This window comes from Lithobates pipiens, unplaced genomic scaffold (assembly GCF_037356315.1).
Source record: "Lithobates pipiens isolate NorthernLeopardFrog02 unplaced genomic scaffold, aLitPip1_a1.2 Scaffold_13, whole genome shotgun sequence".
In the NCBI taxonomy this organism is placed as follows: domain Eukaryota; kingdom Metazoa; phylum Chordata; class Amphibia; order Anura; family Ranidae; genus Lithobates; species Lithobates pipiens.
This window is the reverse complement of record NW_027507718.1, coordinates 112,895,431-113,039,609: the sequence shown is the minus strand read 5'-3', so window position 1 is coordinate 113,039,609 and position 144,179 is coordinate 112,895,431. Positions and strand designations below refer to the sequence as shown.

Below are 144,179 nucleotides of genomic sequence, written 5' to 3'. Positions count from 1 at the left end.
ATCAACAAGGCACTGCAATGACCATTTCACATGGCTACTTTCTACTGCAGGAATACAGAATAACAAAAAACATACATGTTATTAATAAAAAGTAAGGCATATGTTTTGCTGTTAAAGAGGCCCATGAGGTAAAATGCATTAGGGTCTAGTAACATCCTGGGAACACAAAGTATCCCAAATCTCCCAAGAAACCGCTATAGGGTTCATGCACATGGGTGTGTTGGTGAATATAACATAAAAATACAGCTGAATGTTGGTATCCAGGAACCACAAGTGTTGAGTACAGCGGCCTGTACAAATGAATTCCAGTATATGGCTGTATGTGGGCATACATAGCTATGCGTGTACACCCCTGAATGCAGATAGCATACCTCCAGGGGTATACAAGGATATGCATGTACCTGTGTACAATCATATCCTGTAATTCATCTGTATAGGTGGCTGTAATCAATACCTATGTCTTTCCGACTGCCAGAATACGCCATTTTTATTATTATGTTATATACCCCAATACGCCCATGTGTATGAGCCCTTACTCAGAGTACAGGCTTGCCTTAGCTTGAAGCAGGGATCTAAAACTGGTGGCACTCCAGCTGTTGTGGAACTATAAGTCCCATCATGCCTGTGCCTGATCCTTGTAACTGCCAAGTCTTGCAATGCCTCATGGGACTTGTCGTTTCACAACAGCTGGAGGGCCGCCATTTTGAGACCCCTGGCTTAAAGTGTTACTAAACCCAGGACCCAGAATTCACTATATCTGGTCTCCCACAGAACACGGAAATGCAATTATTTTAGTAAATATCAGCTGCTAAATATCTTTTTCTCATCAGCAGTATATAGCAGTCTTGTGACTTTTATCAGTGCCTGGTAAAGCTTGTAGGAGGAGTTTTCATACTGCACTGGCTGTCCTATCAGGTGCAGGACCCCCAACCCTCTGTCTGGACAGTGCTGATTGGCCCTATGCTGATCACATGCACTCTCCCAAGGGAAAAAAAAAACACTCTAGCAATACACACCAAACTGAGCAATTTGCAGCTTGACTCCAGTAACTTTGTCTTATCTGGACATGTATGGGGACAATGCAAAAAGGGGAGGATTTGTGCATACGGGACCAAACAGCCTTTGTACACAATGCAGAGGATTAATCCCTTAGGTTCCACAGTGAGTATTCATCTAAAGTTGTGAGAAATGACAACAAATAAAGTCCATCTAATGAAGTGACATCAGAGTGGCAATAACAAATATTACACCCAAGGAAATGTGATGTAAAAAAAAAAGGTATGATTTCCACTAGATTCACTGCTGCTTACCGACTCCCTATGATCTCCTATTACAGCTCTTTCGGCTCAAATCCCAGCCAGGGCCTTTAATGGACACAGCAACAGGCACATGATGTTTAACCTCTTCCCAGCCAGTATCATTAGTACAGTGACAGTGCATATTTTTTTTTAGCACTGATCACTGTATTAATGTCATTGGTTCCCAAAAAGTGTCAGTGTTCGATTTATAAATAGCTGATCACCGCCATACTAGTAAAAAAAATAAACAAAAATTCTAGTGTGTGTGTGTGTGTGTGTGTGTGTGTGTGTGTGTGTGTGTGTAATATTGGTTATAGTGTCTACAAACAATCAATGTATGCTTATTGGGATTTCTTTTTTTATCAAAAATATGCAGCAGAATTCATATTGGCCTAAATTGATGAATTTATTTTTTATATTGGATATGTTTTAAAGTAGAAATTATAAATATATATATATATATATATATATATATATATATATAATTATAAATTATTATTTTTTCTTCTAAATTGTCAGGTGTTTTTTTTTTTTTTTTTTGTCGTTTACAGCGCAAAAAATTTAAAACCGCAGAGGTATGAAATACCACCAAAAGAATGCTCTATTTGTGGGCAAAAATGACATAACTTTTATTTGTGTACAGTGTTGCATGACGGCAATTGTCAGCTAATGTAACACAGTGCCATGCCACATAAAAATGGCCTGGCCATGTAGGGGGTTGATCTTCCAGAGGCCAAGTGGTTAAAGACTATTTAGTGACTGAATTTCCTATGCTCCATTAATGTTACTTTACTTTTCTGTCCTAGTCCCAGCACAGAGCTTACACAGGGTTAATGACAAGTGACAGTATTTGGGCCCATTGATTGGCTACCAGATATGAGAACTTCATCATTGAAGGAGGTCTCATGCTCACCCCTTACCCAAAAACGTTGGTTATTTCATCTTCGGTATCGTCTTCATCATACACCAAGGTTCAGAATGTATTTCATATAAAGAGAGCAGATCTATAAACATTCATCCAGGGAAAACAGATGTGTTGTGTTTTTTGTTCTGCACGCTGTAACTTATTAAATCGTATTGAATTTTTGCCATGTTAGAATTTTTATTTATCATGGATTTATTCTCTACCTCCTCCACAGGTTTCCACTAACAAGACCTCTCCTGTGTAAGAAATGGGAAGCTGCCGTTAGAAGGGCAGACTTTAAGCCTACTAAATATAGTAGTATCTGCTCTGACCACTTTACACCAGACTGCTTTAAAAGAGCCTGTAATAATAAACTTCTAAAGGACAACGCAGTTCCAACTGTGTTCTCTTACACAGAAAAGCCAACAGTAAGTTACCTTTTTGCACATAACTGAGTTTGTCTTATTTGTCTCAGTTGGTTATTAGAGAGAATATTATTAATTACAAATTTGTGGACCCATTCAGATCTGTGTTGTGGTAACTGTGGTGTAAAATGCTTGTTACTTCTGTGCACGTACAGTGGTTGCAGTGCCATACATTTAAAAACAAAACAAAAACCCCAACACGTTACTACAGTGCAGCCCCAATGTCGGTGTGTTTGACTTTTTCAGATATATTTCGCCTGATTATGTGACCTGCTGGGTATTTTTCTTCTTCAGTCTTCTCCCAGGAGTGGTTGGTCTGTGATGTAGAGAGCAGGGCTAATGTGATGACATTAGCTGCACTCTGGATCAAAACACTAAGTACAAGGCACCTTGCTGGGGAGAGAAGGCCATTGATACACTGCATTCAGTCTTTCTTCCATCTACTGTGCTGAGTGATGGTGGGAGTCCTCAACCCAGACTGCTTGGGGGCCAAAAAAAAAATAGCCAAGAGTTTGGCTTTAACAGGTTAATGTGCATTCCTTAATGCACCACAACAGTGTATAAATGTGAATGGTGTGAGAGCGAGGTATATCCATGCCTCAGTCTCACATCCAAACAGAGAAACAGGGAAGTGATGATGATTTTGTCGCTTCTTGTTTGAGATCCATAATTCCCTGGTTGGTACAGGAAGAAAAAGGAGTTCCGCTTTTAAGAAGGGTGTCTAAATATTTAGCTTACAAACTTTTGAATTGTATATATGTTTGTATATATGTTTTAACCTAATTTACCAGATGCTGGGCAGTTAAAGCTGATGATGGATAGTTTGTTTATTTTTTTTGTCCAAAAAAATAAATGTAATATTGGAAGGTTCACTAAAAGAATTCTGAATACCAGTTGGGACAGTGGATTCATTTTTACCTGAAGCTAGCACATGAGCAGTGTAAAACCCACTCCCGCTAGTAAAGCTGTTAATTTTATGCTGCTTTTAACAGGCCAGAACTGTCCAGCTAAAGTGGCAAGGAGAGGGGTTGAGGCAATGCATATAACACTGCCAGCGGTGCTTACAGTGCTCACCTTCTAGTCATGTTAATCATGTGGTTGAAAGTGATGATCTATTTATTTATTTTTTTTACACATTTCAGCAGCAGAGGTCCACCCTGGCTTCACTTGCCCTTGTTGCCTTTTTTGGCAGATTCCAGTGTCCCTGTCCCCTCTTTCCTGCATTCAGGTGGCTCCTTGCATCAGGATGCTCCTCTGAAGCCACCTATCTGTGTGCACTCTCATGGTCTCATGGTTGGACTAAGGCTATGTGTGCCTGCTTGCTAGCCTTGATTCCATGTCTATTACAAAGTCCCAAACTCTCCTCTTTTGATGTGTGCAGGTACATGGGCAGCCCCAGAATTAAGCACACAGCACACACTCCTATGCTGCTCCCAAGTGTTTTCCTTTCTGGCTGATAGGTAGTGAAGGAGCCTGTGTGCTGGTGCAGTGACTGATGGAGCATTAAGTCTGAGTGTGGTCAGCTTGACTGTTAGTGACATTTTTGTGCCCTCAAACAGAACTTCGGGGAAGTGTTCTTCGTGAAGCCAAAAAAAAAAAAAAAAGCTAAAGGGAGGTCTTTACTTTCCTGAGAGAAATGTAGTTCTGTGAATGTTATCCTGTGCCAAAATAAAGGGGATGTAAACCCTGATGGGTTTTTCTTTGTTTCTTTTACCCTGCAAAGTAAAAGCATAACATGCTAGTATGCATCGCATACTAACACATCGCGTGACACCTGCAAACGAAGCCTGCGCCGTCCCCGCTGCAGACCGTATACATCTTCTTCTTTCAGGGGGGCGCGGACTCCGACTCTGTGACTGGCCAGAGCCACATGATGTCACTCCCCTGCATGCGTGTAGAAACCACTGGTCATGGCACTCACTCATGAAGAAACGGCATGGGGGCGTTTCTTCACAGTGCATGCACCAATGGCATTGACATAGTATACAGTAAATATCTCCTAAACGGTGCACGTTTAGAAGATATTTACAGTACCTATAGATAAGCCCGGCTGAAAACTTTCAAAGGGAGGTTTACATCCTCTTTACTGTGCTGCTGATTAAGTCGAGGGTGTGAAAACTTTTAACCCTGCTGCTTTAATTACTTAACCCCTTAACAGACTGCCTCATGTACAGTGTCTTTTTTTTTTTTTTTGCCCGCATTTACACTTCAAATGTAAATGCAGTTGTGCTATCAAAAATTAGAAGGTGCTGAGTTGACACTATGCTAAAACTGTGCTGTTTCAGCAGGGCTCACTACAGATAAGGACTAAAAGTCCTAAAATAGTATTTTTGAAAGCAACTCTTGGAAGTTCCTGAATTTACCTTGATAGCAACTTCTTGTAATTCCAATAGAAGTGGGACTGGTAGAACTGGCACTAAGCTAGTCATGCTTTACAGTGCACATGTGTTAACAGTGAACATGCTGTAAGGAGAAAATGGCAGGCATGTTTACTGTGAGGCTGATTCTCTGATATTAGTCCAGGGATGGCTACTTGGCTGCAAATAACAATACATTGGTGTCCCTATTGCGAATTTATTTTATACCTCGTTATGGTTTCTAACTTACCAAATCAAAGTCTTTAAGCGGTATATCTAATGCCAACTTTATTTCCCATTGTGGCTTTTTAAATTTTTCTCCTGGCTCCTAGACTGTGTGTGTGTGTGTGTGTGTGTGTGTGTGTGTGGGGGGGGGGGGGGGGGGGGTTGTTGTTCAATGCTTGGACATTTTGTAATAATTTGTATGATTTTGGGAAAAAAATATCTAATTTTTTTTTTTTTTTAATGTAGAGTGGGAACTCTGTGAAAAAGGAGGAGCGAAGTACACCTCCACCTCCCTCTGTTCCTGAGATGGACCCTGCCATTGGATTATTGCTACCTCCTCCATACACACCCAGTCATATAGCTGTGATTTGTGACCACAATTACACAGTGGAAGATACAGTTCATCAGAGAAGGAGGATACAGCAGTTGGAAGAGCAAGTTGACAAACTCAGGAAAAAGCTCAGAATTGCAAATCAGAGGTGCAGAAGACAAGAACGCAGCCTGGAAAAACTTGAAAAGGAAGTTACCGATTACAGAAATGGAGCTGGTATTGTGCTTCTCCCCAGCAATTATTTTGAACTTTATAATGAACGTGAAACTGAAACAACTGAAGCCCAAACAATTATCATCTGATTCTTTAACTTGTTTGTTCGTAATATTAGATACATGACATGCAAATCCAAAAAATGTAGTTCATCTTTTGCTTCTTAGAGGTTCTGATATGTTTTAGTAAACAGGCTTATGTCAACTCCAGTTTTTTAAGAAATGCTTAATGGTATGTCAACATTTTGTTCGTTTATTGATACATGGCAAACAATAATTTTTTTTTTTTTTTTTTCCTTTCTTTTTGAACTTAATAAACATAATATGACATAAATAGGTGTTTATGTTCCTCACTCTTACACACTTTAATTAAACCTATTCTATAAAACTATTTTCCTTATTGGTTGTTAAGTAATTTAAATGTCCTCAAAATGTTCATTACGGAGTATGCTTCCAAGGTTGGGTAGTAAGTAGTTATCCAGCATGCTTCTGTTTACCAGCAGTCATATATGAAGCAAATCTTAGAGAAAATTATTTATTTATTTTTTTATATCTGCTCATTAACGAAGAACGATTACCTAGCTTAATTTTATACCCCCATTTACATAGGGGTTAACATACAGTATATAAAAACTGGAAACCATAATGCAAAAGTCACATGCCCCACCATCCTTTACCCCCACCCCTTCTCTAACTACTTGTAGAGTTTAAAAAAGTATTTGCCAGAGATGGGATTTTAGCTTTGTTTTCTATGCCTTCATTTGGAGGCTGGGTCATAAGTGGAGGCCTTGATACTCTTGAGGCGGTCATAGAAGTCAAAAACTGAACGGAAATGTGTCGATTGATAGGTTGTTGTTCCTTTTTTGCATCTTTAGTGTGTCAGCTGGGACACATGATTTTCACGCCACAATCGAAAGTGCCTGATCCAACATGGCGGATTATATTTATTTATTTATATATCTTTTTTTTTTTTTTTTTTTTTTTTTTTTTTTTAGAAAAGCAAAACAAATGATGGCATAATTGTATGTGCCTTTTTTGTTTTTTGATCAACAGACCATTCAATTTTCGTCTTGTCTAAGGCCATCTTTTACTTCGCTTTTCAAATGTCCTTTTAAATCAAAAGAAAAGTGTATGATAAGGGTTTATTAATTGAGTAACAACTGTGGCCTCACATTTCTAATTATTATGGCCAATAAACTCACAAGGATGTGCCCCAAACTAATGCAATATTTTTTACTAAAACAAAAAGGTTCCACTTGGAAGTTGTGCATGTAATGTTTCACAACTGTTGTCTAGTTCTAAAGTCCAAAATGTATGTATATATTGTTTCATGTGATTTCTATTTTCTAAAGTTGGTTTAGGTGCAAATTCCCATATCGAGCATAAAAATTAATCCTTGCTTTCTCATAGGAATGAAATTGGACATGTTCTGTTTTTGTAAGTTCGACATTAAAATGTATTTGTTTATGGTATATAAGTGAATTGTATAGTGGCTCTCCAGCATATTTCTAAAAGCCTTTTCAGTTATGTAGATGGACCTTTAGTTAACTTTTTATTTTTTATTTTTTTTCCCCCTTTCTTCATTGGACAAATAGTAGCTAATGTTTTTTAGGTATTCAGACAATAAATCTAGTGTAAAATATATATTTTGTCTGTATCTTTCTTTATTCCACTTCCTGAAGTAGTGCCTGCCTCTTTTCCTGCTATTCTAAAAAAATAAAAAAATAAAAAAAAGCACAATACTTCTGTGAAAGTAGAACTGTAAAAAGTAGTGTACTGTGAAAGTAGGATGTATTTTATTACATCTTGTGGAGAATTTGTGCAATTAACTTCAAAAGCCGATACTATACATAGCAGTTGTGGGTCTTTTTTATTATACAAGACACATACAATGGCACTCATTTAAAAAAAAAAAAATGTAGCTTGTATAGAAATGTAAGTAATTAAAGGGATTGTAAAGTTAATAAAAATAACAAACATGTTATACTTACCTCCACTGTGCAGCTCGTTTTGCACAGAGTGGCCCCGAACCTGCTCTTCTGGGGTCCCTCGGCGGCTGTCTCTGCTTCTTCCTACAGGTAGTTCTCACGTTCATGCGAGCTGCCTCGCATGGTGAGAAGCATCTGCGGGCGCGCTTCCGTGATACAGCCGGCATCTATAGCCGCTCGCTGTATCACACGGCCCGGCGAATGTCATTGGATGTGATTGACAGCAGCGTGAGCCAATGGCTGTGCTGCTTTTAATCCATCCACTCCAGCCAATCAGGGGTCAGGCTGAGCGGCAAAGAGGACGGCGGGGGCGAGCGCAGGACTTTCGAGGGGTCAGGTAAGTAAAACGGGGGGACTGGGGGTGCCGGCAGTGAGATGTTTTTTCACCTTACTGCATAGAATGCAGTAAGGTGAAAAAACATTTACCTTTACAACCCCTTTAATGTATTTTGCAATATACCATTGTAGATGGAATATATGGTGTATAGTGGAATTTAGGGGGATTTTGTAATAGAAATCGTTTCCATTTATTCTCTTCTGAAAGTGTAAATATACTTTGCTAATTTTGTCCTGGACAGACTCAATGACAGCATACATGTGGGTTAGCCCCGCCTCCATAACTACCCTATAGGACACCTCTCCCATAAATCTTTGCTTGTTCTTTTTTTGTCGTCCTCCATAGGACCAAGTCGATGGTTCTCCTACCTGAAGACATCTCCCCTGCGATCAGGATCGGCCAAATGACCAGGAGTCGCATCCCACCGATAAGCCTTTGCTGTTAACGGGGTATAGAGTGTTTAAGCAGAGTAGTGCTGAAGAGCTGGAGGTCTGGCCATAGGCAGGCAAGCGTGCTGGCCAGAGAGCCTAGCTGTTAGCAGGTGGCCCTTATCTGCCATAAGATTAGTGTGTGTACGTCCGTTTTTTGGTCTGTGACGATTGTGGGTGGAGTGGTGATAAATGCACTTATATCCATGGCAGCAGTGTTTGTAATGCTTATAGGTTTTGGCTCTGTCCCTGTTTTTTTTTCTCCCAGTTGGTGTGATTACCCTGTGAGCATGGCGGCTGGTTCATCCTGTGTTCCAGCCATCTCTCTCTCTGCGCCTGTGGTGGGCATGCGTGGACACAAAAAAGAGGCCTGGTTTGAAAACGCCTGAGACTGGTGCTAGCAGTGACATCACATGGCGCTTTTAAATCCTGGGGAAGCCTGCAAAGCCTCAGAAATGATTGTGGGCTTGTGTGGCATCTTCCCCGGGTAAGTGGCGTTTTTTTTCTGGGGAACGGATGGGCCCTGCCTGGCTGCTGACCCATTGTTCTCCCCACAGTGACCTGCTCTGCAAAGACCATGGATCCTTTACTGCCCCTAGTGGCAAGCCTTCTCACAGCAGGTAGGCATTGGGGGCTTTCTCTGTGTTTTGCCTGCTGGGAGGGGAGAGTGGGGTATGGTGTCACTAATCTGAAGTTTTTCTTCCTTTTTTTTCTGTCCTTCCTTCTCTCTTCCACAGCCCTTTTAGGTCTGATTGCAGCAGAGTTCCCACAAAAAGAGTGGTTCTTCAAAATCACACCGCCAGCGCTCCTCCAGATCCAGACACCAGTAAAGATCCACCCCAACCCCCCTCATCTCGTCCCAGCAAGGGCACGGAGAAATTCTGTTGGGGGGTGTAGGGCTCTGGTCACTATATGATCGCTGTTTCTCCAGAGCAGCAGATGAGAAAAAGGGTGCAAACCAGTACCTAGAATCCTTGGTAAAGTGGCTTGTGAGAGAATCTCTGAAGGACAGATAAGCCCATCGGCCCCATGACCCCCCGCCAGAGCCACTATGCTCGTCAATGGGACAGGGGCAAATCCACGATGCATGGGAATCTTCCCAGCTAAGCCACCCATACTCTGCCCCTTCAGACAGTGAGTTGGAAGTTGAAGACCCTGGGATGGGTTTTCGAATATGCCCTAGTTCCCTCTCTAGAGAAGCATTGAATTGGGAGGATCCAGTTACTTCCCCTCCAAAACAAGACATTTTTTTAAGGAGCGTCAATATTTTCCTTTTCTCTCTGAATTGGGCGATATCATCTCAGACGAGTGGAGAAAAGTAGAGAAAAAAAGCTCCATGCAACCGAAAATACTAACATGCTATCCCTTCAAGGAGGAAGAAGTCAAGCATTTGGAGTCAGCTCCCTTGGTGGACATAGCGCTGATGAGGCTGGTCAGATATGTAACCCTTTCTCTGAAAGACACGTCTCCTTCAAAGATCCCCTAGAAAGATGGATTGATTCTGATCTGAAGCGTATCTACCTAATAACCGGCATGACCTGCAAGCCCGTCCTAGCCTTAGCTGCAGTATCCAAAGCCATGGAAACTTGGTCAGACAGCGTCAACGAGACTCTCAGAGGGAGGCATCTCCACTGAGGTGGCCACAATTTCACCTATCTAGGAGCTCAGACTGGCTTCCGCCTTTCTGAGGAAAGCTTCCATTGATGTCATCCACCTGGTGACTCGGGTTATGTTGTTGGCAGTCACTGCCCCTGGTTCTTTATGCTCTGACCATGGTTGGCTGATCCAGCCTCCAAACAGGTCGGGTGCCGAATTGCCTTCGAGGGTACTTCCCTCTTTGGCAACAAACTAGTTAGTGCTATAACCCAAGCTATTGGTGGCATGTCAGGGTTCCTCACTCAGGTTCGACGCTCGCAGAGTCAGAGACAGGCCTGTCCGAGTGTCATGGTTAGGCAGTGATCTTCCTCTGCTTACCTCTCCTCATGTGTTCAGACTAAGAGGCCAGCCACTTCCACCTGGTGGTTTTTATAACCTCTCCTCTAAGCATGGCTCCACCCCAGGCCCTATCAGGGAACCCTATATTAACCTGTGCACTGTAAGCCAGGGTTGCTGATTAACCATTGTGTATTCATTGTGTGTTTGGCTTTGTGTTTCCTGCTTGCCGTGTGCTCTTCGTCTGTTACCGACCTTGGCATGTTCTCAACGATTCCTGTCTGCTTGTGACCCTGACCTTTTGGCATGTCCCTGACCATCCCTGTCTGCCTGTGACCCTGAACATTTGGCGTGTACTCTGTTCCTGTCTGCTTGTTGCCCTGACCTCTGCCTTATCCCCTTACTATTCTTGTTGTTCCAGCCCGCTGCTTCCTTCTCCTGTAGTCTACTGTGAGTGTGAGCTGTGAGACCCTGAGGGCCGCGACCTGGAGCCAGACTGCAGCGAAGTCCATCCTCACCACTGGAGGCTCTGGTGAACACCTGCTGGCTCTTAGACTCCGCGCCCTGGGGAATCTATGCTCTAACTCCTACCGGGATCTGTGTTAGTGATCCAGTTGACCCGTGTCCTGAATCTCCCTGGGTACAATCTGCCGCAGTCAGTCCTAAGGTCCACTACCTAGCGGTGCACTTCCGACTCCTACAGGGTGCATCTGTCACCTGGTCTCAGGTGACCTGACAGTTTGATCAGCCATGGACCCAGCTGATGTGCCGCTACCCGCAGATGATCCTTTGCCGGGCTTAGTTCACAGACTTGAGATCCAAGAATCGCATCAGACCCAGATGATGCGATTCCTTCAGGATTTGGCATCCCGTTTTGAACAGGTTCAGGCCTCATTAGGACCCCCGGTTCAACAACCTCAACCGCTATCTGCTGCTGCACCTATCGCATCAGTCGCAGCCACACATTCATTACAACTACCAGCTCCGGCCCGTTTCTCTGGGGACTCCAAGGCTTGCAGGGGGTTCCTTAGCCAGTGCACAATTCATTTTGAACTTCAGCCCCAAAACTTCCTGTCCGATCGGGTGAAAGTAGCATATATCATATCACTTCTGTCCGGCGAGGCGCTAGCTTGGGCTGCCCCTCTGTGGGAACTGAATGATCCAGTGATTTTTAGCCTGTCTGATTTCTTGAAACTTTTTTGGAATATCTTTGAGGAACCAAGTCGTGTCTCCTCAGCGGCTAGTGCTCTTATACGTCTCCGTCAAGAGTCTGCATCTGTGGGACAGTATGCTCTTCAGTTCCGTATCCTCACAGCTGAATTGAGCTGGAATAATGAGGCCCTAGTTGCAACCTTTTTACATGGCCTCTCTGATAGAGTGAAGAATGAATTAGCAGGAAGGTCCCTTCCTGCTGATCTGGACAGTATCATCACCTTGTGTAACCAGATCGATATTCACTTTCAGGAGAGGGCCCTGGAAAAAAGACGCCAGCACGCTCAGTTCTTTAGGCAGCCTGAGCTCCCAGTCTCTTCTCTTCGATCCGAGGAGCACCCCCTGCCTACTGAGGAACCTATGCAGTTGGGCTGGACTAAGTTATCTCCCAAAGAACGTGCTAGGCGCAGACCTCTGAACCCACCTTTAGGTCAACAGATAACCTAGATGTTCATTCCCTTGATGTTGGGCACACTCTGAAACAATATCTAGAAGTCACGGTTCCTTTTCGTCAATCTGATTTTCTTTTCATCCTCCTCCATGGGAAAAACAGAGGAATGCGGGCTTCGGTTAAATACATTGCCTGCATGGATCGTCCAGGCTATCCAATGGGCTTAGAAAGAGAAGGGCCTAGCTCCTCCGGAGGCAGTGACGGCACATTCAACCCAGAGCATTTCAACATCCTGGGCAGCTGCACGCTATGTTGCTCCCTAAGTAATCTGCAGGGTGGCTTCCTAGTCTTCTATCATTACGTTTGTGTCTGATTACTGTATCGAACCACCCATCCTATCATCTGTCAATTTTGATTTGCAAGTACTGTCGGCTGACAGCGTTAAATTTTCTTTGCTCTGCATTTTACGGAACACGGCTGGTAGCCCGAAGCAAAGATTTATGGTAGAGGTGTCCTATAGGGTAGTTATGCAGGTGGGACTAAGCCACACGTATGCTGCCATGGGGTCTATCAGGAGAGGAAAATTACGGTAAGTAATTTAGGATGCATGATCATTTTGAGAGTGGAAATACACCCTAAATGAGGAAAATATACAGATGTTTGGTATTTCTGTAATCAGGACAAAGAAGAACATGGAGCATGTTTGTGCTGCCCCAACGGGGCATAGAATTTAAAACAAAAAATGGTATAGTGAAAGAAATGTATACAAACGTGCCCCTTTTCCTTCTCACACCACCACTTTGCACAAGGAATACTAAAGAAAATATGTATAAAATAAATCTCCAGCAGCTACTTAAAAAAAAATAATATATATATATATATATATATATATATATATATATATATATATATATAAATGTGTGATTTCAAATGAATAAAATAGTATTGTGAATATTCACAATAAAATGAATAAATCTAAACAATCACCCTGTGAAAAAAGTGATCAATAATAGTGTCCAAAGCATTCAAAACAAATTCAAACTGAAGTCCCTGAATGATTAATTAAAACATCCAAGTGATTATACTCCAAAAGTGAACAGGTAATCTTAAAGTGACTTGAAGCAATCTTCCACCACACCATATGTGTTCAGTGTCACCGCTCCCTTAAGAAATGCACTCACCAATAGACCATGCCTTGCACTCTCATGGTCGGCAATATCACTTAATAACCCCCCCCCCCCAGGGGTATCAAACGACTCCAAAGGTGTTCTTTAAACAATTTGCACACCACATGTAAAGATAAAAAGTGCTTCCAATAGTGAAGTATAGTTAAACTATTTATTAAAACAGCACACAAAATCTTCAATTATTGCACTTACATCCTTTACATCAAACAAAGGCACTAAAACATAAACTTTCCAAAGTGGGGAGCTTGCAGCGGTAACGCGATGTAGTGCACTCTCGGACCCGGAAACAGCTTATAAGTCTCACCCTCCACTTTGCTCGTCTCCACTCCACTCTTCTCCACTCCAAAAGCACTGCACACTCAATGGCCAGTAAGTCCGAACGTTAAATACTCCTAATGGTTGCCGTGTAACCACGCCCAGACATGTTTCGTCAATGTGACTTAATCATTGGGGTGCATAGAATTTATATAGAATGTTCCTTAATTTTCTATGGACGTTTTATATTTAGTTCACATGCTGCCATCTAGTGACCTTTTGTGGTAATGAACTTGTTTTCTTATGTTCTTTTTCCCTTATGTTATGACACATTTCCTTTGTATGTAATGCTCCACCCTTCTTCCTGAGATTGTACTTCCTGTGTCGTGGATGCAGCTACAAGCCACATGTAGCAGGGCACATTTATTCTGCATTGTATGCTATAGGCAATATCATCTTTTGACCACATAAATACTACAACCTATTCAACTGTTTGTATCCTGTCATCTGCTGTAACCTGATATTCAGAATAAAAGCACTTCTGTGGATGGAATCAGTATTTGGTGAGTTCAAACTATCTGATGAGGATTGTCCTCAGTGATTATATCTTATACAGGCCAGGCATAGAGGTCTCACAAGGGATAAATTGCTTCATAGCAATTGGAGTCAGAATAATGTTTATATAGGATTGACTGGGAAATTTGCCCAATCGATTCTTTGGTGATATACACTCTTGGGATGTTTGACAGTGTGGCCTGCCACATTCAGTCTTCGTAAAGTAGGATGAATGTGGCAGAAGGTAAACGGCCATTGTATGTCACAGATACAGCTTTTAAAGGTGAATCCTAGGTATGAATTCTATTGCATAGCTACAGTACATTGGTCCATCTTCAACCAATGTAAATATGCATATTCTATACGCATGGGACTGTTGCAGAAGCAGATAATCACTGTAGTAGTCACTGCTACTGCAGTGATCGCCATGGTCTTGCCATCCCTTAATCACAAGGGTTGCTTGCTCGGCACAGGCGCCATTCACAGAAGGCCGAATACAAAATCTTTTCCAATTGGACAAAGGTGGGCAGCAACATCCTGATCTCCACCTCATCCAATCAAAGAAGGCTTTGCATGCATTGAAATAAAATGCAAGTTCTATGAATGGTGCCCCTGCCACATGCTTTTGCTTGTGTCCAGTGGGGAAAGCACTAAATGACACCCCACTGTGAGGCACAGATGTTGCATTAAATCCAGAAGCAAACATTTATTATATTGCATTTTAGCAATGATGGCAATGCCTGCATTTTTTAGCCTTTCTTTCTTCTATTTTCATCTGGTGATCCAACCAGTAAGTTTGTTGTTTTTCAAAAGAACAAACTCTCCAGCAAATGTATCAGTGGCAGGGATGAGACAAACTAACAACGGCAGGGGGGACTACAATGATTAGCTTTTATTTATTTATGTAAAATCCTTATCTCAAACTGTTGGAACTGCAGTGTGAGCTGGAGTTTGGCTTCAATTTGTTAGTTCATCTAAATCTGTGAGTACATCTAACACTCCCCTCCCTCCAGACTGCCAATGCTGCTGTCAAAACCCTGTGTGCCCTGTGCTCCTTCATCCAGAGTCAGGTCACCCTAATATCGGAGGTGTGTTACTGGCCAGATCACCAGGTGAATACAGAGGGGAACAAATCAACAAAAAAACAAAACCACAGTGCCTTAAAAATGTATTCATACCCCTTGAAATTTTCCACATTTTGTTATGTTACAACCAAAAGTGTAAATGTATTTCATTGTGATTTTATGTGGAAGACCAACACAAAATGCCACATAATTGTGACGTGGAAGGAAAATGATAAACTTTTTTTACAAATCAATATCTGAAAAGCGTGGCGTGCATTTTTAATTCATCTCCTTTACCCCTAACTTAAATCTTGTGGAGCCAATTGCCAACAGCTGTTCTGTGAAGCCCTTAGAGGTTTGTTAGTGAACCTTAGTGAACAAACAGCATCCTGAAGGCTAAGGAACACACCAGACAGGTCAAAGTCAAGTTATGGAGAAGTTTAAAGCAGGATTAGGTAAACTTCTAAACTAAACTTAGGTAAAAAAAATGAACATCTCACAGAGCACTGTTCAATCCATCAGCCGTAAATGGAAAGTATGGCACAACTGCAAACCTACCAAGACATAGCTGTCCACCTAAACTGACAGACCGGGCAAGGACAGTATTCATCAAAGAAGCAGCCAAGAGGCCCATGGTAACTCTGGAGGAGCTGCAGAGATCCTCAGCTCAGGTGGAAGAATCTGTCCACAGGACAACTATTAGTCTTGCACTCCACAAATCTGGCCTTTATGAAAGAGTGACGAGAAGAAAGGCATTGTTGCAAGAAAGCCATAAGAAGCCATGTGGGGGACCCAGCAGACATGTGGAAGAAGGTGCTTTGGTCAGATGAGACCAAAATTGAACTTTTTGGCATAAAAGAAAAATGCTATATGTGGCCAAAAACTATCACTGCACATCACCCAGAACACACCAACCCCACTGTGAAACATGGCAGTGGCAGGATCATGGTGTGGGGATGCGTTTCTTCAGCAGGGACAGGGAAGCTGATCAGAGTTGATGGGAAGATGGATGGAGCCAAATACAGGGCAATCTTATGCCGCGTACACACGACCGGACTTTTCAACATCAAAAGTCAGACGGAATGATTCCGGCAGACCATTCGATCGTGTGTGGGCTGCAGCGGACTTTTGATTTGCAAAAGTCTGACAGACTTTAGAAATGGAACATGTTTTAAATTTTTCCGCCAGAACTCCGCCGGACCCAGTTCCTACCGAGAAATCCGCTCGTACGTATGCTAGTCCGTCGGACAAAAACTGACGCGAGGGCAGCTATTGGCTACTGGCTATGAACTTCCTTATTCTAGTCCAGTCGTACGTCATCACGTTCAAATCCGTCGGACTTTGGTGTGATTGTGTGTGGCCAAGTCCGTTCATTCGGAAAGTCTGTCAGATCTCTGTCAGAACTCCGTCAGAACTCCATCGAAAGTCTGTCGGACCTAGTCCCTCGAAAAGTCCGGTCGTGTGTACGTGGCATTAGAAGAAAACCTGTTAGTCTACAAAAGGTTCACCTTCCAGCAGGACAACGATCCTAAACATACAGCCAGAGCTACAATGGAATGGTTTACATCAAAGCATATTCATGTGTTAACATGGCCCAGTCATAATCCAAACCTAAATCCGACTGAGAATCTGTGGCAAGAGTTGAAAATTGCTGTTCACAGATGCTTGCCATCCAATCTGACAGAGCTTGAGCTATTTTGCAAAGAATGGGCAAAATTATCACTCTCTACATGTGCAAAGCTGGTAGAAACATACCCAAAAAGACTTGCAGCTGTAATTGCAGCAAAAGGTGGTTCTACAAAGTATTGACTCAGGTGGGCTGAAACAAATGCATGCCACACCTTTCAAATATTTATTTATGTTAAAAGGGAAAAATCCCTGAAAAAAATAAATTTAAGTGAAAATTAAAATGCACATGCCCTATGGTGAAGTATAAATATATGACATAAAATAAATCAATATTGTGAAATTATTGAAAAACAAAATCAAGGTGCTGCAACAAAAAAAATTGAATATTTGGCTTGGATAAATGCGAAAGAACTTCAATTGCGCAACCTAAGAGTTTAAACCGGTGGGTAATCATGAAACACACACCCCCACGTGAATACCCAGATACTCTGAAAACCTTTGTGAACCACCCTTCTAATTAATGAAAAATCACAAAATAAATTTAATTGAATGCGAATGCCTGGATACTCAAAAAAATAATAAGTGAACCGCAGTTCTAATCAATCAAGAGATCACAAATTAAAATTAATTACATTAAAAATATAAATCCAAATAGAGATGAATTCATTAATTTGCCATTAAATATACATCAATGTTCATGTCATCCAGAAACCTTGCGGTAGGAAGAAATAAACCACTGTAACCAATAGTCAATATTGACATCAAAAGTCACAAAATCTTTTCAACTGTAGCCAAGGTAGCCAACAGTGTAACTATGTAGCAAAAGTTCTCCTTCCTTCTTCATATAAAACCACCATACATTGATTAAGCAGAAATCAGCCACAACAATGAAGGTTGACCAATTGGCCACTTACCAGATCCATAAGGTAAAAATCACACAAAGACATGCGGGGATGACCCCTCCACACTGGGCGATACTTTATCCCAATCCCTCAGCACGGATCATCCAATCTTCGGATAAGCAGCAGCCGTCCACTCCTCAGATGCACAGCGGTCTCACCCTTATTCAGTGTTCGTCTGCACACCACACTACCGTTACTTCAGAGACCACGGACACGCCGGGGTCTCACTAGGTTCAGCGTATGGGGCAGAATAAAGGCGTTGTATAGTGCAATATTGTTTTAAACTAAAAGGCTTCTTTATTTATTGCAATATAAAAAAGAGAGATCCATAAAACTTGACAGTCAAGTAATATAAAAACCGGCAACCAGATAGGTAAAAAAAAGCGGTGTATCGATATAAACTGCAGCTGTGGCAAAGGCCAGCTAACTGCACCATATGTCTGGTCCTCTGGCTCCATCCAACTCGTTTCTCCGTATAAGGCTTTAACTGGTCTCCTTTCCCAGTTGAAGCCTTATACAGAGAAACAACATAATACCCTATTTCTTGGTAAAATATGAAAGAAGATGTTGCTGCAAGTAACCAAACATATTAAACGTGTCAATATTTTAAATTTGCACACGCCTGTGAAATGGTGACAAACTATATTACCTAAAATTATCCATAAAGTATGCTTTAGAAGCCTTTACAGTTTAGAGGGAAACGGAGCTCTGGCACCAGAATTATTGTTCTCAGTCTGATGTTTACAGCAGCCTTTCTCAACCTTTTAACCCTAGAGGAACCCCAAAAATAATTTTCGGATCTTGAGAAACCCTTACTAAAACCAACTTAACAGGGGTCAATAGGAACAATGCTCCTTATATTGGTGGCCAGTAGGAAGATTGTCCCACTTAAAGTGGTGCTCAGAATGGCACCCTTAAGCCCCGTACACACGAGAGGACTTATGTCCGACAGACTTCCAAAGGAGTTCCGCCGGAATTCCGCCGGAGTTCTGACAGACTTTTCGGCCGAACGGACTTGGCCACACACGATCACACTAAACTCCGACGGATTCGAACGTGATGACGTACGACCCGACTCGAATAAGGAAGTTCATAGCCAGTAGCCAATAGCTGCCCTAGCGTCGGTTTTAGTCCGTCGGAGTAGCATACACACGAGCAGATTTTTCGAAGGGGACCGGGTCCGGCGGAGTTCCGTCGGGAAAATTTGAAGCATGCTTCATTTCTAAAGTCCGTCAGACTTTTGCGACCGTTGCAGCCCACACACGATCGGATAGTCTGACGGACTCGGTCTGACGGACTTTGGATGTTGAAAAGTCCGCTCGTGTGTACGGGGCTTTAAAGACAGCTGAAAAGATATTTGGTGTCATGCTGCTGGCTTTGCGAAGTGATGCTGAACCTTGAACTCTGTAGACATCATCAAATAGGTGGTTCATCAGCCACAGCTCAAGGCACCCCTAGCAACTTCTGGAGGAACCCCAGGATTCCACGGAACCCTGGTTGAGAATGGCTGGTTTACAGTGATATCTCACGTGTGATGGAAACACGGTTTAAATATGCGTGCCAGACTCACATGCTCCTTTGCATTTGCACATAAACACTGGGAGACAGAGGTGCTTTAAAATCTTTTTTATTATTAATTTTATATAAATGTATTTGTTGACTTTATTGCTATCACAAGGATGTTTGACAGTGACAGGTACCCTTTATAGAGAAACCTGGGGTCTATTAGTCTCCTGATCCCTTCTCTGACTTTTAAAGCATCTGATCAAACACAGATCAGTTTTATCAGATGCTTCCCAGCATCAAAAACAGAAATGACAAAATCCTTGTTGCTTTCGGCTTTATTTGTCACAGAGGTTCCTCCATCTCCTCTGTGGGTAGCGGCAGGGCCGTATTTAATATTGATTGGACCCTGGGCAAAAATTTTCATAGGGCCCCCCTCTCCCCATGCAATTTCGCTCTCCACCTTCTCTGAGACATACAATAAATAGCAGCTAGACTTAAAATCAGTTTACTGTATCAGATCAGGCAGCGATTGCGATTGGTTTCCAGAGGTTACAGCATATCATTACTGCTTACTGACTGGTTGCTAGAGGTTACAGCACTCCTTAAGGCTCACTGATTAGTTGCTAGAGGTTACAGCACATTTCTGCTTGATTGGCTGCTAGAGATTGCTGTACAGTAATACTGCTCACTGGTTGCTATAGGTTACAGCACAACTTGTCCTCACTGCAGGGGGGCATGATATACCTATGAATGCTGCCTTTATTTACATATCAATGCAGTTGGCCTCAGCTATGTACATATGCATGTCACTGCTATTTACATATGAATGCCAGTATTTACATGTAAACACAGGTCTGCAGGTGAGTCATCTGTACACAACAATAGGGCAGAGCTGGGCAGCATTAGTAGCAGCACAGGACTAAAACTTCCAGAGACAAGGGAATGTAAACTGGAATAGCTGGCAAGTATGAGGCAGCTGCTTTGTGCCCCACAACAATGACAGGGCCCAGGGCAGCTGCCCCTTTTGCCCTGCCTTAAAGACGGCCCTGGGTAGCGGACCTGACTGCTTGCAGTCCAAAGAATGGGAGTGTGAGCCCTGTAATGCCTTGTACACAAGGTTGGACATTCTGACAACAAAATCCATCATATTTTTTCAGACGGATTTTGTGCCAAACTTGTCTTGCATACACACAGTCGGACAAAGTTGTCGGACAAAATCCGATAGTTTGGAATGAGGTGACGTTCGTTGCGTACGATGGGACTACGTAGAGGCTAGTAGCTAATAGCTTTGGTCTTGTAATTTAATATGAGCATGCGTGGCACTTTGTCTGTCTGAATTCTCTACAAACGATCGCAAAAAGTCAGATCAGATTTTGTTGTCAGAAAATTTTAGATCCAGCTCTCAAACTTTTTCCGTCTGGATTTCCAACAGAAAAAGTCCATTAGAGCCCACACACGATCGGATTTTCTGACAACATAATCCGATCGGACCTCTCCATCGGAAAATCCAACTGTGTGTACAGTGCATAAGAGCGAGCAGGCGGCTGTGAAGCCGCTTGGATCGCCTTTACCTTTAGGCCAATCATCAGCTATAAAAATTGATACCAGAAAGTATATACGTACACATGATGGGAATTGGTTAAAGGAAAATATTTGGCTCAGCCAAAATTCTGGGCTCATAAATAGCATCAAAGACACCAAACTAAATTCCAGCTTCATCTATATAGTACGTCAGCTACTTTATGTGTAATCATTGCCAGAAAGCAAAAGTAGCTAGTGACGCAAATAGCTATTCTCATTTAAATGAACTGAGCTCAGAGAGCAGTCTAGTGGCACTGCAAAAGATGAGTCATGGGAAATACGAGGACATCCACGTGTGTGCGCATCTGTATCAAGAGGTCAGAAGGAATTAGGAATGCCAGCAAGATGTACATCTTTTTATATAAATGGCCTCCAATCAATACAAGTAACAAGTCTCCATTCAACAGTACTCATCTGCTTTGGGAATGCTGAAAGAGGAGCACACAAAACAATAAAACCTTCAAGCCATTCCTAACTTACCATTTCCAATAATCGTTATTAAAGCTGCACTCTAGCTTATGATACACTTTACAAAGTTTGTTTGGGTCAAGCTGGCCAAAACTAACTACAGAATGTCCCTCATTGACATGTGAGGTCAGCTTTAACTTTAAGATGGAAAGAAGAAAGTTAGAAAAAAACACAAAGCAATAGCTAAACAGCAGAATATTACAATTCCATAATCATTTAAGATACACTTAAAGTGTAACTAAGGCCCCATTCAGACTGGTACGACATAACAGTCGTACAACTGTGGATCCGACTTTGCCCTGTGACTTGAAGTTTGATATGCGTCCGGCTTCAATGAATGGGGATCCGACTTTGATCGCCGACAATGCAGGCACTTTGTGTCTGGTATGAATCTTTAGGGGGAACTCCACGCCACATTTGAAAAAAAAAACGGCAATGGTCCCCCTCCAAGAGCATACCAGGCCCTTCGATCTGGTATGGATTTTAAGGGGGACCCCCACGTGAAAAACTGTGTGTGGAGGTCCCCCCAAAATCCATACCAGACCCTTATCGAGCACACAGCCTAGCAGGTCAGGAAAGGGGGTGGGGATGAGCGAGCTCCCCCCTCCTGAACTGTACCAGGCCGCATGCCCTAAATATGGGGGGTGGGTGCTTTGGGGCAGGGGGGCCCTGCGCCCTCCATCCCAAAGCACCTTGTCCCCATGTTGATGAGGACATGGGCCTCTTCCTGACAACCCTGGCCATTGGTTATCGGAGTCTGCTGGCGGGGGGTTTATCTGACATCTGAATCTGGTAGCCCCGTTTAACAAGAGGGAACCCATGCCGATTTCTTTTTTTTAAATTTGGCGTGGAGTTCCCCCTAAAGCTTCATACCAGACACAACGTGCCTGCATTGTTGGGATCAAAGTGGGATCCCCATTGATTGAGGTCGGACGCATGTCGGACTTCAAGTTGCAGGGCAAAGTCGGATCCACAGTTGTGTCATACCAGTGTGAAAGGGGCCTTAGGGAGATTCACCCTCTCTATTTGTCCCGTTTACCATTATTGAAAGTGAAAGTAAAAGAAAATCCCAAATTTTGGGTTATCCCCAGAAAAGTAATAAAGATTAAATCTTCCAATAGGGGCCCCAAGGCTTCCCTTTAATTTGCAGGGATTTCTTCTCTCATCCTGTTTTGGCTATGGGACAGGAAGTGAAGGTAAATTTGCCCAATAGGACACAGATGGAAAAAAAATGGACAAGGTTATAACCCTCCCTTACTTTATCAAAAAATAAAAAAGTTTTCCTATAGTTCTGCTTAAAGAGAAACTTCTCCCTTCTTACCATGTGCTGGAATGCAGCTTACCAATCCTTAGATACGTTGGCTGCAATAATTTTCTTTTCATTTTTAGGCTTTTTTTTTTTTCAGCTGGCGATCTGGAAAGTAACACACTTTCTGTCTTAGTCCTTGTACACACGGTCGGACATTCCGAAGGAAAATTTCCGATCGGACCGTTTTGTCGGATAATCCGACCGTGTGTGGGCTTCATCTGACTTTTTCCATCAGAATGTCCGACCAACAAAGTTTGAGAGCTGGATATAAAAATTTTCCGACAACATGATCCGATCGAACTTTGATCGATTGTAGAGAATTCCGATCGGACAAAGTGCCACGCATGCTCAGATCAAATTCCTAGACCAAAGCTATTGGCTACTAGCCTGAACGTAGTCCCGTCGTAAAACTAAATAACCTCATCACGTTGCGAACGATTGGATTTTCCGACAACTTTGTCCGACCGTGTGTATGCAACACCAGTTTCGGACAAAAATCGTCGGACAAAATCAAAATAAATAAATAAAATAAATAAAAGGAAAAAATAAATAAAACAATGCTGTTAATATTGGCTACACACTTCAACATATTATTTTTTATTTTGCCTAAAGTTCCACTTCAAAGCAGAATCTCAGCCAAAAACAACACAAGCCTAATGAATACTCCATTAAAATAAAATAACAAAACCAGATTTTGCTGCAACATTCACTTTTAAGCCAGAGATTTCCTCCGCGGTACTTTTATTCTGTCGCTAGGTAGCCTCAGTCTGATGGCCTGCACCATTCAACCCACTTTATCTGAGCCCAAGTCATCCTGGACACACCCCAGACAGTGTTTGGACAATGAAATGAGAGACAGCACAGTGACCATGTCTCTGTCACTCTGTTTTCTCTTCCTATCAGCATGCTTCATGTCAGCACATGAACTGATTGGCTCATTGCACTGTTTCTTCTTGTCACACTCAAGCCCTGTTGTACAGGGACTGTAAGAGGTTGATATTAAGTCAAGTTTAGGTACTTATACTGCCTGCATTTTGCAAATATAACTTTTACAAGGCCATTCACTTCAGATCCATCTGTCTGTTTTTCAGGTATATCTAAACAGAACTTCCAAGTAAGTAAATGACAGGGGTATTGAAATATATATATATATATTACGGTCAGTAAAAACATTTTCCAGCAGAGCTCAGAATATCATGTTTGAGCTATGATACAGATCCTTCACATCACACCCCCTTTACTTTACAGCATCTGACTTTACATTACCGTCCCCCTTTAAATCACAGCCCACCTTCACATCACTATCCCCCCCCCTTTGCATCAGAGATACAGTGCCGTCAGCACCACCTTTAGATCACAGCCCCCCCCTCCCCTCCTACATAATAGTGTCCCTCTTTACGTCAAAGTCACCCCTTTACATCACAATCCCCCCCTATAGAATACTGCCTGCCCCCATACAAAACAGACCCCATTTACATTCCAGTCCCCTTCTTTACATAATAGCTCCCCTCGATTACAGCACCCACCTTTTCATCACAGCCCCCTTTAAATTGCAACCCCCGTTATATCACAGCACTCATCTTTAGATTAGAGTATGACCTGTAAATAACAGCCCCCCATTTACATCACAGCCCTCCTTTGCATTAAAGTCTCTCCATTTACATCATAGTGCACCTTTTTCCATCACAGCCCCCCCCCCCTTTACATAGCAAGCTACCCCTTTACTTGACAGCCCCCCTTCCCCCTTTACATTACAGTGCCCTCCTTCTCATTACATCCCACCCAATTTGCATAGCAGTCTCCCTTTACATAATATCCCCCCTATAGATTACTGCACCCCATTTTACCTAACACCCCCTCTTTCCAGTCTTACTGTACATAGCAGAACAGAGGGTGGGAGGTGGAATATTATTATTATTATTCAGGATTTATATAGCGCCAACAGTTTGCGCAGCTCTTTACAATATGAATAGCTCTGGATGGAGGGTGGACGCTTTCCAACTTTTCCTGATAACTAGTAACTAAGACTGCTCTGTACCATAACAACCAATCACAGCTTATTAACTAAAAGTGGGGCTCCTCCTGCCCCCTGTCCAGAACTGCCACACCTCCCATCCTCTGCCCTACTGCGAATATGACCCAAAGGCACCTGAATGGTGCAGTCGTGGCAGTCCGGACGGAACAGTCACTCGGTCTAGGTCCGAACAGCGGTCTGCCATTTAGTGATGCCCGGTCTATGAGCAGGCGGATATAAGTAGATGTGCATTAGTTTATATCTGACTAGGGTCCAGGCAAAGCCTAAAATATTAATTCAAAATATGTGCTCACAAAATATAAACTGCACATTTCTTTGGGATTCAAAACATTAAGCCCATGTTCACATTGATCCGATTTGGCTATTGCTGGCAATGGCACCGTCAGAATCGGGGACGGTCGATTTCAATAGACATCTGTGCAGGAACCCGCACAGATGTCTCTGAAATTGCTTCCGAAGTCGGACTGACATGATACTGACATGATATATTGAAATCGTTCGAGTTCAGTTGATGCATCAAACCCGCATCAGTGTGATCCTAGGCTTAATACTTATGGTGCTTATCACCTTGTCATTTGTTCCACTAACTGCATAGCGGAGCAAGTCATCATCAAGAATTTATCCAGAGAAAATATGCAAGCACAGCCATGGAGCTGAATGATTTGCAATGCATAGGCTTAACTGTAGATGTCACTCCCATGCCTTTCTAATCAGTAGCTGTAGCTTTAGGATAGTTATACACAAACACAGGTTGCCAACCGCTTGTCATTGTTAGAACCTGGGGAGGGGCAACTACAATCAGAAGCTGGGACATTTCAACCAACAATTAGTGTAAAGTAACTGGGGGCCTGAAATAACTATTGTGTGGCAGAAACATCATATCAGCTTTTTATTTATTTTTTTATTTTGAAAGCCCACAACATGTGAGTTTACTACTGGAAGGTGCAAGGCAAGGAAGTAGGAGGATGGAATCTCTGACTTTTTGAAAAAAAAAAGAAAAACTCGACTTTGAAAGGCCAACTGAATTTCCAAAATGACGGACCTATTGCGTTGCCCGAGTTGCAATATGACTTTCAAATCTTCGCTATTACTTGAAAAACACAGAGAGAAATTCTGTATTGGTGCATACACTGGAAAAATAAGAGAAACACAGACACCCCAGGACATGGTAACTACCATTGTAACCTTGACGTGATAGCTTGTTTAGTACTACTGTCCTGATTTGTTTAAATGTACACATATGCTGAGAACAACTGTGCACCAATTGAAAGGTTTAGTCATCTTGTTCCATATATATATATATATATATATATATATATATATATATATATATATATATATATATATATATATATATATATATATATATATATATATATATATATATATTGATGTTTTTATTTAAAGTGTATCTTCAGCCATTGTTTTTATTTTGTTTTGGCTAGAGTGGGGAAAAAATAGAACGCTTTTATGCTTCAGCCACTTTGAAGCAATTTGTCCTGACCTGTTAAATTGCATGACAATGCGCAGCCTATTGCCAGCAATGACACCGTTCCAATCAGTGTGATGCCAACTTTGCGGCACCGCACCGATTTGCAAAAGTAGTTCCTGCCCTACTTTTGCCAATTTCGGGTGAGACTTCAATAGAACTGTGCATGAAGCCGTACAGATGTCTTTCAATTCGCACCCGAAGTCGCCGCTTAGAAATCATTTGATTTCAGATGAAGGTGCACAAGTTCAAAGCCGTGTTCAGTCAGTGCGAACGAGGGCTTAGACCCCTTTCACACTGAGTCACGGCCACGTTAGCGCTAAAGCGCCGCTCATTTTAGTGGCGCTTTAGCGCTGTTTAACCGCCTCAGCCCCGGAAGATTTTACCCCCTTTCTGACCAGAGCACTTTTCGCGATTTGGCACTGCGCCGCTTTAACTGACAATTGCACTGACAACTGTGCTTCCTTTTTTTGTGGTATTTGATCACCTCTGCGGTTTTTATTTTTTGTGCTATAAACAAAAAAAAAGAGCGACAATTTAAAAAAAAAGCTATATTTTTTACCTTTTCTTTAATAAATATTCCCAAAAAATATATAAAAAACAATTTTTTTCCTCAGTTTAGGCCGATATGTATTCTACATATTTTTGGTAAAAAAATCACAATAAGCGTATATTGATTGGTTTGCACAAAAGTTATAGCGTCTACAAAATAGGGGATAGTTTTATGGCATTTTTATTATTATTATTTTTTATTAGTAATGGTGGCGATCTGCGATTTTTATCATGACTGCGACATTATGGTGGACACATCGGACACTTTTGACACTTTTTTGGGAACATGGTCATTTATACAGCGATCAGTGCTATCAAAATGAACTGAATACTGTGTAAATGACACTGGCAGGGAAGAGGTAAACACTAGGGGGACGATCAAGGGGTTAAGTGTGTCATAGGGAGTGATTCTAACTGTGGGGGGATGGGCTTCCACTCACATGACAGCAATCACTGCTCCAGATGACAGGGAGCAGATCCCTGTCATGTCACTAGCAGAATGGGGAAATGCCTTGTTTACATATGCATCTTCCCGTTCTGCAGCTCCGTGACACGATCGTCGGGACCCGTGGCCGCAGTCATGCTGTACACTCCGCCAATTAAAGGGGACCTACAGGTACGACCATTTGCCCACAGCTGCCATTGTGGCAATGTATATCGGCGTGCAGCAGTCGGCAAGTGCTTAAGCGGCGCTTTTCGGCTGCTAGTGGGGCTCTTTTAGAGGTTAAAAGAGGTTAAAAGCGCCCGTGTTGCGGCGTTTCCGAAGCGCTGTCCATTCATTTCAATGGGCAAGGCTTTGTGGGAGCGCTGTATACAGCGCTCCCAAACTGCCACAAAGATGCTGCTTTTAGGTCTTTTCCTAATATCCTGCAAGCACACCACCCCAGTGTGAAAAGTCACACTGAAATGAATGGGAGGCAGTTTTCAGGCGTTTAGAGACTATTTGTAGTGCTAAAATGCATGCAAATCACCCCAGTGTGAAAGGGCTCTTACTGTGGCCCTCTAAAGACTGATTGATTGCTTTTCAGAAGTGTTTGATAGGCGATGGTATGGCAATACGTTGCCTCCTCACCGCCTGTTTTAACCCCTAAAAGTCAACGTCATCATGCCGCAACAGTGGCATGGCCTTAATCACCTGCATGTGACTTCATGGATAATTTTTGTTGAACCAAAATGCAAAGCATCATAGCCCCAACATGAGTATAGCTCCATACAGCCACCTTTGCAGCTTAGGGGTAGAGACGGGCTCAGGCGTGTTTGGGATCCTACCTGCTTGAGCCCACCAGGAAACTGACACTGCAAAGCGCTAATCATAGGCAGTGAGACATTTCCCGATGTGTGCAACTGCAAATGTCTCCCAACATTCTGTCCACGTCTACGGGGCTTTCGGCACCTTTCACACAGTGGTCTGAACAGGTTGTCTGTCAGTTTTTCAGGTGGACCTGGTCAGACCATCCATTCACCCCTATGGAAAAACGGTTTACCGCCTACTTCTGGTATGATCCGGTTCATTAAATAAAAATTAAAGGGGATTTGTCCTCCTCCGTCTAGGCAGATTGGAGGGCAGTCAGTGTCCATTTACTCCCAGCCACCCATAGAGCACAGAGGGCTCCGTCTATGTTCACTCTGCAGAAATATGAGTGGACATGGATGTGTCACCCACCCACTCTGCTCTGATCATCAGGAGATCAGTGGACAGATTCCCTGTTGATCTCAATTGAGTCCACCCCATGTGAAAGGGGCATAAAGCATCTTTTACACTTTGGGGGGGGTCATTCACCCCTCACCCCCCCCCCCACCCAAAAAAAACTGTTCTCCCTTAAGCTGCAATGGCAGTGAATATCCCTGCTGTCTTGTTTAGTACTGGCTGCCCAATGTAACCCAGTCAACTGAATGGGGCTTTGTGGCAAATGTTCCATACCTGGGTGCAATGCATACAGTTGAGGCATGGTGATGTGGGATTTTAGGGGTTAAAACAGGCAGTGAGAAGGCAACATAACATCTCTCCACTGCCTGTTAAGCATCTTCAGCAATATGATCTACTGCAGATTGCTCTTCAGAGGGCAAAGTCAGTGTAAACAAGACCTTATAGAGCAGTGATGGCGAACCTTGGCACCCCAGATGTTTTGGAACTACATTTCCCATGATGCTCAACTACACTGCAGAATTCATGTGCATCATGGGAAATGTAGTTTCAAAACATTTGGGGTGCCAAGGTTCGCCATCACTGTTATAGAGTTTTCTTCATAGGATCCTTTCACTTGGGCAGTGCCTGCTCCAATCAGAAGGGGATTGATGAACAGATTGCCTGCTGAATCAGAGCAGAACAGAATGGATGCTTTTTTTGGAGGCAAAATTAAGCTTGAGGCTCTGTTTACATATGTGCGGCCACAGATCATAGCAAGGGCTCCTGTTCGTCCCTATTCACCGATTCAGGTGCGAATCCAGTCCGAATTTTTGCCTGAATTCACACTTGAAACGGAACCAAAGACATACAGCACCCTTTCCAAATGCAGACCACGGCCACCCCGGATCTGTTTGAACCGGCTCAATTGAGAACCAGTCACACACTCCTGTCATGTGAATTGGGTGCAGTAAACACCACATCCAATCCGCATTATGTGAACCCAACCTAAATCTGGATACACATTATACAATTTTTCTTAAATTTTCTTTGGATTTACCTTCGGCTATGTAGTGCCAGGGCCAGCCTGATTGCATACAAATTGAAAGTGTTTAGATTTGACCTCATATTATATGGTTTTGGTAAATCTAAAGAAGAGTTGTTCAAGAAAATTGTTGGGAGAGGTTTTAGTCTTCCCCTACTCTACTATAAAAAAATATATACAAAAACACTTTTTGCCATGTACGTGGATTGCATCTGCTTTGACCAACGCATGTGAAGTGAGAAAGCCCTCAGCCCAGGTTCACACTGACTGCGGATTAGAAATCGTACAAGTTCAAATGAACTCACACAATTTCATACCCGCATATCAGTCTGACTTCGGGAGCGATTTCAGAGACATCTGTGCGGGTTCTTGCACAGATGCCTATTGAAATCACCCCTGAAGTCTCCAAAAGTAGTACAGAAACTACTTTTGGGAATTAGTGCGATGCCGCACCGATTTGGACCATGCTATTGCCAACAATAGCCGCCAATTTGGCATGTGATTTGACATTTCAAATCGCAAGCCAAATCGTCCAAAATGTGAACGTATGCTCAAAGAGTCTTGCACTGCCAGATTCTGCTGAGATTTCCTTTCCTATGGGTTCTCTTCACAAAGATTGTTTTGTGAAAACAGACAATAGGTGTTCATCACTACATCCTGCAAAGATCAATTCTCACAAGGACTGTTAAAATGGTCTCATTGCTGGCTTTTATTGGATGGCTATACATGGCCCAATTCGATGGTCTAATGCAGTGGTCTCTAAACCGCGGCCCTGGGGCACTATTTCAATCAACGATACCAACAATGGGCTATTATTCCCCCCCACTGACACCAATGAAGGGGCACAATTTCTATCAATGACACCAACAATAGGGCCCAATGACATAAACGATGGGGAACTATTCCTTCCACTGACGCTGAAGATGGGGAATTCTTTTTCCACTTACATTGGCACCTTTTCTACTCCCAGTGGCCACAATCTGGCCCCCCTAATGTTGAAAGACAATAAACTGGCCCTTTGTTTAGAAAGGTTGGCGACCCCTTGTCTAATGGAACAATCAGGCTTCTTAAGCTTCTTTGAGCTGCAGCAGGGTAGACAATCAGAAGCCTTCTTCATCATACTGGGGTTGATTTAATAAAACTGGAAAGTGCAAAATCTGGTGCAGCTGTGGTCATGGTAGCCCATCAGCTTCTAACTTCAGTTTGTTCAATAAAGCTTGGCAATAAAACCTGGAAGCTGATTGGTTTCTATGCAAAGCAAAGCTTTTGCAAATCTCCAGTTTTAGTAAGTCGACACAACAGTTTCTTTGTTTTTCTCATAGAAAATGGAAGGCGGACCCTTACTGCATATGCATCTTCCCACTGACTATGTCTTAGGCTGGGTTCACACTAGAGCTGCAAGATTAATCGTTAAGAATCGTTATCGCGATTGTTTTCCCTGTTGCAATCTTGATAAAGTATTTCCAGATTCTTTCTATGCAGAGAATTCTCACTGCTCTGCTAAAGCCGACAGCTGTCAAAAGAAAGTTTTTTTGCTAGAAAATTACTTAGAACACCCCAAACATTATATATATAAATATATATATTTTTTTTTATTTTATTATTATTTTAGTAGAGAACCTAGAGAATAAAATGTTGGTTGTTGCAATATTTTATGTCACACTGTATTTGCGCAGCAGTCGTTCAAATGCAATTTTTGTGAAACAAATTACACTTTAATGAATTAAAAAAAAAAAATAACCAGTAAAGTTAGCCCAATTTTTTTTATAATGTAAAAGATTTTACGCCACAAGAATTGTAAGAGAATCGTGAGATTTTTATTCTAAGCAAAAAAATAGTGATTCTCATTTTGGCCAGAATTGTGGAGCTCTAGTTCACACCATCGATAATTGGATGTGGCGGAGCCAGTTCAGATATCTCCACTGTGGCTCTGGTGCGAATTTGCACAGGAGACCTATGCGTATTTTGGTCAGTTTCAGATCTGAATTCAGCTAAAAATTCAGGTTGAAATCTTAGCCAAAACGGTGAACCAGAAGGCACCGGACCCCTGCTGGGAGCCGCATGTGGCTATGGTGTGAACCCAGCCTCAAACACATTGTAGCAGGTCTCAGCTCAGCAGGTTCAAGGATCTGTTACTGGCTAACATCTATAAGGCTCCATGCACAATGGACTTAAAAAAACGTCTGTTCTCTTGGTAGTAAAGAACGCTTATAACGCAAAAAAAAAAAAAACATCCTAGGGGGAAAGAGGAGTCCTCCTCTCCATGTCATATTGTATTCTGACAACTAGACTTCTCCAATGACAGAATATACTGATTGGTGACTACAGCTAGTTGGCTGCAGGCCGCTGCGTGACAAATATTTTCTCACAGTTCTGTTCAAGAGAAATTCTGTCAGGTCGAAATAGCCATAGATGGTCCAAAATTTAGCCAGTCCCTAAGCAGCTTTACTGTCAGTGTGGCACATGCCTATATGTAGCCAGAAACGTGTACATGCTTTTTGAAGGAACTTGACTGACTTGAATTGGAAAGTTCAAGTCGGTTTGTGCCATTACAATGCAGGACATCTGTTTGAGCACGATAACAGGAAAAAAAAAGTAGATTTTTTTTTGACTGTTGGAAGACAAGTTCACTGCCCCTCCCATGCCACAATATCTTCTACTTGGCCCCATCCATGCCAGATCTCTACAAGTACTATTTCAACCACGCTTAAAAAAGATTAGACCATGAATGGGTACTCTAGGAGGCACCCATTCTCTTTCAGATTACTCAACAGTTGAACAATAAAGAGCATTCCTCCATTGTACCCCTTTTTATCTTGTAACTATTACATTGAAATGTAATTGCATAAAAAAATAACAGAGAAAATTGTAAATAAATGTGCTACAAAGAAAAAATGCCGGCAAAATATACTGTATGAGTGGGACAAATCTCTTCTTTTGCGCACAGAGATCTTTCAGCTTGTTGGAAAATCTGCTGGAAAATGTTAGCTTTATTAGACTTCAGTTTTTGCCTTTTACATGGAGGAAGGGAAACAGTTTTCTACTAGAAAGATCATCAGCAAATCTTGTGGAAAATCTTAGTGTAAACCTAAAGTAGAATTCCAGGCTAGCTCTAATAAAGCTTAAATTGCTCCCATCAACCTTCTAACTCTTATTCTAATTACCCTGTAAGAGGAAGATGCTTATACTTACCTATTCTCAGAACAGAGTTCAGACGGACTTCTGAGTGAACGGACTTGGCCACACATGAACAGTCTAAGTCTGTTTGAAAGTCAGTTCGCTTTGAACATGATGACATAAGACAAGACTAAAAAAAGGAAGTTCAATAGCCAGTAGCCAATAGCTTCCCTTACATTGTATTTGGTCCATCAGACCAGCATACAGATGAATGGTTTTCCCGATAGGAATTGAGTCCGTCGGACAGATTTTAAACATGTTCTATTTCTAGGTCCATCAGATTTTATAGCGAAAAACAATTGGATTAGCCCACACAGGATTGGATTTTCCGATGGACTGATCCCGTCGCACCTAGTCTGCCAGAATGTCCGGTCGTGTGTACGCGGCTTAAGAGCTAGCCTGGACTTCCAGTTTAATTTTATCAAATCCAGCACAAAAGACCTCCAAAATAATGTATGCATACCAAAATGACACCCTTCCCCTGAATGTGCTATATATATTATGGTCTTCATTTCCTCCAGAGTCCACTTCAGAGCTCCCATCTGTATACTCCATCTACTGCTCAGTACTCTCACTATACTCTCTTTACATACTATGCTCTACTTTTAACCTGTAGTAATTAAGGGCTAACTCAAAAGTAGCACTCACTCACTCCCAAAGGTTCAGAGGCTGCCAGGCCCAGACACCAGTTCCAACTTCCAAGCACACCAACAAGAACAGGCTCAGTCTAGGTAATGTCTTTTTGTAGATTTATTACTCCAAAATGCAGAACAAATACAGATAATCCTTTAGCAGCAGCTTTTAAATTTGAGTAGAAGTCAGGGACACCAGCTAATCTGAGACTCTGTATGAGCAGACCCATTGCTTACAGCAACCCCTGGCATTAACCCCAAAAGAACATGCACGCCTGGGGTCTTAAAGTGTATGTGCATGCATGAGCAGCTCAGTGTACACATTTTGCCAATGCCGAGATGAATGAACTCCTACACATGTGTGGGAGTGATGTCATCTTAACCTGGCTAATGGAAATGGCAGAGGATCGGTACCTGGAAGCTGACCTGGCTGAAGATGACAGCGGCCAGCGGGGAGATCCAGGACACAGCAGCACTGGATAGAAGGTGTGTATAGTTCTGCTTTAAGCCAAGGTTCTACTCACTGTCATCCACTTAGCTTCCATGTATTACTCTTCAGAGGTCCTTCTTCAGCCCAGCTTCCACAAGTTCTGCTCCCCAGCAAATATCTTTCAAGCCCTCAGCGAAGCACATGCTGAGGCCTAACAGCTCTCCAGTACACAGGCTGCCTCTCAGGGGCAGCAACCCCAGAAGAATAGCACTCTCTGACCAATCTGAACATTTATGCTTTCAACAGTCACCTTCTGGGTGCCCCCTTCCAGGGATTGGGTGAGGCTAGATAAATATTCATAACTCAGTGGCCCACCCTCCTACTTGATTTCTGGATACTTCTTCCAGAGGACAGACATCAACCACCAAGCCTTGGAAAACTTGGCCAGATGTAGAAAATACATTTCTGCTCCATGGTGTACAGCAGAGCCAAAAGCTGAATTTAGCCAGACTAGAACAATGAGTTACACAAACCATGTCCAGTGACTTTTTTTCTGTACAGGATTATTACAGGTCACTACAAGGGCACATACTAAACAATAGTATTCTGAATCAAACTGAAATGAGGGAAAAAATATTTTTTTTTAATCTCTTCTCTAACAACCTACAACAGGAACAGGAATGTAACAGGAAATAGGACTGCAAAATGCTCTGCAACAATGGAACATTAAAATGCATGACAATGCATATAAATGTAACTTGACTAAAAATACTAAAAATATATTTTCAGTGTGTTGCAATGCATTTTTATGTGTAGTATGGTGTAAAAGGGCCAAGCTAGACAAATGAAGATTTGCAATGCTATAAAGAACATAAAAAAGTGTTAGGCAGGCCATAGATTATGCGATTTTACTTCCTGCAACCACGGGTTACCATTGTTTCCAAGAGAACACATTGATCATTGCTAGAGGCTATAGTTGCTGGCAATAATCGAATGCTAGAAATCTAACATGCTGGTTGTACCCAAGTCAATCGATGAATCGACTTACGGTAAGTACAATCAGCCTGCCCATAGGTGGATCAAACCTCACCCAGTCCCTACTGAAATGGCCCACATTAAAACCATCTATGGCCACCTTCATATTTTTGAAGCTACTGCTTCAGCACAATTTATCTTGTGTTTGAAATTCCTGAAAAATAACAGTGCCCTTCCTGATATGGGAGCACACCTGGACACTGTCTACAGCTCCATAGCTGTATTTGTACAGTATGTGCTTCTTACTGCTAATTTCAGTTAAGGTCTTAACTTCGACAAATAAATATACACCATGGGTTATTTTTTAAAATCCATCCTCCAAAACTGCATGTACATGTATTATGTGCAAATGGGGACAAGATTGAATGTTACTAAACTGTGTTCTCTCCAGGTCAAATATTATTTGTTCACAAAGAATAGATTGAATCAGGGAAATACTGCATTATGGAGCTGACGATCATAGTAAACAAGTATTTATTTGCTATGCTTTTCAACTCTTTATACCATAGTTTGGTATTCCCATGATTTACTGTACTCTTTATGAATGAATAATACTTGACCTGGAGAGAAAATTGTAAAATAACATTCGATTTTGGCCTCAGTCACACAGAACAAATGTACATTCAGTTTTGTAAGGCAATCAAAGATTTTTTTCATAAAAATGCTCTAATGTAACTATCAAAATTATTAACCTATCCGAAACCTGTTATACGGCCTCTAAATGAATGGATATTGTTATTAATGGTAATTATATGTGGGTATAACCATTTGTTCTTTTTTTTTTGCCTATATACTTTGTGGTAAAGGTTACTCTTTGCCATCTCAGAAAGTTGGGAAGTATGGATTGGGTGATATCACTATTGTGTTGCTCACTATTTCACTGCTATACTGAAAACCTGGATACATATTTTATTGAATACTGCTATATAAACAATTTCTTGTTCATTTTGTTTCTTCTCTTGAAAGTGAGGGTTTAAACAGTTAGCTTAAAGCGGACCTTCAGTAATTTTTTCATTTTCCATCTATTAAATCTTCTGCCCTTGTTGTTTTACCTTTGGATAGTAAAACACTTTTTTCGGCCAGTAAATACCTTATACAGCCCACTTCCTGTTTCTTGTCTGGGAAAAAGCCTAGGCTTATGACATCATGCACAGCTCTCTTTCTCACTCTTGTGAGAGCTTGCCAGGAAGGGAGGAGGGATGAGTCATAAGAGGGCCAATGAGAGCTACAGAGCTGGAGGTGTGCCTCTGTGTAAATCTGTGTAAATGAATGGATATTGTTATTATTGGTAATTATTAATGATAATTATATGTGGGTATAACTATTTGTTTTTTGTAAACTAATTGTTAATGCTCCATGTCTCTGGGGGCATAGCAGGGGGGGGGGGGCAGCAGCTTCAGTTACCCACAGTTAAAATGGATGCAGCCAGACTTAGTGGAGGGAGATTTCTGCAGTATATTTGGCAAGTACAGAATCACTGTATTTTTAAAATAATATGCAAAGTGGTTGAAGGGAAGTTTCAGAATGGCAAAGATGTTTTTATTACAAATTATGTGAGCAGACTGCAGTTCCTCTTTAATGTGCATCTTAAAGTGTTCATTTGCACATTAACGAGGAACAACATTTTTTTCAGCTGTATTAAATAGATTGACAGCTGCAAATGTAACTAACTATGCTGGTAAATCACATGGAATCAAAACAGCACTTAGTAGGAATTAACTTGGTGCTGTGTTCAGTCTACAAATGGAGATTAATTACCAAGGAGAATACACACTACAAAACAGCCATGTTGTTTGCTCACTGGTCAAATAAGTTGCTGGTCTACACTATACTGCTCATCAGGCTACTCAGATTAAGCTCCTTTAGCATCCTTGAAGCCAAATACGCAACATAATGCTATTGCATGGAAAGTTTCTGGTCCAATCATTCATCAATCTCTGCTTGTATAGACCACAAGTAAACATTGGAGAATGGTTTTAGGATCTTAAGACCTTAAGATGGTTGGAAATTTTTGTTCTATTTTTCCATTTATCACTTCTTTTGAACCAGAAATGGTTGAAGATACAGTGCTGCCCAACACTGTATCATAGGAAAGATCATTTCATCATCAATGTATATATTGGGTAAGGAGAGTTTAATGCTTGGTTCCAACTGTACAGATAATTCCACATATGGCCAGAGTATATGCTTTTGCACCTGCCCTGAATATGTTTACTATAATTGTAGCAAAAACTGGCCTACAGAGAACATCAGTTTCTCAATATTTGAGTTATTTTGCAATGAAAGAGGAAAATTGCTTCAAGAAGAGGCAAGCAGTCTAATGTCCCGTACACACGATCGGACATTGATCGAACATTCCGTATCCATAGATTTTTTCCATGTTGGCCCAAACTTGTCTTGCATACATACGGTCACACAAAGTTGGTCGGAAATTGCGAACGTCAAGAACGCGGTGACGTACAACACGTACGATGAGCCAAGAAAAATGAAGTTCAATAGCCAGTGCGGCTCTTCTGCTTGATTCCGAGCATGTGTGGAACTTTGTGCGTCGGAATTGTGTACACGCGATCGGAATTTCCGACAACGTATTTTGTTGTCGGAAAATTTGAGAACCAGATCTCAAATTTTGTGCGACGGAAATTCCGATGGAAAATGTCAAATGAAGCCTACACACGGTCGGAATTTCCAATAAAAAGCTTCCATCGAACATTTTCTGACGGAAAATCTGACTGTGTGTACGGGGCATTATAGTGGAAAACAAACGTGATGAAAGGAGAGATTCTGAATTTGTACAAAAATTTCACTCAAGGTAAAAGAAATTAGTCACGCATCTCAGTATGTAAACTGTTCAATGACATGTCATGAAACTTTTAAAATGATTTGCTGTAAAATGTTTTGCTGAACAGTAATGGCACATGTAAAAGTCTTTCCCAACACAACATACAGGGCCGTTTTTAAGGCAGGGCAAAAGGGGCAACTGCCCTGGGCCCTGTCATTGTTGTGGGGCCCAAAGCAGGTGCCTCATACTTGCCAACTATTCTGCTTTAAATTCCCACGTCCCTTGAGGTTTTAGTACTGTGCTGTTTCCCAATATCTCAGTGTGAAGTGCTGCTACTAATGCGGCATAGCTCTGCCCTATTGTTGTGTACAGATGACTCACCTGCAGACCCTGTGTTTACATGTAAATAGTGGCGGCATTCATATGTAAATATCGGCGGTCGGCGGCATTGATATGTATATCATGCCCCCTGAGGTTATATCCACAGTAATCTCTAGCAATCAATCAACAAGCAGAAATCATGTGCTGTAACCTCTAGTAATTAATCGGTGAGCCGTAATTTGTGCTGTAACCTCTAGCAACCAGTCAGTGAGCGGTAATGATACACTATAACCTCTGGCAACCAATCGTAATAGCTGCCTGATCTGATTCAGTAAACTGATTTTGAGTCTAGCTACTATTTATTGTATGTCTCAGAACAGGTGGAGAGCAAAACTGCATGGGGGGGGGGGGCAAGAACAACAACATACACACCGTATATTTCCTGAAAGGGCCAGCTGAAGGAACATACAGTATATATAGTATTCATGCACTTCTATTTCTGTACATCTCTGAGCAATAGCCCATGTTCATCTGATAAGATGATACATGCAGACTTTGGTGAATTGCAGTAGGGCCTCACAAAGTAATATATCCCTCCATCCTTGGAGAAAGTAAATTTATGTTTTTTTTCCTGATTTTATTTTTATTTCCCATTTTTTTTATTTCCCATTTTTGATTCATTTGGAGTGTCTTTAGGAATGGTTGCATGTTCGGGGAAATGAAAGGCCAACATTGGTGTCATAACTAAAACATTCAAGAGCAGGCTGTGCCAAGTGCTGGAATAAATGGAAATTCTGTTGTCTGCCCAGACATTTTCTTACTACTACTGACACCTCTCTGCACTGGTCCTGTACTGGCCAGTGATATATAGAGTGCTACTAACCAGCAGTGGATCAGTGGCTGCCAGTGGTCCTGCAGTATATGTGATGAGGTTCAGGATCTGTCCATAATCCATGGTCAGGTAAGTATTTCTCTACATTACACCCCTCTAGACTAGACAAGCACTAAATCATGAGTATACATTTGGGAGGAAGGGGGTGCACCCTTATTGGATCTTTTTATAGCTGGTAAGAGTTCAGCTTTAAGATAAAACTCACTGGCTGTCTAACCCCTTCCTTAGATCATGTCTACTTTCCAAGAAGGTGTTTTTACTATTCTGGTATTTTTATTTGATATGTTTTATAACGGAATGTAGGTGTATATTGTTTTTACCCTTAATCATACAGTAAAGGACATGGGATCTTTATTCTTAACCATAGCTTATATGCAACAACCTTCAGGTGATTGGACACTGGCAAAAAAAGCTGCAGGGACATCCTCTATATAACCCATCCCACTTTCAGCAGCCTAGTTTTTTCTGCTAATGTCGTTAGGTGATGGACATCTTCTCTCTATTGTCAAGATTTTAGCTGTTCCAAAGCCACTGTAGCTCCCTCTCTGCAGCCTTAATCTCTTGGCTGAGCCTTGGGGGACCATATCCTAACCCCGCTTGAAAGAAGATGCGAGACTAGCCTGTAATGATTCAGACACTGGATACATGCAGTGCATCATGCTTAGTTGGTCAGAGGATGCTATACACGTCTAAGACCATGGTCCAACAGCAGTAAAGCCCATACCCATGAAGGGTAAAGCCAGGATGGGGCTTGTCCCTAACTTCCTGCACTGGTTGATGAAGGCATCTGTCATGGTAGGTTTTAGGTTTAGTGCCCTTTCTTGGGCCCTAGCGTGATGGTACTCTGATCCCATGGTGTCTTATAAATGAAGTGTCATTGCCATTATGTGGGAGTGCCCTAGCTCTAAATTAGTTACCCAAGTCAGCATCCTTCTGTTGCATGGGCCCATCATTGCACCTGCACAGCCTCATTTTCTTTACTGGGCAGGCGAATGCCATCTCAATACAGCAGGACTGGTTGTCAGAGGAATCTCAACTTCTCAATAATATCTAGTAATTCAGGGCAAATTCTAGCCTAGATAGTACTCTGTGAGATGCATCCTGTATTTTCTTCAGTCTGAACCAACATATGAAATTGAGTAAAATCAAATCTGGGCCCTGGCCACTCTCTTTCAGATGCTGTTAGCTTTGAATTCCCTAGTTAAGGGTTTTGTGTAGGGTGCTACACACAATGGGCTTTCTTCTGTATTACCATGGGATCTTAAGCTGGTTCTTTTGGCCCTTTTAGAAAAGGCCTTTCTTTATAACTTATTTTTCATATTTCCTTGCCTGGTCCCCACTCACATGGTGTTTTTTCTCCGAGTTGGAGCCTTTCCTAATGTTACACAAGGATAACATTATTCTAAGGCCTAAGGTCTCCTTTATCACTTAGGAGTTTTACTCCTTCCCCCTCAACCAGGATATTCTTCTTCCCTTTTTTATGCCTGGTCCTGGAACATTCCAAGGAAATATTCCTCTGTTGTCTTGACATGGCAATTTTTTGACTTACCTGTAAAATACTCTTTTTTTTTTTTTTTGGTTTCAAATTTTTTATTATGAGTAATAGAAGGTAAAGAACACAAACATAAGTATTCATGACCGCGAGCACGGCACAGAACGTTAAGTACAAAAAGAGAGAGAATGACATTCACAGCACTGTGTACATAAAGCGCTAAACATATTACTAGCGTACTTTACATTGGAACAAGGGAACATACCGATACATTCGATAGAAAAAAACTGTCAGTTAGGAAGGGGAAAAAAAACCCCCACCATCATCAACCCAAACAATATAACCATCACGGTAGGGACAGAGAAGAATGTAGGGCAAACGGGCTAGTCATCCGACTGACCTTGTACATAGCATGGAGAATACCATTAGACAGAATGTATCAATAAGCTAGAAGAAGGTAAAGAAGGGAAGGCACAGTGGGAAAAAGGAAGGGGCTAGAGAGAGGGGGGCAGAGGGGGAGAGACAGAGTCAGCGTCGGCAGGACCGCACAGGGCCCCCGGGGACCTTCAAGCATTCAGGTTCAGGGTGGACTGAATTTAGGGTGCAAGGAGGCTTGTGTCAAAGTCTGGGGGAAGGAAGTTATCCAGCCAGGGGGTCCAAATTCGAGAATGGCGGGGGACACGATCCAGTAATGTCGCCTCAATCTTGCTATGAATCATGGCTCGGGTTACCCTATTTTTAGTTTCACTTATATGCAGGTGCGGGGTCTTCCAGGCTTTGGCAATGGTCTGCTTTGCAGCCGTAGTCAACTGAAGAAGAAGGCGAATTTGGGCTTTGGTATAGTCCCTTTGTATATGATTTAAGAGTGCAAGGGCCGGGTCAGGAGCTAGGGTATCATGAAGTAGTGTAGAAGCTATTTGAAACACTGCTAGCCAGAATCTTTTCACTATCGGGCATGTCCACCATATGTGGACATGTGTACCCCTTTCTCCACAGCCTCGGAAGCACGCCGGCGAGTAGTTTGGCAGGAATTTCGAGATCCTAGCAGGGACCAGATACCATCGCATGAGCACTTTATAATTAGCCTCCAGAGCCACTATATTTTGGGTGAATGATTTGGTATTGGCCCATATTTGGGACCAGTCCTCTTCATCAAGAGTCAGTTGTGACTTCCGGTTCCGGCGCCACATGAGGAGGAGGTGATCACCCTCAGCTCCCGTGTCCCTCCTCGCCAATACTGCTCTAAATTCCGCTACGGACCTCGGAGAGAACCGACACCTTACCTGCGGCAGGGTGACCCCTCATGGATCGTTTTGTGGAGCGATCCTACGCTAAAGCAGCCTCGGCGGGGCTCCCGCCTGGGGGAGAGACACACGCGGCCAACATGGCGGCCGCGCCGCACCTGACTGAACAGGCCCCGATGCCTTCTGACTCGCCGATTGCCGCGGCGCCACCACAGGCAGACCCAGCATCACCGGAGGGCATAGCTCACGCCGTTGTCCTCCTACTGGGTCCCACGCTCACAGCCACAGTGGATGCAGCAGTCAATAGGGGGCTGGAGCAGCTTCACCTGGAAGTACGGGCCCAGGCTCAGAGACTCCAACAGGCTGAGGATCGTATTTCGGCCCTGGAGGATGAAGCTGCAGGTACCTCTGCTACGCTAAGCAGGGTCCTTCATACCCAGAAGGAGATCTGGGAGAAGCTGGACGATTTGGAGAATAGATCCAGAAGGAACAATTTACGCATAATCGGCCTCCCGGAATCGGTTTCCTCGGCCCAATTATCAGCTTTATGCGCCATTATGATTCCCGAACAACTGGGCCTTCGTACGCCGTGCACAGTCGAACGAGCGCATCGTATCGGTCAGCCGTCTGAATCACGCTCCAAGCCCCGGCATGTCATCGTGAAATATCTCAATTACGCCGACAAGACGGCTATTATGCAGAAATTTCGTACTTCACGTTCGTTAGTGATCGACGGGGTCAAACTGCTCCTATTCGCTGACTATTCTGTGGATGTTATGCACAGACGCAAAGCCTTTTCACCGGTCTGTACGGCTCTCTACAACCTTCGTGTCAAGTTCTCTTTGGCGTATCCAGCCACGCTACGCCTCCAAAGCAACGAAGGAGAGCAGCTCACCTTTACTACGCCGGGAGCAGCCGAACGGTACGTTGAATCGTTGGGCTCTGCCATGGATCAATCGAACGTGTCAGACGCATCTTCTCCAAACTTAGGGAACAGGTCGACTGCATCTCCTAAGTCTCACCGCAGTACCATTAACCCTCCACACAAGCGCATCAGGGTCACACCCAAGGACGATCGTTCCGGAAACCGCTGACAAGTTCTTCGTTTCGCCGAATATGGGAGGACCTTATGGTGAGACTCTATGTTCAATTGAGCTCCCCCCCCTCTTTCTCTTCGACCCTTTTAAAAAGTCGTGGAACTAGCCTATGCATACGAAGGGATGCCGTCTGAACGCCTAGTGCCCCAATGACGGCTTCATGACTTCAGCCCGCCTTTGATTTTGGACTTGCACTTTTTCTTCTGCTTCTAGTTTTTTCTGTTTCCGCTCTGCTTGGACAAGCAGAGGCTGCATACACCACAGGTTGCCTTGTTGATTGCCACTTTTTACTGTCACTACTGTTTGCTAAAAAGTTGTACGTTTTATGTAAATGGGGATCGCAGTTTTCACCTCGGCTCCCTCACCCTCTACCCCTACCCTGCGAAATTGGGGTTTCATTGCTGGTATATTTGCCCTCCCTAGGGTTTTGCTTCTCCTCTCAATTCACTCAGTCTTGTGTCCCTGTGGGGTACTGGGTACACTCGCTACCCTGTTTATCTTTTGTTTTCTCTTTTTATCACCCTTAAATCCGATTCATTCTCTCTGAGTTCCACTGTCTCCCTTTTTGGCCCCTTTACTGCCATCTGGGGAGGGACGGGACGGGGCTGGTAGCCGAGTCTGAAAGTTGTGACTCATGTGGAAAAAAGGAAAGTTCATATATGTTGGGATGTTACCACACACATTGTGTTCCTTATCGATGCATAGATACCTAGTTTTTGTAGTTGTACACCAGATGCTGACACCTGTTTTAGTTTCTAGACCTTTGAGGCCTGTTGATTGTATATTGAGACATACGAACGCGGGGACTCTTGAGCACAGCAAGACTGTCCTTGCACTAACCACTAGTATTTCTACCCGGCTATCTTTCCTGTCCCATCAATCACTGGTGGATGTGACGTGAAAGTTATCTCGTGGAATGTCAAGGGGCTTAGATCTCCGTGTAAGCGCATGGCTGTACTGAGGCACCTGAAACGCCTCCGAGCGGACATAGCTTTACTGCAGGAGACTCACCTCACGGTAGAGGATTTACAACGGCTACGTAAATTATGGGTGGGTGAGGTCTATGGCTCGCCTGCCACTGGACGTAAGGCTGGTGTAGCCATCCTAATACATAAACGTCTCCCGCACGAAATAGTATCTGTTAAAGCTGACAATGAGGGTCGTAAGGTGACAGTACAGTTGATCATTGACTCAACCCCCATGGCCATCACTAATATTTACGCACCTAACTCTCCGAGTTCGCCATTCTACCAGGATGTCATTCAATGGATTTTAGCCTTCCCTGACTCACAGCATCTGGTTGGAGGAGACTTCAACTCGGTGATGTCCGTCATAACTGACCGTTCTAAGACTGGCACCGGTAGTGGGACTGCACTGACTTCTACTGCACCCAAACCTACTCCATTAGCCCAAGCCCTGTCTTCCATAAGCTTCACTGATATATGGCGCTTACAACACCCTACGAGCCAAGAATATACCTTTTTCTCTCCTCCGCACCAGTCTTTCTCACGCATCGATTATTTCTTTGCATCACCCGCATTGACGCCATTCATTAGAGATTCAGAAATTCTAGATGCCAGGATATCGGATCACAGTCCGGTAGTAGTGCAGTTATCACTCACAGGTACCCTTCGAGGGCCGAAGTTATGGAGGTTTCCCTCCTATTTGGCTGACAGCCCGGACTTTCAAGACATGCTTAGGACTGCATGGACTGACTACTCGACCACGAATAGCGCGCACGTCTCGGATCCTAATCTTTTTTGGGACACGGGTAAAGCTTTCATGAGAGGCAGAATATTATCATACACTGCGCAACTGAAAAAACACAATCGACGCCAGTATGAGGCCTCTAGTAGAGTGCTTAAAGCAGCTCATGAGCGCCTGCTCACACACCGCACGCCGAAGCACATTCAGGACTGGACCCAAGCCAAAAGGGAATTTGACCTTTGGGCTGAGCAACAGGAGTTGTCTCAACTGGCATACTCCAAACTATACTTTCATAGATACGGGAACAAATCAGGCAAACTCCTTGCGAAATTATGCGCGGGACCCAGGAAAACCACTCGCATCCATTCTATGCGAGATTTAGACGGCTCAGTTACATCAGACGCGGATAGAATTAATGCCATTCTTACCAACTACTACTCTAATTTATACAAAGCTGACTTAACTAATATAGATATGGCCGACGCTTTTTTGTCCTCCGTTAATCTACCGACCATACAGGATGACCACCTTACTGAACTCAATGCCCCCATTACTCTCGAAGAGGTCAAACGCACTATATCGATCATGTCCGCGGGCAAGGCGCCTGGTCCGGATGGCTATTCGGTGGAATTTTACAAATCTACAGTGGAATACTTGCCGGATACCCTCCAGACTGTTTATGCGGGCATGTGGCAGGGAGGTCCTTATTTGCCCACGGGTTCGCATGCTCACATAAAACTGATCTCCAAAAAAGGCAAGGATCCCACTATGCCTGGCTCCTATCGGCCAATTTCACTTATAAATGTAGACGTGAAAATTTTATCTAAAATAATTGCCGCTAGACTAGCCAAATTTCTCCCTTCGCTGCTCCACTCGGCCCAATCAGGATTTGTGTCTGGACGTTCTGCTACCCTTAACATTCGCAAAGTCCTTCTAGCCCTTCACTATGCCAAAAATCACCCCACACAAGACGTAGCCATAATCTCTCTAGACGCGGAAAAAGCATTCGATAACGTGAGTCTACCTTGGCTGTTCAGGGTGCTAGAGCAATTTGGCTTTCGGGGCCCCGTCCTGCAATTTTTACGCCTGATGTATTTGTCCCCCACAGCACGGTTGGTTACCCCAGATTCCATGTCTGACTTCATACCTCTATCCAAGGGAACCAGACAGGGGTGCCCACTGTCACCACTACTGTTTAACTTGGCGATTGAACCTCTCTCTCGCTGGCTCAACTCGGAGGCTGGGATCAGTGGTCTACCGATAGGTCAGCACACACTGCGATCCGCTCTTTTTGCGGACGATGTCCTGTTGTTCACCACTGATCCCACTTCGGATTTTGACAAGCTGCAAAAAACCCTTGCCACTTTTCGGGAATGCTCGGGGTTTCGAGTTAATTTTGACAAGAGTGAAATATTACCCCTGAACCCCAGGATGTCCCATAAATGGATACATTACTCCCCGTTCACTATAGCCAAACATCACATCACATATCTCGGTATACACATTGGACGGGAACCGACGTCGTTATACGGGTTGAATTACCCTCCACTTATTTCCAAAATAGTGCAGGAATTAGATCTATGGACAGCTTTGCCTATATCACTCTTCGGGAGATGCCATTTGTTTAAAATGATATCATTTGCTAGACTGCTATACCCCATGCAAACTATACCCCTTCTGCTGAAACACACTGATGTCCAGAAAATTTACAAGGCACTGTCGGCCTTTTTGTGGTCTCGTAAAAGAGCACGTATAGCTCTCCGCAAACTGTGCCTCCCGAAGACTGATGGCGGGGCAGGGGTACCTAACCTTCGCTTTTATAACCTTGCATGCCTCCTACGTCAGGGTCTAGATTGGTTGTCAGGCAACTCTAGGTACTGCAATGTTAGACTGGAAGAGGCTATGACGGCACCATATTCATTGGCAGCAATTCTTCACTCCAAAATACAGGCTTTACCGTCTCATCTGAAATCTAACCTGCTGATTAGGGATACTGTTGTTGCCTGGAGGGAGATCCGCAAACTACTGGGATTGCCAACATCCGTGTCAAGTTATCTTCCTATTCAGGGGAATCCCATGTTTTTACCGTCCACGCTACATGTTATCTTTGAGCAGTGGAGAATAAAGGGTCTTACATCTACCAAAGCTGTCTTTAACACTGGTTCTCGCAAGTTTAAATCATTTGCAGTCCTATCTCGGGAATTTTCGCTTCCACCGACCCATCTTTTTTACTATTATCAGCTGATTGACTACTTGGGCTCCCTTTGCGGTCCGCAAACGGACCCCTTTCAGAAGTCTTTCATCGATACGGCGGTGGCCTCTGGAGACTACTCGATCACCAATCTTTACTCTCACCTCATTCAACATCAGGCTGACAAATATCATCTCACTCCATTCCGGCAGTGGGCGACCCTTCTGCAAGACGAAGATATTCCAGATAAATTATTGGAGGGATACAGACGGGTACGGAAACTTACCCTTTCTGAAACATGGCGTGAGACGCAATTTAAGCTGCTTCACAGAGCGTACTATCCTGTATACATAGATAAGGATAATGGCAATTTGAAAATTTGTCCTTGGTGTTCTGAGCCTCACCCAACGTTGTTGCATCGTCTTTGGGTCTGTCCTACCATTGATACCTACTGGACTGATGTTACTGACTATATTAGCTCTGTCTCTCACCAACGGATTCCGAGAGAGATTACACTATGCCTATTTGGTTATATTCCTCAAACTGCTCCGCCGGGGGATCAGAGTTGGACCCCAGTTTCAAAATGGGCCCAACTGAGCCTCCTTGTTGCCCGCAGAACCATAATGCAAACATGGATCTCCAAGACACCACCTTCACTATCAATGGTTCAAAAGGCCATTGAATCGCTTTTCTACATGGAGAGACTGGACACCATTACCAGAAATCCTAAACCCACCCGCCACTTTTTTGCGAGGTGGCGCAATTACATGGAAACCACGCTGTCCCACTCAGATCTTCAGGGGGCCATGCAACCGTTTCGCTACACGGAATGGTACCTCCGACACGACCTAACAGATTCTTTGGGTAGACTTAAATTACTTTCAAGCGGAGACCCGGCTATCTTCAAGCCTCCTTGAGGACTTCAACTTTCTACTGTGCTGATATTTGTTTTATTTTGACTATTTTCTATCATCTGTCTCACTTTCTATAACTGTATGTCTTCCAAGGGTTACTCTGTTAACATGTTGAACTGGTGTACGGGTATTGTCAGCTGCTTTATTGTGTAGATTTTTTTTGTTTCTGTCAAACAATCTGGTTATTTAATGTGATCTTTGTTTGTTTGTAAAACCGAATAAACATTTTTCAAAAAAAAAAAAAAAAAAGAGTCAGTTGTAAGTCCTTGGACCACTGCGCAGCATAGAGGGGAAGGTTGGTCGGGAGAGTGGTGAGATGAGTATAGATGCTTGAAATGATACCCGGTGCGTGAGGGTCTGAGGAGCATAACTTTTCGAAGAAAGACAACCTTACGAGAGAGGAGCAGGAACCGATCGTTTCCCTGACAAAGTGGGTTATTTGAAGATATCGGAAGATTTCAGTTGGGGGTAGTCCAGCCTGAGTTTGAAGAACAGAGAAGGGTTTAAGAGAAGTATTAGTAACGAGGTTGAGTATTCTGCAAAGGCCAGCTTGAGACCAATGGTGAAAAGACCTAGGTTCCGTGAAAGCCGGGTAGAATAGGGGGTGGCCAAAGAAAGAGAGTAAAGGAGAATGGGGAGTGACCAACCTATAGGGGCCACGCAGTCTGTCCCACAGTTTCAGCGAGTGACTAGTGATTGGGTTAGTTATGGGGCCACGTGCTGAAGGCGAAATCCATAATACATTAGATATTAGTAGGGGATATAGTTCGATTGCCTCCAGACTGACCCACATGGGGACTTCGCTGGTCGCGTGAAATAAAGTGAGCTGGGCCAATTGGGCAGCTTGATAATATCGAGTAAAGTTTGGTATACCAAGACCACCCCTGTTTCTATCCCGAAGAAGAATAGATCTCGGAACCCTGGGCTCAACTGGACCCCAGATATACTTGAACACCCGAGACTGTACAATACGGTGAAAGTAGGAAGGGACAGGGATTGGGAGTACTCTATATAGGTAGAGGAGTTTAGGTAAAAGGGTCATTTTGACGGCCGCTACTCTACCCAACCAGGATACACAAAGGGACTTCCAGGATTCTAGGAGGGAAGTTAGATGTGAAAGCAGTAGCGGGATCACTAGTTAACTTTATACCTAGGTATGGAAGTGTGGTAGTAGACCATAGAAAGGGGAAGCTGTTTTGTATGTGGGCCACTTCTTGGGGTGGGAGAGATACATTCAGGGCTCGAGATTTCTGCTGGTTTACTTCCAAACCCGAAATAGTTGCGAATTTATCTAAGATGGGGATGAGGTTCGGAAGCGTTGTTCGAGGGGAGGTCACAAAAAGAAGCGCATCATCAGCAAACAGGCATATCTTATGGGAGGTAGAGGCTATTTCCAATCCTTTTATGTCCGGGGAGGCCCTAATTAAAGCGACAAGGGGCTCAATGGTCAGAGCAAAGATAAGGGGAGAGAGGGGGCAGCCCTGCCTGGTTCCTCTTTCTATAGAAAAGGCATCCGAGCGGAAACCTGAGTATTTTATGTAGGCTTGCGGTTGGTTGTAGAGGGAATTCACCCATTGTAAAAAGTGTGGGCCGAAGCCCCAACGTTTAAGGATATAATTCAGGTAGGGCCAAGATACTGTGTTGAAAGCCTTTTTTATATCAAGAGAAAGCAGGTGCATAGGGATTTTGCGGGACCTGGCTATGTGCTGAAGCAGGACAACCCTTCTAATGTTGTCACTAGCTTGACGCCGGGGCATGAAGCCTACCTGATCTTTATTTATCAGCCTGCCGATCAAAGGATTAAGACAAAGGGCTAAAACTTTGGCTAGAAGTTTAATGTCCAGGTTTAGTAAGGAGATGGGTCTGAAGTTAGACCACAGGGAGTTATCGGTGTTGGGTTTGGGTATCATGGCTATTATAGCCGTCAGAGTGTCACAGCCAAATGTCTGATTTTGCAACAGGGCGTTAAAGGATTTACAGAGAAGAGGAATCAGGATAGGGGCAAATTTTTTATAATAAGTAGCGGAAAGGCCATCCGGGCCAGGTCGCTTGTGTGGTTTAAGAGTCTAAATAGCCGCAAGTATTTCTTCGGGCCTAATAGGTGTCTCAAGGGATTCCCTATCGGAGTCAGTCATTGTGGGTAAGGAAAGGTCTCGAAACAGTCGGTCAGCCGCTTGTTGAGAGAAGGAAGGTTTAGCCTTATATAAAACTTCCAAACGGTTACGGAATTCACAAAGTACCCTGACAGGGTTACTGGTAAGAGTGTTTTTACCTATTTTGAGTCTAATGGGAACCTGGTTTCTGTCAGGGCGCCGCAGGCGCATAGCCAGCAGCGTATCTGGTTTGTTTGCTTTCGTATAAAGAGTGTGATTGGACCTATGGATAGCCTTGTCAGCAGACTCAGCCAGCAGCAGGTCCAATTCAACTCTAGCGTTCTCCATCGCCAGCCTATGGGTTTTTGTCGAAGAGGACTGAAACTGTAGGAAAGCTTGGTGAAACGTCTGTTCTAGTTTAGCCTGTCGGAGTTTCTTATCTCTCTTGAGGTGTGTGGAGACTGAGATACATGTGCCCCTGATCACCGGCTTATGCGCTTCCCAAAGAAGGGTAGGAGATATATCAGGGGTGGAATTATTCTGTACATAATGTTTGAGGGCCACTTGGATATCTAACAAATAAGATTGATTAGTAAGGTGGGCTTCATTAATACACCATGAGCGATCTCTGGATTGGGGGATCAGGGAAGTTATTGAGGTTATTACTGCGCAGTGGTCCGACCACGGTATGGGTTGTATAATAGAGTCAACCAGGATCGGGGAGGACGCAACTGAAAGAAAGATATGATCAATTCTGGAGAAGGATTTATGGGGGTATGAGTAAAAAGTATAGTTCTTTTTAGTTGGGTTGCATTCCCGCCAAGTATCAATCAGTGAGGCTTGCTGCAGCAGCTTCCGAAACCGTAGAGAGGGAGTGTATTGTTCAGGGGCATAGGGAGATTTATCTAAGTGAGGTTGCAGCACCAAATTTGAATCACCACATAAAATCAGGGTGCCCTTACAATGGGTCCGTATGACCTGGAGCAGATGTGATAAGAAAGGGGTAGGGTTGTTATTAGGGGCATAATAGGAAACCAAAGTAGTTTCTACATCTTGGAGTAGACCCACTAGGACAACGTAGCGCCCTTCCGGGTCTTTAATTTCTGAGGTCACCGAAAAGGGAAGGGTATGGTGAATAGCAATCAGCACACCACGTTGCTTCGTGGGAGCGGAGGCGGTGAAAACTTGAGGGTATCGAGAACTAAAATATTTCGGAGTTGCGCTAATGGAAAAATGGGTTTCCTGGAGAGCCACAATGCCAGCGTTCAGCGATGCGAATGACTGGAAAGCCTTGACCCGTTTGTTAGGCGAGTTCAGGCCTTTAACATTAAGTGAAAGTATTTTTATGGGGGCCATCGGGAGAGTAATGGGGGGATATGCAAAAAAGTCCCCAGGACCCCGCCGTCCCACCGACACAAGACAGAGAAAGAGAGGGGGAAGAAAGAAGGAAAGAACGGGGACAGAGGGGAGGAAAAGTAGGGTTTGTAGGGCAAGGATATGGGCATGTTATGGAGGGGGGAACAGAAATCTGTCGCCTGACCAAAAAGTGCACAGACTCCCCAGTCGGCCAGCCGGCTGAAGGGTGCGTACACTATAGTAGGGGTAAGCCATGACAGCTTCCCGCCACAAACGGGTTATTCAAATAGAAAACTTATAAAACAAGATACAACGATAAAGTTCTATAACATTAAAGCCATTGATAATGGGCTATTAGCAGACACGGGACTAATTAAACATAGTTATAAAGTAATCCCATTGTCTGGGTAATATAACCAGGTACTAATTAGGGAAACAGAGTGATTAGTCCTCACAACCGTGTACCTGAGAGAAAAACAAAACACAAAAAACACAAAAGAAAAAAGGCAGAATAGTAAATCTTAGAGTCTGAGCCTGTGCAACACCAGAGGATAATAGGGGACTGTATAGGTTCCCCCCCCCCCCAAAAAAAAGGGGGGGAAGACCTAACACGGGACAGTCCCCTCAGCCCCAGGAAAGAGGTCAGGCAAAAATAGTAAATGATGTGATCAAGATCTCATACCAGGGTTCCTCCAGTTGCACTCAATAGAGGTTAAAGGATCCAGTAGCATAGTTCAGCGAGGAAAATGCAGTAGGCGATCTGTTGCGACGTCTCGGGGAGGCCGGGCAGGGGTCCCCTTACGAATAGAGGAAGGGGCCAGTGGAGGCCTTCTCGGGGTGTTGGTATAGGGATGGGTCGAGGTCCGTGCTGGGGTGCGTGGCAGCGCCGTTTCTGAAGGCTGGACTGGGGCCGTCAGGTGCAGGGATTCCAGAAGACGTTGGAGAGCTTCAGGCGATGTGCAGGAATGTTGCTGGCCTTGGTGGGAAAACTGCAGGGCGAAAGGGAAACGCCATGTATATTTCACCTGATGCTGTTGAAGAATCTGTAGCTGTGGTTTCATCGCACGGCGTTTTGCGATCGTTAGAGGGGCTAAGTCGGAGAAGAGCTGATATGTGTGCCCCTGGAACAGGAGAGCGCCCTTGTTGCGTGCAGCAGCCAGCAATTGCTCCTTTGTACGAAAAAAGTGGAGCTTTATGATAATATCCCTCGGAGGACCGTCCGGTAGTCGACGGGTAAGGGCTCTATGGATCCGATCGAATTCCAAGCGTTCGATCGGTATAGAGGGGGACAGTTCTTGAAAGAGGGCCGTAGTGAAGGATTGTACATCATCAACTGTTTCTGGTATGCCTCGCAGGCGCAGATTGGATCTGCGGGAGCGATTTTCCGCGTCCTTTAAACGGCAGAGGAGGGTGGTGTTCTCATCGCGTAAGGCCGCTTGTTCCTGAACCTGCTCCTGGAGCGTGAGTTCTATATCGTCTACTCTAGTCTCCAGATCTGACGTGCGTTGGCCTAGTTCCCTTATCTCTCTGGTTAGCTTGTTCGTTATCTGATCAGAGGTAGATTTAAGGGCTTTATGTAGCATGGTTTCCATCAATGACAGAAAATCCGCCTGAGACATACCTGTGGTTGGTATGGTGGAGGGACCATCAGCGTGATCGTCTGAGCGGTCATCTTCTTCACTGTCAGTATGTCTTGTTTCATCCGGAGAGGAAGCTCGCTGCGCAGCAAGAGCTTTCGCTGCCATTTTGGACGAGGCGCGGGCTAGGGCCTCCTTTATTGGTTTCGGCTTGTTCTTGCCTCAGTGATTTGTCAGGACCATACCGGAGTGATCCGTGTGCGTTCCGGAGGTAGTACGCTGAAACAGTGGGGTTGCAGGGTGGCTCAAACCCAGAGGAAATACCCGATGTTGTGGCGGGAGGTGCGGAGCTCTAGTGGAACACGTCCTCCATGTAGAGCCTCGCGCATGCGCCCCCGTAAAATACTCTTTTTGAGTAGAGTATAAGACACACTCTGTCCTGTATAATCTTCCTATTGCTTGCTACAAAATTGAGACTTGCTGGGTGTGGGATGGGTTACATCGAGAATGTCCTGGCAGCTGCATTTAACCCATGGTTAAGACCAATGGTCTCCAAACCCTGGCTCAGGGGCCCAAATATGGCCCTTTCCTTGCTTTTATCCAGCCCTCTGGGTACTATTCCCCAAACCATCAGCAACAGTCGGACATAGTTCCTGACACTGACAGTGTGGCACTATTCCTCCTACTGACAACAATTATGGGGCACTAGTCCTTCCACTAAAACCAATGATGGGGCACTATTCCTCCCAGTAATACCGATGACAGAACACTATTCCTCCCAGTAACACCGATGATGGGACACTGTTCCTTCCAGTGAAACCAACAATGGGGCACTATTTCTTCCACTTACACCAATGATGGGGCACTATTCCTTCCATTGATACCAACGTTGGGGCACTATTACTATTACAATACCAATTATGGGGCATTGCTTACTCCCACTGACATCAGGACATTTTCTTCTCCCACTGGCCACAGTCTGGCCCCCCTAAAGTTTGAAGGACAGTAAGCTTTGTTTATAAAGTTTGGAGACCCCTGGTTAAGACTAAAGATCCTGTGTCCTGTACTGTATTCCAAGAAAAGGATTTTACAGGTAAGCCAAAAATCCTATTCTTTCAAAATGTTTTCTTTTATTCTTTACTATAAGTAAAAAAGACAAACATTGGTTATCAAATACCACCAAAAGAAAGCTCTATTTGTCTCAAAAAACTGAAATAAAATAATTTTGGTACAGTTTCGGATGTCCGAGTAATGTCAGCCAAACTATCACAGCAATGGAAAATGAAAAATGGCTTGATAGCATAGGGGTATATACAGACTAGTAAGAAATTGTATTGCTTGGTATGCTTGGAACTAAATGTAAAGACTGTAAGTTTGAGTTTTATTGGGTTTTGTGAGAATGTAAAATGTACCTGCTAAATGTAAACAAATACATATTTTTATGTAAGAAATGTTTACACAAGATACCATATAATAGCACCACATACTAGACTAACCACAAGTTAGCAAACCTATTAAATAGCCTCTTTGGCTATATACAAAGGGAAAAAATTGCTTTTGTGGTGCAGAAACTAGTAGACAAAGTAAATGAGAATAGAGCACCCGGACTGCTGGCTTATATTGGTTTAAAATGGCTTAGTGCCACGAGTGCTTACAGAAATAAGCTCAGTATATCTTAGCAATTGTTTTTAATTTTACAGGCTTTTTGAAGCTGAACTCCAGTTAACCTTAATACACAGCTAAAAAAATATATGTAGTTGTTATACCTGTCAGAGGGTTTCAGATTCTTATTTCTGTCCTGCCAGACCTGATACTTGCAGTGCCCTGCCAGACAGCACAACCAGGTTGGTGATATGTCTTTTTAAAAATGCTGTTGACACAGCTAGGTCACCTTTGTTCCTATCACTGGACATTGAGGGAACATCAACGCACAAAGAAGGTAATCTCTCCACCTTGTAAACATGTTCCTTGTCTGCACATATGTATTCAGGACTAGGAATGGGCCAAATGGACCCCTGTTCGGTTCACACCAGAACTTTTGAACACCGCAAAAGTTTGGACCCGAATAACGAACCGCATTAAAGTCAATGGGACCCAAACATCAAAAATCAAAAGTGCTAATTTTGAAGACTTATATGCATGTAATTGGGCATACAATGGTTTGAGGGGTCCAGGTCCTACCCTGGGGACATGTTTCAATAAAAAAAAAGTTTGTAAAAAACGTAATTTTTAAATGAGCAGTGATTTTTTGATTTTAAGTGAACGCATAAAAATGAAAAATTCCTTCCAATATAATGCCCGGGGGTCCCCTTAGTCTGCCTGTAAAGGGGCTGATCTGTACCATGTCTAGAATCTGCTGCAGCAATAATTGCATTTATAAAGCCAAAACAAATTCAATTTTTCCTGCAAGCTGGGGAGCCAGTGTGTATGATGAGGCCACAATGTAGTGCACTGGGAACTAGATTAGAGATTTTTGTTGGATACATTCTGGTGTCACTTTGACTTTGGATAGAAGTAACGGGTAAAAATTGGTCTTTGGGTGTTATGGCGCCTTTCCACCGTAACCCTATAGAGGTAATCTTGATGAAAGCAAGAATTGGCTTTGCTGTAAAAAATTGTAATGATATGGACCTGTCAAACAGGTGCAGAAAAATTGGTCTTTGGGTGTTGGTGGCGCCTTCCCACCGTAACCCTATAGAGGTAATCTTGATGGAAGCAAGAATTGGCCTTGCTGTAAAAAAGTTGCAGTGATATGCATAATGCTGAAAAATTGGTCTTTGAATGTTAATTGTGCCTATGAAACCTATACCAAAATCATTGGTGAAATGATTAAATAATTGAACACCCTCAAAGATAGGCAGCCTCAAAGTCCTACAGAGATTCCACATCCCAAAAAGACTTAATCAGTGACATCGGCATCAGGGGCTTCATAGCTGGTAATCCAGGACTGATTCATTTTTATAAAAGGTCCACGGAGTCTGTGGACAGAGACACGTTCTATGATCAGTAATGATACCTCCTGCAGCACTGAATACCCGTTCTGAAAGCACAATGGATGCAGGGCAGCCCAAAAACTCAATAGCATACTAGGCAAGTTATGGCCAGTGGTCTATTCACATGACCCAGTAAGTCAGTGGATCGTCAGCTGGAAAACTCTCCATCACTGTTTTGGCCCCCGAGGTAATCATCCACCATGTGATGCAGACACTGGCAATGGGATGTGGAAGTGGACAACCCTTGGCGGCAAGGACAAAAAAATTCTGAAATGCCTCACCTAGGCGGACACCTTCTCCAACGCTCCTCTCTTGACCAACAGAAGACTCAAAACTGCGTTTTCCATGACACTGTAACCTACTGGAGTCAGGAAAAATGTACAATAAAATCCTCTTTAACGTGTCCTGAAGAGATTTTATCTTCTGCACTCTCTGTGAGGACGGGATGAGTTCTGAGACCTTCCCCTTATAATGGTGGTCAAGGAGGGTTGCCAACCAGTAATCATCCTTTTCCTTTATGCCACGTATTCTTGGGTCCTTTCGAAGGCTTTGAAACATGAAGTTGCCGTGCGCCTCAAATTTGCAGAGGTTTGAGAAGCAGACTCCTCGGGTCACTCAGGGTGAGAGCATCTGGATCATCCTCCTCCCATCCACGTACTATTCCCAAGGTTCCTGGGGTTGGAAAGCCATCCCTTAAAGATTGATGCATTTCTTCCTCTTCTTCGAAGCCTATGAAGGTGCCAGAATCCTCCTCTTCATCCTCCTCCCCTCTCTCCTCCTGTTTGTTCTGTGACAAAGGAATGATGGTGTCTGTATAAAGTTGGCCTTGAGAGGAAAGGAAGTTCTCTTCCTCCTGCTGCTCTGCCTCCAGTGCCCTGTCCATGATGCCACGCAGAGTCTGCTCCAGCAGGAATATAACAGGGATTGTGTCACTGGTGCATGCACTGTCACTGCTCATCATCCTTGTGGTTTCCTCAATGGTGACAATACAGTGCATGCATCCTTTATGATCAGCCATTGACGTGGGGGAAAAAAAGCTGAGGCGGCCTGAGCCTATTGTCTTGCGGTACTGGCACAGATACTCATTGACGGACCTCTGCTGCATGTATAGCCACTGCAGCATTCCCAAAGTTGAGTTCCACCTGGTGGGCATGTCACAAATTAGGCGGTTTACAGGCAGGTGGAATTCCCTCTGAATTACAGCCAACCAAGCACTGGCTGTGTATGGCTACAGACTCTTCTGGCCTGCTTTAGTACATCTTGCAACCCTGGGTACGTACTTAGGAAATGCTGCACCACCAAATTGAGGTCAACTCTCCCTGTCTAAGGATGGACAGGAGGTTTGAGCCATTATTGGACGCCACCATTCCTGGCTCCAGCTGGCATGGTGTGAACCACCTCTGGGCCTGTCCCTGCAGAGCTGCAAGAATCTCTGCTCCGGTGTGGTTCCTGTCCCCTAAACACAAAAGCTGAAGCACTACATGGCACCTTTTTAGCCTGACTCTTGGAATAGCCCTTTGAACCCTTAGGGGGTACCTGATGTTCATAGGCCAATTCTGCAGAGGAGGACATGCAGGTGGAGAGGGTAGAGCTCACAGGTCTGGTATCATCACTACCTGTATAGAGACATGGGGGTACAACAAGCTGCAGCACCGAGCCCTGTCCTGCATTCTTTTGAGTTGTAAGCAGCGTTACCCAGTGTGCTGTGCAAAATATATCGTCCCTGCCCATGCTTGCTGGACCACGTGTCAGTAGTAAGGTGGATTTTACGGCTGACTGCCTTGCCCAGCGATGGCAGAGCATTCCCTTCCATCAGAGATGGAACAGCCTTACGTGAAAAGTAGTAGTGACTGGGAACCTGGTACAGCACATTGTGTGAATTCACGGAAGGGGGCAGAATCCACCAGGCTGAAAGGCAGAAGTTGGAGAGCCAACAGCTTTGACAAGCTTGCATGCAGACGCTGGGCATGTGGGTGGCAGGGACTGTATTTTTTTGCGGCTGCAATAGATGGGGAAGAGAAATTTGCCGGCTACAGTCTACAGCTGGTGGTGTGCTGCTGGCAGATATGCTGCTAGGACCTGGGACGCCCTGTACTATACCATCATTCCTGTTAGTGAAGGCTGCTAAAGGGTAATGAATAAATATTGCAGAGGCAGACTGAAGTGGGTAAGGAGGAGAGGGAGGTGGAAGGACAGATTTCTTCTCCTTTTGTGTGGCTTTTAGGTGCTCTTGCCAACTGGCTGAGTGGTTGGACATTAAATGCCTTGTTAATCATGTGGAACCCAAGTTGTTGTTGTTTTGGCACGTTTAAAGTGCCTGAGATACAGATAGCAACAGTGTGATCTGCTGCAGATGCGCTGAAAAAGGCCCAGACAGCTGAGCTTTGGAGAATGGGCTGGGAGATAACAGCTGCAGAATGTGATGGAATAGGGTGGTTGCTCTCTATTCTTTCTTGATGTCGACCTCCTTGGGGTTGTGCCGCCTCACTTTCCTCCTCTGCTCTATCTGGCACCCAAGACACATCAGTGACCTCATCATCATCATCATCTCCTCCATCTTCATCATTACCACTGGAGACAACTTGGCAATACACTGCGGCTTGGGGAACATGAATGCCAGTTTGTCTACCAGTGTTCCTCCCTCTCTCTGGGCTCATGTTCCTGTCATCCTCAACCTCAGAACCAACATGTGAATCCAGTAATGGCTGGGCATCATCAAGGATCACGTGACTGACACTGTGGTCAAATAATTCAGCTGACTCCTCAATGGCTGATGTTGGGGCTATGGCAGGAATAGATGTGGACAAGGAGGCAGGTTTATCCACTCTGGCAACTGCAGGGGACTGCATACTTGTCTCTGCTTGCATGACAAAGGATGAGGAGGATGAGGAAGGTTTAGTAAGCCAGTCCACCACCTCTGTATGCTGTGGCTGGATAGCATGGGCAAACTCACTAAACAGAGGAAATGATGCCCTGCCTGAGGACTGACCACCACGTTCACCTTTGCCTGTGGACACATTTGTTGCTGGCCCCTTAAAGTGCCAAGTGAACATCGGCCTCTCCTTGTTGTCCTCCCAGACATTATCGGGAGGGAGGGGGCGGTGCTTATAAGCAAATGTAAAGAAGAAGTTGAAATCTGTACGTAGATGCAGTTTAATCAAAGTAAAGAAATGTTTGGTGCACTTTAATTTGAGTACTCACACTACATAGACACACTCCATGGATACACTATAATATGCTGCAATATAAAGCGCCAAACATACAGTCATGCACAGAACTATATGGTGTTAAACTGGCAGTAATGCACAAAAAACTATATGGCATTAAACTGGCAGTAATGCACACAGAACTATATGGCGTTATATTGAAGTAACGCATGCAAAACTATATGGTGTTAAACTGGCAGTAACGCCCACAAAACGATATGGCATTAAACAGGCAGTAATGCACACAGAACTATATGGCGTTAAACTGAGTCAGGGCTGTGCTCAGCCCTTCCTTCTCTGAGCTGACCGCTCAGCTGTCGGCTAATTGCCAACTCCCATCTCTCTCCTCAGTTACTCAGCTCTTGATGATAACATGTTCGTCAGTCCTGCCTACCTAAGCCGTCCAGTCCAGAGGAGCTCTGCCTTCGCCTTGGTCAACATCACAAGAAACTTTCTCCTGTGTTCCTGTTTAAAGACTGGCTTTGCTGACATCCCTTCTGGCTCCAGATCCTGCTTGCTATTCCACTACATTGATCCCTGACTTCTGGCTTGGTTGACTATTCCAGTTACTGAACTTTGGCCATGTTTTGACTACGTTTGTTCTTTTTACTTTTATTATCAAACAAGTGTGATTTAACTGTACTTCTGTCTTGGTCTGATTTCATGGTTTTTGACAAACTGAGAGTAACGCACACAGAAGTAAATGGTGTTAAACTGGCAGTAACGCAGAAAACTGTATGGCGTTAAACTGGCAGTGACGCAATCAAATAGACAGTTTTCAACTGTCACGACGCTGACGCTATCTGAACTGTCCCTACTTTTGCTATACACTAATGTAAAGGTTACTGATGGTCTCACTACACTACACTGAAACTATCTGAGCTGTCCTTCCTCTACACTAATGTATGTATGAATGGCAGGGTCTCACTACACTACAGTGAACCTATCTGAGCTGTCCCTACTCTAGCTGCACACTATCCAAAGCTGAATGATGGTTCTCCTCACTACACTCACACTATCCCTAGACTGACACTAAACTAATATTCTACACTGACAATTGAAGTAAAAAAGCACAGTATAGCACACTAACTAACTAATAGCACTGAACAGAGCCTTGTTCTATCTCTCTCCACGCCAAAATCACACGGAAAGGGCTGCCATTGAAAGAATACTTTTATACTGTGAGGCTGGAATGAGCGATGATTGGATAAAGTCATGATGACAGTGTCCAATCATGACTCTGACAGTGCGCTGTGCCCTGATTGGCTGAAGCTTTCACTGCTTCAGTCAATCAGGGCTTGCAGTGCACTGTTCAGCGCTGCAATGCATTGTGGTCTGTTCACAGAACGACCGAACAACGAACGTTCGGCCTTGACTTATGCTCAAGCTGAACCATTCGCTCATTCCTATTCAGGACACTTGATTGGTGTAAAGGCAAACCTTTTTTATATTGTTTTTTGTTACCATGTATTGTTTTTGTTACCCATTCTTCTCATTCTCAGTATATTTCAAATATTCATGTTTTTTAAATGCATCTGGAGTGGAGCAATAAAGACATCTTGGCACTAATGAATTGACACAAAACAAATATGGTACCTACATTTTAAACTTGATTAAAGTTTTTGCCAGTATCTACTACAGACCTGCCAGTTTAAAAGGATTGTAAAGTGATTTAAAAAATAGAAATAAAATAACAAACATGTTATACTTACCTCCACTGTGCAGCTCGTTTTGCACAGAGTGGCCCCGAACCTGCTCTTCTGGGGTCCCTCGGAGGGAAGGGGCATGATTCCCACCACTGACTCCCACTGGAGTCTATTCCTGGAAGTGGGTGTATATCTGCACCCCCCTCCCCCCTGAAAGGTGCCAATTGTGGCACCGGAGGGGGGAAGAATCAGGTGAGCGGAATTTCCACTTTTGGGTGGAACTCTGCTTTAAGGAATGTTTAGCAAATTCAAGAGAATTTGCAATCATCTAATATAATAATTATAATAGATGATCAATAATATAATAACCTGTAGCCAGTATTGATGAAAAACAGATGTTATTCTATTTATAAGGATGTAAGAGCAGTTGCTGGAATTTTTCTAAACCTATATATTGACCTATACTTACAAATTATTAATCTATGAGGTTTCTTCAAAAAGTTTCCACACTTTTTTTAACTCTTGTTATTAAGATTATGATTATAATTTCAAAAACAAATTACATCACTCTTACTAAACTGCAAGGTCAGCCGGCTTACCAGACACTCTAGTCACATGACACTTTCAGACACGATCATTTTACTACTCCTCCCACCCTCACCGTTTCTAACTAAAATATCATAGTGCGGACATTTTTTGAAGACCCCTTATATAGGGGGACCATGTTAATTGAAAATTAGATAGAAAAATGGCTCCCAAAGTTAGCTTGGAATATATAGTGGTTTTGGAATATATAACGGTTTTGTGTTTGTTTATTATGATCGTAACATTAAAAAATTTTTATAAAAAAATTGAATAATGCATTGTTAATAAAGATATCATGTAATCTTCAATCCAGTTAGCAGGTGGAGCTTTAGTCTCCTTTTTAGATGTTTCCCTATGTATTCTGTGCTTCTTTGTTGTAAAAAGTATTTTGTTTACAAAGCTCAATAGTTCAAGTTGATGTTTACATGCACAAGTTAATGTGGGGGAATCCTTTTTTGGACTCAAGCCAATAGAGCCCTTAAGCAGACATTTTCTGGTGCTCTTTCTCTCACTAGCTACAGTAAAGTGCTCTGAGAATCCATTGTTATGCATTCAATTTTTACTTGCTGGTTGATACTGGATCATAGCTGGGATCTTGCGTCTGACTGCATCCAGGCTAGACATCAATCCCTAACAGCAGGTAACCACCTGGTGTGCAGCTACATGCGAACAATGATGGCTGCTGTCAGCCTGTCATTATTTTGTGTGGGTTGGGTGGTTACCACTATTTGCATACACCTGTCATTCCAGCCACAAGAATTCAACATTTGCAGGTAATCAACTATTTGAAGGAGGCCTTATTCTTGCAGCAAGTGCTAACTAGGAATCTGAAAATCTATTGGCATTTACATGTACATATTTGGAAAACGTAAAGATGAAAATAGGAAGATAAGATTTTCTTTAATTGTCAAAGAGATAGATATGCTGAATGATTACTATAGTCTTGTATGATTTAACATAAAGCTCCAAAAATTTCTCTTTGTGATGAAAACACACTACACTCAAGAGTTAGTCATAATGATGGCGTTTATTAAGATCGGAGTACTCAGAATCTAGAGCAGTGGTGCAAACCAATCAATAAGCTTCATGTTCTTTTTCAAAGCTTGAAGAGATACTAAAGTCGCAATTTGAAAGCAGCTGTTCACCTTACAAATATTCATCCCTCTGCACCACCTCTGCTTCGGTCCTCTACATGTATAGCAAGCTCTTTCCTTCCATTACTTCCATTATTTTTTTTTTAAAGAAAAATAAAATGTTCAGCCCCGACCCCTGTGCATAGGCAAATGACGTGCACTGTGCTCCCTTTGCCTTTCATTCAGGATATGAGTAGAGGACGGGCCTATCATTGGGTGGCGTTTCAGCTGAACCCAAAACAGCCGGCAGACGATGATGTCACAGTCAAACATGGCAGCGTGGGACCGAGCACTGCTAGAAGAGAAGAGGGTGGGTAAGTATCTAAAATGTACTGAACATACCACCAGGTAAGCAAGGGTTGTCATGTGGGAAGGGGTAAAACTTCCGCAAGTGGTTGAAGACTGCAAGCAGGCAGGCTCTTTATCGCAATAGAGACATGCAATAAAGAGCACATGCATAGGAGTGACATCATCCCATGCTGGCAAATGAAGACAGCAGCTTGGAATCCAAAAAAATCCAGGTAGAACAGGAAAAATTAAGTAGTGGTAACACTAAAAAAGAAAAATGCTCCTGTTCCTTTAAAGCATGATAAATAGCACAGTGCTTTTGCAGTGTCATTTGTCCCAATAAATGTTCTAAAATACCTGGTTGATCCAGCTTGTTCCTGTGTTCCCCTATGTGTACTGACTACTCTAGTCATGGCTGCTGACATGTCAGCCCAATGCCCCCCCCCCCCCCCCACGACTGAAGCGGTGACATCGGGGCTTGTTTAGGCAGTGGCGCAGTGACAGGGCAGGTTGCTACCTCATCCCTGTAAACCCGAACACATATCAATTAAACAGGTTCTGAGGCTAATTAATTGCAGATAATCAGCCACAGAGCCTATGTATTTAATATGTGTTCAGGTTTAAAGGGATGAGGGGGCAACCCTAGGGGTGACACCCATCGGCCGGGGCCAGGGCAACACCACTGCATCTCCCTCTCTCTGGGCCGCGGGCTGTCTGAGCTGTCCCAGATGTCTCACACAGCAGAGAAGAGAGAAGCCGCCTCCCCCTGCTCTCTGTTTATGTGTACACAGGGGGAGGGGGCCTGCTGTGCATGTGCCACACTGATCTCAGGTACATTATGGGTCTGTACTGTAGGAGGGGTCTGTACTGTAGGAGGGGTCTTTACTGAAGGGGGGTCTGCACTGAATGGGGGGTGTGCACTGAAGGGGGGTCTGCACTGGATGGAGGTCTGCACTGGATTGGGGGGTCTGCACTGAAGATGGGTCTGCAGTGGATGAGGGGTCTGCATTGAATGGGGGAGTCTGCACTAAATGAGGGGCTGTACTGAATGGGGGGTCTGCACTGAAGGGGGGCTGCACTGAAGGGGGGTCTGCACTGAAGGGAGGGGATCTGAACTGAATGGGGGGTCTGTGTAACATGTAGGGGGTCCAGAACTGTTAGGGGGGGTCTGTGTAACATGCAGGGGGTCCAGAGCTGTGGGGGGATGTATAATGTAAAGGGGTCCAGAAGTGCAGGGTGCTGTCTAATGTAAAGGGGTGCATTTGGCTGTGTAATGTAAAGGGCTCCAGAGATGCAGGGTGCTGTGTAATGTAAAGGGGTCCAGAGGTGCAGGGTGCTGTATTATGTAAAGTGGTCCAGAGGAGCATGGTTCTGTGTAATGTAAAGGGGTCCAGAGGTGCAGGATGCTGTGTAATGTAAAGGGGTCCAGAGGTGCAGGGTGCTGTGTAATGTAAAGGGGTCCAGAGGAGTAGGGGGCTGTGTAATGTAAAGGGGTGGGGGGTGCCAGAGATAGGATCCGGTCCCAAATGGTCTAGATACGCCCCTGGGGATACAAGCTTGAGTGTGCAGCGCCCCCCTTAATACTTGCCCAATGCAGTGATATGCACTAGACCCGAGGCTCTCCCAAGTCTCTCCCTCCCAATTGGCTGGCTCCCACAACTGGCAACCAGCCAGTGGGCCAGGAGCAGGGGCGGAGCCGCACTCTCTGAGTCTTATGTTCACAGAGAGCAGGCTTGGGAGCGAGCACGCACAAGTGCCCCCACAGCAAGTGGCTTGCTATGGGGGGCACATGGCAAAGGGGAGGGGACCAGAGCGCCGGTGGGGAATCCGAGAAGAGGATCGGGGCTGCTCTGTGCAAAACCACCGTATCGAGCAGGTAAGTATAACGTTTGTTATTTTTCTTTTACAATCACTTTAGGTACCGCAGCCTTTAATTGTACTAGAAGCGGATTGGTTGCCATGCACAGCTGCTCCAGATTCTGTCTGCTGCAGTTTAAGTAAATTCCCCTCACTGTATCTAGGAAAGTATACAGCAAATTAACAGGGTTACAAATTAGAATTCAAATTGAGAATAATGGATGGCATAATTATATATGGCTTTTTCAAATACAAATGAATCATAATTAATGAGTGTATATATCTATCTCAGCTTAACAGAATCAAAAAGTCAAGACGAAGCAAGGATGAACATATTAAGGAGACAAATCATTTTAAAAGGCCTCTCGTAGAGCATAGAGTTTTGGATTCAAGTGAGAAATCGGATTTTGAAAAAGTAAGTTCAGTGGGTATAATATTTACCGACATGGGCTTGTGCTGTGTTTGAGCTTTACAACGTGTCTTTTCTGTTAAAAAAAACATTTTCTACAGATAAATGGAAATGCCAGACTAGAACCTGCACCTGATAATGAAACCCATCTACGTTATCTTGCCGATGCTCACAGCAAGCAAATCAATGATATTTTATCACAAAACAAACTTTTGGAGAAACAAAGAGATGGTATGTTTTTTTATTTTCATCTTTTTTTATTTATTTTTTTACTTTGTTAGTTTTCTTATTATGTTTTTTACAATATGTGTATGAAGAATTCCAGAGATTATTAACACATATTTATCTTTTTATTCTTATGTGAATAATAATTAGTAACAGTCATTGGCTATCTGCGCTTATAGGTTGGTTATATTCTCGATATAGCTGGCCATAGACACAGATGTGTACAGTAATGATTTAACTATGATATGATCTTTTATTAGCAGTTTTCAGGCACTTTACGGGCCCTATTTTTAGCGCTAAAGCACCTTAAAACTGCCGCTTTCAGCATTAATCACTTCTGACAAGTTTTCCTGACACCAAGAGAAAAAAGGTGACAGGAGAGGGACCTCCAGCTGATTGACAGCCTCAGCTCTGTTCTCGTGTGCTGATGAAGCCTGATGAAGGGGCACGCATGTCCCGAAAGTGAGCTCCTCCCCGCCGACCCGACCCAGAAGTGACGCTGATCCACATTAGCTGTGTATGTCTGTGTTTGCGCTCCACGCCATCCGGAAGCATTGTATCCCAGTGGTGTGCCCGGACCAGGGACCGCTCTCAGAAGCCTTTCCATTGCTCCATCCACAGCCCACGGCCTCTCCTTCTTGATCGTTACAAGCAGATGCTACCACTACATGCCTACTATTGTACTAAGTTTGTGAGTGGATTAGATGTTACTCTTTTATTAAACAAATCTTTTTATACTGCACTTAGAGGGCGCTGTTCCTTTTGTTGTTTGCCGTGCTGTGTGGAGGGGGGTGTTTTTTTACCACCAATCAGCTCATAGAGCTCTCCTCACTGAGCTCTGCTGTGTGTTATTTCAGCTATCTGCCTTTTTTCTGACAGCTCAGGCACCTTTATTAATTCTGGACTTTGAATGGCTGTAGAGAAGAGGAGACTGCAGATAGACAGGTACAACTTACGTAGGAGGAGTTGGTTAATTTGTGTATCACCTGGGGGAAAAGTCACTTCACTGGCTTTATGTAAGGGTTTATAACTTGGAAAAGAAGAAAGAAATGGCTACACATCCAGAACTCCCGATTGCCTTTTATTGTTCACAAAGATAACACAAAAGACACCAACATGTGGTCACGTAGACACATTTCATACATACATCTTGTACTTAATCATTACTAGGGATGGGCGAACGGTTCGGCCCGGGTGCAAGTTCTGGCCAAACTTTGGTTGTTTGGATGTTCTGCGAACATGTTCGCAGTGTTTGGGGCAAACACGAAAGCTGCCGAAACACTGTTAAAGTCTATGTGACACTAACATGAAAAATCAAAAGTGCTCATTTGAAAGGTTTATATGCAAGTTATTGTTATAAAAAGTTATTGGGAACCCGGGTCCTGCCCCAGGGGACATGTATCAATGCATTTTTTTTTTAAATGCCCGTTTTTTCGGGAGTAGTGATTTTTTTTAATGCTTAAAGTGAATCAATAAAAGTGAAATATTCCTTTAAATATTATGCCTGGGGGGTGTCTATAGTATGCCTGTAAAGTAGCGTATTTTCCCGTGTTTAGAACAGTACCACAGCAAAATTATATTTCTAAAGGAAAAACTGTCATTTAAAACTGCTTGTGGCTCTAATGATTGTCAGGTCTCTACAATATAGATAAAACTCATTGAAAAAAAGAGTATGGATCCCCCTCCCCGTCCATTACCAGTCCCTTTGGTTGTGGTATGAATATTAAGGGGAACCCCGAACAAAAATGTAAAAAAAAATTGTGAGGAGGTCCCACCAAAATCCATACCAGGCTCTTCAGATCTGGAATGGAAATTAAGGGGAACCCGGCTCCAAATTTAAAAGAAAAAAGGCGTGGGGTCCCCCCATAATCCATACCAGACCCTTCAGGTCTGGTATCAATTTAAGGGGAACCCTGTGCCAAAATTGAAAAAAAAATGGAGTAGGGGTCGCCCCAAAATCCATACCAGACCCTTATCTGAGCACGCAACCTGGCAGGCCGCAGGAAAAGATGGGGGACAAGAGTGTGCCCCCCCTCCTGAACCATACCAGGCCACATGCCCTCAACATGGGGAGGGTGGATTCACTTTTTTTGTGAAATGGTAGAAGGTGCTCTCTCGTTCCCCCCTCTTTTCCTGTGGCCTGCCAGGTTCCATGCTCGGATAAGGGTCTGGTATGGATTTTGGGGGGACCCCATGCCATTTTTTTTATTTGGTGCAGGGTTCTCCTCAATTTTCATATCAGACCTGAAGGGCCCGGTATGGATTTTAGGGGGACCCTCACGCTATTTATTACAGCCGTGATCAGTTTTAAATGACAATTTTTCCTTTAGAAATGTTGTTTTGCTGTGGTACTAAACATGGGACAAATGCGCCACTTTACAGGCATACTATAGACACCCCTCAGCCACGATATTTAAAGGAACATTTAATTTTTAGTGTTTCACTTTAAGCCATAAAAAAATCACTGCTCCCGAAAAAACGGCTGTTTTTAAAAAAAAAATTGCATTGATACATGTCCCCTGGGGCAGGACCCAGGTCCCCAAACACTTTTTATGACAATAACTTGCATATACGCCTTTCAAATTAGCACTTTTGATTTTTCATATTTGTGTCCCATAGACTTTAACAGTATTTGTGTGTTCAAATTTTTTGCCCATTCGGTATTTTCTGGTGCGGTGGGTGTTTGGCTAATCCCTAATCATTGCAATGACTGAAATAACTGATATAACGTAAATAGACTGCCCCTGTAATTACAGATGTTCTGGGGGCGGTGATAATCAGTAGTAAAACATAGCTCAATTAATCACCAAACTTCAGTTCCTAGAAGCATCAGGTTGGACTCTTTATTGGTCCAATATGGAGGAACAAATGATTTTATATGTATGTCCCTTGCATGTATGTGCGGGTGCATATGCATGGGTGCACCTACACATGCATGCATGTCAATGGGGAATGATTGGTTTTATATATATATATATATATATATATATATATATATATATATATATATATATATATATACACATTTTTTTCCCTCTTCCAATGTTTTTATTGGCATTATGTATTTAAATCACTATGTTCCTATGCGATTGTCAGCCCATGTCCCTGTGTGTATGGAGGATTTCTTGGTATACACGGGAACATGGACCTTCAGTTTAATTTCCTATTCAGTTCTCCAACCTGATGCTCCTAAGGGCTGAAGTTTGGTGATTGATCAGGCTGTGTTTTACTACTGATTATCACTTCCTCCAGAACACCTGTAGCTATTGGGGCAGTCTATTCAGTTAACTCAGTCATTGTAATGATTAAGCACAAGATGTATGTGTGAAACGTGTCTATATGACCATATGTTGGTGTCTTTGGTGTTATCTTTGTGAACAATAAAAGGCAATCGGGAGTTCTGGATGTGCAGCCATTTCTTTCTTCTTTTCCAAGTTTCCCACGGAGGCGTGTTGGGGCTGGCACTCTATGAGACACTCCAACCAGTCTTTTATTACACACCTGAAGCAGCGATTCTTTTTCTTGTATAAGGGTTTATAACTACTTTAATTTTAACATACCCATTAATTCTTCAGAAATTTCAAGACAGCATAGTGATTTTTCCCCAAACAAAACCATATTTGTTGCTTTGATATGGCACCAATGCTTCTTTTTCTAATCAGAAGAAACAGGTAAAGCAGTGAGTTCAGGTACCTCCCCCTACCAGTATGGAAAAGTCCTGTTATAGATATGGCAATAATGAAATGCAAGCTTACGTGGATCATGTTGAATGAAAAAATTGTGAGTGTTATACGCGACAAACAATCCCTATTTGTCCCTTTGGCTAGCCTACTTGCAGGTCCCTACTGCATAGAGATATTTATTAAGTCAACTGCCGGGAGGTTCCCTGATGGATTTTCCTATTTTCTTCTTACTATCCCGTTTACTTATTTTCTTTTCCCTTCACTGTTCTCAGCCAAACTTGATATTGCGTGTATGTAGCTCCTTTTTTGCAACCCAGCCTATTCTGGGCATGTTTTGGGGAATTTGATCCCTCATATGGGATAGTTAAAATGGTGATAGTTGCAAATGCCCTAATTATCTCACAATTTGAGTAAAGGGCATTATTGCTGCTAACACTATTTCATCAGGGTTAAGTTATAGCAATGCTAGGCTCCCAATTCCATAATCTTTAGTATGGATATCTGCTTCATCGAAGGGTTAACCTGATAGTGTACCTCCTGCCTTTATATTACTAGAACACTCTAGTAGTATTATAAAAAAGTTGATGTCTTCGTTAAACTCCAGTTTACCCATCTTAGAGGTTCCCCCTGCATTTCTTATCAAGGTGCTGTGGTCCTCATCAGTTTCTACCTAGCCTTGTATTTGTATGTTTCCCCGTTGCATGCTTGGAGCAGAAGAGGATTTTTCGCTGCTCCATTATGTGATCTCTTTATTTTTTTATCTTACTTGTTTTCTAAAGAAAAAAACAAAAACTCTTGAAACAGATACGTCCCCCTACACTTTTCTTTAACTCTGCTCACCTGCAAGATAAAAAGGAACTATTGCTTTGAGCTTCCAATTAGGCAACGACTCTTCTCCATCCCCATGTGATAGTGCATGTACCTGCTAACTGGTCAATCAGACACCTAGCTTTGCATTGTTTGAGGAAGGGGAGTCATATGCTTGTCATACCCTGAAGTACTAGGTATTTATTTTCACTCCTAGTGGCTGAAACAAAGTGAAAGCCCCCATACACACGGTCGGAGATTCCAGCAACCAAATCCGTCAGAGTAATTTCCGACGGATTAATTCCGGAAGAGGTCTGGAAGTGATGTTGCATACACACGGTCAGACAAAGTTGACGGAAAATCCGATTGTACATAACGTGATGACGTTATTTCGTTACGACGGGACTACGTTCAGGCTAGTAGCCAATAGCTTTGGTCTAGGAATTTGATCTGAGCATGCGTGGCACTTTGTCCGTCGGAGTAGGCTACACATGATCGGAGTATGTCCGATCGGAGCATTTTGTCTGAAAATTTTACTGGCAAGTTGGAAAAGTTGGTCCGTCGGATATTCAGACGGAAACAGTCCGATGGAGACCACACACAGTCGGAATATCCGACAAAACGGTCCGATAGGACACATTCCGTCGGAAAAACAAGGTAAGTTTATTCAACTCTCGGAAGAATGTTGCTTCAGCAGTTAAGAGAACCTGTGCATGAAAAAGCACAGGTTCCCTATAAACTGGAACTATCATTGCCCTACTATAGTTTTCCTTATTTTGTCCTAGTTTTAATCAGATAATCAGTATATTTTCATATATTTGAACATGCAGATTAAAGCTTACTATTGGTTTACCAAACCTCTGCAGTGTTTCTCAGTATTAATAACCCTTCACTAGACAAGAGTTACCATGGTATTAATCTGTGTTGTGGGTGCTTTTGTGCAAGCATCTCATGATAGCATTATGTATCATAGATACTAGTCAGTAACTAAATGGTAAGAAAAACATTATTAATAATATTTCAAGAATATTAACAAGCATCTTAAAAAGAAACAGTGTTTCATGTCATCAGTTAGTGACTAGTGCATTAGAAATGCATTGTGGTAAACTAAGAGAGTATTTTAAAGGGCTCACATCTTGTTTAGCAGTTAATCGAATGTACAGTACTGTGCAAAAGTTTTAGGCATGTGTGAAGTAAGAATATATATTTTAATTCTTTATTTTTATCAATTTAAAAAATGCAAAGTGAGTAAACAGAAGAGAAATCGAAATAACATCAGTTTTTGGTGTGACTTCACTTGCACAAAGTCAGGTATTTTGTAGAATTAAGCCTAGTATACAGTACTAGTTTTTTTTTCCGTTTCAACCCAGCAGGCTGAAATAAAAAAAAAACACGACAGGTCAGGTCAAAGCCGCTTTACTAATTATGCAATGTTAGTACAGTGATCTCCCCCATTGTTCTTTTGTGTTCTGATAGGGGACGCAACCTGGCCCCTCCCCCCGCCAGAATACCCCGGTCAGAGCTCTCAGACACTGGATGCGAACAGTGAAAGAAAGCCAATCAGCAGACCTATTTCGGTCATGCACCTTCAACAGATTCTGTCGGACCGCCTGCAGTACACATCAGCCAAATGTCGCCCAGTTTCTATTGAACTGGCCAATACCACCCTACATTCAGCTCATGTATACTAAGTTTAGAGTCAGGTGTATGATGAACCAATTATACCAAACAGGCTCTAATTATCATCAATTTCATATGTAGGGTAAGGCCCCTTTCACACATGCGGACGATATGTCCATATTTCATCCATCCGTTTGCGGATGAAATACGGACATACATTTATCCCTATGGGATAGCGGGTGTCTGCGGATGAGCATCCGCAGACACCCGATTTCGTCCGCCTCCGCAACAGTCCGATTCTGCAGACAGAGGAAAATCCTATTTTTCTATCCGTCTGCAGAGCGGATTGGACGAACACGGACAGACGGTCCGTGCTCGTCCAATCCCCATAGAGGAGAGCGGAGATCTGACAGGGCGGTCCCTGCACAGTGTGCGGAGACCGCCCTGTCCGCAGCCGGCTCAGCGGGGACAACGGAGCGATCCCCGCTGAGCGAGCGGATCTTCACGGGGCGGATCATTACTGATCCGCCCCGTGTGAAAGAGGCCTTAAACACAGTCATTACCTGAAACAGAAACAGCCGTGTAGTCTTAAAACTGGGTGAGGAACAGCCAAATTCTGGTACTAAGGTGAGGTTGTGAAAGACAATTTCATGTCTCAGGTCATACATCATGGCAAGACTGAGCACAGCAACAAGACATGAGGCAGTTATACTACATCAGCAAGGTCTCTCCCAGGCAAAGATTTCAAAGCAGGCTGAGGTTTCAAGATGTGCTGTTCAAGCTCTTTTGAAGAAGCACCAAGAAAGGTACAATAATGAGTGTCTGCATTCAACAGTGAAGCATGGTGGAGGTTTCTAGCAAGTTTACGGCTGCATTTCTGCAAATGGAGTTGGAGATTTGATCAGGATCAGTGTTTTCCTCAATGCTGAGAAATGCAAGCAGATACTTATCCATCATGCCATACCATCAGGAAGGCATGTGATTGGCCCCAAATTTATTCTGCAGGAGGAAAATTACTCAAGTATACAGCTAATGTCATTAAGTCTGGGATTACATGAAAAGACAGAAGTTTCTGAGGCAGTCAATTTTTACAGAAGATCTTTGGTTAGTCTTCCAAAATTTTGGAACAAACTACCTGCCGATTTTCTTTAAAAACTGTGTGCAAGTGTACCTAGAAGAATTGATGCTGTTTTGAAGGCAGAGGTTGGTCACAAATATTGATTTGAATTTGATTTCTCTTCTGTTCATTTACTTTCCATTTTGTTAATTGATAAAAGAAAATTATTAACACTTCTATTTCTGAAAACATTGTTAATTTACAGCATTTTTTTTTTTCACACCATTCTAAGCCCTTGTACACACGGTCGGACATTCCGATGGAAAATGTCTGATTGGACCGTGTTTTCGGATAATCCGACTGTGTGTGGGCTCCATCGGACTGTTTCCGTCGGAATATCCGACGGACAAAGTTTTAGAGCTGGGCTATAAAACTTTCCGACAACATGATCCAATCGGACTTTATCCGATTGTGTTTAGAGAATTCCGATCGGACAAAGTGCCACGCATGCTCAGATCAAATTCCTAGACCAAAGCTATTGTCTACTAGCCTGAATGTAGTCACGTCGTAACGAAATAACGTCGTCACGTTACGTATGATCGGATTTTCCGACAACTTTGTCTGACCGTGTGTATGCAACACAAGTTTCGGACAAAATCCGATGGATTTTGTTGTCGGAATGTCCGACCGTGTGTACAAGGGCTAAGACGTCTTTCAAAATAGCGTAGATCTCAGTAGTGGTGTACTCTGTATTTGATTACACAGCCGGCAGGCTTCAGGCTGTAAAATGTCAGTTCCATAGAATTGCAGTTGCTATGGTATGCGTAGAGATGATGACAACAATACTGTAGTTTGATTTCATGTTAGATTGCATGACTAATCACATGGTTTAGGTTTGTGAATATACATTTATTGGAAGATATTAGATGGTCAGGAAGTATGCACATATTCTGAACAAGTAGTAAAACCGATTTAAAACAAGCCTTCTGCATTTGTAAGTATTGTGGAAAATGTAATTTTCACAGCCGGTTCTTCTGCTTTGCTTTCTATGGCCATTGCAAGGTGTCAAGGCTAGCTGTCACTCCTAGTTCTCACTCCTTTCCAATTTTGTCCTTTTCATTTCATTTCATTCTTCACTTCAAAACTATAAACATTGTTTTTACTCTTTATTGAGAATTGTGGCTATAAAACACCTTATTTACATTGCTTATGGGTAATATACACAGCCTTTCCCTGGAATGTACGCATTTTTATACACACACACCAAGCATGGGCCATGCAATACATTCTAATGTACATCATTCACAGCCAAAATTTGTCTCAGAGACTTTACTTAAAGTAAAACAACCAGATAAATACACACATGCATATTACTGTTATGCTGGTGCTGAATAATGAATGTAACCTGATTAATTTCAGATATTGTGCAGAGGTTGAATGAAATATCTGCTCAGAGCCGGAATACAGGGTATCTTGAAAAAATGATAAGACATTTGAATGCTCAAGAACAAAAGAATGAACAACTCCTAAGTACCATGAAACAACAAATAGACCTCCTGCAAGTTGAATCAATGTAAGGATATTCATTTTTTTATTTCAAACTAGCTAATAACATTTTGTTACATGATCATGATCTACATTTCTAGACATACAGTATCAACAAAAGTATAAAAAAAAAATTGTACAAATATATTTCACATGGGGTTAAACATTAGTGTGGTATGGCTGTCTTTGATATAATACCTTAGAGTGGCCTTTCTCAACTTTTCTACCCTAGAACAAACCCTGAAATTATTTTTAGGTCTCGGGAAACCCCTGCCAAAACCAGTACTTTTAGGGTCAGTGAGAATAATGCCCCTTACATTGGTGGCCAGTAGGATGAATACAGACAACTAAAAAGATCATTGGTGTCCAGCAACTGGCTCTACCAAGTGGCACTGGTCCAAGAAGGCACCATCAGATGGGAGGTCAATTATTCACAGCTCAAGGAACTTCTGACAGAACCCCAAGGTTCCATGGAACCCTGGTTGAGAATGACTGCCTTAGAGAAACAGGTAGTAAATCAGGTCTTAATTTGAAGCATGAGAAATCGCTTTCTTGTAAAAAAATATTTATCGATGTTTGCCCAAATGTTTATCATGTGAACCAAAGGATAACACTAGTCGTATGATACTTGCTGCAGGGTAGAATATGAACTCTGATTTTGGACCACCTTCTTTTGATAATTTTTGGAGATATGTGGATATGACACCATGCACAAATGCAACATTTAGGTGAATTTCATACTGCTTGCATGCATTAATTTAAAATTTTGTTTTGCATTATGAGTCACTGCAATTATCTTGCTGTAATGAAGCTGTCTCTTTTCTCTGAAAGAAAATGAGAGGTATTTCATAATTTTTGTACAGCTTATAAAGTCAACCTCAGTAGGTAATTGATTACTATTCAGCTGTCCTTGACTGGGCTCTGGAAACCCACTTTGCCTATTTTACTGCCATGGTTCATAATATACTGTATGCACATGTGACGGGAGGGCCAGTGGAACCCAGAATCCCTTGGAAATACTGGGAAACCCATGTTTTAGCTCCCCATGACCTCTTATGTCTAAGTCACCCTGTGCCATCCTGGGTGACTGACCACAGGGTGAGTGAAAAAATAAATCTTGGATTACTCAAAATGGGACAGTAATATTTATCCACAATACAAATAAACAATCTCCCAGGATATATGTAAAGACTATTCTTAGTTTGTTTAATTCTGAACAATACATGATCATTGAAAGAGCTGATCACATTGACCTCTGGAGACAGACTGTCTGGTCACCTGGGCTGCCTTAAGTGCTGTGTTAATTAACATGCTAATTATATAGTTGTCTGCTAAATTTTTGGTAGAGGGGAAGGGGGAGTATCCAGGAGCCAGCCCTACCTCGTTATCTAACCCCTTGTGTTAAGGCCGGGTTCACACCGCTGCGATGCGGGAACGCCGCGAATCCGCGGCGTTTTCCCGCATCGCATTACTCCCACCGGCAGTTCACACTGCCCTATGCGGACGGCTGGGAGTGTCAATGATATGTTAATGACACCCCCAGATCCGTCCGCATATCGCAGTGCGATCTGCCGACTCGCACAGGAATCGGATCGCATGGTGTGAACCCCCATGCAATCCGATTCTGTTGCGGACCAAAAAAAGGGTCCCGTGCGAGTTTTCTGCGGGAGCGATGCGAATTCAGCCATACTATCTGTATGGCTGAACTCGCATCGCTACGGAGATCGGATGTGATTTGCGGTGCGAATCACATCCGGATCTCCCCCCGCAGCAGTGTGAACCCAGCCTAAAAGTGTATAAAAAGACCATATTCTGGTTGTAATAAACAGTCCATGTCAGCAGCTAAACAAGTCTCTTCTTGTTTTTTGCTTGGGAGCGGTTGGAATATCTGATTTCTATATTCAGACTGGGAGGAAGTGGTATATGACAAAAGCACTCAACGGAGTGTATGGAAGCTTCGTCACAGTACATTTATACATAAATATAGATACATGGAAAGCATTTTTTTATATTTTATTTTTGTTTAGTTTAATAATGTACATTGCTTGTTTACTAATCCTGTGAGATTTTGTTTTTATTAACTAGGTATATCTTGTAGTTTTTTTCTTGAGGATACACGTTTATTTTTTTTGTCTAAGTGCATGTTTACATCTAATTAAAAAAAAGGGCCTGGCATCATGTGAAATTAAAAAATATATATTTTTTGCATCTCTATACTAAATCCTAACAGTATTGATCCAAGCCTTAAAATTTTATTTGAAAAGATTATCTCCCATTTCTCTTTCGGGCCCAATGACACAGATTCACTATTGTATTGGGCAATTTCACCGCGCATTACTACAGTAGTAATTTATTTTGAAAAGCACTCACAAGCACACACCATACCACACCAGCATTATGTAGCACTTTTTTTACATTGGGGTGTGCTGTCAACCCACATAAAAATTAACGGAATGCCATAACGTATGTGTTAATGCAGCACATATTGTGAATGGTCCATTAAAGCGCACCTGGCCAGTACTAAAACTGTATAAGGGGGGAGCATTGTTTTAATGCAGGTCCAAAGATAATATATATTTTTTGGGGGGATTGTGCTGGCTTTTGTCACACAACACTCGCAGAACCCTGCCGCTAAATAATGGTATCTTTTTTGATGGTAGGTTGCAGAAATATCCACAATGAATACACTTTGCTAAAAATATTACATATACAACAGTTATATTAGCCATGTTAACCACTTCCCGACCAGCGCACGACGATGTACGTCGACAGAATGGCACGGGCAGGCATATTGGCGTACAGGTACGTCCAATATACAATGCCGCCCTGCCATCGGGAGCGCGCCGCTGGTGGCGCGCTCCCGCGCTGGTCGGGACCCCCGTGAGTCCGGTCGCGGGACCCGCGGACTCGATCGCCGTGGGCATCCCCACGATCGTCTCACGGAGCGGCCGAATGGAGGAAATGCAGAGTAAACAGCATTTCTCCATTCTGCCTAGCAACTAGTGACGCTGATCTCTGCTCCATGTGATTGGAGCAGAGATCAGTGTTCACTAAATGAAAGCCCAACCCCCCCACAGTTAGTAACACACCCCTAGGAACACTTAACCCCTACACTGCCACCCACTGGTTAACCCCTTCACTGCCAGTGTCATTTACACAGGAATCACTGCATTTATATAGCAGTGATTACTGTATAAATGACAATGGTCCCAAAAATGTGTCAAAAATGTCCGATGGGTCCCCCACAATGTCGCAGTCACAATAAAAATCGCTGATCGCCGCCATTACTAGTAAAAAAAAAAATAATAAAAAATTATTAATAAAAATGCTATAAAACTATCCCTATTTTGTAAACGCTATAACTTTTGTGCAAACCAATAAATAATCGCTTATTGCGATTTTTTTTACCAAAAATATGTAGAAGAATACGTATCGGCCTAAACTGGGAAAAAAAATTTTTTTTATATATTTTTGGGGGATATTTATTATAACAAAAAGTAAAAAATAATGCGTTTTTTTCAAAATTGTCGCTCTATTTTTGTTTATAGCGCAAAAAATAAAAACCGCAGGGGTGATCAAATACCACCAAAAGAAAGATCTATTTGTGGGAAAAAAAGGACGTCAATTTTGTTTGGGAGCCACGTCGCACGACCGCGCAATTGTCAGTTAAAGCGACGCAGTGCCGAATCGCAAAAAGTGGTCTGGTCTTTGACCAGCAAATTGGTCCGGTCTGAAAGTGGTTAAAATGTATTGTTGCTACAAATTATTTTTTAAATTTCAGTCTGCAGCAAGCTATAATTTTCTTCCACAATGAAGAAATGCAAATGTTACTTTCTAGCAGCTATATCATCTGGGAGTGTCCAGTACTCTGTTACAAAACACTTACAGAACTTTTATAATATACCATCAAAAAAGGTACCATTTTATGGAAGCAGGGTGCTGTGAGTGTTGTATGACAGAAGCCTGTCCAGTGCTTTTCCCAAATTGATGCAAACACAAGGAAGGGTTTGCTTCCAACTTTTAATAGAACATTTTTGTGTATACTTATGAGCTACTATTGATGGTATGCCCCAGACAACATTTGGTTTTGCTGATGTTGCAGGAAAAGAGGATTTATAAGAAGACACAGCCAATCCCCAGGCTCTCAAAAAGCAGAAAAAGGCCCACCTTCCTTTCAGCAGCATTTTGTTCCATTTTATGGACGAGGAACTTTATCTTCTGAAATTAGGTAAGTAAAAAAAGAAAACTGTATCTTGATTTATATGTCTCCTTTTCTTTTTTAATAATATACAATACTGCCAGATTACACTAGTGAATGTTGTAGACAAATGAATACATTTTTAAAGATACACAATTAGTAAACATTTTAGAAAAAACACAGTTTCTTTTCTTACATCAGGTGACACAGAGCCATAGTAATAACTATGTAGGTTATATCAGCATATCAGGTGCTGGACACTGGCACGCCCCTTAAGGCGTGAACTTCCCCATATAACCCCTCCCATTACTAGGAGTCCTCAGTTTTTTTTGTCAGTGTCTAAGGTGTTGGGCACGTTTAAGGATGTGTTGTACTGAGCTCCATGGGCAGTAATCCTTTGATGAGATCCAGCCATCCTGACCGGATCCGTTCTGATGTCTCCACCCCAGGGGCCATGCCCAGGTCCCTTTCCCAAGTGTTATTTTACATGATTGGCATGGCATGCTTTCTTGTTGTGTGGCTTAGTTATTGACCTGTAGTAGTTTCAGAATACTGTGTCTATTTAAGGTGAATGGATTAACGATAGACATGTACCTAACCTAAGTATATGTTCATTTAATTTTCATGCATGCAAGACCCAAAGACAGAAAAAAATAACCTGGAAGCATGTACAGCAAATAATAATTGAAAATACAGTTTATGTAGGACGTTCATGCTATCCATGGAAACCTTTTTATTTTGAAATAACAACTACAGTGCCTTGCGAAAGTATTCGGCCCCCTTGAACTTTTCAACCTTTTGTCACATTTCAGGCATCAAACATAAAGATATAACATTTTTATTTTTTGTGAAGAATCACCAACAAGTGGGACACAATTGTGAAGTGGAACGAAATCTATTGGATTTTTGGAACTTTTTTAACTAATAAAAAAATGAAAAGTGGGGCGTGCAAAATTATTCGGCCCCCTTGCGTTAATACTTTGTAGAGCCACCTTTTGCTGCGATTACAGCTGCAAGTCACTTGGGGTAGGTCTCTATCAGTTTTGCACATCGAGAGACTGAAATTCTTGCCCATTCTTCCTTGCAAAACAGCTCGAGCTCAGTGAGGTTGGATGGAGAGCGTTTGTGAACAGCAGTTTTCAGCTCTTTCCACAGATTCTCGATTGGATTCAGGTCTGGACTTTGACTTGGTCATTCTAACACCTGAATACGTTTATTTGTGAACCATTCCTTTGTAGATTTTGCTGTATGTTTGGGATCATTGTCTTGTTGGAAGATAAATCTCAGTCCCAGTTTCAGGTCTTTTGCAGACTCCAACAGGTTTTCATCCAGAATGGTCCTGTATTTGGCTGCATCCATCTTCCCCTCAATTTTAACCATCTTCCCTGTCCCCGCTGAAGAAAATCAGGCCTAAACCATGATGCTGCCACCACCATGTTTGACAGTGGGGATGGTGTGTTGAGGGTGATAAGCTGTGTTGCTTTTACGCCAAACATATCGTTTTGCATTGTGGGCAAAAAGTTTGATTTTGGTTTCATCTGACCAGAGCACCTTCTTCCACATGTTTGGAGTGTCTCCCAGGTGGCTTGTGGAAAACTTTAGACAAGACTTTTTATGGATATCTTTGAGAAATGGCGTTCTTCTTGCCACTCTTCCATAAAGGCCAGATTTGTGCAGTGTACGACTGATTGTTGTCCTATGGACAGACTCTCCCACCTCAGCTGTAGTTCTCTGCAGTTCATCCAGAGTGATCATGGGCCTCTTGGCTGCATCTCTGATCAGTCATCTTGTCTGAGCTGAAAGTTTAGAGGGGTCGGCCAGGTCTTGGTAGATTTGCAGTGGTCTGATACTCTTTCCATTTCAAAATGATGCACAGTGCTCCTTGGGATGTTTAAAGCTTGGGAAATCTTTTTGTATCCAAATCCGGCTTTAAACTTCTCCACAACAGTATTACGGACCTGCCTGGTGTGTTCCTTGGTCTTCATGATGCTCTCTGCGCTTTCAACAGAACCCAGAGACTATCACAGAGCAGGTGCATTTATACAGAGACTTGATTACGCACAGGTGGATTCTATTTTCTATATCACCATCAGTCATTTAGGACAACATTGGATCATTCAGAGATCCTCGCTGAACTTCTGGAGTGAGTTTGCTGCACTGAAAGTAAAGGGGTCAAATAATTTTGCACGCACCACTTTTCAGTTTTTTATTTGCTAAAAAAGTTTAAATTATCCAATAGATTTGTTCCACTTCACAATTGTGTCCCACTTGTTGGTGATTCTTCACAAAAAATTAAAATTTTATATCTTTATGTTTGAAGCCTCAAATGTGGCAAAAGGTTGAAAAGTTCAAGGGGGCCGAATACTTTCGCAAGGCACTGTACCTTAGTGGCCTCGGGAAAGCAAAGTGATTAGTCCCCTGCAGGCCTTTTTACTATCTGTTTTCTCCATTTCTCTAGATTGCAATATTAGTAATGTTGGTTTAAAGTTTTTTGTAGCTGGTACACATACATGTATTTGGAGTCACACTGCTTGAGCTTGGGTTTTCAATAGATAAAATAAAACAACCATTACTTGCTTATCTACTGTGGTCAGACTGGACAACGGGATAAGCTCTGGCGGCATTTCTGATGGAAAAACTTATAACAAGTTCTCTAGCTAAATCCGTCGGAAATGCCGACAGAAAAAGTCAGATGGGGCATACACACGGTCGGATTATCCAACCAAAAGCTCCCATCAGACTATTTCTGTCGGAAATTCCGACCGTGTGTACACGGCATTAGGTAACAATTGAAGGTACTTCATATAAATGGATAGCAATCATATCATAACTAACAGAGCAAAAGTATAAATCTGCAATAAAATAAAAAATGGAAACTAATAACGGCCATATCCAGCTGGAGATTTTAATTGTATCCACAAAACAAAATAAAGATCTCAAAAATTGAGAGAGACCCTTGCATATAAAGCTCCAAATATAGCAAAAAACATTTTACAGACTTTTTCATTTACTAAAAAGTTATTTATAAAGATTAAATTAGTTGATATTTTCTGGTCAACTCTTTTCTAAAGATAATTCGGTCTCATTATTTAACATTCAGTAAATGTTTTCCTTGCAGTTCATTTTCAAATGTTTATGTGCTGTTTTTGTAATTTATTATATAGATCATTGATTATTTGATACAGTTTGTAGACTTCAGGCATACTTGAATTTGCAGCACTATGAACAGGCATTATTTGCATATTTGTGTATCTTCTTTTTACCACTGTTTCTTTTTGGATCAAAGCTATTCAACGTTTTTTTTTAAATAGTTATAAAACGTCCTTTGCACCTATGAAAGGGAATCTGCCTGGGTTTGCTATCTTTTTCAGTTTACATTTTTTTATGGATTTTTAAAGGTAGGAAAAAAATAATACCGTATAAGAATAACCAATGCAGGGGGCGAAATGCAATCATGGACTCTTTTCAGTTAACAAGGTCAAAGAGAACAAATGAATAGAAACAAAATAGAAATATCAACAATAGAGATTGTAAATATCCATGAACAATAACATACAGTATACATTGTGAGAAAGGAGGTAAGGAAAAAAGTAAAAAAGGGGACCATGAGAGGGAAAGGTAGAATTGAAGGTACATGAAGTAAGGAGAAAAGAAAGAAAGTTACCCCAACACTTCATATTCCTGATATGTGCCTGCTGTACCATGAACTTGTATGATAAAGTATCCTGTTCTCTTTGCATTGCTTCCTTTGTGTGAAATTCCTGGTGTTCCTGCCAGTCCTTCTGCTTACTTATAAAAACGAACCACAATAAGCAAGGTAATACCCTGTGGTCAGTTCTCTAGCTGTGCTGGGAACTCAGCCTGCTCTCCTCCAATGATCAGACTTGCCCTGACACATATAGGAGAAAAGGGTATATATTATTTTTTTCATATATATATATATATATATATATATATATATATATATATATTAAAATGTATTGCATTTCATTTCTATTCTAACCTGTTGTTTGTAAGGTGATTGTTTACAGTAAGGCCGCGTACACACGCGCGGACTGTTCGCCCAACTTTGTCCGCTGAACAGTGTTTGGGCGGACAGTCCGCTCGTGTGTGGGCTTTCAGCGGACAGTTTCAGCGGACAGTTGGACGGACAAGGTTTTTCGGAAATTCCGTAAAACTGTCCGCTGAAACCTTGTTTCAGCGAACAGTCCGCTCGTGTGTAGGCTTGTTCGTCAAACAAAGTTGCGCGCATGCTCAGAAAGGATTTTCACGCCGAAAGCTATAATGCAGTGTATAGGACGTCGTATTTTTCGTCCCGTCGTACGTGCCGTTCACGTCATCGCGCACGGTTTCAGCAAACTGTTCGTCCGTCGTGTGTGGCCATGTCCGTCCATGCTAAGTTTGAGCGGACTGTTTGCCGAAACTGTTGGACGGACAAAGTTGGGCGAACAGTCGGCGCGTGTGTACGCGGCCTAACTTTAAGGCCTCATGCACACGAGACGCAGTTAAACGCGCGTTCAGATGCAGTTGGACAGTTTTTTCAACTGCACCTGAACTCATTCAATGTTATCCTATGTGTCCATGCACACAGTCTCGTTTTTTTCCGTTTATATGCAGTTGCGTTTAATCTCGTTTTTCCAGAAGCAAAAAAATGCGTTCAGAAACAAAAATTTCTGCGTTTCAGACGCAAAACGCGGCAAAACGCGGTAAAACGCGGCAAACCGCCGCTACCGCGTTTAGCCACGTTTGCGTTTATATGCGTTTTTAAAGGTGACCTTTTTTTTTACATTAAAAATCTCAAAAATGATTGCAAATGATGAAAAACCATTAGAAAAATATTTTAAACAATTGCAATTGCAAGTGGACAATCCACAACTTGTGGCAAGTGACGTGGCAAGTGGACAATCCACAACTTGTGGCAAGTGACATGGCAGGTGGCAAGTGATGTGGCAAGTGGACAATCCACAACTTGTGGCAAGTGACGTGGCAGGTGAAGTGGCAAGTGACGTGGAAAGTGGACAATAGACAACTTGTGGCAGGTGACGTGGCAAGTGACCTGGCAGGTGACGCGGCAAGTGACTTGGCAGGTGACGTGGCAAGTGGAAAATCAACAACTTGTGGCAGGTGACTGGCATGTGACGTGGCAAGTGGACAATCCATAACTTGTGGCAAGTGACATGGCAGGTGGCAAGTGATGTGGCAAGTGGACAATCCACAACTTGTGGCAAGTGACGTGGCAGGTGAAGTGGCAAGTGACGTGGAAAGTGGACAATAGACAACTTGTGGCAGGTGACGTGGCAAGTGACCTGGCAGGTGACGCGGCAAGTGACTTGGCAGGTGACGTGGCAAGTGGAAAGTCAACAACTTGTGGCAGGTGATGGGGCTGTTGATGTGGCAAGTGGACAATCCACTTGTGGCAGGGGATGTGGCAAGTGACGTGGCGAGTGGACAATCCACAACTTGTGTCAGGTGACGTGGCAAGTGGACAATGCACAACTTGTGGCAGGTGATGTGGCAAGTGATGTGGCAAGTGGACAATCCACTTGTGGCAGGTGACGTGGCAGGGGACGTGGCAAGGGACGTGGCAAGTGGACAATCCACAACTTGTGGCAGTTGATGTGGCTGGTGACGTGGCAAGTGGACAATCCACATCTTGTGGCAGGTGACGTGGCAGGTGACGTGGAAAGTGGTGTGGCAAGTGGACAATCCACAACTTGTGGCAGGTGATGTGGCTGGTGACGTGGTAAGTGGACAATCCACAACTTGTGGCAGATGGCATGGCAGGTGACGTGGAAAGTGGACAATCCACATCTTGTGGCGAGTGACGTGGCAGGTGATGTGGCAAGTGACGTGGCAAGTGGACAATCCACAACTTGTGGCAGGTGATGTGGCAAGTGATGTGGCAGGTGATGTGACAAGTGGACAATCCACATCTTGTGCAAGTGACGTGGCAGCTGACGTGGCAAGTGACGTGGCAAGTGACATGGCAAGTGGACAATCCACATCTCGTGGCAAGTGACGTGGCAGGTGATGTGGCAAGTGACGTGGCAAGTGGACAATCCACAACTTGTGGCAGGTGACGTGGCAGGTGATGTGGCAAGTGACGTGGCAGCTGACGTGGCAAGTGGACAATCCAAAACTTGTGGCAGGTGACGTGGCAAGTGACGTGGCAGGTGACGTGGCAAGTGATGTGGCAAGTGGACAATCCACAGCTTGTGGCAAGTGACGTGGCAAGTGGACAATCCACAACTTGTGACAGGTGACGTGGCAGGTGACGTGGCAAGTGAACAATCCACAACTTGTGGCAGGTGACGTGGCAAGTGACGTGGCAGGTGAAGTGGCAAGTGACGCGGCAAGTAGACAATCCACAACTTGTGGCAGGTGATGTGGCAAGTGACGTGGCAGGTGATGTGGCAAGTCACGTGGCAAGTGGACAATCCACAACTTGTGGCAGGTGATGTGGCTGGTGACGTGGCAAGTGGACAATCCACAGCTTGTGGCAGGTGGCATGGCAGATGACGTGGAAAGTGGACAATCCACATCTCGTGGCAAGTGACGTGGCAGCTGACGTGGCAAGTGGACAATCCAAAACTTGTGGCAGGTGACGTGGCAAGTGACGTGGCAGGTGACGTGGCAAGTGATGTGGCAAGTGGACAATCCACAGCTTGTGGCAAGTGACGTGGCAAGTGGACAATCCACAACTTGTGGCAGGTGACATGGCAGGTGACATGGCAAGTGAACAATCCACAACTTGTGGCAGGTGATGTGGCAAGTGACGTGGCAGGTGATGTGGCAAGTGACGCGGCAAGTAGACAATCCACAACTTGTGGCAGGTGATGTGGCTGGTGACCTGGCAAGTGGACAATCCACAGCTTGTGGCAGGTGGCATGGCAGATGACGTGGAAAGTGGACAATCCACATCTCGTGGCAAGTGACGTGGCAGGTGATGTGGCAAGTGACGTGGCAAGTGGACAATCCACAATTTGTGGCAGGTGACGTGGCAGGTGATGTGGCAAGTGGACAATCCCCAACTTGTGGCAAGTGACGTGGCAAGTGGACAATCCACAACTTGTGGCAGGTGCCGTGGCAAGTGACACGGCAAATGCAAGTGTACAACTGCTCTCTATGCTGCTGCTGCTCACTCTGATCAAAATAGCAGAAATAGTTAAAAAAAATGCTTTGAGAGCTTGGGGAGGGTCTACATGATGTTATCTTTATAAACGCGTTTAAACGCAAACGCGTCTAAACGCGTCTAAACGCGTCTAAACGCGGCATGCAAACGCGGCAAAACGCGCGTTTCTAAACGCGCGTTTCAGCTTTTTTTAACAGAGGTTTCATCTGCGTCTCGTGTGCATGAGGCCTAAAGCATAACTGTTACGTACCTAGTAGGTGAGCCCGAATTGCCAAGGATGGCCTCTCTTATTCCTCCGACTGGTGGCCCCCTGATAGGATAGACAGGAAGCACAGGAGTGAGGAGTGGTATGAGTGCCTGGCAGGAGGAGGTCAGTCTAGAGGTTCAGGAGGTTCAGGTAGGAACTGGTACAGCAGGCTGGAACAGGAATCAGTGGACTGGAACCACGGAAAAGCTGGAACAGCAAACTGGCACAGCAGGCAGAAACTGGATCAGTAGTCTGGAACCAGGAGCAGGATGACTCAGCAAACAGGCACAGCAGACTGGAACTGAAACAGCAGACTGGAACCAGAAGCAGGATGGCTCAGCAAACAGGAACAGCAGACTGGAACTGGATCAGCAGACTGCAACCAGGAGCAGGATGACTTTTTTTAAACATTTCTTCAATCACTTCCTTGTTTCCAGGCTTGGGCAAATTATGACATACATCCCATGAGTCTTCAGTAGACGAGGAGGGGAGTAGAGGTTTTCTCAGCTAGCAAACCTTCCTGCCTGCATGCCTGAGCTAGGGGCAGATAGATTCCAGGAAGTAAATGCTACATGAATCTTTACCCTTACACAAAATGGCCACGGCCAAGAAACGCTAGGGGGTGTTTTTCAAAGTGATTTTGCGACAAAAAAAAAAAGCATGATATGGATAGATGGATGAGTTTTACTTTGAATAGAAAAAATGAAATGTCTTTTTTTTGTTGTACTCAGATGTAGTGCAGTGAACTTTATTTGCTCCCTTTTGGCCTATAAATGATACCATGGAAATTGTGTTGTTATCTGATCAATAAGACTTCATGTACACAGGACGTTTGAAAACCTCTTCTGAACGCTGGAAATTGACAGCTAGTAAGCAACAGTTAAATTAGTCTGTTTTGCTACGTTTAATTTGCCGTGTTTTTGTGCATTTAGCAACGTTTATGGGCGTTTGCATTTTTTACAGGTAACCTCAGTAGATCCTTCAAAATGCAAGATCTCTCTCTCTACGCTGTTACAAGCATTTGTTATTTCAAATGCCACTAAACTACCATCCTGAACGCAATTTTCTGCTTTCACAAAAATGCTTCTAACCTAAACTGCTTCTAAACTCCTATAAGCGCCTCAGTGTACATGTACCAAAAGATAACATTGAGTTCAGGGGCTGCTGGAAAAATGCCCAAATGCTCCTAAAAGTCTGTTTACCAGCTGCAGTGTACATGAGGCCTAAGTGTAAAAATTATTTTTGATCCTGCCTGAAATCAGTACACTTTCACTTTAAGGCTGGGTTCACATTGCAGTGGTGACGAGAACCAGATGTGATTCGCACCGCACTGCAGTGCAAATCACATCTGATCTCTGTGCGATGCGAGTTCAGCCATACAGATAGTATGGCTGAATTCGCATCGCACCCGGCCCAAACCCACACAGGACCCTTTTTTTGGTCCGCAGCAGAAGCGGATTGCATGGGTGTTCACACCATGCGATCCGATTCCTGTCCGAGTTTGCAGATCGCACTGTTATATGCGGACTGATCTGGGAGTGTCATTAACGTTTCACTGACACTCCCAGAAGTTCGCATAGGGCAGTGTGAACTGCCGCCGGGAGGTATGCGATGCGGATTTGCGGCGTTCCCGCATTGCTGCAATGTGAACCCAGCCTTAATGATACAAGTTAATCTGTCTCAAGCACAGCTAAATAAACATGCATAAACAAACCTTCAGTGGGCCTCCAATGGATTTCAGTCGGCAAAGAAACTCTTACAGACTTAACGTTGAAGTAAACACTCCAATCATTTTCAGCCAAGGAAGCTGTCATCTTGTCCTCTGTTTAATCTTCAATTGCCACGATGCTGCAAATATGATCAGTTATGACACCAACCATTGAACAGTTTGGTTGAGAGCACAACCAATGTGACAGCATGTAACTGTTTTTTGAACTGTTAAATTGATCGGTTAACTTAAGCTCTAAACATTACCCCCCCCCCCCCTTTCCAAAATGCAAAAAAAGCTTTGGTTCAGGGTTCACTTTTAACTTTTTTTTTTTTTTACAGCTTTTTTCATCACAGTTTTTGCATACTAAATCCTGTGTAGGCACTTTTTAGACTTTGGCTTGTAATGCTTAAAATATTAAAATTTTTATTTTTATTTGCCTTAACCCTTATGTCATGATGACTTGTTCCCACAAACACAGTGCATTGCGCATGACTTATCTTCAAAATGGAGGAAATGATCAGATGATCTTGGCGCATTTACAAGACCTTTTGACTGAAGCACAGCTCATAGAACAAAAAGAAAAACATGCCCAATCAATACGAAAGAAAAATAAACGTAGGTTACTTTCCTTTTCTATTACAAAAAGTAAAAACAAAAAGTACATAGTAAAAAAAATTACATTATCTTTTGCGCAATGCATTTTATATGAATATAAGACTTAAACAATGGATTAACAATAACTTGACAGTTATTTATTCATGTCTGTAGTTAGATTCTGCAAGCTAAGCAGCCTTTGTTAAGGATTCCTATCACTTGTTCTGTCTCAATCTAAGCCCTTGTACACACAGTCGGACATTCTGACGGAAAATGTCCGATCAGACCTTGTTGTCGGATAATCCGACTGTGTGTGGTCTCCATCGGACTGTTTCCATCGAAATATCTGCCGAACAAAGTTTTAGAGCTGGGCTATAAAACTTTTCGACAACATGATCCGATCGGACTTTGATAATTCCGATCGGACAAAGTGCCACGCATGCTAAGAGTAAATTCCTAGACCAAAGCTATTGGCTACTAGCCTGAACGTAGTCCCGTCGTAACAAAATAATGTCATCACGTTACGTACGATCGGATTTTCCGACAACTTTGTCCGACCGTGTGTATGCAACACAAGTTTCGGACAAAATCCAACGGATTTTGTTGTCGGAATGTCCGACCGTGTGTACAAGGGCTAAGAATCATAAGAAATAATATGCTAACTGAACAGTAGGCATATGAAAGGTGTTAATCATCTACCAGACATTTATGTACTGCAACAGTTTATTCCATGCCCTTTTTTTGGTAATTTGGTGACTTCTGAACACACCTGCTGACCAAGCTGTAATAGACACTACAGGCTTTGCACTTCCTCTCATTTAGGGCTCAAATAGAATAGTATTTATTCCTGTTGGTTATTTTAATAAAAGTAAGGTAAGAATATTATTTTACTTTGCAGTATGTGGAATTTATTTTGTTCATCTTAAAAATGTTGTTGTCCCTTACCTACATGTCCACAAACCATGACAATGGGTGCAACATAACCTCTTCACGGACAGTCTGACTGTTGTAAATTGTAGTTGAACAATTGCCATATGCATCAAATAACATAGTTGTGCCCCAGTAACACAATATCCAGAATAAAATGGATCTGACAATGAAATCTAATGAGGAAGCTCTGGAAAAAAACACATAAGAGCCCCTAACACATGACTCTTGTACCCACTCTTGGATGTGGGACCTTTGCGTGAGCTGGATGCAACTTCCTGTAACACTGGTACTATGCCAGAGTCCAAAATGATTTGGATCTTTTGGATTCATCCAAATCTCCCCCACCCACATGATTGCACATTTTGTTTTCTATACCAGTTCCAATTCATGGCAGCAGGTATTTCTATTCACCTTTGGTAACAAATGAGTTGGCTGGACTATCATACAAAATTAAGACATAGGTCTATTGAACTGTCTACTAGCAAGTTGGACGGACAGTTGCATACTTTACAGATTCAGATGGCTTACACTGAACATCTATGAATTATTTATCTCACACCTGCCCTTTACAGGAGGAACCGTTTGTAGAGCATCCTGTGAATATTCTTATTTTATCGTAATAACTCACGTTCAATGTTTTATGCACACATAGGGGGTTATTTACTAAAGGCAAATCCACTTTGCACTACAAGTGCACTTGAAAGTGCAATCGCTGTAGGTCTGAGGGGAAGCTCTGAAATGAAGGGAAGCTCTGCAGATTTTATTATCCAATCATGTGCAAGAAAAAATTATGTTTTTTATTTTCCTTGCATGTCCCCCTCATATCTATAGCGACTGCACTTCCAAGTGCACTTGCTGTGCACTTAGAGTTCAAAGCGGATTTACCTTTAGTAAATAACCCCCATATTGTCATACAATGGGTTGAATTCATTTAACGAATCATACACTTTATTGATTAATGTTGCATGTTAGTTTTCTAAGATTTGCAAACTTGCTCCACCTACCAGTACTGTACCGACTTGATAATATAATATATTTATTGATGTTAAGTGATGTTAATATAATATATTTGTTCATTCATGATTTGTAGATGGACAACTATGAACTCCACTATTTTGTGGAATAGGACTGTGGATGCATTAGAATTAATTATTAGGTATCATTATATCCAGGATATTGGGTTACTGGAACACAGCTGTGTTATTTGATGTCTATGACAGTTGTTCAGTTGCTTAGATGTGTTTACAAGAGAATGTGGGGGCCCCATCTGTTTTATAGTGCATACGTTTTTATTCAATAAATGTGTATATAATATACAGCTGATTTTCTCTTTTTTCTTTTTAAACCTCTTTTGTATTAGTTATTTGCGGTATACAGAAGATAGACTATTTATGGTTTGATACTCAACCTCTCTATAGTATGAGAACAATATTTGCCTTGCAGAATTCTTTTGACAGTTATCATTGCTGTCATTATAGAAATATTAAAATCTACATGTTAATTGCCGCTTTCAGTTTGCTTCTTGATTTGAATTTTGGTCCAATCACATATATTTTTTTGACGTGTTCATTTACTAATATTTTTTATGTTTTTAGAGGGACATGGTACTATGAAATGGCATTTGAATGAAAAATTAATTACACTTGAAATTGAAAATCAGCAATTAGAAGATGAACTTTTCAAACTTCAACTTCAACGACAGAAGAATAACAGGATTCCCAAAACAACAAATGGAGGTACATTTATATTTTGGAAATACAATACAAAAGACTCCTGAGCACACCTTACAATCCCTAACTCTGAAAAACAAAGTCTGTGCATGGCAAATGAACATTTTCAGTTCATAAACATCTACTTTGATTAATCATGTGCAGTAACTGGACTCCAATCTCCAACTGCCGTGTAATTGTGTGCCAAATTCCAATTAACCCTCAGTGCTCACAGATGTTCCAATCTCAAGAGGAAACTCTCACCTCTTTTACAATTAGACCCCAGTAACGTCACTGTTTGATCGACATCAGAATGTACCAAAATCTCAGTTAAAATTGTAAACACACGCATACATCGCTGGTGGCCAACATGTGGCTCATTGGCTTTTTTGTGTGAAATTACAGTGTTTTAGGCCACATTGCAGGGTTACAGTGGGGTACTGGGTGCTCTGCATTTTGGCACCCAGCAATGAGATCAGTAGAAGTATAGTCCTGGTCTGGCATCATCACAAGCTTACCTGCAGTGACCATAATTAAAGTAGGACTAAAGGAAAACTTTTTTTTTATATTTTAGATACAAAATGAACGTGGAGCCCAAAGAACTCTGAACCCATCCCCCTGCTGGGTAGGGTTTACCTCATGGCCATCCAGCCAATCACAATCCTCCTGGCTGTTTGCTAGGGGGGTCCTTCCCATTTACTGCATTAGTAGCCAATCACAGTTTAGCCCAGCCTCTTCCACCCTGCTATTTAAGCAGGGAGAAGAGAGAAAATGTCTTTGTCATTTTTTTTTTTTACAAATTAGATTTAAATAGCTGAGCACTACAAACTTTTCTGAAATGCTCTGTTATACTGTTACACGAACATTGTACCTCTCCTTCAGTTGGTTACTGATCTCTGTAATCTCTCCAAGAGCTCTTCCTCCACATTTTGCAAACACTACAACATTTCAGTTTTTCTGAGAGTTTCCTTACCAACCTTAGTAAAGTTAGTGGAAGAGCATATCCATAATATTAAGAAAAACAAGTTTGACCGCAGTGTCCCTGATCATTTAACCACTTGGGATCCGCGCTATTGCCGAATGACGGCATTAGCGCGGACCTAGATTGCCGGGACTACGTCTATTGACGTAGTCCCGGTTACGAGCGGCCTGCGCGCCCCCTGAGGGGCGCGCGCGGCGCGCTCTGTGATCGGCGAGTCCGTGAGACTCGCCTGATCACCGATCCGTGTAAGGGGTCGATCCCGACCCCTTATCACGTGATCAGCTGTCAGCCAATGACAGCTGATCATGTGATAAAACGGAGCCGGTAATCGGCTAGTATTCCTCCTCGCGCTGACAGCGCGAGGAGAAAAAAAAAAAGCCGATCGACGGCGGCCGTGTTCGGGACATCAGTCCCGATCACGGCCAGCAATTCAAGCGGACACCTGCCCCCTGCCAGTGCCCACCTGCCACCCGCAGTGCCATCCTGAAATAAAGTAAGTGCCCCCCTGTCAGTGCCACCCAGCAGTGCCCATAGTGCCCACAGTGCCACCCAGCAGTGCCCACAGTGCCACCCACAGTGCCACCCACAGTGCCACCCACAGTGCCACCCAAAATCTGCCTCAAAGGTGCTGCACCCCAGTGCCGCCCATCAGTGCCCAGCAGTGCCGCCCATCAGTGCCCAGCAGTGCCGCCCATCAGTGCCCAGCAGTGCCACCTATCAGAGCCACCTATCAGTGCCACCTATCAGTGCCCATCAGTCCCATCTATCTGTGGTACCTATCAGTGCCCATCCGTGCCACCCATCCGTGCCACTTATCCGTGCCACCCATCCGTGCCATCTTATCTGTGCCCATCTTTGCCCATCAGTGCCGCCTTATCTGTGCCCATCGGTGCCGCCTTATCTGTGCCTATTAGTGCCGCCTTAACTATGCCTATCAGTGCCCACCAGTGCAGCCTATCAGTGCCCACCAATGCAGCCCATCAGTGCCCACCAATGCAGCCCATCAGTGCCCACCAATGCAGCCTATCAGTGCCGCCTAATCAGCGCACTTCAATGAAGGAGAAAAATGACCCGTTTGCAAAATTTTATAACAAACTATTAAAACATGATTTTTTTTTTTTTTTGCAACTTTTTTTGTTTGTTTAGCAAAAAATAAAACTCCGAGCTGTAACTAAATACTACCAAAAGAAAGCTCTATTTGTGGGAAAAAAATGATAAAAATTTCATTTGGGTACAGTGTTGTATGACCGCGTAATTGTCACTCAAAGTGCATCAGCGCTGAAAGCTGAAAATTGGTCTGGGACTGAGGGGGGTTTAAGTGCCCAGTAAGCAAGTGGTTAAAGAAACAGTATTAATGTGACCCTAGTAAAATACAGTTGTCCATCAAAACAATAGAGGGGAAACAGAGAGTTGAAGATCCCCTTAAATTTTGTAGCCAAAAGAAGGAGAGTGTATTCACATGTTGGGAACACTGTATCTGAAGAGGCTGAACGTTGGTTTTAATGTTAATAGTTTTTTTTAATGGGGCAATTATGTGCTGGTGTCCTATTGTTCCCAGATATAGATTTGGGGAAGTAAGGTAAGGTAAGATATTACACCAATTTTGTGTTTTTTTATTAATGTTATATTTTTCATTTTATGAAATTATTACATGTATATTCTAGTCTAATTCAATATTGTTGTGAGATAATTTCTATGTAGTTTATTCATAGGGAATGAGCTTTGGGTTGGGGTCAAAGTTGTTCATAGTTCAGGAAAATGGCAATTTATTTGGGGCGATTAGTCACTATAGCGACCAATTATCTATAATGTACTTCCTAGCCTCTGAACTGTGGTCAGTAGGGATGAGCCGAACACCCCCCGGTTCGGTTTGCACCAGAACTTTTGAACGGACCGAAAATTCGTGCAAACTTTAGAACCCCATTGAAGTCTATGGGACTTGAACGTTCGAAATAAAAAGTGCTAATTTTAATGGCTAATATTCAAGATACTGTTCTAAAAAGGGTTTGGGGACCTGGCTCCTGCCCCAGGGGACATGGGTCAATGCCTAAAATATTTTAAAAAATGGCCGTTTTTGCGGGAGCACTGATTTTAATGACGATTAAAGTGAAAAAAAAAGTGAAATATTCCTTTAAATATCGTGCCTGGGGGGTGTCTATAGTATGCCTGTGAAGTGCCACGTGTTTCCCGTGTTTAGAACAGTCCCTGCACAAAATGACATTTAACGTAAAAAAAGTCATTTAAAACTGCTTGCGGTTTTAATGTAATATCTGGTTCCGGCAATATGGATGAAAATCATTGAGAAAAATGGCATAGATAGCCCCCCTGCCCATTACCAGCCCCTTTGGGTCTTGTACGGATATTAAGGGGAACCCCATACTCAAATTAAAAAAAGGAAAGACGTGGGGCCCCCAGGCCCTATATACTCAGAACAGCAGTATACAGGCGGTGCAAACAAGACAGGGACTGTGTAGGTTTGTTGTGTTAAGTAGAATCTGTATGTAATTTTGAACTGGTACATTTTTAAAGTGTAGCTCCAGTCAAAAAAATCTATTTTTAAGCTTTTTGGAAAACATAGGGAAGGGTTATCACCCCTGTATAATTTGTTTTGCCGTCCGTCTTTTTTCCTCTCACTTCCTGTTGTCTCCTTACGTTTGCAAGTAGCAGAGGTTTATAAGTTGGATGTTTGAAAGTAGGGGCTTGCCCTATATGTTCTGCAGAAATGGCGGAACAAGGTGTTGGTGTTGCCACAACATTGTAAGTCCTCATAGTTACTCTCAGTGGGCACAGGAACGGGCCCTGCTGTGAGATATTATATCATTGTAATTACATGCCCCTGTTAAACAGGGGCTGAAAAATTGGGCCTTAGGCACTGGCGCTGGTGCCACGACACTGCAACCTCTCCCATATACTCTAGTTGTAGTGCAGGAATGAGCCCTGCTGCAAAGCATTGCATCAAAAATTGTAATTAAACGCCCCTGTTAAACAGAGGCAGAAAAATTGGGCCTTAGGCACTGGTGCTGGTGCCACCACACTGCAACCTCTCCCATATACTCTAGTTGTGGTGCAGGAATGAGCCCTGCTGCAAAGCATTGCATCAAAAATTGTAATTAAACGGCTCTGTTAAACAGGGGCAGAAAAATTGGGCTGGTGGCATCACCCAGAACCAAAAATGTTCTTCCAACATATCAGCGGAGGAAGAAGAGGATAGACAATCAACATAACAGGACAGTCACTCAGCATCAGCATAGGCAGTCTTGAAGGGATGTGATATTTCAAAAAAAATGATTGGGTTACATCAGCTTCAGGTGCTTGGTAGCTGTGGGTGATCCAAGACTGATTCATCTTGATGAAGGTCAGTCGATCAACTGAGTCGGTGGACAGGCGCACCCTGTGATCGGTAACAAAGCCACCAGCAGCACTGAAGGTGCAGAACGCTGGATGCAGGACAGGCCAGTAGCTCAATTGCATACTGTGCAAGCTCTGGCCAGTGATCCATCCTCAAGACCCAGTAAGCCAGAGGATTTTCGGTGGGAAAGGTGTCCAAGTCTGACCTTTCCCCTAGGTATTCCTGCACCATGTAAATCAGACGCTGGCAATGGTTGCTGGAACCGATCATACCTTGGGGCTGCGGACTAAAAAATTGTCTGAACGCATCAGTCAGACGGCCACCTTCTCCACCGCTCCTTCTGACCGATGCTTCAGCAACACGTTGTCCAGGACCAGGAGTTTGTAACCTCCCAGTCTCTTGTAGGGATGATTTACAGTCCCAAGAAACCTGTGGACTTGTACGTGGCTGGGAGGAGGTAGCTGCGGATCATGTTGTCCTTAGTGACCCAGAGGACTCCGGACTGAATGCCTCAGCTAACCTACGCTGCATGGCCTCCCTGATCCTTCAAAGCCTGCGGAAGGATCCTCGTATTCTTTGGATCAAGGAGAGGGACCATTACTGGCTGGCCACTCTCCTTTATTTGTCAATCTTTATTAAGAAGGGTAAAAGATGTTCTACACTGTTGGCAATCAGTTTTGTGTAGACTTTCAGATCCATGTTTAATAACCAATGTGCCTCAAATTCTGTGAGGAAGCAGGCTCTTTCCCTGGTTTGAGGGGAGTTACAATAGTTGCTGTTAAAATTTCAGGAGGGAATGAGGCTGAGCACACAACTACATTATATACCCTCTCAAGGTGAGGGAGGAGTAAATCAGAAAATAGTTGTGAATACTCTGGGGAATAGCTGTCAGGCCCCAGAGATTTGTTGTGATGCAAAGTTTTAACAATAATAATAATTTCCGTTATTGTGTGAGGATGATTCAAGGTATTTTTGATAATTCTGTGGAATTTTTGGCAGGGAAATTGAATCCATGGCCAGACCATTTTTTAAAAGTGTTTCACTTTTTTAAGGTCATTTTTCAGAGTTTGTAAAGAAAACCCCCAAACCATACATTTTCTGAAAGCACCAATAGAATAAAAAGATGGCATTACTGATTTTTTTTACATTCCATAATAGCTGCACAAATGTTTATAATAACAATATTTTAAATTAAAATACAATAAAACCATATTTATCATACACAAACATAACAATGCATACAAAATTCTTACTAAGTCTAAAATATAGAACTGTGGGGTACACAATGCTGTAAATAAGTCATTTTAGCAAAAAATCTAGAGGTTGGATTCACAGTGCCGTGCGTGTTAAAAAATTATGTAGGCATACATGTTATTGCAGTGCATTGCCTTACAACGTGCTGCCACATATACTATTAAAAGAATGTAATTTTGAAAAGGTTTTAAAAAATGTGTTAAAAAAATCTAGCACTGTGATGCATTGTAGCAATGTGCTGCAGCACATACAACACATACTAGTGCATATGTGTTGTATTCACCATAATGAATGCCCACTTGTGTCATTGGGCCATGAGCTTACTGGCGTTCCATTTTAATATGGAATATTTAATATTTACCCAATCAAAAAAAATTTTTAAAACATCAAAAACAAAAATATACACACACTTAAGCCAGCGATAGATGGTTTGAATCTCAGCCAGTTCAGCAGGAACCGGCTGAGATTCAAAACATGTATGGGCAGGCTGAATGTATCCAACTTGGTGCAACCAGCCTGACAGGTTTTATATGCGATTATTGCTAGCAAAGTGTATAACAAATGTGCAGCGCTAAAAATATATGTGTATTCCAGGTGTAAACCTAGATAAAAATAAATGTACACACCTGGATGTGTGCTAGAATAGACAAAGTGTGTGAATCGAATAATGTGAGTACATATATATAAATCAAAAAATTAACAAATGTGTACTTAACAATGAATAAACTAAAAACAATGATGACACGGGTCAGGTGACATCATAATATAAAAATAATAAACAGTTGGCACATATAACAATATAACAGTATACCAGTATATAAGTGCATGTGCTATAACATCAGATGAACCTAAACAGATAATGACAGAATGTATAGTCCATCGGTAATAAATGTCATGGTGTATCCGCCGGAAGAGCAATTAGTTAGTATAAACAGTAAGTTTGATCTTGTGAACATAAATGGTAAAATTCCAGTGTTCAAATGTTCAAACACCCAGGACCGTGCTTCGATCACCCAGGGAGGGGGGTAGGTACTCTTACCATGAAATGTGGACACACACCAGCGGAGGTGAGTCATAAAGGCATGGATGGAAATCCAGATCACTGGCCACGATCTCCTGAAGTTGGGAAAATGGGGGCACACACCAGCAATGATGCAGCGAATCAGCGATACCAGAAACAGGCACCACGATCCCCAGATTTATACAATATTGATAAAACTCTCATCCATTAATGATAAAGTAGTGTTCATAAAAGAAAAAATTAAGGCTTTCTCATGGTGTAAATCAAACAACGTATGGATTTATTGTAAAAAAAAAAAAAGCACAAACATCACTCAAGATGTGTACAATAAAATGTGATCACCAAGGTTAAAATAAAACAGGTGCAGTGTGTGGAGCTTAACAGGCAATAACCTGGCAATAACTCATGGTAAGAGTACCTACTCCCCTCCCTGGGTGATGGAAGCACGGTCCTGGATGTTTGTACATTTGAACACTGGAACATTACCATTTATGTTCACAAGATCCACTTACTGTTTATACTGATGGAGGGCTTATTACTGAAGAACTATACATTGTGTAATTATCTGTTTAAGTTAATTTGATGTTATAGCACATGCACTTGGTATATTGTTATATGCGCCAACTGTTTATTATTTTGATATTATGGTGTCAACTGACCCGTGTCATCATTGTTTTTAGTTTATTCATTGTTGAGTACACATTTGTTCATTTTTTGATTTATATATATGTACTCACATTATTAAATTCACACACTTTGTCTATTCTAGTACACATCCAGGTGTGTACATTTATTTTTATCTAGGTTTACACCTGTTATACACATATATTTTTAGCGCTGGACATTTCTTATTCACTTTCACATACAGTTAGTCTTATTGTGGTGCTGGCAGCTTACTCTTAGTATCGGCAGTGAAATTATTTTTTCACTTAATATATTGCTAGCAGCTGTTATAGCCACTAGCAATAATCACAGTGTTCTCCCGCAGGAAGGGCTTCCTCCCTCCCTGCTGGGAGAACACAATGGCTCAGTGGGAGGGATTCCCCCATCAACACAGGGCTTCTGTCTATGGCTGGCCTTACTATAAATTCCCTTTTAAATGAAACAATCACTTTCCAAAATATCCCAATGATGGAAGTCACCATTTTCTGACACTCTTCTGCAAACTATTATCACATAATATACTCACACCGATATGAAGCCCAGGTGGTGCAGAATGAAAACGTACATAGGTGTTTTACTTAGTAACAGATTATCTTAAGATGCCTTGAGGTTTCCCTTGGAGCACTCTGTTGGTTGTTGACCAGCATGTATTTGCAATGGCTCGATAAAGAAATTATCAAAAGGTTGAATTGTTTATTTATGCTTACTGACAACTGCAGATTAATACATGGTATTGTTAATGTTTAAAAAAAGTGGCATAATAAGAGTAATACTTGGCATAGTGTATAAAAACATAGGTGAGGCATTCCCATAGTTACAACTGATAATGAGAAATATACGGAAAACAATGCTTAAATGCACCTTGCAAAATTTGTATACATTTAAATAAAGTAGAACTAAAGTGCAAAATTTTTGTTCTTTCATTTTAGATGTTGGTCATCTTACTTTAAAAAAGTAATTAGTTAAGTTACAAATTATTTCTCCCAAAAAGTAATTGCGTTAGTAACTCGGTTGTTACATTGAAAAAGTATTTAGTTACTCAGCAAAGTAACTGTGACTTTTTTTAAAATATTCTATAGACGGGACTAGCGAAGGAAGTGAATGTTGCCGCCTCCATCGCCGAGATTGACACCTCGCGAGCCCCGTCGCCTGGTATGGATTTAAAGGGGAACCCCTACGCCAAAAAAAGGCGTGGGGGTCCCCCCAAAGTCCATAGCAGACCCTTATCCGAGCACGCAGCCTGGCCGGTCAGGAAAGGGGGTGGGGATGAGCGAGTGCCCCCCCCCAAACTGTACCTGTCCCCATGTTGATGAGGACAAGGGCCTCTTCCCGACAACCCTAGCTGTTGGTTGTCAGGGAGCTAATCAAAATCCGGGAGCCCCCTTTAATAAGGGGGCCCCCAGGTTCCGACCTCCCACCCTATGTGAATGAGTATGGGGTACAACGTGCCCCTACCCATTCACCTGGGGAAAAAAGTGTTAATAAAAAAACACAAGACAGGTTTTTAAAGTACTTTATTAGACAGCTCTGGGGGTCTTCTTCCGACTTCGGGGGTCTTCTCGCCGGGCTCCTCAGCTATCTTTTGCTCTTTTACCGCTAGCTCTTTTACTAGCGCAGGAGCCCAGCTTTCTTTTTCATTGCCGCCACCTTCTGGGGGTTTCTTCCGACTTTAGGGGTCTTGTCCCACTCTTCCCTTCTTCTTGCCGGGCCTCCGCTATCTTCTTACAGCTCTTTTACTAGCGTTGGCCCGGTCTTGCCGCTTGCTGCTGCCGCTGCATTCTTTTTCTTCTTCTCTTCTACTTCTTCTTCCTTCCGATATTGGCACGGCGCTCTCTCCGGCTGTAATGGCAGGGACGCGTTGTGCGGCGACTTATATAGGCATAAGGGATGGGGTCACCGAGTGATGTCACATGGTGACCCCGCCCCTTATGATATCACAATCCCGGGGGATGCTGGGACTGTGACATCATAAGGGACGGGGTCATCATGTGACACAGTCCTGGGGATGCTGAGACTGTGACATCATAAGGGGCGAGGTCACCATGTGACATCACCCGGTGACCCCACCCCTTATGCCTATATAAGTCGCTGCACAACACGTCCCTGCCATTATGGCTGGAGAGAGGGTCGTGTCAACATCGGAAGGAAGAAGAAGAAGGTGGCGGCGGCGACAAGCATCAAGACTGGGCCAACGCTAGTAAGAGCCGTAAGAAGATAGCGGAGGCCTGGCAGAGGAAGCAAAGAGCGGGACAAGACCCCCAAAGTTGGAAGAAGACCCCTGAAGTCGAAAGAAGACCCCCAGACGGCGGCGGCAACAAAGGGGGGCTCCTCCGCTAGTAAAAGAGTTAGCGGTAAAAGAGCAGAAAATAGCGGAGGAGCCCAGCGAGAAGATCCCCGAAATCAGAAGAAGACCCCCGGAGCTGTCTAATAAAGTACTTTAAAAACCTGTGTTTTTTAATTAACTCTTTTTTCCCCAGGTGAATGGGTAGGGGTACATCGTACCCCATACTCATTCACATAGGGTAGGGGGCCAGAATCTGGGGGCCCCTTATTAAAGGGGGCTGCCAGATTCTGATAACCCCCCCGACCGCAGACCCTGACAACCAACGGCCAGGGTTGTCGGGAAGAGGTCCTTATCCTCATCAACATGGGGACAAGGTGCTTTGGGGTGGGGGGGCAGCGACATTCACTTTCTTCCCTAGTCCCGTCTACCTGGTCCCGGGCGGTAGATGTAATTGCAGTAATGCCACCCAAGTAATGAGAACGGCGTTACTATAAGAGGAAGAGTAATCAGTTAGATTACTCGTTACCCTCTAAAGTAACTGCGTTAAGTAACTGCGTTAAGGTATGCGATGCATACCTCCCGGCTGTCCCCAGATCAGTTCGCATATCGCAGTGCGATCTGCAAACTCGGACAGGAATCGGATCGCATGGTGTGAACATCCATGTGATCCGATTCTGCTGCGGACCAAAAAAAGGGTCCTGTGCGAGTTTGGGCCGTATCTGTATGGCTGAACTCGCATCGCACAGAGATCGGATGTGATTTGCACTGCAGTGCGGTGCGAATCCCATCCCGTTCTCGAAACCGCTGCAGTGTGAAACCAGCCTAAAGCTGAACTTAGAAATTAAATCTACTTATATTTTGCCATCGCTGATTTCTCCCTTCCTCCAACCCCATACTAAATATATTTTTAAACAAAACTATTTTGTTTTCATTATATAACTTATATTAGACCCAATTATATAGTCAGTACTCAGTTTTTTTCTGTGCAATACAGGCAGATCATGGCTGATGGGAGGGATAGACAATGTCTTGTATATAGCTTTTCTGAAAACATCAAAGCACCCTACCTTACCCTTGATTCACACTTGTGCAGGTTTGGATTGCTCACAAAACACGCTGCTCTTTAGCAGACATTTGGGGGTGCTGTTAATTCCTAATGGCACCACCACAGACGGCAAAACATGAATTACTATTCTACACAATACTGTGCTATAATAAATGTACCATTCAGTTTCTCATGATTAGGCTATTTTATATAAATACATATTGCATTGTAAAGGGCTATAATGTAACATGTGCAATATTTAAAATACCATTTCGTTTTTCATGAAAATTCCAACAGGGAGCCAAGCGCAGAAAGTAAATCAAGGAGCCAAAGTAATTATAAAAGTCAAACTGGACTGCTGCTACCGCACTTAAATGATCAAATGAGAAACAGACAAAAACAACAGAATTGGGAAGCGCAGATCCAAGAGGTGGCAAGGAATCAATTGGAAATGGAACCCATGTGAAAATTTAAACAGTTTATTGCTAATAAAACATGTAACCAATACACAGTACAAATGGGAAAAGTAGTCAGAATGGCCAATGGATACTAAGCTGAGCTGCAAGGTGTCCGAACACCACAGGACTCCTCCCCGGCCACGTTACACACTCCAACCGCAGGCAGATATTGGCAAAACCTGATAACAATGTTATCTGAGGAAGGGGTTAAACCCTGAAACATGTAATCGTATATTTATATGGGGGCTCCTGCGCTGTATATAGAGATTAAAAAAAAGAGATTCTATCCTAATAGGCGCAGCAAACACTTTATGAGTTGGCTCTCATTTGAATATAGATACTCAATCTGTGTCTTAAAAAAGGTATCAAAAATATAATAATAATATATAATAATAATAAAAACTAAAAAACACAGTGCAAACGTGCTTAATATATCTAAAATAATAATGTCAGGAAAAAAGTAAAACAAAGTGCATATGTGCATAGCATATCAAAATATTAACACTTGAAGGTGATATACAAGTATTTAAATATTTAAATATTTACGGCAATAGTGCTGTGATAAAATGTGTAATATAAAGTGATGAAGTACATATAACAAACAACTTCAAAATCTATTGGGTTTAGTCAAGGTGACCCATAGATAGTCCAATCGTGGAAAATGTGGTGAAATATCACAACCAAGTTAACATAGTGTGTTTTTTTTTTTTTTTTCAAATATCATTTTTATTGAGTTTTCAAAGGCATACAAATTGCCCACGCAGGGGCCAAACATTACCCACGCAGGGGCAAGCCTCCAAATGCGGCAACCGGCCACATACGGACACATTCTCATAACATACAGTCGGTTCCTGATGCAGCAACAGGCCGCAGCAGGGCAACGTAAAACAAACACAACCTTAACTAGCTATACCCCAATGTGGGGAGAGGGTATTACAGGAGGATTGTTTGCTAAGTGATATACAGACAGGATAGAATATCATAGTAACAATTGGGTCAACCTATCGTCCCACTATGAGCTTAATGAAGAATTATGGATTAAACACTACATCAGTTGCCGTAGTGTTATCATCCAACCAGCAGGTCCACACCTTCTCAAATTTTTGCGGGCAACATAGTGTAGTTGTGTATTCACAGTGCCAAGCCAACTCTCTCCGTTAGGTGATTTCCACGTGTTAGTGCTGGCCACACCAGGTAATTAACTTACTGCTGTAAGGTATACAGCGAAATAGCCTTTAAGGGGGAACACTTGGATTCAGAAGATGGGCAAGGGGAACTTCACACTTCTCTAGCGTCACCGTCATCCACCAAATTCCTCCGTGGATACTGTCAGCATATACACTCAAGGAATAGATAGAGTCCACCAAAGTGTAGTAGGTTTAAAATATTATCAAAGTTTATTAAAATAATATTGAACTACTCACAAAAATAGGGGAGGACAGAGCGCACAGCAAACAGACCAACGAGCATGTCACTCGGGTGTAGGCGTCACTTCCGGTATCCAACGTGCTTAGATATATTAAGCACGTTTGCACTGTGTTTTTTAGTTTTTATTATTATTATATTTTTGATACCTTTTTTAAGACACAGATTGAGTATTTAGTAGCTGCTGAGTTCTATTTAGGAGCGCAACACCATTTTTTACTTATGTAATCGTATACCGCTCAAGCTTCAGCACTTGCTGTGATACTCATCACATCTCCTGCTCTGATACATTTGATCCATCAGTCCTGATTTAAATTTCACATGGATTCCGTCTCCAATTGATTCCTTGCCACCTCCTGGATCTGCGCTTCCCAATTCTGTTGTTTTCATTCAGTTTTTCATGATTTATTTTATTTTATTTTTGTATAATTCAATCTCCATAATTATATTGGATGATTCAGTGCCCCCTTTTTTCTTAGTTTTGTACAGTATGGAAATGTTAAACCCCTGTCAGTATTTTATTACTGTCTGTGTCCCTGCTAGAGATATCTGGTGGTTCTAAAGGCAGGTTTTTTACCCTATTGCATTCTATGCATTAAGGTAAAACACCTTCCCCGTGCAAACCCTGCCTCCCCGCCCCCCAGCCCCATGTTGATCCTGCGATGTGCATGAGAGCAGTGGCTCACCCAGGTCTGTCTCTCCTCATTGGCTCACAAAGTAGTGGGAGCCATTGGTTTCAGCTGCTGTCAATCACAGCCAGTGAGCCAATGAGGAGAGAGCAGGGAGCAGGGGCAAGCCATGTTCTGTATGTGAATGGACAATGTCCATTTACAGGAGCCAGGCTTGGCAGCAAGCCTGCTCGAGTGCCCCCATAGCAAGAGGCTTGCTGTTGGGGGCACTTAGCAGGGAGGAGGAGCCAGGGCCTTCAGTGGGGGACCCAAAACGAAAAAAGGACTGGGGCTGCTCTGTGCAAAACCATTCCACAGAGCAATTACGTATAATTTTTTTTTTTTTTTTTTTTTGTTTTCCTTTACATTTCTAACCTTCAGAATCACTTTAACCATGTGTTTCATGACCACTGTCACTTTCCAAATTCCATATTTTACAATTATCTACGCAACAGAAATAGAGGAAATATTTTCCAATATTTTCCAATGATGATACCTGGCCCAGTAAAAGTAAAAAAAAATGGGCTTTAGATAAACTTTTATACATACATTTCCCTAATTGACTACAAACATTGCATTGTATATTATTATTTGAAATATATCAGTTTATTTTTGTTTATCTACATTAGATTTTGCATCCAATTTTGAGAAGGGTCTGAAGTTCCCCAGATTCATGAAAGAGCCTACAACCCAAAATATAAAGACCTTAAATGCAGAACTGGAAGTCTTGAAGAAGGAACTGGAAATTCAGAAAATAAAACGTCGTCTAAAAACCTCTGGTCACAGAGCCAAACCTCAGATGAATACAGCCATTCCACTGGTAACAAATGTGTGTATATTGATCATTTTTGTGACAGTAGCTGTGTAAACATACTGTATACAAAAAAACTACATAACTGAATAATGTTGCAGGAATTGAACAAACCCAACTCCCCCGATCTTGCTAAACAGTATTTCAACTTCAGTCATGGCCTGGAGCCAGCACCATATGACCCAATGTAAGTACCATATTTTCATGTTCGCTGGAATCACATCTTGTATTTATGTAACAAGAAATGGCTATGGATGATTAATATCACGAAGCTGTAACCCTACTGAGTATCCTTCAATACTACAGGGGTTATTTACTAAAATTGGGGAGTGCCAAATATGATAACGCTCTGCGTAGAAACCAGCTTGCAAGTTTTAGACCCCCTTCAGGCTGAGGTGCTTTAGCACAAAAAAATAGCACCTGTAAAGCACCTATAAATCACCTGAAAAGCACCTGAGTGCTTTCACACTGGGGTGGTGTTCTTGCAGGACTGGTAAAAATGTCCTGCAAGCAGCATCTTAGGGGCCCTGCCTATTGAAATGAATTGGGCAGCACTGTCAAAGCCCCTGCAAAGCGATTTGGCAGCGCCACAAGATGGCACTTTTAACCCTTTCTTCGGCTGCTAGCACCACTATAACAGTGGTACAGCGGCACTAAAATTAGCGGCACTTTACCACTAAATCCCCAGTGTGAAAGTACCCTTTTAATTGAACAAGCTGAAGTTAGAAGCTAATTGATTACCATGCACAGCTACACCAGTTTTAGTAAATCTCCCCCTATGCGAGTATAACACTGACCCAGTACTAAACTATTAGGGTTAGAAAGGTTGCTGTTGTCCCTGTCCCCTGTGAAGACCGAAGTCTATATGAGCTGACATCTCTCACAAGAAAAAACATCAGGAACAGATTCTCTTTGTTTGCCCTCAGAACTTCTACATCTCTTCAGTTAAAGCAGAGTTCCACCCACATATAAGACTTTGCGCCATCTAGTTAATCCATGCATCTTAAAAACATATTGGCTAATTTTTTTTTTCTGTGTTTGTTTTACCTTCTTCTCCATTTTTATTCTTTTTCTCTTCCTATGTACCCCGCTGCGGTGCATTTCCCCAATTGCTTTGGGCCCTCCTCCTCCCCCCGTTGCCTTCTGGGACCTGTGTGTGTCCCAGAAGATGACGGAACCATTTAGCAAGCACAGCACAGCGCACTCGCACATGGACAAATCGGCTTGGGATGCCGACACACTCGAGCCCAGGACAGGTAAGTGTCCTTATATTAAAAGTTGGCAGTTACAGTATTTGTAGCTGCTGACTTTTATTTTGTTTTGTACAGGTTGTAACTCTGCTTTAACATTGCATTAGTCTGCAGACTGGCAGACCTACAGTATGGTTAAAAGTCCAGTTAATTTTTTCATTATGAATTTAAGAATGGTAGTCAATGCAATTCAGGAGCTTAACCGATCCCTCTTCATCAGGGCTAAAAATATTATATAAAACATTCATAAGAATTGTGCATTAGTTAGTATATGGTATACTTGTAGTAACATCTAAAAAGTAATATGATATATGATATGATATTTACTCATATAAATACTAATTAAATGCTGTTAACTGACTAAAAGGAATGATTCAGAAAGCATATGAGATACAATAAAGTTTAAAGTAACCTACAATAAAATAAAGATAAAAAAGCAACATATTTACGTGTATAGGACATTTTTAAAAATGGTTAGAAAAAAAAGTGTAAATGTCTGTCAGTGCACAGTGCTTGTATTATCAAGATTAGTAAAGATAACAAATACAACAAAGCATAAAGAATAAGTGTGGAGAACATAAAACAGCATGGAGAACATATTGCGTCTTAATAGTTTTATGTATTGCTCTTGTTGCAGCGCTGGTTTTGTGGTGTTTTACGACTATCTCCTTGGCATTGATCCATCTTATCGAGTATGCAGAGCGGTAGTTAGTCTCTGCAGTGGAGGGCAGGAGATGGGAAATCCATCAGCCCTTCCTCCCATTTATTGTGAGGCTGCTTTATCCAAGTTTCATGACAACAAGAAGCAGAATATCGCTATGTTGGCTACGAAGCAGGCTGTTCCCAGGTACCCTTTCAAATGTAAATTATGTTAATTCAGATGGCTTTAAAGACTTTGTATTCCCATGTCTGGAAAAAAAATGTAAAAGCTTCATAGTACATGCAAAATATTTTTGCAGTCCTAATTTTTTAACTCTGTTATAGAGTCTGTTTATCAATGTTTTCATCCAAGACTTTTCCTTTTTTCTAATATAATCTTGAGAAAATTTGTAAAATTTGGGTAAAAGTTTTTGTGATAATGTGATTTTTACATATAGTTCGCTACTAAGTAATTCAATCATAGAAATTTGTGAGCTGCTGATAATGGTCAGTTGCACTTTCTATTTCAATACCTAGATAACACACTTTATAAGTGATATACACATTTTCAATAGTAAAGGAAACCTGGGTTTGCTTTAGGATGCATTCACACCTGATCTGTCCTTTGTGTTCTGTAATACACAGTAAAGTTAAAATGTGATATATTATGCGTTAAGATTTTTTGCAATAAGGCAGCCCATCCATTTAGAATTGGCTTTTGAAACATGGCAATGGACCAAAAACCTGTGCCCTTTTTCTTAAATGCAGAGGGACACATTGGGTAGCATATGTTTTAGGTGCGTTGCAGCAAAGATCTGTTGGCACATACTGTACTTGTGCATGGGAGTGTCATAGTAAATGAATGGCATTGCATTGAGTGTATATGTTTTTGTGGGTTGCAGTAGCATGCTGTAAAATGTGCATTTTGCTTCACATCACCACAACGTGTAGATGTAAAACCTTGTATACCAAAGAAGGCTGTGCAGGTAATTTCTAATTCCTATTGTTATTGAGAACAAAAAGTGATTTTCATATATTTCCGTTCGGTGTTATGTTCAGACTTTAAAAAAAAAAAAAAAAACATTTTCTAGGGTTGCACTGATACCGATACTAGCTGCTTTATTGATAGCCACACAGGGAGATCGGTGATTATAACTCCCCCCCCGCCATGGCACATGTCGTTCCTGATTGTCCCCTATATCCTTATCCAGCTCCCCTCTGTGTCCTCCTCTGTGCTCCTCCGTGGGCTCCTCTGAATCCCTCCTGTCCTCCCCTGTTCCCCCTCTGTGTGCTCCTCCGGGCCCGTCCTCATCCTATTCCGTTTCCCCTTCATGTGCTCCTCCAGTTCCCCCCCATCCTCTGCCCCTCCCCCCTCCCAGATCTTTCAGGATGGAATGCATAGTGCATAGTCCATTCATAACTGTGCATTGTAATCTGTATTTACGATGCTTTCGTTTATGAATGGAGTAGAGCCGCTGTCTCCTGTCCATTCATCTTCAGTGCAGCTGAGGCTGGTGAGAAAGAGACTGGGGAATATCTCACCTCAGTCCTCCCTTTCCATGTCTCAAAAGGGAGATGTCAGAGGTCTATTTAGACACCCCCCTACCCCCCCCCCCCCCAACAGGGTTGAATAACAAAAATTAATTAAAAAAAGAGAAACATTGTAACAAATATTTTGTAAAAATTAAATTTAATGTAATTTAAAAATTTTTAACACTGACTGTCCACTGTCCACCCCCCCCCAAAAAAAAAAAGAAAGCACTGTTAATATATATATATATATATATATATATATATATATATATATATATATATATATATATATATATTATCTCATAAAAGTGAGTACACCCCTCACATTTGTTAAAAAAATTTTTTTTGTGACAACACTGAAGAAATTACACTTTACTACAACGTAGTGAGTGTACAGCTTGTATAAACGTGTAAATTTGCTGTCCCCTCAAGATAACGCAACACACAGCCATTAAAGTCCAAACCACTGGCAACAAAAGTGAGTACACCCCTAAGTGCAAATGTCAAAATTCGGCCCAATTAGCCATTTTCCCGGTGTCATGTGACTCGTTAGTGTTACAAGGTCTCAGGTGTGAATGGGGAGCAGGTGTGTTAAATTTGGTGTTCCCGCTTTCACTCTCTCATACTGATCACTGGAAGTTCAAAATGGCGCCTCATGGCAAAGAACTCTCTGAGGATCTGAAAAAAAGAATTGTTGCTCTACATAAAGATGGCCTAGGCTAAAAGAAGATTGCCAAGACCCTGAAACTGGATTTCAGCACTGTGGCCAAGACCATTTAACAGGACAGGTTCCACTCAGAACAGGCCTCACCATGGTCAACCAGAGAAGTTGAGTACACATGCTCAGCGTCATATCCAGAACTTGTCTTTGGGAAATAGACATATGAGTGCTGCCAGGATTGCTACAGAGGTTGAAGGGGTGGAGGGTGAGCCCGTTAGTGCTCAGACCATATGCCGCACATTGCATCAAACTGGTCTGCATGTCGTTCCAGAAGGAAGCCTCTTCTAAAGATGATGGACAAGAAAGCCCCGCAAACAGTTTGCTGAAGACAAGCAGACTAAGGACATGGATTACTGGAACCATGACCTTTGGTGTGATGAGGCCAAGATAAACATATTTGGTTCAGATGGTGTCAAGCGTGTGTGGCGGCAACCAGGTGAGGAGTATAAAGACAAGTGTGTCTTGCCTACAGTCAAGCGTGGTAGTGGGAGTGTCATGGTCTGGGGCTGCATAAGTGCTGCCAGCTCTGGGGAGCTACAGATTATTGAGGGAACCATAAATGTGACATACTGAAGCAGAGCATGATCACCTCCCTTGGGAGACTGGGCCATAGGGCAGTATTCCAACAGCATAATGACCCCAAACACACCTCCAAGAAGACCACTGCTTTGCTAAATAAGCTGAGGGTAAAGGTGATGGACTGGCCAAGCATGTCTCCAGACCTAAAACCTATTGAGAACCTGTGGGGCATCCTCAAACGGAAGGTGGAAGAGCGCAAGGTCTCTAACATCCACCAGCTCGGTGATATCGTTATGTAGAGTGGAAAAGAGCTCTCGTGGCAACCTGTGAAGCTCTAATGAACTCCATGCCCAAGAGGGTTAAGGCAGTGCTGGAAAATAATGGTGGCCACACAAAGTATTGACACTTTGGGCCCAATTTGGACATTTTCACTTAGGGGTGTACTCACTTTTGTTGCCAGCAATTTAGACAGTTTTTTAAGGGGACAGAAACTGTTATACAAGCTCTACACTCAATACATTGTAGCAAAGTGTAATTCCTTCAGTGTTGTTACATGAAAAGATATAATAAAATATTTACAAAAATGTGAGGAGTGTACTCACTTTTGTGAGATGCTGTGTGTGTGTGTGTGTGTGTGTGTGTGTGTGTGTGTGTGTGTGTGTGTATGTATATATATATATATATATATATATATATATATATATATATGTATATATATATATATATATATATATATATATATATATATATATATATATTGTAAAAAATAATTAAAAAAAGATTGTAAAAATAAAATTGTAAAACGATAAAAAAACTACTGACACAGTCCACACCTCATCAGTGCCACCTATCTGTGCTGCATATTAGTGCCACTTACACATGACATTAAAAAAAAGTATCTGTAATGACTACTTGGGAAAAAAGTATTGGTACTTGTACTCTGTCTTAAAGTGTCATCGGGACAACCCTAGCATTTTCCTTATACTTTTAGTCTGCTAAATATGAATTAATGTGTATACTTTTTTATATTTTTCTTTTTCAGCTAGTGGGTGGCAAGTACATAACTGGTATTTTAGGAATGACTTAGAGAGGTTGGTGCTCCCCATCTGTTTTGGACCTATGCACACTGGGCATTTAGCTTTGGTGCATGGGGCTCTGGCATTTAGATTAGGGTGGAAGGTGCAAGCAGAACTTACATTTAGTGCAGTATGCCCCCAGGAACAAATGCCAAACGCAGGCTGCACTAAATCGCTCTTTACACCGCAGCAGCAGCTGCCAGTCTCCAGGCCAACAGGCTGGCCATAGCATGGATGGACGGTGTGCCTGTATCTTCCAGGTGCACACTGGAATCTCATTCACTGGGCCTAAATGCCCAGTGTGCATAGGGCCTTAAAGATAGATGGTTCCCTCTAGATGCTCAGTCTGCAGATGCAGTCGACAAGTACGCAGATAGTGCTGTGCTCTCTTATTATTAGATTGTCAAATTTGCCTTGCACATACCAAAGCATAAAAGCTTCCTACATTGTAAAATATGATTTTTTTTTTTTACAAATTAAAGTAACTATTTCCATATATCAGTTTATAAACTTTAAAACAAAACACAATTGACCAAAATATAAGATGTGCAATCAAAACATGGAAAGGAAGTAGAACTGGTTAGGTGCATTTTCAGTTTTGTATGAGTAATTTTTATGTGTTTTTATGTTTGTAAACCATATAGACCAGTGGTTTGAAAACCGTGGCCGGGGGCCAGATTTGGCCCTTTGCTTGCTTTAATCTGTCCCTCGGGCACTATTTCATCCACTGATACCAAGAGTAGGGTATAATTTCCTGCACTGACACCAGTAAAGAGGCACAATTTCTCCCAATGGTACCAACGATGGGGCACACTGGCACCAATGAAGCAAACAATGGAGATTTTTTCCCCCCCACTGACCTTGGGACCTTTTCTACTCCCACTGGCCACAGTCCGCCCCCCCTAAAGTCTAAAGGACAGTAAACTGGCCCTTTGTGTAGAAAGTTTGGAGACTTCCGATATAGACCCTTCCACGACAAAAGTAAGTGCCACATAAAAAACAACTCTTCCTACTACTGAGATTTCAAAACATAACGTGAAACAAGCAGTGAATGGAATATCAATATTTATGCATTTCAACTTGTTTCTTTTTCTGTCAGGGTACGTCCTTCTCCGAATATTTCTCTAATAATTGAACTACAGGCATCGGGTGGTTATGACCCCTATGGACAAGAAGTCAGTCGTCTAATACCTCGGGGGTGGGTAAAAGTCGACATTTTTGACTTTCAGAACAGAGTTATCAGTGGGCAATGGAAAGTTCCAATTCGTACACTTCCTGTGAAACCATCGCTCACTTCCGGGGCTTTGAATGGGGTTCCTCAGGTAATGCATTAAATCCTTTGTTCAGATAAGCCAACTGAATCTTTTTTTTTTTTTATACTGACATAGAATAGATACACTAACTGCAACTTACTGAATTTTTGCACTTTGTTACAATATATTATAGTAATTATATATCTACTTTTTTAGCTGGAAAATGCAGAGTTGTATTTTCGCCTTGTTAATGCAAAGGATGCAGACATACAGAGCACTTACCCCATTGACATCAACAACTCAGTATTCTATAAGTACCCTCCAATGGTAAGTCCCACAAACCATCATAGCTTTTCTTTCTTTTAATTAACACAAATGTGCAGTAAATGTGAAATGTATCTTTGATGAAATAATTTAGATAATTTGCTATTATCAAAATTATGTGAAATAAAAAACGCCACTTGTGCAGAGCACTTACAAGAACTTTTTTATTCAGCACTACGGTTCAAGGCTAAATACTAGCAACTTCCAGGAGTTCAACTAAGAACAGAAGTTCATTGTAGCCCTAAAGTATCCATTTTCCCTTGCTTTGCAAGAGAACATTGTGCCTGATAATATGGCTTCTTTATGTAAAAAATAATTATCTGGTAGTGCCTTGATGTCACAGAATGAAGTTTGTTGCCATGATGGTATCTGTTCAGTGGAAGCCAATTTCAGTTGTAAAAGTACTGTTCACCACAATCCATGTGCTGCACAATGCTTTTTCATTAAAGGACAAGTCAAGTTCATGAATTGAATTGAAATTTCCTCAGAACTCCTTTCTGTCCCCCTCAACCCTAACCTGGGACTACCCTAACCCCCCTCCTCCTTACCTGCAGATCTTTAGTCTGACAGCTGAATTCTCCCATTCTGTCAAATAATTTAGTACACACTTGTGTGCTAATGTCCATAGGCCTGAACAGGTCATGCCCATACTCTAGAGCTATCTTACATTTAAACCTATGGGATGTTAGTGCACCGGCACAAGCAGGCTGGCCTTAGATTTTTACTGTCTGTGCTGTAGACAGCATGGGAGGCTGTAGCCATAAAAGGAACTAAATTATGACCTAGAAGGGGGAAAGCTACACATATTAGTGTATTGAGTAGGCTAAGGACAAGGGCTGGGGGATCTTTTCTAATTCATAAGCTTGTATAATAATAAATATAAAAAGACCATTTAATGCTGGTGTGCGGGCTCTGCTGCATGCACATGTTCTGAGATGAAATAGGCTGACAGGAGGAGGGTGCATGCCAGTGGCGGCTGGTGCTCAATATTTTGGGGGGGTGGGCAAACAAACCTGCCCCCCTCACTTGCACAAACACCACCGCCTTACGTGCGCGACAGACTGGAAGGTGGTGATCAGTCCGGCCTTACCTAAGGAGGCTGCTCCTCACTCCAGGCTCCCGGCTTCTCCTCCTGGACGAACAGGAAGTGGGTCATGAGACCCGATTAGTCCTTAGACTACCTGATTGAGTGGGAGGAGAAGCAGGAAGACATTAGCAAATATTAATTCGCTAATGTCACACAAGTGGGTGGGCTCGGGGTGCTGGGCACCCTTTTTTGAAGACAATTAGACTCAGCCCTTCCTTCTCAAAGCTGGCCGCTCAGCTGTCGCCCAATTGCCAGTGCCTATCTCTCTACAGTGATTCACTTGTTGATGATATCCTGCTTGTCAGTCCTGCCTACTTAAGCCGTCCAGTTCAGATGATTTCTGCCTTCGCCTTGATCACATCTCTGGAGACAATCTCCTGTGTTCCTGTTAAAGACTTGCTTGGCTGACATTCCTTCTGGCTCCAGATCCTGCTTGCTGTTCTACTATGCTCATCTATGGCTCCCTGATGTTTTGGCTATCCATTCCGGTTCCTGAACTCTGGCTATGTTTTGACTACATTTACTCTGTTTACCTTTTTTATTATTATTAAACAAGTGTGATGTAACTATACTTCAGTAGGCAAAGGTCATGAATTCAGAAGATGCAGTGAATCCATTTGTTGCTAATATTTTTTCCAGATTGGATGAGCAGGATCACTGCATGGATACGTTTGCCATAGCGTTACTTGAATATTAGCACTATAAGAGGTATGGCTGGTTGGGCTCTGCTTTCCCAGCGATTTGGGGGCAATTCAGTCCAATTCAGAGGGTTTCTTAACCAGTTTGAGATATACTTTGAGATGCTGCCCCAGGCGTTTCCCACGGACAGACGCAAAGTAGGTTTCGTGATATCTTTGCTTTCTGAGAGAGACTTGGCCTGGGCAAACCCTCTATGGGTTGTTTTGAGTTACCCTGAGTTTGTGACTTCTTTTATAAGGGTATTTGATGTTCCTGCATGCTCCGCTTCTGCTGCCAAGTGCCTCATGTCCATCAAACAAAATACGACATCTGTTGCCGATTACGCCATTGAATTCCATACTTTAGTAGCAAAGGCTGCTTGGAACAATGAGGCCCTTGTGGCTGCTTTTTCTCATGGCCTCTCGGATACCATCAAGGATGAGATGCCAGTCCGAGTTATACCCACGTAGCTGGAGAGGTTGATCATGTTTGCCATCCTCATTGACTCCAGACTCAGAGAAAGACTCCCTTTTAAGGAGCACTTGCGGAAGTCTCCTGTACACTTGTCTGCGACCTTTGCAGTCCCACCCTTGCCTCCCTCACCTCCCTCACCTCCCATGCCTCCTGGTTCTGAGTCGGTTGGTGAAGATGAACCCCTGCACTTTGGCTTCACATGTCTCACTGCAGATGAGAGAACCCTTAGGAGGAGGGAGAGATTGTGCCTTTATTTTGGCCAGACAGGTCACTTTTTGAAGTTTTGTCCTACCCGTCCAGGGAACACCTGAACCTTGAGGTCCTGTCATGGACAGACCTTAGGTGCCATTGTTTCATCCCCAGTTATCCAAAAGGATAAGCCCCTGATTTTCGGTTACCCTTTCTTGGGCTGAGTCGTCTGTTGACATACAGGCTCTAATTGACTCTGGGGCTGCAGGCCTATTCATTGATGCTGCCTTTGTATCAAAGAACTCTATTCCGCTGCAGCTGTGTGACACTCCACTTGCCATTAAGGCTCTTGATGGAAGACCTCTACAGCCTGCCCATGTGACTCATGAGATTGTTCCATTGTCCATGACCATAGAGGCTCTTCACCATGAGATAATCCAATTTCAAGTTATTTCCTCACCTAAGTTTCCTCTGGTTATTGGTTATCCTTGATTGGCTCTGGCTCTGTGCTGAGGTTCTCTTCTGGTCGCCACAATGCAGTAAGACATGCTTTCAGAAGGTAGTCAATGTCCCGTGCATCTCTTCACTCTCCTCCCTGCCGGAGGAGTACCGTGATTTTAGCGATGCCTTTGACAAAGGTCAACCCGGTAGTTTGCCTGCACACCGGTTGTATGATTGTGCAATGGACTTCGAGGATAAGGCCATGGAGGAGTATGTTGCAGAGGCACTTTATCAAGGTTTCATCCGCAAATCCTCATCTCCTGCTGGTGCTGGTTTCTTCTTTGTGAAGAAGAAGAGTGGTGAACTGAGACCTTGTATTGATTATAGGAGTCTCAATAATTTCACAATTAAGAATGCCTATCCGATTCCATTGATTACAGAGTTATTTGACCACCTCAAGGGAGCAACGGTTTTCACAAAGCTTGATTTGAGAGGTGCATACAATCTCATTAGGATTAAGGAGGGCGACAAGTAGAAAACTACGTTTAATACCAGAACAGGCTATTATGAGTACCTCGTAATGCCTTTTGGACTTTGTAACGCCAGTTTTCCAGAAATTTATTAACGATGCCCTCCAAGATATGTTGCAGTTATGGTTGGTGGTTTATTTTGACGATATCCTCATATTTTCCAAGTCCCCGGAAAGCCACCACACAGATGTCTGTCGTGTGCTTCAGAAACTAAGAGAGAACAATCTCTATTGTAAATTGGAGAATTGTGAATTCCATCGTGAACAGGTTAAATTCCTGGGTTATATAATTTCCACTGCTGGAAATTTACTTGGCTTTGCCAACTATTATCGGAAGTTTATTCGTAACTTCTCATCTCTGGTCAAGCCCCTGACTGATATGACCAGAAATGATGGTAACCCACAGAGTTGGTCTCCGGAGTCCATTAAGGCCTTTGAGAGTCTAAAGGCTGCCTTTGTTTCTCTTTCTGTGTTGGCACATCCTGATCCTACATTACCTTTTATCTTTGAGGTTGATGCTTAGGAGACTGGAGTTGGGACCCTTCTGTCTCAATGTCCTACCTCTGAGAGTACTATGCATCCTTGTAGCTACTTTTCCAAGAATTTATTTTTTACCTGCGGAGTACACTTATGAGATTGGTGACAGAGAGCTGTTAGCGATCATTTTAGCCCTTAAAGAATGGAGACATATCCTCAAAGGTACCAATGTGCTGGTTCTCATTCTTACTGACCATAAGAATCTCACTTTTTTTTTTCTGTTGTTAAACACCTCTCTCCCAGAAGGGTGCGGTGGGCTCTTTTCTTGTCTAGTTTCAATTACATTGTCTCATTCTCACCCTGTACTAAGAATGTAAGGGCTGTCACAACAATTTTCCTCCACTTCCAAGATGGAGTCAGTTCCTGTTCCTCTGATTCCTCCTGATTGTATTCTGGCTACAGTTCGCACCAGTCTCACTTCTCCTTTGGGTGACAAAATTCTTGCTGCTCAGGTCCATGCTCCTTCTGAGAAACCTTGTAACTGCTGCTTTGTCCCAGAGAGTCTCCATACTGCCGTGCTCCAGACTTACCATTCTCCAAAGGCTGCTGGCCACCCTGGGAAGAATCTCCCACTCTTTTGGGCCATTTCCCAACTATTCTGGTGGTAGTTTCTGTGCTGATGTAACCAACTTCATAGCTGCCTATTCCGTGTGTGCTCAGAGCAAGACTCCATGACACCTTCCAGTGGGCCTCCTACAACCCATAACCAATGGAGAGAGGCCCTGGAGCCACCTGTCTATGGATTTCATTGTGAAGTTACCCAACTCCCAGGGCAACACAGTTACCCTTATTGTGGTTGACCGGTTCTCAAAAATGTTCCATTGTATTCCACTTAAGAAGTTGCCCACTAAGGAACTGGCTTCCATTTTTGCTTGGGAGATCTTTCGCTTACATGGGCTTCCCAAGGTGATTGTCTCGGACAGGGATAGCCAGTTTGTGTTCTGGTTCTGGCGAGCCTTTTGTGCACAGTTGGGAATTCAGCTTGCTTTCCCCTCTGCGTATTACCTGTTCGGGAGATATAGCGCTTACGTGGGCTACCCAAGGTGATTGAATCGGACAGGGGTAATCAGTTTGTGTCCCGGTTCTGGCGAGCCTTTTGTGCATAGTTGAGAATTCAGCTTGCTTTCTCCTCTGCTTATCACCCGCAGAACGAGCCAATCTGTCCTTGGAGCAATTCCTATGTTGCTATATTTCTGAACATAATAACAACTGATCAGACCTCTTACCGTGGGCGGAGTTTGCTCACAATAGTGCCTTGAATTCTGCTTCTGATTGTCCCCATTTATGGCAAACTATGGTTTCCAACCTTCCATGTTGCCTGACTCATTTATTCCGCAGAGTATTCCAGAGTAAAGGAGCATCTTTGTGGTCTTCGTTCCACTTGAGCACAAGTCCAGGAGGCTTTAAGACATGCTAATGATAGGTACAGACTCCATGCTGACCGCAGACGCCTGCCTGGGCCTTCCTACCAGGTTGGGGACAGGGTCTGGCTATCATCTTGCTACCTCAGACTTCGCGTTCCTTCTTGAAGTTTGCACCTCGGTTTATAAGACCTTTCTTCTGATATGCGTATTTCGAATGTATTTCATGTCTCCTTATTAAAACCTTTGGTCTGCAACCGCTTTACCACCTTGGTGCCTTGTCCTCACCATGTACAGGTTGAGAACCATGAAGAGTATGAAGTACAGTACATTGTTGACATCCGTAGGTTCTGTGGGCGCATACAGTACCTGGTGCATTGGAAAAGGTACGGTCCAGAGGAACGCTCTTGGGTCTCATCCTCGGACGTACATGCCCCTGTCCTCCTCCGTGATTTCCATTGAGGAGGGGGTACTGTCAGGGCTGGGCCCTTCCTTCTCAAAACTGGCCATTCAGCTGTTGGCTAATTGCCAGCTCCTATGTCTCCACAGTGACTCACCTGTTGATGATATCCTGCTCGTCTATCCTGCCTACTTAAGCCATCCAGTCCAGATGAGCTCTGTCTTTTCCTTGGTCACATCTCTAGAGACGCTCTCCTGTGTTCCTGGCAATTGAAGGAGGATGAATTGCTGAACAGGCTACTCCACGACAGGTGTCTCTGTACACATACTGATCGCGTTTATTTCAATAAGTCATCTGGCAACATTGCTGGCATTTCCCTATACTGGTCATTTGTAACCAGTCTGCAATCTTATTGATTCAACCATCCAGACCTGATTTTTGGTTGAAGCGTCACTACCCAGCCTGTGCAGTTACTGGTCAGCAGGTGCATTGATTGCACCTTTTTTTCAATTCTTTACTTACTCATTAACGGCAAATATATGCATAGACCTGCGGCAACTCTGATGCAATTGCTATGATCTGCTGCTGCGCCAATTCCCGATGAAGCTCGAGTTACGAGCGAAACATGTTGAATAATCACAGCGTAGTGTTTTTGTTTTTATGCATCAATGTGGGGTAATTTTGGAGATGATCTACACCTAATCCAGCCTCACCATTGATTTTTATGACTGTATATTGTTTGTTTTGCACATCTTTGATGGATGTTGACTGAATAATAATAAAAATATTTTTGCAATTAATAGTTGATTGCATACTCTGTTGATCTGATACCATTAAAAATCCCGGGGTTGACATTTTCCAACCCGTTTTTGCCCCTTCTTTTGTCCTCTATATAGAATTCTGGGATGTGGTATCCTCCTCTCTTCAATCCTTTCTTCTTAATTTTTTTTTGTGTATTTAGCTGGTCGCCTGGAATCCAGCTTTAATTGTCAATGGTTCATAACAAAATATTCCAGACAGTGGGTCTTGGCTCTGTACATCGACAGCAGGATTTTGCCACAGCTAACAAGCTCTGTCCATTGAGTGGTCTGAGCAGTATTATCAGGTTCGCGGTACTGCATACCAACAGGAGATCTGAAACTTTACAGCCTGACCCACCCACCCTTCTTTTATAACTCTCTGAAAAACTAATGCTCAAGGTTCTGTTTTCCCATTAGAAAGGAGTTATAGATGCACCCTACAACTGACTTTCAAAAGGAACAGATGGAAAATTCAACAGGGTTTATTTAACTAGTTATTTGCTTGGCCTAAAACTGTATAACAATGTAGCTGTTACAATTGTTAGTAAAGTAGGAAGGAAAACTTTCATGAGAGATTTGGATGTTAAAACAATAATCCATTTACAATATTTACAATAATTATCTTGACATTGCAACATGATTTTCCATTGATGAACGTATTTTGAAATATCATGATGCATGTTATACTGTTTACCAATTTTTGTCCAATGCCTTCCAACAAGACTGCATGCAGTTAAACTATAATACTCTTATCCTTTTTCCTGCTTATTTTTCACTGCCTTTGTCTGAACTCAAAGTTCTGTGACAAAGACAGAATGTTAATCATTATAGTTCAACTAACACAACTATTTTGTTTCACTTTACAGACCATGGCTTATTTCCACCCAGAGGAGGTTGTTCTTCCATCTCCTTACTATGGCTCCTCACAGTTTTTTCCAAACATGCACCCCATCTATGGGGACAATGTGGATTCCCCTCCTTCCAGGGATAGAATAATGACCCACTGAAATGAATGAGATCTGCATCTATGAACACTTGACCATCGTCTGTTGATAATAATTCCATTTTGTGTTTATAAAAAAATATTTCTGATTGTATTAATATTTTCAGACTGCTGTATTATTGCAAAATCTAGCACAATGTGTACGCTAAGAATAAAATGGAATGGCGGCAAAAAAAAAAAAAAACACAATAAAAATAAATGACCAATTAAAAGATACAATAAAACTAGCTTTTGCTCAATATTAACTTCAGTTCATAGATTTCCTTTCACAGTGCTTTGTTTTAGCATAATTTAAACCACTTCCTCTGAGACTGGTCTCCCTGAATCTGCTCCAGTCTGTGACTGGACAGTGAAAGGAGAAGCAGCACATTTAATGATGTATTGATGATTACAGAGCTGTGCTAATTTTTGTATTTTCATCTGCCTGAAGTTCAGCCTTAACAGTACCCATAGATATAATATGGTCTTAGTAATTTTTGAAAATACCTCAGTTGGACATTATTTGACAGTTTTCAATGCTGTACTCTCACAGACCATATATAACGCAAGAGAATGTAAGCATACGTCAGTGCACTTTAGCCTATATACAATTCTGTAATAATGCTCAACAAAATCAAAATGTTGGCTATTGCACACACATCGATTTTATAGGCAGTGACAGCCACTTTCATTCACTGAGGGGGGGGGGGTAACTTGCCACCAACAGCTTTCTTTTTTTCCATTAAGTTGTTTTTGAAAATAAAATAATGCTATGTGTAGGGACAACTTTATTATTATTATTATTATTATTATTATACAGGATTTATATAGCACCAACAGTTTGTGCAGCGCTTTACAATATAAAGGGAGACAATATAGTAACAATACAATTCTATACAAGAGGGTTAGGAGGGCACTGCTCCTGCAAGCTTACAATCTAATAGGGAAATGCTGGTAAAACAAAAGATAGTAAGTGTGAGGTATAAACAGATGAGGGAAGTAGATTCAGTTGTTAGCCGAGGGCAGGATAGGCCTCCCTGAAGAGATGATTTTTCAGAGATCACCTAAAAGTGAACAGAGTAGGAGATAACCAGACAGATTGGGGTAGTGAGTTCCAGAGAATAGGACAGGCTCTGGAGAAGTCCTGGAGAAAAGCATGGGAGGAGGAGACAGGGAGGGAGAAGATGGTTTGGGTGATATTTGGAGACAAGATTGGTGGTGTAGCTCAGAGCAGATTTGTAATGGCTTTGTATGTTATTGTTAGTGTTTTGAATTTTACAAAAAACCCTAGTTGAATTACTTTTAATTTGCTAAAGTGCTAAAAAACAAAGTAAAGTAATTTTTATCCATTATTTTGTTATCTTTTGTTGCATTTCAATGCTAATGATCACTCACAGCCACTTCTTGTCTAAAATCATGCATTCAAATAATGGCTGAATGGTATTTCTTAGGGGAGCTTTCCTGGTGAATTATGCCTACATAGTGCTATAGTATCCAACAGATGTCTATGTTACCAGGTGACCATGCAGGGGTACAATTAGAACACCGGCTAAATAGTGTCAAAAGGAAATGATAAAAGCAGTCCGCGTTTTTCAGTGCTAGTCAAGCAGAAAGTGCTTTCTGTCCAAAACCAGTGGCAGTGCATCCATAATGGCGCACGGGCGCAGCCCCCTCTCTCCAGCCACCCCCTCTATGACCAATGGATAGATTAATGTTATGCATGAATCTATCCATGGGCACCGCTGCCACCCCCTATTCAGGCGCCTGGCCCCTTTTTGGGCGCCAGACACCTGCATTACAGTGGTGGGGGGGGGGTGTTTTTGAAGCACCTGATTAGAGTCATAGGCTCTAATAGGCTTCAAACTAGGTGAACTGCGAGCGCCATTTTTGGCGCTTGCAGTCCACTCAGGTGTGTTAGAAAAACAAATGAATATTCACTTTCCTAATACTGAACTGCCTGATTGGCTGAAATGACAGGTGCTGTGATTGGATGCCTATCAGGAGGAGAGAACCTGAGGAGAGGACAGGAGAACACGCATGGAGGACACCGATCTCCGCTATCAGAATTTTTCAATTTGTTTGTGCCCAAAAACTTTGAGCACCAGCTGGCATTGTCCAAAACCACTGGGATATTACAAATTCAGAGAACAGTTAGGCGATTGTGAAAAAGCGCAGCTACCTCTTTTTGTTTTCTAGTTTTTATGTGTGTATCCCACATATTAGCTGCTGCTATAAGTTTGTGTTTAGTTACAATCAATTTTGTTAGGAGTGCAGTATTCTTCCACCTTTTTCCATTTGATTGTGAAAAATGCCACTGGTTTCTTACCTACCCTTGAGTTCATATCTTTGCGAAAGGAGGATAAGTCCCAACACCCATCTGACCCACATTTAGCATAGAGGGTCCCTGTGCAGCTGAGCAGTTTGCAAAAATTGGCGAGTGAGCTGTATTGAAATCATTGTATAGCATAGAGATGGATCATGTTGTGAAAGGGGCTACACTTGGTGTGATACATTGCAGACTAAAAAATGTTTTTGGATTTATGAAGAGCCATTCAAGATTTGCATTTTGTGTGGATTTTGCATGCGTTTCCCTTATCACTTTTTAAGGTTGTATAATTAAGGGACTGTTCACATATATCACTGGCATAAAGTATATACAGTATATGTTAATTACATTTATGTACATATGCTATTCTTGTACTGAATAAGGGGATAGTGCTGTTTTTATCTGTTCAGATTAGCTTATCAGTCTGCCATGTCTCCCTTTATGGTCCAGTCACAGGCTGGGGGAAGGACAAGACCTGTAATGTGCTGTACACACGAGCAGATTTTCTGTCGGAAAAAACTTGGATGTTTTTTTCCGACAGAGTTCCGCTCAAGCTGGCTTGCATACACACAGTCACACAGCTGAACTTTCGACCATCAAGAACGCGGTGATGTACAACACTTCAACGACCCGAGAAAATGAAGTTCAGTGCTTTCGAGCATACATCAAATTGTTTCCGAGCATGTGTAGGAATTTTGCGGATTGGAATTTCCAATCGGAACTTTTTCAGACTGAAAAAATTGAGAACCTGCTCTCAGTCTTTTGCTGGAGGGAATTTGGCCAGCAAAAGTCCGATGAAGCATACACATGGTCGCATTTTCTGACCAAAAGCTCTCATTGGACTTTTGCTTGCCGAATTTCTGATCGTGTGTACAGGGCATTAGTGTTATTTAACTACAGCAGAGAAAAATAAGGTCTCCTGCCCTGCCAAACAGGGCTGTGGTGTATGGCAGACCTTTGAATAATGGGACAGAGTTTCAAATCCTTTTTCAGGTAAAATCTGAACTTCAGCTGTTTGCCTGACTTTCAGCTCTAAGTCTTTTGCCCTGTACACACGGTCGGAGAATCCGTCGGAATGCGTCTTACCGTGTCGTCAGATAATCCGACTGTGTGTGGTATGCATTGGACTGATTCCGTCCGAATCTCCGTCATACCCAATTTTCCAACATGTTGGAAATATTTCCCGGCCAACTGGGTCGGTAATCCGATCATGTGTATAGCATTTTGATCGGACCAAGTGCCATGCATGCTCAGATCAAATTCCTACATCAAAGCTATTGGCTACTAGCCTGAATGTAGTCCCATCGTAACGAAATTACGTCATCACGTTCTGAAAGATCAGATTTTTCAACAACTTGGCCCGACCGTGTGTATGCAACAGTTTTGGACTCAATCCGTTGGACTAAATCCGACGGACAAAATCCGATGGATTTGGTTGGCAAAATCTCCGACCGTGTGTACAGGGGCTTAGATGGAAGGTTATACATTAATTTAGGGGTTATGTTGAGGTTTAGGGCTGAAGTGAGGAAAAATCCACTTGAGGATTTTAAAAGTAGAAGCTACACTCTAATAAACTTCAACAAAGTTTCTAGGATGTACCTCCTACCTTCATCTCCTCTTCCCCTACTGACACTTCCCACCACTATTACTGACGGCTGGGAGTTGCTGTATATTTCATAGCAGGAGTGGATGTCAAAACACAGCATTGCTGTTAAAAAAGAAACTTGCAGATAGTCTGCAACTGTCATTGAGTAATAAAGTGTAATGATGTATTGTTATATTGTATTTACTATTTTATATATGTAGATTAAAAGTGTGATCTGAATATAACATCAGTTGAAGAAACCTTACAAGGAAAAAAAAGACGTGAGAGCAGTAATGGCTCGAGAATGATAACAAATAGTGGGGTTGATTTACTAAAGGCAAATACACTGTGCACTTTAAAAGTTCAGTTGCCCCAGAGCTTATTAAATTAGGCAAGGCTTCACTTTGCAAAGAATACCCAATCACATGCAAGGAAACTTAAAAAAAAAACAGCATTTTTGCCTGTACATGATTGGATGATGAAAGTTAGCAAAGCTTCTGCTCATTTACTAAGCTCTTGAGCAACTGCACTTGCAATGTCTTTTTTCATTTTGTAAACCAACCCAGTATCCGCATAGCAATGGAGGCTGGTGGTAATTTTTTCGGGGTGGTCCGGTCGGTTGAGTCCAGAGCACTTACCCCATCTATGGCGGGCATCACAGAGGACAGGCATCACGGGCGGCTTCCCCTTCCCCTGCTCTCCTCCACTGGCATCATGGCAGCCTCTGTCTCCTCTCTCCTCCTCAGCAGCCAATCAGAATGCTTCTCCTTTCGGACAATTGAGAAACAGGTCTCAGATCCGCTTCCTGAATGGCGGGGAGGAGATTTAGTGTGAAAATAGCAAATATTCATTCGCTATTGTCACACAACTGGATGGGCTTGGTTTGCAGTGCTCTGCTCCACGAGCCCACCTTATTTTGAAGCCTATTGGAGCCTCTGGCTCTAATCACGTGCTTCAAAAAAACAGGGTAGGGGGGTGGGTGCCCCTGCACCCTTAATGAATGGGCTGTCCCTGCTGCATAGTAACACAGAAATAGACTGATTCTAATACTATACCAAAAATTTTGAGAATCCGTAAGCCATATTTGATTTCAACCCAAAACCATACATACCAATCAAGCTATATGTAGAACACCTATGGTGGACATAACTGCAACAGTGTAAAACTTAATGGGCAGTTATCCAGAATACTATATAAAGAAGGAAACCCAGAGATTGAGTTAAATTCTTTATAGAGGTCCACATACAATCTCCTGTTTCTATTAGGTGTTGCCGGATGTTGTATGTGGATCTCTACTAGAATTCGAGCATTAGATTTGGTCTATTTCTGTGTTACTATGCAGACACTATTTGTTAACATTCTCGGGCCGTTACTGCTTCCATATCAGCCCAAGGGAGGCTTGGGTCCCCTTTGGTCTGTGTGCCTGGCTGCTTGGGCTCCCCTCACCCTTGGGTAAGTATCAGGGGTCCCAATGTGGGTCCTGGATATAATTTTGCTCAGTTGCTTTTTTTGAAATGCCAGTTAGTGTTTTTCTATGAAGTTTTTTGTATTTGTCTGTTGTAGACATTCTTTGCTCCTGTGTCTCCTGAAGGAGCAGCATACAGCACCGAAACATGTAGAGAAGTTTGGCTACACGTACAGTATATCCCCCTGCGCTGTGATTATGAGAGCTGTCTCAAGAATGTAATGCGTATTCTACGATTGCACAGCGTGGAAAGCATGTTGAAGCTAATCTTGGGAGCATTATTAATGATTTTATGAATTGTTTGATTGTTATTTGTAGGATTTATTTGAATAGGTCCTTTTGTAATAAAGATAATGTATGTTTTTTTTAATAAAACTTTTTGTGTAATGTCCTATTGGGGATAGAGAGTCCATATTTCCTATATAATCTTTGGTACCTACCGAGTCACAATTAACTTTATTATGTTTCTGCTATTTTTTTCATTTTTATTTTACTGTTAAAGCAGTATTTAGCTCAAAAAAATGAAATATATTACAGTTTACCAATCCTTAGATGTGGTGGGTACATTTATTTTCCTTTTTAGCCTTTTTTTTCTTTATTTCACCTGGTGATCCTGCCAGGAACATCTTTCCTGTCTTAGGGTGTATGCAGTCTGGATGAAGTAGTAAAGCAGACACCTTTGGACAGCAACATTGTCAGTCTGAGAAGAGGGTAGTGTTAGACTAGCAGAATTAGATGGATTCAACTAACAAATTGAAGCTGAAAGCTAGCTAAGCAGTTACAATAAACGGTTTTTACCTTTTGAGATAAATATTTTACATAAATGAATAAAAGCTGGCTATTGTTAACACATTTTTTTTGCCTAAGCCCGGTTATTTTTTATATTGTACGCACATTTGTCAGTGTTAAATGGTTTGTCTCAACCCTCCAACCACTACTTTGTCTGTACGGCTTGGTCTAGTAAAGTAGGTTGAAACAGGGGTGCACGTATAGGGTTGCAGGGTTTGCAATTTCAACCTGGCCCAATACTCAAGGGGGCTCATGCAGCCCCGGTACAACTGTATAGGAAAGGCAGCATATTGAGGAACCGATCCCCTCGATTTTCTTTGCTGCCCCTCTGATTCACCTCCTGCTGCCCCGAGCTCCTGTGTACTCGCCCCCCCATGCTAGGATGGAGAGTGGGGAAGAGGTAAATGTGTCATTTACCAATCCCTTCCCTTGTCTTAAAGAATAGAGTCAGTGATCCGTACCGATCACTGAGCTTTTCCGGTTCATTCATTCTGTCCAGCTGAGGCTGCAGAGAAGCTGGAGGGCAGTGTCCTTAATCTCCTTTCTCTGTCTCAAAGGTGAAACATCACAGGTCTGTTTAGACCCTGATATCTCACCAAAGCCCGCAATGGGGCTCCTAAAAAATGGTAAAAAAATAAAGTAAAATAAAATAAAAATACAATTATAAAAATTGATAAATAAATAAAATGGTAAAACATAAAATAACATAAATAGAAAAAATACTGACACCAGTGGCGGAACTACCAGGGTCTCAAAGGTCGCACTCGTGACCTTGCCCTGGCATTCCGCCACTGTGGGGAGGCCGAGGCTGAGGGTCAGGAGGGTCCTTTAAGGTTTCTTGCATCAGGGCCCTGAATGTTCATTTATGCCTCTGAGTTGAATATCAGACTTATGTAACACTGCCCCCATAGGGGTAGCTGAGTATAGTCTTCCCTGGGCCTCCTTCTGATTATCTTGCAGCCAGACACTTGGGTATTTTCACATTATCACCTGCATACTCTTACGCTCGTTATTTAATGATCAGTCTAGGGTATTTGGTTCTTTTGGTATTTATTGGTAGAACTTGGATAGCAGAAGGGATTAGTGGGATACTCCAACTTTAACTATGCACAGACGAGGACAACTCTTACTTGACTCCCTTAAATTGAGTCCAATAGCAGATTCACTGCTGGACCACACTATAGCTGTGTGAGAGGATAATTCCTTTGCTTGCTCTGGCTTCAGACTCAATGCACCACTTTTCTTCAGGACACTCACCAGTATCCCCTTTAGCTGACACCCATCCACTGACAAGGAACCAGGAACAGATCCTTATAGATGCATCTCCCTTTTAGTCAGCTCTACAGGACATCTGGGTTGCAGCTTCTGCAGTTCTGGCCTTCAGATCAACCAAAAAATAAAAATATAATTGCGCTACCAGAATAACGTAAAAAGTCTAGCAGCCAGCAACAACAATGATGAATTGTGAAAATATAAAAAAACTAAAATTGCAGCGCTAAATAATGTGAGATACTACACACCAGACAAATATCAGAAAAAATATTGTGATAAAAAATCTGTGAGAGTAAACTCACTGAAAACAGTGAGCCACAACAATAGTAGTGAAACTAATAAATATGAATAAAAAGCAAATGAATATCAAATCCAAAATGCATAACATTAAATTATAAAAAATAATCTGTGCAGTTCATAGAAAATCGCAGAGAATGGGAAAATGCTATGCACATAAAAAAATCCTCATGAGAGGTCAAGACTCTATAACATTAATGAATCAGTCCTTCATGTAACCCCATCCAATTTTTATACAGGGGACTTCAAATATATGCGGTAGTATGGAAATGTGATACTTGACGTCCAAATTCCACCAATAGCAAACTTCAAAGAAGATAGCAGGTGCACTTATCATAGAACTATAGGGTACTCTTACCCTAAGGTGTGGACCCACACACCGTAATGGTGGGTCAATTGTGCATCAAAGTGAATCCACTGCAAATGGTCCTCCAAAAGGAACAATCAAACTCCTGGCTCTTGATCGAGATATCCAATGTAGGTTGTCTGTGTCTCAAACTCCCCGAAAGTGCAATCAGGAAGGTAGGTATAATGAGAAAAAATTGAAAAAATGCCTCCACATAGAGTAGATCACTCCAGTACAAAAAAAATATTTTACAAATGTTAAATTATAAAAAAAACATAATTCATGAAGGTACAAGCCATCAAGAGAAATTATGCATAGGCAGAATAATCAATAAAAAGAGTGGTATATCTGTCCGACAGGCTATGTACCCGTCATGTTTCGCACCATAGTGCATTAACTGGGGCATAAACCTGGTCGACGACCTGAGGCCACATGGCAGCCAGAACAGAGGTGAGGCAGTATAGTATTCCCTCCCTCCGTAAACCCCGTTCTCCAGCCAAAGACCCCATGCATATGTGCCCCAGGCATATATACAGTCACCCAGCATGCCTCGAGGCACCTGCTTCTGCCAATGGCAAGGGCTGTAACTACGCCTTTGATCTCATTTGTCAGGTTTCCTCCCACTGTCCAATATGCCTCATCCTATTGGACCAGTGCTCTCTGGTAGGCAGAGTGCATCTAAATTTAGCATTTCATTTAGTATTTCATTCATTCATTCATTCAAATTTACCTAATAGACTCCCTGGTAGGCAGAGAAACCCAAAAACTATACTCAATTTCTAGCACCTGCCTAGGAGGGTGCTACACTTAGTTCCTCAAAGAACGCAGTCAGGTAATAGCCAGATCATTATTCCTATTTTTGTGGACAGCTTAAGGACTGTAATGGTACCAGCTCATTGGTGAAAGGCAAACATGGTACCAATGATTAAAAAAGGCCAAAGATATATACTTGGAAACTACAGGCAGCCAGTCTAACATCAATAGTTTGTAGACGTTTGGAGGGGAGGTAAAGGGGCTATATCCAAGAATTTGCGCACAAAAAACAGTATCAATAGTAATAATCAGCACAGATTTATGAAAGCACATTCTTGCCAGACTAATCTGTTGGCATTTAGATAAGAGAAGGGCTGTGGATGTGGTATATCTGGATTTTGCAAAACTATTCTATAAAGTTCCCCATAAACGCTCAATTTACAAACTGAGGTCTGTAGGCTTAGACCAGGAATGTACAAACTTTTTTCAAAGAGGGCCAGATTTGATGAAGTGAACATGTGTGAGGGCAGACCATTTTGCCTGACATTCTTTGAACCATTAAAATGAAATTCAAATTAACTATTACACTGCCCAAAAAGAAGTCTCTTGCCTTTGTGGCTGTGTGTGGGGAAGAGTCTAAGCCCACGTACACACGGTCGGAGATTTTGGCAACCAAATCCGTCGGATTTTGTCCGTCGGATTTAGTCCGACGGATTGTGTCCAAAAATGTTGCATACACACGGTCGGGCCAAGTTGTCTGATTTAGTGGTTGCCAAGAACGTGGTGACGTAAGCCGTGTACGGCGGGACTAGAAAAAGGAAGTTCAGTACCACGCCCGGCACCCTTTAGGCTCCTTCTGCTGATCTCGTGTTTTAGTAGAAGTTTGGTGAGAGACGATTCGCGCTTTTCAGATTAGTGATTCAGATCGCTACTGCTCTTCAGTTTGTGCTTGTCTTTGCGTATCTGATAATCAGTGCGTGCAGTCATTAAGTATTTGCTTCTCCTTGTGGACTATATCTTGGTATAGTACGCTTTGAAAGGCATTTTTTATTGTCTGCTTGCTTCTGCTATTCAGGTCGTCCTTTCAGGCCTTGCTGTTTATCGGTGCTTTCTGGTGTCCGTTCTGACCAGCCGACCGTTTTCCAAACATGTTTCGTCTACGTACTCATCGTACAGTTTGTGCTGTGCAGGGGATCTTACTTTGACTTTGACACAAGCCCGGTCCATGAACAGGGAGGGGAGACGTTTGTGGACCAAGAATTGGTTGCGCCAGCGTCACCAGTTCTCCCACATGCCTTTGCTCCGTAAGATCAGCGAGAATAATCCTGATCATTTCTGGATTATTCTCAGGATGACGGACCCCGTTTTTCACTGTCTGCTGACTTTGCTCACCCCTTATATCACCAGGCAGGATACCTGCATGCGGCAAGCCATCACTCCGGAGCAGAGGCTCATCGCCACGTTTCGCTACTTGGCGACAGGGAGAAGCCTTCAGGACCTCAAGTTCTCTACAGGCATCTCCCCCCAGGCTCTGGGGATCATTATTTCAGAGACCTGTTCTGCCATCATTCAGCTCCTGCAGAAGGACTATATTATGCTAATTTTTAGCCTTAAACATCACATTCTATGTATTTCATGATTGCTAATGTCTTGCATTTCTTTCCTCATTCCCTAATTACCATCATTGCAATATGTTCTAATTCATATGCTCTGCCCCTTTGTCCTCATGCAGATTTGCCTCACTAACTTCCCCACCATGCTCTTCTTGGCCCCTAAAACTATAGTCTAGTCACTTAACAATGTCTTTTGGCAGCTCCATAGTATTGCTTTTCCCTAAACACCCCCTAAAATCTCTACAAATGTGATGTGTGTGCTTCAATTCATGCAAAGTGACCTTTTTTTGTTTTTTTGGAGTTGTGCCAAACTCATTAGGAAACCCCCTCTCCCCAACTGTTACCTCAGCTGATAGCAATCTTCTATCTGATGACTTGACCCAACCCAATACACACTCTAAATACCTTTATCATGATCACATTTATGGACAAACTCACCAAAGCATGTAGTGTAAGGGCCTGCCTCAATACTTTCAAATGCTATTTTTATTTTTTAAACACATTAATTTTCTTGCTATGTAATAGAAGAATGTCAAAATGTGCTTCCATTTTGTTATTATGACACTTCTTACTTGTCCGGTGGGCTGCCAATAGTGTAACTAAGGAGGGGCTTCACAAAGTATCACACATTATTTAGGCATTCAGCTCTCAATCAAGTGGAGAGCGTTACCTGTCCTAAACATCCCCCCTCATTTTTTAGCAAGGGCCCATCAGATGGGGGGGGGGGGGGGGTGGGGGGGTTATGACTCTCATAAGGGGACCTTATACTTTAGGCTTTAAATACTAATTTCAAAAAATGTTATACTAATTTTGCCAAAAATTTTTACTAAAGGCACATCCACTATGCACTACAAGTGCACTGCAAAAGTACACCTGAAACTGCACTTGGAGTGCAAAGTGGAGTTGCCTTTAGTAAATCGCACTCCTTCTCAGCACAAACTAAAATTTGACTACAAATACATTTTAAGCCCAATGAAAAAGGAAGCCACACATTGTTGAGAATTCAACTTTTTAATACAAGCACATTCATATGTGCGTTTATTAAAGGTTTTTACAACAAACCAAGATATTTTGGGTATCCAAAACCGAGTTTAATCATATTTTATTTACTTGTTTTTTTTTGTGTAAACAGGCATGTATCAAACCGTAAAATACAGAACACAGGAACTTACAAAGTTCAACTTGGAAAAGTGAAGACAATATCAGACATGAGTATGTATAAACTGGGCTGTTATTGACTTTCTATTACCAGTGTTAATTTTGGCAGCAAATTTCGATTTAGTTTTAGTCTAAGGACTAAAATAGCATTTTAGTTTTAGTTACATTGAAGTCTTCTGAAATTGTTTAAGTTTTAGTCGTATTTAGTCGACTACAGTGCCTTGCAAAAATATTCACCTCCCTTGGCTTTTTACCTATTTTTTTACATTACAGCCTTTAGTTAAATGTTTTTTTTTTAATCTGAATTATATGCGATGGATCAGAACACAATAGTCTAAGTTGGTGAAGTAAAATTAGAAAAATATATACATAAAACTATTTTTCAGAAATGAAAAACTGTAATTGCCATGTGCGTATGTATTCACCCCATTTGGTATGAAGCCAATTACCTTCAGAAGTCACATAATTATTGAAATGATGTCCACCTGTGTGCAATCTAAGTGTCACATGATCTGTCATTACATATACACACCTTTTTGAAAGGCCCCAGAGGCTGCAACACCTAAGCAAGAGGTACCACTAACCACACTGTCATGAAGACCAAGGAACTCTCCAAACAAGTAAGGGGCAATGCTGTTGAGAAGTACAAGTCAGGGTTAGGTTATAAAAATAAAATGGCACGTTTTGAGTTTGCGAAACTCCCAGAACATATGGAAGAAGGTGTTCTGGTCTGATAAGACTAAAATTATACTTTTTGGCCATCAAAGAAAATGCTATGTCTGGCGCAAACCCAACACTTGACATCACCAAAAGAACACCATCCCCACAGTAAAACACAGTGGTGGCAGCATCATGCTGTGGGGATGTTTTTCAGCAGTCAGGACTGGGTAACTGGTCAGAGTTGAGGGAAAGATGGATGCTAAATACAGGGATATTCTTTAGCAAAACCTGTACCACTCTGTGTGATTTGAGGCTAGGACGGAGGTTAACCTCCAGCAGGATAATGACCCCAAACACACTGCAACATTTGAGTGGTTTAGGGGGAAACATAAATGTGTTGGAATGGCCTAATCAAAGCCTAGACCTCAATCCAATAGAAAATCTGTGGTCAGATTTAAAGATTGCTGTTAACAAGCGCAAACCATCCAACTTGAAGGAGCTGGAGCAATTTTGCAAGGGGGAATGGGCAAAAATCCCAGTGGTAAGATGTGGCAAGCTCATAAGCGACTTGGAGCTGTGATAGCCGCAAAAGGTTGCTCTACAAAGTATTGACTTTAGGGGGCTGAATAGTTATGCACATTGAGTTTTTCTGTTATTTTGTCCTATTTGTTGTTTGCTTCACAATAAAAAAAAAATCTTCAAAGTTGTGGGCATGTTCTGTAAATAAAATGATCCTCAAACAATCCATAATAATTCATGGTATAATAATAATAATAATAATTTAAAGCCACCCATGGGGTAACCCACATTCATACTGAAATCATATGCTACTAGGCTGTCATAATATTGCTATGTATAATATTACAACCCACAATTAGCTATAAGATACTTGTATCCTTTACAACAGTGGTCATCAACCCTGTCCTCAGGGCCCACTAACAGGCCAGGTTTGTAAGATAACTGAAATACATCACAGGAGATATCATTTGCTGCTCAGTGATTGCAGTATTCTAGTCTGCATCTCCCCAAGGAAAAAAACCTGGCCTGTTAGTGGGTCCTGAGGGCAGGGTTGATGACCACTGCTTTACAAGAGAGAATCTTCCACAAACGCTGTATCCATGTATCCATGTTTTAGGCTACTTTCACACTGGGGCTTTGCGGGCACTGGCTGTAAAGTGGCGCTATATTTAGCGATGCTTTACTGTCGTTTTAGCGGCGCTATGCAGTTACCGCTCCTAGAGTGCCCCTTCCCATAGAAAACAACGGGGCAGTGCTGCAAACCCACCTGCAAAGCGCCGATACAGCGGCGCTTTGCGGGTGGTTTTAACCCTTTTTCGGGTGCTAGCGGGGGTTAAAACTGCCCCGCTAGCACCCGAAAAAAGGGTTAAAACTGCCCGCAAAGTGCCGCTAAGTGGCGTAAATACACCGCTCCTACAGCGCGCCAAAGATGCGGCTTGCAGGACTTTTTTGACCGTCCTACAATTGTACTGCTCCAGTGTGAAAGCCCTCGGGGCTTTCACACTGGAGAGACAGCAGCGGCTGTTTCAGGGCGCTTTGCAGGTGCTATTTTTAGCGCTCTAGTGCCTGCAAAAGCGCACCAGCGTGAAAGGTGCCTAAGACTTGTATTTATTTTATTGCTCAAACTTATATGTATGGATACAATGTCCATCTCTTCTCCTTTAATATAGGATTTCATGAATATATTAAGCTCTTCTTACATCAAAGAAGATTTACTTTTTTCCATCATCCGTGTACCACAATATCTTTTGATGTTTTGAACTTTAGTCCATTAGGCTCATCAGTTATCATTATTACCCATCCACATGCTCACATTTATATAGGATTTAAGTGCACCTAGCATATTATCTCCTATTAATACTGTGCAATATCCTATTACAGGATGGCTTATATGGAATGGATTTATAATATATAAGGCCTCTTTGTGTCTTCAGCTAACTTGTTTCCTATGCACCATTTTTAGCACACCGGGTGTAAATGGGCTACCCAATGTCCATGCAAATCTTACACAGGCTCTCAATTCTATGCATAATATGTTTATGCTCCTCATAATACATACATACATAAGTTAAAGCACTTTAAAGTTGTATTTGCTGTTGTCCTGATCAAGCTGTTTGGACAGTGTTTATGCATCAAATGCAATCCTTAACCACTTCAGATCCGCGCTATTGCCAAATGACGGCATTAGCGCGGACCTACATTTCCGGGACTACGTCTATTGACGTAGTCCTGGTTACGAGCGGCCTGCGCGCCCCCTGAGGGGCGCGCGCGGCGCGCTCTGTGATCGGCGAGTCCGTGAGACTCGCCTGATCACCGATCCGTGTAAGGGGTCGATCCCGACCCCTTATCACGTGATCAGCTGTCAGCCAATGACAGCTGATCATGTGATAGAACGGAGCCGGTAATCGGCTATTATTCCTCCTCGCGCTGACAGCGCGAGGAGAGAAAAAAAAAGCCGATCACCGGCGGCCGTGATCGGGACATCAGTCCCGATCACGGCCATCAATACAAGGGACCACCTGCCACCTGCCTGTGCCCACCTGCCTCCCGCAGTGCCATCCTGAAGTAAAATAAAAGAAAAAGTAAGTGCCCCCCGTCAGTGCCCCCTGTCAGTGCCCATAGTGCCCACAGTGCCACCCACAGTGCCACCCACAGTGCCACCCCACAGTGCCACCCACAGTGCCACCCAATCTGCCTCAAAGGTGCTGCACCCCAGTGCCGCCCATCAGTGCCCAGCAGTGCCGCCCATCAGTGCCCAGCAGTGCCGCCCATCAGTGCCCAGCAGTGCCACCTATCAGAGCCACCTATCAGTGCCACCTATCAGTGCCCATCAGTCCCATCTATCTGTGGTACCTATCAGTGCCCATCCGTGCCACCCATCCGTGCCACTTATCCGTGCCACCCATCCGTGCCATCTTATCTGTGCCCATCTTTGCCCATCAGTGCCGCCTTATCTGTGCCCATCGGTGCCGCCTTATCTGTGCCTATTAGTGCCGCCTTAACTATGCCTATCAGTGCCCACCAGTGCAGCCTATCAGTGCCCACCAATGCAGCCCATCAGTGCCCACCAATGCAGCCCATCAGTGCCCACCAATGCAGCCTATCAGTGCCGCCTAATCAGCGCACTTCAATGAAGGAGAAAAATGACCCGTTTGCAAAATTTTATAACAAACTATTAAAACATGATTTTTTTTTTTTTTTTTTTGCATCTTTTTTTGTTTGTTTAGCAAAAAATAAAAATCCGAGCTGTAACTAAATACCACCAAAAGAAAGCTCTATTTGTGGGAAAAAAATGATAAAAATTTCATTTGGGTACAGTGTTGTATGCCCGCGCAATTGTCACTCAAAGTGCATCAGCGCTGAAAGCTGAAAATTGGTCTGGGACTGAGGGGGGTTTAAGTGCCCAGTAAGCAAGTGGTTAAGCAAGCTCTTTATTTGTAAGCTACACATAATCATGGTCCTAATAGTTCAGCATTAATTAAATCACACTAATGCTGCGCACACACGTAGCCAACTATCCGGCAGACTTAGTCTGACGGACTTCCCGACGGACTGTCCACCGGACTTTCCGAACGAGCTACTTGCCCACACACGGCACTTTTTCAGCGGACTAATACGCCGACTAAGGCCGCGTACACACAGGCGGACTGTCTGCCCAACTTAGTCCGCCGAAACACATTTCAGCGGACAGTCCGCTCGTGTGTGGGCTTCAGCGGACTTTTGGAATGTTGGAAAGACTGTCCGTCGGACTCGCATTTCAGCGGACAATCCGCCCGTGTGTGTGCCAGTCCGCCCTACTTTTGAAATGAGCGGACTTTTCCCGCCCGGAGAAAAGTCCGCTCATTTCGAGCGGGTATCCAGGTAGGCGGGGCCCGCGACGGAGACGTCGCTGGCCCCGCCGCCTGGTATGGACTTAAAGGGGAACCCCATCGCCGAAAAAAAATTGGCGTGGGGGTGCCCCCCAAGTCCACAACAGACCCTTGTCCGAGCACGCTACCTGGCCGGCCAGGAAAGGGGGGCGAGCGAGCGCCCCCCTCCTGAGCCGTACCAGGTCGCGTGCCCTCAACATGGGGGGTGCCTTGGGGAAGGGGGGCCGCGCCCCCCCCACCCCAAAGCACCTTGTCCCCATGTTGATGAGGACAAGGGCCTCTTCCCGACAACCCTGGCCGTTGGTTGTCGGGGTCTGCGGGCGGGGGGCTTATCGGAATCCGGGAGCCCCCTTTAATAAGGGGGCCCCGGATACCGGCCCCCCACCCTATGTGAATGAGTATGGGGTACAATGTACCCTACCCATTCACCTCTGAAAAAAAGTACAAAAAAAACACAACACAGGGTTAAAATATTTTATTGCACAGCTCCAGGGGTCTTTCCGTCTTCGGGGGTCTTCTCGCCGGACTCCTCCGCTATCTTCTTGTAGCTCTTTTGCTAGCGGAGGAGTCCGGCTTTCTTCCGCGCCTCCGGCCTCTTCTCCCGACTTCGGGGGTCTTGTCCCCCTCTTCGGTTCTTCTGTCGCCGCCGTCGCCGCCGCCGCTGCCACCGCCGCCTTCCGTTCTTCTTCTTCTTCTTCTTCTTCTCCAGGAGATGTTGCCTCGACGATCTCTCCAGCCGGAATGCCAGAGCCGCGCTGCGCGGCCACTTATATAGTGACAATGGGGCGGTGTCACATGGTATATGTCACATGGGCTGGTCACATGGGTTGATGTCACATGGGGACTATGACATCGTAAGGGGGTGGGGTCACCATGTGACACCAACCCATGTGACATAAAGCCATGTGACACTGCCCCATTGTCCCTATATAAGTGGCCATGCAGCGCGGCTCTGGCATTCCGGCCGGAGAGATCGTCGAGGCAACATCTCCTGGAGAAGAAGAAAAAGAAGAAGAAGAAGAAAAGCGGAAGGCGGCAGCGGCGGCGACGGCGGCGACAGAAGACCGGGCCACCGCCTGTAAAAGAGCTATAAGAAGGCGCGGTGGCCCGGCAGAAGAACCGAAGAGGGGGACAAGACCCCCGAAGTCGGGAGAAGAGGCCGGCGGGGAGGAAGAAAGCCAGACTCCTCCGCTAGCAAAAGAGCTACAAGAAGATAGCGGAGGAGTCCGGCAAGAAGACCCCCGAAGACGGAAAGACCCCTGGAGCTGTGCAATAAAATATTTTAACCCTGTGTTGTGTTTTTTTTGTACTTTTTTTCACAGGTGAATGGGTAGGGGTACATTGTACCCCATACTCATTCACATAGGGTGGGGGGCCGGTATCCGGGGGCCCCCTTATTAAAGGGGGCTCCGGATTCCGATAAGCCCCCCGCCCGCAGACCCCGACAACCAACGGCCAGGGTTGTCGGGAAGAGGCCCTTGTCCTCATCAACATGGGGACAAGGTGCTTTGGGGTGGGGGGGCCGCGCGGTCCCCCCTTCCCCAAGGCACCCCCCCATGTTGAGGGCACGCGGCCTGGTACGGCTCAGGAGGGGGGGGCGCTCGCTCGCCCCCCTTTCCTGGCCGGCCGGGTAGCGTGCTCGGACAAGGGTCTGTTGTGGACTTGGGGGGCACCCCCACGCCGATTTTTTTCGGCGTTGGAGTTCCCCTTTAAGTCCATTCCAGGCGGCGGGGCCAGCGACGTCTCCTTCGCGGGCCCCGCCTACCTGGAGACGCGCTCGAAATGAGCGGACTTTCCTCCGCGTGTGTGGGCGAGTCCGTTCATTTCAAGAGTAGGGCGGATTGTATGGCGGACTTAGTCCGCCGTATTAGTCCGCTCAAAAAGTGCCGTGTGTGGGCAAGTCCGTTCATTCGAAAGTATGACGGACTGTCTGTCGGATTGTCTGACGGACTTAGTTGGCCAGACAATCCGCCACGTGTGTACGCGGCCTTAGTCCGCCGGACTATCCGCCGTACTTTTGAAATGAACGGACTCGCCCACACGCAGAGGAAAGTCCGCTCATTTTGAGCATGTCTCCAGGTAGTCAGGGCCAGCGAAGGAGGCGTCGCTGGCCCGTCACCTGGTATGGACTTAAAGGGGAACCCCAACGCTGAAAAAAATCGGCGTGGGGGTCCCCCCTAGGTCCACATCACACCCTTGTCAGAGCATGCTACCCAGCCGGCGAGGAAAGGGGGTGGGGACGAGCGAGCGCCCCCCCCCTCCTGAACCGTGCCAGGCCGCGTGCCCTCAACATGGGGGGTGCCTTGGGGCCCCCCCACCCCAAAGCACCTTGTCCCCATGTTGATGAGGACAAGGGCCTCCTCCCGACAACCCTGGCCGTTGGTTGTCGGGGTCTGCGGGCGGGGGGCTTATCGGAATCCGGGAGCCCCCTTTAATAAGGGGGCCCCGGATACCGGCCCCCCACCCTATGTGAATGAGTATGGGGTACAATGTACCCTACCCATTCACCTGTGAAAAAAAGTACAAAAAAACTAAGTCCGTCAGACAATCCGACAGACAGTCCGTCATACTTTCGAATGAACGGACTTGCCCACACACGGCACTTTTTGAGCGGACTAATACGGCGGACTAAGTCCGCCATACAATCCGCCCTACTCTTGAAATGAACGGACTCGCCCACACACGCGGAGGAAAGTCCGCTCATTTCGAGCGCGTCTCCAGGTAGGCGGGGCCCGCGAAGGAGACGTCGCTGGCCCCGCCGCCTGGAATGGACTTAAAGGGGAACCCCAACGCCGAAAAAAATCGGCGTGGGGGTGCCCCCCAAGTCCACAACAGACCCTTGTCCGAGCACGCTACCCGGCCGGCCAGGAAAGGGGGGCGAGCGAGCGCCCCCCCTCCTGAGCCGTACCAGGCCGCGTGCCCTCAACATGGGGGGGTGCCTTGGGGAAGGGGGGACCGCGCGGCCCCCCCACCCCAAAGCACCTTGTCCCCATGTTGATGAGAACAAGGGCCTCTTCCCGACAACCCTGGCCGTTGGTTGTCGGGGTCTGCGGGCGGGGGGCTTATCGGAATCCGGAGCCCCCTTTAATAAGGGGGCCCCCGGATACCGGCCCCCCACCCTATGTGAATGAGTATGGGGTACAATGTACCCCTACCCATTCACCTGTAAAAAAAAAAGTAAAAAAAAACACAACACACGAGGGTTAAAATAGTTTATTGCACAGCTCCGGGAGTCTTCCGTCTTCGGGGGTTTTCTCGCCGGACTCCTCCGCTATCTTCTGTTAGCTCTTTTACTAGTGGAGGAGCCCGGCTTTCTTCTTCGCCGCCGCCCTCTTCTTCTGACTTCGGTGGTCTTGTCCCCCTTTTCGAGGGGCCTGTCCCCCTCTTCGGTTCTTCTTGCCGGGCCACCGCGCCTTCTTCTAGCTCTTTTACAGGCGGTGGCCCGGTCTTCTGTCGCCGCTGTCGCCATCTTCTGTTCTTCTGTTCTCTTCTTCTCTTCTTTTCTTCTCTTCAGATGTTGCCTCGTCGCTGCCTCCGCTCACAATGGCAGGGACGCGGCGCACGGCGACTTATATAGGGATATCGCCGGATGATGTCCCCGCCCCATCGCCGGATGATGTCCCCGCCCCGTGACATCATAATGGGTGTGGACATCATCCGGTGATGTCCCTATATAAGTCGCTGCGCGCCGCGTCCCTGCCATTGTGAGCGGAGGCAGTGACGAGGCAACATCTGAAGAAAAGAAGAGAAGAACAGAAGACGGCGACAGCGGCGACAGAAGACTGGGCCACCGCTTGTAAAAGAGCTAGAAGAAGGCGCGGTGGCCCGGCAAGAAGAACCGAAGAGGGGGACAAGACCCCCGAAGAGGGGGACAAGACCACCGAAGTCGGAAGAAGAGGGCGGCGGCAGCGAAGAAGAAAGCCGGGCTCCTCCACTAGTAAAAGAGCTAGCAGAAGATAGCGGAGGAGTCCGGCGAGAAGACTCCCGAAGACGGACAAAAGACCCCCGGAGCTGTGCAATAAAATATTTTAACCCTTGTGTGTTGTGTTTTTTTTTACTTTTTTTCACAGGTGAATGGGTAGGGGTACATCGTACCCCATACTCATTCACATAGGGTGGGGGCCGGGATCCGGGGGCCCCCTTATTAAAGGGGGCTTCCAGATTCCGATAAGCTCCCCGCCCGCAGACCCAGACAACCAACGGCCAGGGTTGTCGGGAAGAGGCCCTTGTCCTCATCAACAAGGTGCTTTGGGGTGGGGGCTCAGGAGGGGGGGGGGGCGCTCGCTCGTCCCCACCCCCTTTCCTGGCCTGCCGGGTAGCGTGCTCGGCTAAGGGTTTGATATGGACTAGGGGGACCCCGCGCTGATTTTTCAGTGTAGGGGTTCCCCTTTAAGTCCATACCAGGTGACGGGCCAGCGACGCTGGCCCCGGCTGCCTGGAGACACGTTCAAAATGAGCGGACTTTTCACCACGTGGGAAAAGTCCGCTCATTTCAAAAGTACGGTGGACTAGCACACACACGGCCGTACTGTCCACCGAAATGCGAGTCTGGCGGACAGATTGGAGTGCAAAAATACTTTCTTAGTCCGCCGGACTTTTGGGTAAAAAAAGTCCGCCGGAGCCTACACACGGGCGGATTGTCCGGCGGACTTGAGTTTGCAGGACTTTTCCACCGGATTGTTTGATCGTGTGTACGAGGCATTAGGGCACACATGCTGTTAACATAATCAAGCCAGACCACATTCCAAACAGCTCTTTTAATGCCCAGTCACCCATGTACTTACCTTGAAATTCCATAGAAGGTATGTGGGAGATACACAATCATCCACCAGTTATATTTAGACTTCATAGCTTGTGTGCTCTATGCCTAATCAGCCAAGTGCATACAGGTTGATGCATCCTACTGCCATCTACTCTGGTAAGGGAAAACCCAACATCCAATCTGCATCAATGCATTTTGATTATATATGTAGTTACTGTCAGGATGCCCGCTGTGCATGTGTCAAGCATTCTTATTTAAACCTTACACTGTGGGAGGTGTGAGCTTACACCTCACTACTATTATTGAACAACTATTCTCTTTCACCTCCTACAATCTCCATAACATAGCTAACCTATAACACCCATTTTTTATTAGTGCTCATGCACACGGACGTTTTAAAAAACTGGCTGCAAAGCTAGCTCAGATGCCTGGAAAAATTGTTGTTAAAAACGTGATTTTTACCGCGTTTTGCATTGGCGTTTTGCGCGTTTTTGCGCGTTTTTTAGCGTTAGCGTTAAGTAGCGTTTTTTAAGAAACACATCTCTTGGCTATAGCACTCAGAAAACAAAGAAAATATGTTGCGCGTTTATGCGCGTTTTCCCGCGATTCGCGTTTTTACAGCTCTAGCTCCACGCCACGGAACGCACTGGTCCTGGGTTTTTTTTACAGCTTAAAAACGCCTATGCCATTTGCAGCTCAAAAACGCCTAGGTGGGCATGAAGCCATAGACTAACATGGACAGCCGTTTTTAAGCTGCAAAAAAAGTGGCTGTAAAAACGTCCGTGTGCATGAGGCCTTAATGTTGTGTTTCAGTTTTCACTAACTGTCCAGTGGAGTTCATTTTTTAACCAATGTGTCATATTTTTAATCCACTTTCAGCACTTTTGGTTACACCATGCACTGATTAGTCACTTTTTCCACCACTTTCCTTCTAATGCACTCTTTTGTCATCCTTCACACATTTTCACTGTTGCGGGTCACATATTTTATCTTACTTCTTAACACACATTTTACTTTCTAGCATGATCACAATTTTTTGGTTATTGTGTGGACATCATTGTGCACTTATTTTTCTTTCTCTTTTTTCTTTTTCTATACACTATATAGGGTCTTTTTATACATATTTTCCCTTTTTTTTTCTCCATCTCTTTGCATGCTGAATACCTGTAGGCACATTTATGTACTATATAAACAAATACTTTAAAATAATGCAGCCTGGTTGCCTGCTCATTGAATCACTGAGCGAGCAATGCTAATTGCACATTTGCATTGAATTTCACTACAGGTGTGTCCCTTCCACCCCTTGGTTGCCGATGCTTGCACTCCCTCCTGTGGACTACATTGGAGAGGAGTGAACAGTGTGATCTCTTGTAAGCTGCACCATCAGACTCTGCCCTTTTTCCTCCTGGTGTGCGGTGACAGCTGGGAACGTCGAGGCCCCTGTATATATATGTAGGGAGAGAGACAAGCGTTTTTTTATCTCATTTTCTGAGAAGGATTTCCACTGTGAATGTTTTTTTCACCTACCTGGATGTACATTATTCGGTAACTATGTCACGATTCCAGATACTTATACTATATTGAAGTAATTTTGAATGTATATACTCATGTTGTTTTCCTTCCGTAGCAGACAACCCCTCTGAAGAAGACCCGTATCACGGGTTGAAACGCGTCAACGTCACTTCTCCACTGTCTGCAAATTTATACAGTGTTTATGTGAAGTTTTTGTCTGTATATGTACACCCATTTTTTTATTAATGTTGTGTTTCAGTTTTCACTAACTGTCCAGTGGAGTTCATTTTTTAACCAATGTGTCATATTTTTGACGTACCAATAAATATTAAAATCTTTTTTATTCAACATTCTCCTACTATTATTACATATATTGTTTTGCTGCCTAAAAACCTCATTACAGGGGAAATTGCTCCTTTTTCTTTTTTGTCATTACTTAGGGGTGAGCAGCACTCTCCAACCTTTTGGTAGTATGTTTCTTTTTTCTTTTTATAACCTATAACACCTTTACGGTTATTTATTACAATTTATAAAGCTTTAAGAAACAGAAGTCCCCCTGCCAATTTTCTACGCTTGAGTTGAATGATCAAAATTGTTTCTGCCCAGGTAAAGATCCAAACTAATTAAAGCTCCTAAGGGTCATGCTTAGCCACACTTATATTGCTTCACCAAAATGTTCCTTGAATACTAGGACCTGGTACATAATCTAAATACAGTTTTTACAGTATGTTCACATTTTCATATGTTTGTAGGATATGACATGAGATTTTTTTGGGGTACATTTCTTACATCAGCATGGAGTGACAACTATTGACACATCCATGAACTGTCTTGGGCTTGTAAGGTACCAATATCAGATTAATTCATTTTTGGATTGCCTTTAAAGAAAATTGATTAATTCATGTTTTTATTTGATTTTTAATATATAAGTATTTTTTTAACAACATGTTGAAGAGTGATTAATATTTTTGTATTTTAATATTTTTTCACATATTTTTCCTTTATATACATTTATTTATCTTTTGCATTTTTTAATACATTTTTTCATCTATTGGCATTTTTATTTTCAAACATTTGAATATGTAATCAGTTTTTTAAGTCCATACCTCGATCAGATTGAGATGTGTGGCTTATCCCTTTTGGCTTATGCATTAGGGATTTGCAGTTTGAAACTTGCTTCGTTTTCACCTGTATAGATGGTGAGTTTCACACAGAGGTATACGGAAAAGTTTATTTCTCTGTGCAGGTGTTCTTTTGCATGCAACGACCAGTTCTGGTCTTTTCACCTTAAAGGGCATTTCAGTGATATCGTGTGCGAGTCTCCAATCCCAGTTGATGCCTTCTGTGGGGAAACGCTTTGGGCGGAGCCAGCGGTGTGACGGCAAGACGCATGGACCGACTTCCATTCCATGCGACCGTGCTTACATGACACTGTGTGCCTATTACAAATGACAACTCTGTAAGTTTGATGCGTTTTAGTATTAAATAGTGATTTTAAATGTTAATACACTATGGGGGTTATTTACTAAAGGAAAATCTACTTTGCACTGAAATGCACTTGGAAGTAAAGTCGCTGTAGATCTGAGGGGGACATGCAAGGAAAATAAAAAAACAACATTTTAGCTTGCACATGATTGCATGATGAAATCAGCAGAGCTTCCCCTCATTTCAGATCTACCCCTTAGATTTAGAGCGACTGCACTTCCAAGTGCACTTGCAGTACAAAGTGGATTTGCCTTTCGTAAATAACCCCCTATGAGTCCTCTCCATTGTTTTTAATATAAAAGACTCTGAAAGTTAGAAGCCCAGATCCATCTTGAATCTTAAAGATTCATATAGATAATATACTGCTCCAAATGGTAATCTCAACACTAACCTCCCCTGGATGAAGAAAGGGTGCTGGCTCCACATGCAGTGGTCATTATGTGAAGAAAATCCAGATAGCTGCGCTCCAATACAATCACCTTCATTGGTCTTTAAGACAGTCCATACAGTACAAGAAGTGCAGGAACAGCTTTACTAGTGCATTTCACACCCTCACTGGTGCTTAGTCACAGCTATAACTAAGCACCAGTGAGGGTGTGAAACACGTTAGCTACAGCTGTTCCTGCACTTCTTGTACTGTATGGACTGTCTTTTATACCAATAAAGGTGATTGCATTGGAGTGCGGCTATCTGGATTTTCTTCACTATTAAAGCTGCAGTCTTCCAGCTGAGATTTTCTCTATACACTTATGATGCCTTATGTGGGATCTTTGGGTCTGGTAATGGGCCATTCTTCTCTTTCAGGAAAACGGTGGTGACACACAAGCACTTTAAACATAATTAATCTGCAAGGGGACACTTTTCTTTTGCATGTGGGAGTTGGATGAGAACACCCAGCTTTATACATACGCTCCTAATATGACATTTTGATCATTATTTTTCTGATTTACGGAGGACTGGATTTATTTCACACTGTACATATATGAATTATGAATTGTTTGTTATAACTGTGGCGTGAACTTTAGTTAATAAGCACATGGTATGCATGTTTATATACTGTTAACCTCTAAACAGTAAATGGTAGTATGGAAAATTGACTTGAATTACAGCGGTACATTTAAAGGGGATGTCAATCAACAGATGCCGCAAACATTTGTGATCATACTGTAATGTTTGTATTCACAAAACTTGCCACAAATTTGGAATTGTAATGCCCTGTACACACGGTCGGACTTTCCGATGGAAAATGTGCGATCGGATCGTGTTGTCAGTAAATATGATCGTGTGTGGGCTTCATCTGACTTTTTCCGTCGGAAATTTACGACACACAAAGTTTGAGAGCAGGATATAACATTTTCGGACAGCAAAATCCGACTGTTTAAATTCCGATTGTGTGTAGACAATTCCGATGGACAAAGTGCCATGCCACTTTGTCCAACCGTGTGTATGCAAGACAAGTTTGGCACAAAATCAGTCCGAAAAAATCTGATTGATTTTGTTGTCGGAATGTCCGACCATGTGTACAAGGCACTAGTCTTGTTAATTTGCTACACATTTTCACAGGCAAGTTGTACACTTGCAGATCACTTGAAGCACGTTCTATTTGACAGTTTTTCAATTTGTAGCAGATTTGCATAGCAATTCTCTAGCAATAGCAAGAGGGTGTCCAGGACTCCTTACCAGCCTGATAGGCTGCACTCTACAAGTCCCTAAACTACAACAATATAGGGACACAGGCATAGTATCTCTGCTCATTCACTACT

The 144,179-nt window shown here is 43.1% G+C and overlaps 2 protein-coding genes across 3 annotated transcripts in view; both read left to right on the top strand.

Moving 5' to 3' along the window:
- Positions 1–6,738, top strand: part of THAP1 (THAP domain containing 1) — a 7,274-nt gene extending 536 nt beyond the window's left edge. Inside the window, exons 2-3 of the mRNA XM_077475401.1 lie at positions 2,438–2,630; positions 5,456–6,738. Coding sequence (XP_077331527.1) covers positions 2,438–2,630; positions 5,456–5,842 — 580 coding nt within the window. The 3' untranslated portion in view covers positions 5,843–6,738. The remainder of the gene's footprint in view (positions 1–2,437; positions 2,631–5,455) is intronic.
- Positions 6,739–25,303: 18,565 nt separating this feature from the next.
- Positions 25,304–118,766, top strand: LOC143974232 (coiled-coil domain-containing protein 17-like). Of its 2 annotated transcripts, none has more exons than XM_077475400.1 (13): positions 25,304–25,699; positions 64,179–64,301; positions 64,397–64,526; positions 73,107–73,260; positions 77,335–77,460; positions 86,999–87,135; positions 89,640–89,780; positions 103,532–103,722; positions 103,815–103,900; positions 105,601–105,810; positions 110,551–110,773; positions 110,921–111,031; positions 118,391–118,766. In XM_077475400.1, the coding sequence occupies exons 1-13, from the start codon at positions 25,565–25,567 to the stop codon at positions 118,529–118,531; spliced, it is 1,908 nt and encodes a 635-aa protein (XP_077331526.1). In that variant the 5' UTR covers positions 25,304–25,564; the 3' UTR covers positions 118,532–118,766. The 2 variants fall into 2 exon arrangements, with proteins under 2 accessions (XP_077331526.1, XP_077331525.1); XM_077475399.1 differs by having other exon boundaries at positions 103,532–103,731.
- Positions 118,767–144,179: the final 25,413 nt, after the last annotated feature.

What these genes read in the sequence shown, in the direction of transcription:
- LOC143974232 (XM_077475399.1), top strand. Translation starts at nt 25,565, where the DNA reads ATGACGGACCTATTGCGTTGCCCGAGTTGCAATATGACTTTCAAATCT. An exon ending in AGAAATCGGATTTTGAAAAA is followed by an intron (nt 64,302 to 64,396) that starts GTAAGTTCAGTG and finishes CATTTTCTACAG; the next exon opens with ATAAATGGAAATGCCAGACT. An exon ending in CCAGCACCATATGACCCAAT is followed by an intron (nt 103,901 to 105,600) that starts GTAAGTACCATA and finishes CTCTTGTTGCAG; the next exon opens with CGCTGGTTTTGTGGTGTTTT.